Source organism: Phalacrocorax carbo, chromosome 5, assembly GCF_963921805.1.
Source record: "Phalacrocorax carbo chromosome 5, bPhaCar2.1, whole genome shotgun sequence".
Lineage (NCBI taxonomy): Eukaryota > Metazoa > Chordata > Aves > Suliformes > Phalacrocoracidae > Phalacrocorax > Phalacrocorax carbo.
In genome coordinates, this window is record NC_087517.1 from 58466371 (window position 1) to 58588266 (window position 121896).

General features: G+C 39.1%; 1 protein-coding gene across 1 annotated transcript; it reads right to left on the reverse strand.

Moving 5' to 3' along the window:
* Positions 1 to 72493: 72493 nt before the first annotated feature.
* STK33 (serine/threonine kinase 33) lies at positions 72494 to 121672 on the reverse strand. Its single transcript, XM_064453269.1, is given in 13 exon segments — positions 72494 to 72573; positions 76970 to 77064; positions 78398 to 78436; positions 80344 to 80426; positions 80785 to 80875; positions 84756 to 84861; positions 85999 to 86092; positions 86094 to 86138; positions 87388 to 87491; positions 92794 to 93190; positions 118755 to 118888; positions 119063 to 119148; positions 121371 to 121672. Coding segments are annotated over 10 exon segments (750 nt in total). The 5' UTR covers positions 92807 to 93190; positions 118755 to 118888; positions 119063 to 119148; positions 121371 to 121672.
* Between the last annotated feature and the right edge of the window lie 224 nt (positions 121673 to 121896).

Sequence of the window (121896 nt, forward strand, 5' to 3'; positions counted from 1 at the left end):
CCGTTAAATAACAACACAGAATGGCCAAATTCAGGTCTAGCTGTAGATATGGGTAGGTTTGTGATAAATTGATGCCAGGTCCATCAGAAGTATAACAGCTGTAAGTTTCTGACAGCGTACAGCATACGAGAAATCCCTATGCTAGTAATGCTAATAATGCAGGAGATGAAAGACAGCATGACTTTACCAAATTTAGAATCCTTTTATGTACCATTTGGCTCACATTGGGACACACATTTTGTTCTTTTCTACATTAGTTTAAATCTAAATTTTGAGTAATTGACTTCAGGGCTGTACTCTTCTAAAGGAGACTAAGGACCAGTACTGCCTAGACTTGTTTCTGGAAAAGGCCCAAGAATACTAGCAATAGCTATATATTTTATTCTAGCTTTTCAGCATGTTGGGAGCAATTAAATGAAGTGCATTAAATCCAAATACAATGGCTTTGATTCTTCATTTACATATATCTAAACCCATTTTTTTCCTTGGCTTTTTAGAATTTCTGATTACTGATATATTCTTATTTGACTTTGTCTATTCCATAACTGACTAATTATATACCTTATGAGTATACTCTGTACGCCTAATCAGTCCCCTCAGCCTTTTAAGGGTTTCTGAAACATCATACAAAGTTATCCCTATTTTTATAAAGGCATCCATTATTACAGAGACTGAACTTCCAAGATGCAAGTTTTATCAGTTTCTGGGAATAACAACCTGTATTTTCAAGCTATACAATATGTTCTGAGCCACTGCCAAATATGAAATAGTAAATAACATATATTGCTGTTAATCACCTAGCTTGTATAATTATATAATAAAATAAAACAAACTGAGGATAAGTTTAGAGTCAGTTCTGTCCAACTTCCTATTTACCCACAAAAATGGTCACATTTTAAAAGCACTACCAAAGTGGTGCTTCTAATTCAACTTCATAGTAGGAACAAAGATCTTGGGAAAAGATATCAGCCAATTCCTGTTCCATTTTCCTAGACATATATATCTGCTAATTTAATTCAGGACAAGAAGAGAGTAAGGTATGTCTGCTTGCAGGAGAGTGCTGCAACAGGACTTCATATCCACAGAGACTACAAAGACAATAGACTCTTGCATTCTTATTGGAGCTACTATTAAAGCCAAATCTCACAGAAGTCATGGGCTAAATATCAAGGAGTTCAGATCTCCAGCTGCTCTTAGTCTGTGTTGCTCAATGGTTTATACAGGCCAACTGAAAACATGGCCCTTTCTGGGGTCAGAAGCCTATCATATATAGGCAGAGAGGAAAAGAGATAAAGTTGCCACAAAGCAGTCCAGATGCATTCAGTCAGACCTATCCCTGAACTTGCAGTCTTCTATAGTTTATTTTTGCAGTTCATCCCTGCAGAAAACACATGGCCTTTCAGGAAAGTTTTTAGCCTCCATCTTTAAAGACTTTCAAGATACGGGGTACAGGGGACAAGTTACAGTAACACCACCAGTCAGTCAGGGTGTGAGACGTTTCATAAGAAATATGAAATATTTCAATAAGTAACTTACTAAAGCCTCCCATGCACATGAAGTTTGGGACACAGTTGTTTATCATCCTTATTTTGCTTTTTAAAGCTGGGGCTCCACATCACAAAAAACAGGGAAGGAAACACATTCACAGGAAGCATCCACTTCAGCTTGGAAGACCGACCAGGAAATCCTTAGGAGTGGATGCAGCTTGCAGGACTGCCTATAGAGGCTTAAGTCAATTTGCATAATATTACCTATAATATTGTCTTATTTTATTTCTTAAGCAACATTTGATTCCTTCATTTATGAAACAGATGGTAGCTCAGAGGTGTTTGCTGATGGGATGTTCAGTTTCAAAGTTCCCTCATGGTGTTGTGAGGCACCAATACGGCTGCTGAATTGGCCTGAATTGGAGGAGAAGGGGAGTCATTAGCAGTAACCATGCATGCTAATTAGGTAGTTACTGGCACGGAGGCAATGTAAGATCACCTTGACTTAGTGCACTGAAAATTTCAGCTTTTGCAGTTTAAGGTTTCCATCATCTCACTTCACGTTATATAGTACTGAAATCTTTACTTTTAATACTGGAGCTGCAGAGAATCTGAACAACCTGCCGCCCAGCGAGCATATTTTTCTGTCACTATTAAACCTATTAATCTGGGAACAGTGTGTAGATGTGCAGGATGTAAGCTTCTTGCTGCGCGGGACAAATTATGACTAGGGCTTCAGAGTCATTATCAATAGTCAGCTGAGTATGGATCCTAAACATTTGCTGCCAAAGAGCTAATTGGAAGATACTCCATCATCACTGATGTACAGCTGTACCTGCACCTGAACAAGAGAAGGTTAGGATGTAAACTGTGATCACAATGTGTAAGTACATATATAAGAAACAAATTTTGGTAACAAATGTCTTCAAAGACAAAAAGTCCTAATGTCAGGAAGCTAAAATTAAACATAAGTAGAAAAATACTAGAAATAAATCCTATTTAAGAGCTACTTTTTATTTCAGTAATATTGCTAATAACCAGATATTGCACCTAACCAGCATCTTTGGGGATTTCTTCCTCACTAGCCATTTTTAAACATCTGTTCTAATAGTTTTCATGTACAGCAGGGTTCTAGATTAGTTCTAACCTGTGCCTTAAAAACAAACTTCTTTGAATCTTTCTATTGTCCTATTTATGTAACACCTGATGGCATCCATTTGCCTTAGTTTTACTTCAGCCATGTAGTGGGGCTGATGTTTTCAAGGATTTTTTTTTCCCTAGAAACTATCTTAAATCCTTCCCTAGACAGGACTGCTGCAAAACTGCTCATACTAATGCATATTCCTAGCTTTGGTTTATTGCTCCTCAACATATACCCCCCGTACACACATTTGCTTTAAATTCTATTTTGTATTGAGTATTCTCTTCACTAAGATGACGAAGTTCGGAGTTTTCCTCTTTCTGCCTCACATCACTATTTTGTAGTTCTTCAACACCGGTACCTTCAGCAAAACTGTGATGCTTTGTCCAAATAATTGTTAGCACACACTTTAACTTGCTACTATACTATTATATGGTACATATATTGAAGAAGGGAAGGGGATAAAACCAGTCTCACTACAGATAAGCCTGGGGGCGGCACACCAACGTTTGAGAGACAGTGTGCTAGTGAGGTCCTTCAGTCTGTGCATCCGTGGAGGTAAAGGCAGGAAAGACACAAGGCTTATGGATGTGTTAGAAACAGTGGAAGTGCCTGAGAATGGTCATGTAGGAATTAGGGCTTCTCTGCCCAAAAAGTTGGTAGGATCAGTAACCCAACTAAGTGCATCTACACCAATGCATGCAGCATGGGCAACAAACAGGAGGAGCTGGAAGCCATTGTAGAGCAGAAAAACTATGAAATAGTTGCCATCACAGAATCATGTTCATTAACTAGCACAACTGGAGTGCTGCAATGCATGGCTATAAACACTTCAGAAGGGATATGCAAGGAAAGAGAGGCAGTGGGGTAGCTCTGTATGTTAGGGAGTGTTTTGATTGTCTAGAGCTTAATGATAGTGATGATAGGGTTGGGTGTTTATGGGTAAGAAGCAGGGGGAAGGCCAACAAGGCAGATATCATGGTGGGAGTCTATTATAGACCACCCAACCAGGATGAAGAGGCAGACAAAATATTCTACAAGCAGCTGGGAGAAGTCTCTCTATTGCTAGCCCTTCTTCTCATGGGCAACTTCAACTTACCAGACATCTACTAGAAATACAATATGGCAAAGGAAACAGTCTAGGAGCTTTCAGGAGTGTGTGGAAGATAACTTCCTGACACAGCTGGTGAGTGAGCCCACTAGGCGCCTCACTGGACCTTTTGTTTGTGAACAGAGAAGGACTTGTGGTTGATGTGATAGGTGGAGGCTATCTTGGGCATACCAATCACAAAATGACAGAGTTTTCAATTCTTGGAGAAGTAAGGAGGGGGGTCAGCAGAACTGCCACCTTGGACTTCCAGAGGGCAGACTTTGGCCTGTTTAGGGGCCTGTTTTGACAGAGTCCCTTGGGAGGTAGTTCTGAAGGGCAAAGGAGTCCAGGAAGACTGGACATTTTTCAAGAAGGAAATCTTAAAGGTGCAGGAGCAGGCTGTCCCCATGTGCTGAAAGACAAGCTGGTTAGGGAAGACCACCAGCCTGGCTGAACAAAGACCTTTGGCTGGAATTCAGAAGAGAAAATTAAAAAAAAATAAAAACTTAAAAAAAGAGGAGAGTTTATGAACTTCAGAAGAAGGGAAAGGCAACTCAGGAGAACAAGGATGCCCTGAGGTTATGCAGAGAGAAAACTGGAAGGGCCAAAGCCCAGCTAGAACTTAATCCGTCTACCGCCATAAAAGACAATTTAAAAATGTTTCTATAAGTACATTAGCAACAAAAGGAGAGCTAAGGAGAATCTCCACCCTTTATGGGATATGGGGGGAAACATAGTGACAAAGGATGAGGAAAAGGCTGAGGTACTTAAGGCCTTCTTTGCCTCAGTCTTTAACAGTTAAGACCAGTTGTTCTCTGGATACCCAGCCCCCTGAGCTAGAAGAGAGGGATGGGAAGCAGAATGAAGCCCCCACAATCCAAGAGCAAGTGGTCAGTGACCTGCTACACCACGTAGACACACACAAGTCTGTGGGGCTGGATGAGATCCACCCAAGGGTACTGAGACACCTGCAGGAAGTGCTCACCAAGCCACTTGCCATCATTTATCAGCAGTCCTGGCTAACTGGGGAGGCCCCAGTTGACTGGAGGTTAGCAAATGGGATGCCCATCTACAAGAAGGGCCAGAAAGAGGATCTGGGGAACTACAGGCCTGTTAGCCAGGGAAGGTTATGGAGCAGATCATCTTCAGTGCCATCACGTGGCATGTACAGGACAACCAGGTGATCAGGCCCAGATGCATGGGTTTATGAAAGACAGGTCCTGCTTGACTGATCTGATCTCCTCCTATGATCTCCTGACTGATCTCCTTCTATGATGGGGTGACCTGCTTAGTAGACGAGGGAAAGCCTGTGGATGTTGTCTACCTACACTTCAGTAAAGCCTTTGACACCATTTCCCACAGCATTCTCCTGGAAAAACTGGCTGCTCATGGCTTGGATGGCTGGGCCCAAAGTGTTAACTGGAGTTAAATCCAGTTGGTGTCTGGTCACAAGTGGTGTTCCCCAGGGCTCAGTATCGGGGCCAGTTCTGTTTGATACCTTTCTCCCTGGTCTGGACCAGGGGGTCAAGTGCACCCTCAGTAAGCCTGAAGATGACACCAAATTGGGCAGGAGTGTTAATCTGCTTGAGGGTAGAAAGGCTCCACAGAGGGATCTGGACAGGCTGGCTGGATGGGCTGTGGCCTATTGCATAAGGTTCAACAAGGCTCAGTGCTGGGTCCTGCACTTGGGTTGCAACAACTCCACGCAACACTACAGGCTTGGGGAAGAGTGGCTGAAAAGCTGCCTGGTGGCGTTAGTCGACAGCCAGCTGAAAATAACATAAGGCAGCAGTGTGCCCAGGTGGCCAAGGCAGCCAATAGCATCCTGGCTTGTATCAGGAATAGTTTGGCCAGGAAGAGTAGGGAAGTGACTGTCCCCTTGGACTCAGCACTGGTGTGGCCTCACCTTGAATACTGTGTTCAGTTTTGGGCCCCTCGCTACAAGAAAGACACTGTGGTGCTGGAGCGTGTCCAGAGAAGAGCAAAGCTGGTGAAGTGTCGGGAGAGCAAGTCTTATGAGGAGAGGTTGAGGGAACTGGGATGGATTAGTCTGGAGATGAGGAGGCTGAGGGGAGACTTTATTGCTTTCTACAACTATCTGAAAGGAGGTTGTAGCAAGGAGGATGTTGGTCTCTTCTCCCAAGTAAGAAGTGGCAAGAAGAGAGGAAATGGCCTCAAGTTGCACCAGGGGAGGTTTAGATTGGATATTAGGAAAAATATCTTCACTGAAAGGGTTGTCAAGCACTAGAACAGGCTGCCCAGGGAAGTGGTGGAGTCACCATCCCTGGAGGTATTTAAAAGATCTGTTGATGTGGTGCTTAGGGACATGGTTTAGTGGTGGACTTGGCAGTGCTAGGTTAAAGGTTGGAGTCTTATGATCTTAAAGGTCTTTTCCAACCTAAACAATTCTATGTTTCTATAGATCACAAATGAAAAATTATTTCAGGATAAGAGACAGGTTTTCAAACATTGGCTTTCATTTTTTGCACATGCAATTTTTTGCTTGCACAATCTATCACACACAAATAGCTAAACGTCTACGTGTACCTCACTATAATTTAGAGGCACATTAGAGCCTAGACTGAAATTGTGGTCCTAAGGTCTAACCTGAGTCTCAAAAGCCCCAGGATATTTAGAATTAATACACCTAGTTTGGCATATTATGACTAAGTAATACGAGACAAACAACATGCAATATTCTCAAAGTTCATCATAACCAAGCTCATGAAAGGATGCATTACTGATGTATTGTCAGCCTTCATTGCAGAGCATTCTTTGTCAAGATTTCCTCATTTTCCCCTATTTGATGCCTTTGAGCTTAAAAGGCCTTATAAGCTCAGAGTCCTCAGTTAATTAAAGAAAAGATCAGGATATAAGTTCGCTCATTCATCCTGCCTCCCCATCCCCCCCACGCCTCACCTTTGGTGATGCAAAGAAACATCACTATTGTTGGTTTGTTTGTGTTTTTGTCCAGTTTGCTTCCTGGTAATTGATTCTTCTTAATTTTTGCACTGGGAGAGGCAGGCGGGGAAGATTTATAAAGGAGATCTTTACAATCCAGTCATTATTATTAGGTTCTCTTACCCTCTCCCCTTTTAATTATTAACAAACACAACATGGTCAAACTATAACAACTTGTAATTGACTAAGCACAAAATACCTCTGACCTTCCTTGGCCATAACAGAGACTGTCATTTGATGCAGCTGTATGTGGGGCAAAAGGGTGCTCCCTAGGGCCCAGGTTTGGCACTTGGTGTCTCTACACTGAAAGAATACAACTTAAATATTATGGGCACGTGCAAACAACTATCCTTGCCATATCTGCCCTAAGCAATTTTACCTACAGTATTTATCTGCTTTTTAAGGAAGTCTGCAGTGTAAGTAATCATAAAGCAAGCTGGAAATATGACCTCCCTCAATCTACAGTACATGCAAATGCTTAATCTATTTTTTTCCATCAATTTCCAAATGAATGAGGCTTATTGTATTGAGAAATAAAAACAGCTTGGCCTTTGACTTCATTTGAGATTACTCTTCCACATTAATGTCCTCAGCAGTGTTTCTTGCAGGCTTTGGAAGAATTAGATGAAAAGGATTCAGACGACACCCATTTGATCTTTACATGTTTCCACACACACTTAAGGCCAACAAGGCAGAGAAGCATTTAAAGTAAGTACACATTCAAACATCAGCACAACAGGCCTCAAGGAGAACTGAAGGCGTTGGTGGTAAAACCTTATGAGCTGCATTGTCAAACAAAAAGAATATACACAAAGATCAGAACCTCACTTCCAGCCTGCACAGCCTATGTAATCCATTGGTAGGCTTGTCTTTTCAGCTAACAAGTTTTTCATATTTAGTGTTCCTGAAAAGAACCATTTAATTAAACATGGAGATTGAGAGAGGCTGTTCACTACAATCTGAATTTCATTTTGTTTTGCATCCATTGTCAATGAACATAAATTGTAGAGCTATTAAAGATAGAACTCAGTCAAAGTTTCATACTCCTTAAGCAAAGCAAAAGGGAGTTTAACTACACACATATTGACATTGCAATCAGCCAGGATATATGACTGGAGTGTACAGTCTTATATGTGCTAGTCTTAATCAAGCTAATTTAATCACCATAAGAGAAGACACAGTAGAATGGGCCTAGTGCGAGCCTAGGGTAAGCAGAAAGCCAGCAGGGTATCCAGAAAGCCTGTAGAGCCTATGCTGCTGCCATCCATGCCTTTCATGCATACTGGTTGTCAGAGACATGGTTGCAATTCCTCAGTCCTTAGGGAGGATCTGTGCCCTCTGTAGACTACATAGACAGTTGGGGGAGGCAGGGCAGCAGGAAGGAAGAGGGCTAATTGATACCAGCTGGCAGGGTGAGTTTGCTGATCAGGTTGGGAAGAGAGCGTCCAACACTTACCTGCTAACATATGCCTTACATCAGAGCAAACAGGAGGTGATGCAAGAGTCAGGTGCTTGGCTCAGTGTTAGAGCTTCTCACACTGGGAATTTCCACCTAGCCTGGTGACAGATTTAATGCCTTTGTTCATCAAATTGTGCAAAGTGTGTCATTACATTCAATTTTTATTCCATGCAAAGTGCACCACATTCACTTGAGAAAGACAGGAGAAAAAAGCCCTCATGTTAAGAGACTGACAAATGGAATGGATACATCTTTGACAGTGCCAGCATCTGGAGGCATTAATATTTTAATATTTACTTTGTCTAAAGTGTTTTATTTAAAAAAATGTAATTCTTTCTCACCTCTATAAAAAAGCAACATGATGTAGCAAATCATTTTTACAGATTCACTGCTAAGCATGTATTTCAGAATAGTAAATGACATTCAGAAATGAGCCTGGCCCCAGTGGTGGTCAACAGCAGATGGGAGGGTAACAGATTCTACCTACAATGTCACAACATAGAATGGGAAAGTGAATACATGTGAAAAACTAGAAGCTAGCAGTGGTAGCACCCAGAGCCTTCCATCATTGCCACATCGTGAAAGAAATATGGGCCACAAAGCTCTTGAAGTGTCAGTTCCAAAGTTAAACTCAAAGTTTGACCAAAAGTTGAGAGAGCCTAGTTTAAATCTTTCCTCTCATGGGAAGTGAACCAAATTCCAGCAAAAGGAAGCCAAAAGAAGTCAGCTTTCCCAAACGAAAGCATCTTGCTTGGCCTAAGCGATTTGGCAGACAAAGCCTCAGGTATAGTCAATTTATGCAGCTCTGACTTTTTACTTATAAGCAGACCCATTCTGTTTCATTGCCCATGTTTTCTTTGTTTAACATCAGTAACACCATTAAAATAACTTACACAAAGCACTAAACTGAAGACAATGGCTACGGGCAATGTCTTTCTAACCTTTCCAGGACATTTTATGCACCTGTGTGGCAAGTTGTGACCACAGAGAATAAAAATGAAAGTGATTCTGCAAAGCCTTTCGATCAAAATTATTTCTTTAAGGGCATCAGCAGAGCTAGGAACGGCCTCAGGTTTCATCGAGAAATACAGTAATTTTCCAGTATTTTTTTTAAAGAACAAAAAATAAGTGAGCACTTTCATTTCTTTCTTGCATAATTTATTCAGTTTTATTTGCTGCCTAGCTCCAAGCAATACCATTCAATTCTGTATATTCTTGAGTTGCATATGAGCCTGCATACCTATACCCATTTTTGCTACTCAGGCTCTCTTTCCTTCACTGTTTCCTACTCCCCTCAATAAAACTTCACTTTCTGCTGGGTGGTACAACCCTACCCAGCATCATCACAGGATAGCATGGTTTTCACCAGAGTGACACAGTTATACTGTGCAATGTCTTATTTGAATCTCAAACTGCACTAGGACAAAAACAAAAACAACAACAAACAAAAAACCCCCACAAAACAAACAAATCACACAAACAATAAAACCCCCAAACTCCATTCAATTCAATTTAATCAATTTAGGCCCTTCAAATAGAAAAGCTTAAAAAAATGCTTTTAGCAATCCCTCTGCCTTTCTGGTCTCTAGCTGCTCTGTATTCACCCTAGTTTAGGAAGATGCCCAAGTAAGCCTTCCTTAACTTACTGGCTACAAGCTGGCTGCTTTGCTGTAGTCATGGTTAATCAGTTTGTCTCACAGTGCTGTTTGCGCTGCTTCCGGCAACAGGTTTTCAGATCTAGAAAGCACAGCTGCTGCTTACCAGAACTTCCCAGTCTCTCACCCTCACAGTTTCCTTTTTCCTCTGCAAAGGAAGAGCACATTTCAGAAAAAAAAGATACTCTCTAACTGAGAGCTTGGAAAACACCCTACAGAAAACACTTCTGTAGTAGAAAACAAAACAGAAACAGCTGCCACTTCCACCAGCACAAGGTATTAATGAGCAGCTCAACATCAGAACAGAGAGCAGCTTTTGTTTGAAGACCTGGGACATTACATACTGTGAAAGGACCTCAGATCCATGCAATTCGTTGCAGTGGAATACTAGTAAGAGCTTATCACACTTTGAAAACTACCATACAGGAATCAAAGCCAGGCTGCCTGTGGCCATTTTAAATACTGGAGCTAGCCACTATCCAGTATCAGTTCAGATACTTAAAGACTGATGGCATGTTTGTAATATACCAATGAGTTAAGCACATTGCAGGTAGTAAGGATTGATTCCCTGTTTCCAAAACAAAGGGGGCTTTTACCTACAGATAAGGTGAAGGAAATGTGATAATATTCTCTTTGCACTAGCAACAGGTATTACTACACATGGCAAGGAGAAAAATTGAGATTATAACATACCTTTTGGTCCAAAAATCTTCCCAATGACATCATACCCCAGTGTTTTAGAATCCAACACCGGAGACAAGTGATAGCAGCAGCTAAAAATGCATTGAAAGGGAACTGAGATGCAATTTCTTTTATTAACAGGAGGGGTTAATAACTGATGTCAGGATGACCAGCAAGAAACCTGATAAGCTTTGCAACATGAAGGTGATTGATTTCTAATTTTCACTATTCTGCTCCACTGGCAATGGCACAACACTAAATACATGCTAGTAAGGCACCTTTCCAGAAGGGAAGTGGCGATGAGTTTTAACTCCTTTACGAAAAATATTCTTCCATCTTACCTCAATGTATCCTCTTACTGCATTAAGATATCACCCACCCTTAATAAGAATAACTGTATATTGTCTCAAGAAACTTGCTTTCAAGTTACACCCAAATTTTTGCGTATGTAGAGAGATAACTGCTCCATCACCCCAGCTCCTTTCTCTCCCCCAGAAAAAAAAAATTCCTAAAATATATTTCTGTCCCCAAGAAATGGAGAATATCCTGCAACATCCTCTCATTCTCTATTCAAAGCATCTCCCAGACAACTTCCAAGTACAATCTCCTTTCTGCACTGGCAGCAATTGGTCTTCTCATGTTAAACAGTTTTTGGAATAAAATTGCTCCACGAAAAAAAAAATCAGCAAAGAAGCCTGCAAAGGTGTTCTCCACTATTTTGTTAAAAACAGCAAGTTTTTTTTTTCACTGCAAATTGCAAAATTCTTCTCTTAGAAATGTAAAGGAGAAAGTACAAGAGCCCTGAGTCAAGACCAGTATGTTTTAAATATTGTTCTTCCTAAGGTTTAATAAGACTGAATTTATAACATCATTTTACAAAATACAGTTCATTTCTTAATTAGGCAAACTGAACACTCTTAGTTTGGAAGCACCCATGAGTGTAGAGAGTTAATCTCAGCCCTATTTGCTTTTATTTAGTGTCTTTTATCTTTACCTTTGCTTTGGCTAGGTAAACTCCAAAGATTTTTTTTTCTTTCTCATTTTTCCAGTCCCACTAAAGTGAAAGATGACAGGTAATAATATAATGTGTGGTAGAAGGAGAAATGCTGACAGACATTGTGTTACTTTGCTTCAATTAGGCTCTAATTACTTTTTCTCTTCAATTAGAAAATCACATGAACCAATTATGCCAGATAATGTGTGCTTATCCTATTCAAACTGCACAATGGGTAAGGTCTATTCACATTGATTATCTTCAATTTATGCTTTTAGCCTTTTTTTCCCTTCTGTCTGCATGGCCCATTACAGTTTTAAAGTGGAAGCTCTTAAGCAGTTCACAGTATTATTGTATCATTCGTAACAATTGTTATGTTTTGATGGAAGAATAATTTTGATGCCTTGAATGCAGAGGGGAAAAAAATATCTTCAAATTGAATATATTCCAATTTTGCTATTTTGGTTAACAATATTCCCATGGTTTTTTAAATAAATATGATGCAATATGGTCTACTGTTAATGGACAGAGCTAAGTGAAACAGTTGGTTCTATGGGAACACAGATTTCAAAACCGCACACGTGGTATTGAACACAAGAACTGCTCACTCATTTTCAGCACAGAGGTATCAGTCCTAAAAGCCCTATCAGGCCTTATTCGTGAATGATCTACCTAGTGGAAGGCAGTCGGCAAAAGCAAATTGACAAGTGTAAAACCTAAAAGTGGAGAAACCGTAAGAATGTTTTCCTGCAAAATATATGTGAGAAAAACACAATGTAAATTCTCACCAGCCATAGAACAGTCCAGTAGATCTGGATGAGCAGAAAACGCTGAGAAACAATGCTGAATACTAGAGGCAACTTAAAGAATTGCACTCTTCTTTTATAAGCATTTCAGGGATTCTGCTGATACATGGTTTTATCTGTCCTTGTGCTCCACTGAGGAGTTAACTCCTTTTAATTCTACAAGGATTAAATACAGAATACACCCTTTGCTCTCCAGCAATCTCCTGAGATGGCCAAACACCAGGTAAGGTGTTATCTGGAATCAGCTGAAACCATCTCAGTCAGCAGGATCTTTCTTGCTTAAAAACACAAACTCCGCTCACACTGGCTTGCTTGAATAGAACTTACACAGAAAGTTTATTTCCTGCAGAATGGAGTAGATACAAAAAGGCAATAAAAAAAGACCAAACAAAAACAGGAGGTTCTCAAAACTGATACTCTCTTTCACCAGGAGAGGAGTGGAGGAAAAAAACCAAAAGACCTACCCCAACAAAAAAACCCACCAAACATGACCTCTGAGTGCTTAATCACCCCAGGAAAGGCTTCCAGACACCACTAAAAGCATGGTGATCCTTCCGTACCACAAGACAAACCAATCCTCCTCCTGAAGGAGGAAAATAATCTCAGAGCCTACTATTTTAAATGTGAAATGGATTCTTTTCCATTAGGTACCTCACCTACTCTATCATGTACCATTTCATTGCCCACTCAGTCTTCTAAGGTCTTACTGCAATTCCTTAGTGTCAACTCTTGTCCATACCACCCTGAACAGTTTTGTGTCATCAGCATACATTCCTTGTCCTCATGTTTGGAGGACACATTGGCTTAAGGTATTTTTTAGTTCACCTCATTCTATTTTGAAATTCACCATAACATATAATGTTTTCTGTTTTCTTCATTTGGACTCAATTTCAATAGGACAATTTTTCATTACTAGCAACCTTTGTTGCCCTCATGTTTAGCTACCCTAAAAGCACTTTTTAATTCTTTCTCTAGCCTTTCCACACAGACAGTATGCATCGGCCCTGTGCTTCAAATAATACATTGTTGTTGAGTGGCACCCAGGCTACACACAAGGAGTTAATTGTTTTAGATGTCCCTTTTATCTTCTTTTAGAATAGAATGTTTCAGTTGAAAGGGACCTACCACGATCATCTAGACCAACTGCCTGACCAATTCAGGGCTGACCAAAAGTTAAAGCAGGTTATTAAGGCCATTGTCCAAATGCCTCTAAAACACTGACAGGTTTGGGGCATCAACCACCTCCCTAGGAAGCCTGTTCCAGTGTTTGACCACCCTCTCGGTAAAGAAATGCTTCCTAACATCCAGTCTAAACGTCCCCTGGCACAGCTTTGAACCATTTCCATGCATCCTATCACTGGATACAGGGAGAAGAGCTCAGCACCTCCCTCTCCACGTCCCTCCTCAGGAAGCTGTAGAGAGCAATGAGGTCGCTCCTCAGCCTTCTTTTCTCCAAAATAGAAGAACCCAAAGCCCTCAGTTGCTCCTCACAGGACACACCTTCCAGCCCTTTCACCAAGTTTCGTTGCCCTCCTTTGGATGCATTCAAGTCCCTTAACATCCTTCTTAAATTGTGGGGTCCAGAACTGCATGCAGTTCTATTCCATTAATAGAAGAGTCATCATTCAATGAGCGGAATTAGTAGGGTACGGTTTCTAAGGTAAGTGGGCAAATCCAGAAGTATATTTTGATATTCCCAGTGAGAGCCCAGGAGAGTAGCTTAGACTAGGCACTTAACTTCTTGATGGGCATATTACATGAGATTAATTCCATTCTAAAAGTTTTCAGATAAGTTAAAAATAAACTGGGAATTAGAGACTCAAAAACTTTGTTAAATAAACTAACTTGGGATGACACAGCCACTGAGATTTTGTTTTTTCCTGACTAACTTTCGGTCAAGTACATAAGCAATTAAGGCTCTGGTCTGTGATTGAGGCAAAGATGAACACACATAAGGTACAAAATTGCACATTTTTTTTGCACGTGGCATACACACATTCCCTAAATAGGGAAGGCTGCCCAACAATAGTAAAATACTGCATAGTGAAGTAGAAACAAGGCAGAAGCTAAAGAGTTAAACAAAAGCAAATTATTTTCTATAATGTTATGAACATGAAATGTGTATTTGTCAAAATGTAATTACAAAGAACTCTTTATATTACATGATATAATGAATGCCATAATGGAAGTTCAAACATCACATGGAAAATAGTTACCTATGACAGGCAGAATCATTTTTCATTGAATTATAACTAAGAGATGTAAACAAATGAAGTATTTGTGAGACCCCACTATCCTAAGAAGTTACTACAGAAATCTACGGAGTTTAGGTAAGAAAAGCCTGTAACAAAAGAAACTCTGGTTTGGCTAACAAGATTCTCTGTGATCAAAACGCTTTGGAAAACTCAGCTGTGGAATTTCACCTTCTTCCATCCCACGTGTTTCTGAAATCCAGATCTAAGTCCCAATAAAGTCAAGCTATCTCAATCACCTGCTTTCTCTGACAGCAGAAGGAAAAGCAGCTAAGTGAGACAGAGTTTTCTCACAAAATTTTTACAGTGGCAAAAATTTTTTTAAAAATTAAAATATCAGTTGCCAAGAGATTTCCAGTCCATCTGCTAGATCAAAGACTGGAACAAGTTTAAATGAGGATCTAAACTTTTTGAAGCTGATGTGAGCAGTATTTCTCCAGAATCTTCCTGCCACCACTCAAAATTCAGTAAAGTCTACAAAGCTTTTCTGAAGTTCAGGAACACTTGTCTAGCATTTTTGAGTTATAAAAGTGGCAAAGAAATAGAAGTTAAAATTTTAAGATGCTTTTTGCACTTAAAAAACAATGAACAGATTTGTTTTTGAAGACTAGACTTTCATTTCTCAATGGCTCACACCTCTTCTTCATTTGAAGGACATTAAACATGGCAGCTCTTGCCAACTTGATTGGAGTGACTACAAAACCTTTAGAACTGTTTGCACAGACTCAGGCTGAATCAATACAATTGCCCCATCTCTTGTTAATAAAAAGAGTCAACTTCAGTGAAAGAAGAGTCATCTGAACAAGCCAATTTGTTTTGTCTGAGCTTGGACTCTGACTGGGAGAAAGGTAATATCATTATTTTGTTTTAAATATGAAGGATGCTAGACCACATGGAACTAGAAAACTTATTTCTCTCATCTAATACAAATAAACCACTAAAGGTAACATCTTAGTGTTTCTGTCATTATACTGGCTTCTATCCAGAAGCAGAAAATGCAGTGCCAACAATTCTGTGAGTAGGTTACTTTATTGCTAAGGAAAAAGAAATCCTTCTCTCTAATCCAAAGGGCTGCATTAGTGGAGAGGTCATACAAAAAGGGCTTCTATTGAGTTCAGACATGCTCTTACCTTAATAGAACTGAAACTTCTCTTCAACAGTATTATATGCTCTCCACCTAGGAAGAATAAGGAGGAATAAAATTAGACCTTGCTTATGCTTGCAATTATTTTGGGGCAGGTATGCTACAGCAATAAAAACAAGGCCAGAGACGTGAGGTAGCAATTCAGCAAGGAAGACATTTCCATGCACACAAGAAAGGAAGGAAAACTCAGGTTTTAAAATATATGTGCAAATTCATTGTCTCTTGGGTATTCATAACAGTTTAGAAGTGAAATGCAGTTTATGCGTATTAAGTATTCTCATGGTTGGTTCAAACTGTTGTAAATTGCACTGCATTTACCCCTTATAAATACTACTTAAAAACAATTATGACCTGTAAATAAATGCTTTTATTTGAAATGTTACTTATTATGGCAGGCACTATACCGTTATCATTCTCTCTAAAGTTTCAGAAATAGATTACAAGAAAGGCAGAACTGAAATATTTTGCCCATGAAAAGAATTCAAACACGTAAGTCTCTTCCCATGTATCACCTGATCTTGATTATGGTACAAGAAGAACTTTTGCATACAAATGGAAACAAACACAGACACGGAAGTCAACAGGGATCAAACAGCACAGCAAGGAAGCAGACACCCAGAAGCAGCAGCAGAAGAAAAGATCTGAAAGTTTTATAGCATGCATGTTTCCTAGTTCTAGATATGAAAAATAATTTTAATGACTTGGGTTTTAAAATTACGACTTAACTGAAAACTTAGTTATGCTAAAAAAATCAGCTTTGAAATGCATTACTAATTGTAATTAGTAACTAATTGAAATTAGTTTTAGCACTAAAGGCAAACAGGTTGATGCAACTCAGTGGAAGAAAAATAGAATTTTTCTAGGTAGACAAACTCTGCAGTGATCATTCAAGCTAATAAAGTAGCAGATGGGGTTTGGGAGACTTATGTTTAACAATTATAATTATGGAACTGTATCAGTGATGAATACTCTGTGTTGTGAATACAATAGTATTGTATTTTTAAACTACTGTATAATTCCTGGGCATACTTTGATGTTTTTTCTAGCTACTCACCTATTTTATAGATCAGCAGGAGGCTTGACAAGATGAGGGGAAAAAAAAAAACCCACAACGGTTTCCTCCTCCCTAGATTTATATGTGCTCAGTTATATTCATTGTTAGTGCTGTTCTGAGCAACTTACTCATTGATTTATGGTATGTGCTCTGTAAAACCTTTTTACTGTTTTTGTGTGCCCTGCATGCATCTCTTGCTTTAAAAAAAAAATAAAAATTGAAGAACAGTTTCAGAAATTAGGTTACATAAGTTGCCAGTTTTTCATAAATTTAAAACACCTTATACATTCCTTATTCCTCACCCACAGGCAGGTAAACAAAATGACAGAGCCTTACATCATGGGTCAACAAAACAAAAACAACAAAAAAAAGTGTTGTTTGGGTTTTTTTTTAAAAAAAGGCAAGTGTGAAAGTGACTCGCCTTCAGCAAGCCAAAAATTTTCAATACCTCTCATAATTCCGCATGTTTACCCTCAGTCTCTCTCACTGAAGACACCTCAGGGTGTCCATTACATCTGCTTTCACAGGGACAAATGATGAAAAAGAAGGCACCCACATCGCTTCACCAAACAGGCTTTGGTTACTAAGCCAAATTAAATATATGTTCGCATGCTCTAAGACTGTTTGGATCACTCCCCTTCATTGCTGGAAAGGTTAAGGGCTTCCCCATCTTCTAGCCCCCTTCTCAGAAAAGGGGACACTGGAAATAATCTTCCCTCTTTCCCCACAGCGAGGGAACAGAATCTAAAGGCCCTGCAGGTGGCACCTTCCTTCCTTCCCATGCACCTCTCAGCAACAGATGGGCTGCTCAGCTGGGTTGCTGCCCTTTGTCTCTCAATTATTTTCCTTTCTTACCCCTGAAAAGCAGCTGAAAGTTAAGTATAGGGAAGAAGAAATGCTCTGTTGGTAAAAGTTGAAAGGAAATAACACTCTCTCTTTCTTTCATAATTATACCTATTCTAATGGATGAAAGCAGGTGCCACTGCAATACACCACTCATTCCCCTGTAGGGCTTCCATCTAAAGTATTATCAATGCCTTTCAAAAAAATGAAAAAGAAAAAAAGGTACACTTAATTCCTTAAATAACTTTTCCAATTTCTGGGCATTTAGCCCAACCAGCCCTTAGTGCTATTGTAATGCAAGCAATAAATAATTATTCCCTCTCCACTGACTAAGAAAATGATTGTTCCCATTTCACAGTTGAAAAAAAAAATTACTTCCCAGATTCCCCAGAAAGTCTCCTTGAGCCTTTCAAGTGCCACAGCCACAAGATCTCTTTACTACTTTTTAAGGCATCAGGTGACTTTCCCAATTCCTTCAGAAATAGGGCATGCTATAGAAGGAAGCCACTAGAGGAAACAGGGTGAGTTTCTGGAAGAGTCTGCTCCTAGGTGCTTTCTGGCCAGGCTAGCAAGCATAGGGAGGGCTTGCAAGTTTGCACATCTGATACCTGGAGTAGTGATGTCTCATAGCAGAAGGCCAGAATCTCTCTTGTAGTGCTCCATGATTGAGAATTTGAAAGACATGTGAGTAGGGGCACTGAGGAACACTTCATAACACACAGAGTAACGCTACATGTCCGAGGTCCTTCACTGTAATAGCAGAGGCAGGTCTGGAGCAACCCAAACCTTATTGCCTGTAAAACTGCAGTCTAAAGTCAATGGCTAACTCCAATTCAAAGTACTGTGGGTACTGTAGCAGCTGGGAGCCAGCATGAGAGAGTGGGTACATCACAGCCAGAAGATGATGATGAAAAGCAGCTGTTACTCTGGAAGCAGGGTTAAAATACCCTTAAATAACACCTTTCAAAAGCACTTAGTATATAGAAACTCAAAGTAGGGTTGAAAAAAAATTAAAATGCATCAGATTTAGCACATAATGACTGTGGGATTATTTTTTTTTAAGTACATTTCGGGTCCACCTCCTCAGTCGAAAAGAAGAGACTAAAGATACTGCCAATGTGACATATCCCACAGCAACAGAAAAGAACATGCTGGGAACAGCTTGTCTCAGCACATCACATACAGTAGACAAGGTAATGTCATACACCATGTCCATGGCTTTTGCCACATCCCCAGGAACCAGCACACTCCACAGGCTCTGTGCTTCACTTCTCCAATCAGCATTCACCATCCCTTACCTATTTCAACCTGGCACCTGCAATCCAATCAACAATACACTGTGTCATTAAAATGCCACTGCCAAGCTTAGGATGGCAGAAAGCAACATCACCCTCCCAGCCTGCTTCCACCCACCCATGCTCACTGCATTAAGTGTCCCAAAGCAGTACTATTCCTAGCACCACCACTGAACTTGGCAAGCGACAGAGCACACTCCGCTACAATCCTGACCCGCTTGCCCACCTCCCTCACAAGCCAGAGCTGAGGAATGCAAAATCGTAGACACAGAGTATTTTGAGAAACAGCTTAATGGAAGTTACCAAGGGATGTGAATCCGACTTTATAACAAAGAGGCATGTACCAATTTGAGTTCGAGTCCAATTCCCAGAATGACATTATCTGTGTAGTGTTAATTCTTTATTATTCAAAAGATTGCTAACTGTTCATATCTGCACAAATGTGTTCATGCTTCATTCATTCCAAGTCAATAATAATGGATTCTTACTATTGATTATACATGAGCCTTTTTGTCCCATCATAATGAAATTTTAATGTTGATGGTCCCCAAACTATTATTTCAACCTAATAACAGTGAGACTTGACAATTACCTCGCTCTGCAAATCGCAGATAGAACTAATAAGGTCATCCTTAATAACTTTTTGTTTACCTGACATTTGGTAATTTTATAGTTATTATGTATTATTTTAAAGTCAGAGGAGTGTTTTGCAAAGAAATGTTGTCTCCCCATGGAATAAAATATGATTCTGCCAGGAGGAAGCCTTTCCCTTGCCTGCTCCCTGACCCACGGTGTGGCGCTTGCTGCCATTACCTGAGCCCCTGGGCCCAGGGGGAGAGGAGTACAGCTCCACAGCTGCAGCTCAAAAACATAATTACAGAAGAAAAAAAAAAACACAAGGGTCTTTAAATCTTAAAAAAATCTGGAAGGGAAAAAGCTTAAGTTAAGAATCAGAAAGGATAGGATAGTTAGTGATGTAGTATTAGCCTGGTTCAGTGAAATGGAGCATCTTCATCTCGCTGTGCACATAGCACTGTTGTGGGACTGTCCTCAGGAGGTTTCTCCCCTTTCTAGCCACCAGCAGCCCTACACTCTTGAGATAACCAAGCACCCCACAGCACCTCCATCACCAGCAGACTGTAGCCAGGCAGCAGTGTTTTTGGTTCCCAAACAAATCTCATCCCATTACCTGGTACTGCTTGGCCGGTCACCTTGCTCCATTCCTGCCATGTTAGCAGGCGGCCTCCTGACCGCAGTCCACTACGATGACATCCCCTCTCTCACACCAGCGGGTGGATCCTGAGGCCAAACCTCCACTTAAGCAGAGAGCACACTTCTCCCTCCAAAACTGAGCTGTTTCCAACACTTTTAATCCTTTTTTGAAGGGCTGAAGCAGTGCTGCATGTCACAGGCTATAAGCAAGGTGCTATTCCCTGAGGTGCTGACAGGCGCTGCCTCTCCACAGAGCCTTCCAGAGCCAACAGTGGGCAGGGCAGGCTCCCCTCAGGCAGCTGAGGAAACAACCGCCCAGCCCCCAAAACTGGGCTTCTCCCCTAAAAGGCAAACAGTGGCCTTGGGGTACACATGGTGAGGAAAGAAGCTTTAAACCAAGAGAAACTAGCAATAAGGAGACCACTGCAAGGTTTCAGCAGCAACTCTGAGCTGGCCAAATGGTCACCAGCCACTGGGGAAGAGAGCAGGGAGAGAAGCTGCAGCTGTAGGATGGCCCCCAATCCGGCCAGGCACGTAAGTACGGAGCAAGCAACAAATGGGATTTGAACTGATGTTATTAGAGTAAATATGTGTGTAAGCACTCTCAATCTTATTAGGTTAACTACGCATAGAAGTGCTGTCACAGATTTTAGCGCAAGTACCTTCCCAGGTACTACACCCCACCCCACCACTCACACGTCTGTGATGTGTGGTTTTGCTACAAAAGGAACACTCGTGGATATGGACCGGTCTGTGCAGCAAGTTAAAACAGTCCTTAAGGGTCTTTCAATTCAGGAAAGAAGATTTACATGGAAAACGCTTTTCTGCTTGTTCTGGCCTCTGTGCTGACGGCAGAGCATCCTGGCTAAATCTAGGAATGTGGCTGTAAAATCATTTCACAAACGATGAATGATCCTGGTGAGAAAGCTGGCAAGCCTTGCAAGGTACTTGTGTGGGATTCCCCAATTCCAGGTGTTTTTGAAGAAAATGACCACACTTTCTTGGAGGATACAACTGTGCATGCTACCTTCACCATGGTACTGGCATAATTGCCTGGCATTACCCTATTGCTCAAGACCGATGGGGCAGAAAGAATCATTAAAGAATGCTTTTAATAAACAGCATTTCTGGAGCAGAAGACAGAAGAAAAGAATAAGCTATGGTAATCCTCAAAAAGATGTTGCAGGGCTAAGACCACTTTCTGTTGTCCAGTCTCATGCACCCATAGTTTCTTAGTTAACTGGCTTTTTTAGTACTACAAAGATCCCAATATATGACAGGGATATAAATCCTAGGAATAGTTATTTGCAGTTGTTACAATCTGCTTCAGTTACTGCATTCCCCAAACATACTGAGAGAGTCAGGGTTTGGTTTAACATAACATTCAGTTCAGGCAGTTTTACATGGTAAAAGAATGCATCTCGGAAGGAGAAAAGCAAGTGCCGAGCCTGGCTTACTGAGCAGTAGCGTCCATATCCACTGCTTCAATATATGGCACTGGTTATGCAAATGGCAAGGCAGGGTTTACATTTCCCTAAATTCTGGAGTTTTACTGCTTTATTTTTTTAACACCTTTTGCACACTACTTCTTTCATGAAACTGTTTGAAACCTAGGCAGTAACCCATGTGACAAAACTGTACCCATTCATTATACTCTGAAATTCCTACCAAAGAAGTTGTAGGCTGCTCAGCTAAAAGTTGGCAGGAACTATTTAGAAGCGGGGAAAAAAAAAAAATCCACCCATATGAATACCTCTAGGGGAAATTTATTTTTTCTACTAATTAAAATGTTCTTGTCTTTCAAAAAACATAATTCTTTCCCACTCACCAGAGAATAATAATTTTAAAAAGTGTTTAGCTTTCTACACTGGAAACTGGAAGGTCTTTGCAGAAGAACAACCCTGATTTTGTGATCAGCCTTGACTTTGTGGCAAGCCTCAGTCCTGCTATAGTAGCTGTGAGGTGGCAGTTGTTCAAGTACTGGTACTTGCCTTGCCAAGAAGACAGCACAGAACCTTTGCACCCCATTTTTCAGTCAAGCAAAGAGAAGATAAATTTACACAGCTAGCTTCCCAGGACAGAAATCCACACACATCTTACAAAGATTGAAAAGGAAACTTGACTTAAATTTCAATTCTTTCATCTATTTTCTAATTCAGAAGAAGTTGCCCAAAGCTCTTTTCTTTTCAGGCTTTCTAGAGGCTAATATTTTTTGTTTGTTTGTTTACAAACTTGCCCACAGCTGTAGCATTCCTAAGACTGCTGACAAGAATTTACAAGAGCTGTGATAGGACACCATACTGCTCAAAATCTCCTAGACTTGTCTCAAAATGAGGTAACGGCTCTCAAAGACAAGAGGCATAGCCTTTACATCCCTCAGCCTCTGCTGGTGTTGCTGCAGATCAGTACAAGGAAGGTGAAAGGAGCTTCCTAGGTATGGAAATATATGTTATATTTCTGATTTTCCCCACCCTTCCAACTCATACCTTCCTATGCTTGTGCATAGCACAGGCTTTGCCACTGCTGCTCATACGGCATTCTGGGGAAGAAGGAAGAGGAAGCAGAAGTCTCCCAAAAATGAACCTGGTTTCTAAAGATAAGAATGTGAGCTTTTTTGTTTGTTTAAAAACAAATAAAAGCATCACACACAAAACAAACACCCAAACAAAAACCCAGAATAAACAAAGAACGACTCCCCACCCTGCAGCAGAAATGTTAAATTTGTTATAAAACAACAAATCAATGTTTCCCATACAGGGAATACTTCAGTTTTTATGAAACAAGTTTCCTTCACATGTATTACATGGAGAACCTCAGACTAAAAGACTGGAATCAAGGGGTCTAAGGAGTGAAACTCCCAATTAGAAAACTGCAAATTATTTTGCACTGAGATGGTATAGTATACAGGGTAAAAGAAGAGTTAGGAGCTGAAAAAACAGTGTTGAAGGGGGGGGGGACGGGGACAGGACACAGACCTAAACTGAAACAAAGACAGTTTCAACTTCCTCAAGGAAAATGAGATGTCTTGAGCTCAAAAGAGGGAAAATATCTGGATGGAGGTTTTCTAAAGTCTTCCTAAAATGAAAGTAAAGGTTAATTTACAACCAAAAGTCTCGAACTGAAACAAAAAAATAAAATTGAAAAAGCAACAAGCTAGTTTTCTAGCATATTTTCCCTTATCTCAAAAATATCAACAAAAGCAAATGAGCTTACTCAACCCTACTCTCACTGCAAATCTGTGAAAGCTATAATGTACAGAAATCTTAGCCAGGCCTCTATATATTCAACATCACAGACAAAAGAACTACAAAACCCCCTGTAATCACATATTAGCGCCCAGATTTCTGAACCCTTTTTAGAACATTTGTGCTGCAAGGTTCTTTTTTTGTTTGTTTGTTTTTAAAAGCTATTTGGGGTAAATATTTGACACACCAGGAGTGTCATTTCATGTGAAAGTACATATACTGAGACCCCATTTGTAATACTTATGTGATCGATATATTAATAAAAGTGAAAGCAGAGAGCTGGTTAATTATTACCATTAACAGAGGAAATGGAAAAGAGAAGGAAATGCCACCATTCAAACTATACCAATGCCATATAAGAGAGAGAATAACTTCCAACAGCAACCATTAAACATCCAGCAGGCAAAACATGCATGCATAGTACACTGCTCATAGAAGCCAGAGTACACCACACCAAATCTAGTCCAACTGTAATGAGAGTAAAGTGCCTCAGAAGCAGTCTAATCAATAGCTCTGCTTTTCTACAAGCACACACTCTACTCACACACTAAGCAGACTTCTTAGTAATAAATAGATGGTTAATGCATTGCATTAAGGGTAAATACAACCACCTTAATAAACAGTTATTCCCTCTTTAAAGATAAAATGCAATAGTAAAAATTGCACACATCTAAAACTCAGGAGAACAACTTTCCACCACAGCAATTACATGAGGGGAAGTTGGCTGCTGCTCTTACAGAGTCCCTAATTAAAGGCTCACACATCCCTGCATCAAATTAATGACGTACATTCTGCTTCTCCTAAAAGCTGCTCAGGGTTTCAGCTACATGAAAATATTTTGATTTCCTGGTTCCACAGGGTCTGCAAAAGCTACAGAGTTATATTAGAGTTTGATAGAAGTCCAATCTGCCAGAGAGATGTACACCACCCACTGCCTGCCCCATGTCTACTTACACTGCACCCTCACCCAGCTTTGTAACACCTGCTCTAACAAGCTCCAAACACTGGGAGAACTTCATTTGCATTTGAACATCCACATTCAGAGCTCCTATAAAGAAGCAAAACTGCTTTTTTAGGGAAATGTCCATACTCATATGCCTCTTATGAACCTGATTAATGTACCCAGTTTAAAGATTCCCCTCATAACATCTGGAGGTTCCAGCACCACTTGTTCCTGGCAAGTTTGAGAAATGGATTTTGGTCCCTCTCAGAGTCTCTGGATGTTTCTTTGCACTGCTGACCTTTCAGGACACCTCTCCCTCGGTCGTGGCAGTGGGAAATCAGCTCTAACACTTCTCCTGTGCCCTTCCAAAACTCTCTGTGCTATCCTATCACAGCCCCCTCTCAGGTCTTACCAACAGCACTAGCAATATGGACACCCCTTAGAACAAACAGCCTCACAGCCATTATAAAATGTGTCAGTATTATGATATATAATAAATCTTGAGTTCCACAGAACACTACTTGTGCACAACAACTATCTTTCCACTGCACTTAAAAATAGCTCTTCTCCTTGAAATCAGAAACAAAAAACAGTTCCACCTCAAACTGTTCCTGTATGGATGTTTCTTGGACCAGCACTTGACTATCACAGCAGAACAAGATTTTTGATCTCCCCTGGCACACTCCCATGGTATGTCAGCAACTATAGCAGAATAATTATTTTTTCCTGTAACGCGTTCTATTCTCTGCATTGTCAATTTTTCGGATTAAAAAAAAATTAACGCTTTCCTCCAATATATGCTGTTGGGTTTTCTTAAACATAAAAGCCAAAACCAAAGGAAAACTGCTGTTTTAGGGAAATTACTTTGTAAGACATTATATTGAATTCAAGTAGCTAAACACCCCACCATCAACCCCTAATTATTTGAGGTGAAATTTGTGCTGCAATTGTATACTGTATTTCTTGATGTGCCAAAGATATTTTAGAACCCATTGCATATATCATGTCACCCAGTTGCTTCATTCTGGTTACTTCTGCTCTGAAAAAAGGAACTCCAACCACACTGTACTGACCTCTGAAGTACAACAGAAATGCTAAAAACTCCCATTCATTATTGAAATTCTTACTTCACCTGCTGGCCGACAGGAACATACCAACATCTGTAAGACTCCCATCCAAAGGTGCCTTGGTGGTGGGCTTATAGACAAATCTGGTCAGCCCTTGGCAAGAGTTAAGCCAAGAACTCCACAGCAATTGCCTGACAGAAGAAAGGCTCATGCTTATGACAGTTGATGCAAGAGCTTAGAATGGTATAAAAGTGACTTCATTCCATATCCGATTCAACTGTAGCTTCCTTGAAGAACTATTCCCTTAAATACCTGAAGTGATAGTTGGTCACTCAAAACCTTCTTGGATTTGGTCCTCAGCATTCCTAGGACTTGGTCTCCTTTTTAGGAGTATGTCAAGACAAGCCTTTGTGTTGCAATCTACGTAAATACAGCACCTGCTTTCTATCAGATCTTCTAGTTATCCTCTGTGTTAGAGAATAAACTTTTAAAATATTAGGGATTAACAACACAGAAATCCTGATAGTAGTGGTGCTTAGAGAAAATGGTGCTCAATTTCCACTAGCCTTCTGCAGCATAGTTCTAGAGGACCCCAGGTTTTGGCCTCACAGCAAGTTTGTCCATTGATTTACTTTACAGTTGGCCCATTACACTATATTTTAAGTTATTTATATAGCTCTTTTAGGCAAAGTATTGGGAAAGGGTAACAGAAGGACACAGCAATAAAACAAAAGTATAACAATTCGCAATGACAAAAACTGTGAGCCAATGACTGGTGGCCCTGAGTGAGGACAAAATATTAAGCTGCTATGAAAAGGCATCAAATCTATGGATTAAATGCTTTTAAGAAGTTGGGACAAAAGAGGCATTAAAACAAGACATTAAGGTGCAAAGAGCAACAAATTAACACAAGAGGATGATCCAAAATCTTGGGCTGAAAAGGAGAAGTATGGTAGGTAATTTATAAGTAGCATTTAGAGGGATTTGAAAAAAACGAAAGAAGAATAAGAGAAAGGACCACGTGGGAGAAATAAGAAAGAGTCCATTTCAATCTGGGCAATTTGTTAGATAAACAGGTCAGAATTTGTCATTAAGATATAAAGATTAAAATGAGTTAATGTCTTAGGGCTCACACAAACGACTGGGATGTTCAGTTTCTAGATCTGCCACAGACCTGCATGACCTTGGTCAAATCACACTCTAACATTCAGCTCGTCTTGCAAAATGGAGATGCTAATGCTTCCTTTCTAATTTACATTTAAGTCATAAGACAGCTGTTGATGTACACTGACATATCAAAGCAGCAGCTGTTGCACAGGCTTCATTTTAGGTGGGACATTTTTGGAGCAAAGAGATTCGAAACATGCCCAGGTAGATAGAACACTAGATACATAGCCTAGCTTAAAAATGGCTGGGGAAAAGAAAAGAAGGGAAAAAAAAAGGGGGGTGGGGGGTGGGGCTGGGAGGTAGGATGATGTCAGTGACACAATGGAAACAATTTAAAAGAAAAAAACAGGAACTGACATCCCAAAAGAAGCAACAGACCTACGTAGCAGCTAATAAAGAGAGTTGTTATACGACGTTCCCTCCAAGTGAACTTCTACCAGACTTTTGTTTCCTTGGAAGATACTTTTAGATGAGGCAAGGGTTGACATTTGACTGCAGTGTTTTATTTCTACTGAGACATAACCTTAACAGGAACTGACAGGTAACAGAGATGCACATCTTCATCCCTTCACTAAGCACCAGCTCCACTAGCCTCCAAAGTTTAAGGTTCCTCCTTCCCCTCTCACAGGCATATCCCCTCTATTCAGCAACAAGCAGGCTTGCTGTTTTAATACATTTTATGAACTTTCTAAAGCATATTCTTTAAATCGGCACAAATCCACCTCCACTCAGCACATCATTAACATAGCCCAGCCTGTTGTAAAGCCTTGCTAGCTATTAAAAAAGTTACTAAGGAAAAAAAAAATCACTAAGGTGGCTCAGGAAGAACAGGTATCAAGCTGCCAGTATTACTCCCAAATTGGCTGACAGTGTTATTTGCCAGCACAAATTATCTCTGAGTAGTTCTGCACATCTGCAATTTTTAGTACCCTCTTCTCCCCCCTCCCCTTCATCCTTATTCCCATTAGGAATAGCCCAGATTCTTTAACTGACAAGAGACTGCCCACAGTTTGACATTTTTATGTTAAACTAACAGCCAGATTACTTTTTCATATTTAGAAGGTACTATTCTTGATCAGCGCCAACACACATATTATTGAGTGCCTTTCAAAGATGGCATTTAAATATTGCTAATGCAATTTCTTTGTAATCAGTCCCAAAGAGTTTAACTCTATCACACAGGAAAGCCTTCTTAGCATCTGCCATTGACTTGAATAACAGAAGATTCATAACTAACTCTCACTTCAGTTTTTGTAAACATGATAAAACAAGAAAGTGACTTTTCAAAAGAAATGTTGTGAGTGGTGCACTGGCAAATCTCATCTGGAGATGAGCAGTGTTTGGGGAACCTCTGAAGCCTTTTCTGTACATGGCAATTAAAATTACAATTATGCAAGGAACTCAAACCCATTTGGATTTCTTCTCTGTTGTCAGGCTCCTTCCTTTGTCGACAGAGATAACTCTATTATTAACCTTGCAACAGATGCACACTGCAGCACTAACAAAAGTGGTTTTCAGGCTTATATTCTTTTCCTTTTACTTTTCAAAAATAATCTTCTTATTACCCACTCTTGAAGTGAACATGTTATTGAAATAAATTCTGGACAAGGACAGGTTGGTGGGTTTTATTGTAGAAAACAGCCAAGCAGCTTCTTTTAATCTGCTTTTATTCAAGAAGAGATGAATTTATTTTTTTTTAACACTTCAAGAATCTGTTGGCCTAGTTTGCATAAAACAGGAAACCGTTGGCTTCATTTGGGGGTGACATTTTTCTAGGGGTCATGAACCAGTGTAACACAGTTGGCTCTACTCTCTGCAAGGCAGGGACTTCAGCATTTCCCTAGTTAATTCTTTCATACCTTTCTCAACCTAGCACAGCTACCTTGATAATTACTGATGAATTGGACCCTCTCTCTACCTGTACAACAGAGAGTAAATCTGGTGTCAGTGCAAAACACAAGCTTTAAATCCAGGGCCAATTTATACATTGATTTTTTTTCCCCCCAGTAATTTTGTGAGAAAGTCAAACTGCCTCACAAAGAAGGTCCTGATACTGAAGTTACTAGAACTATCCACTTGTAACTGAAAGCTGAATGCACCCTGCATAAAGCATGTCGTTACAAACCAAGTGAGCTGTCCTTGTCCATGGCCCACACCAACTATACTAGGAAAAGACGAGGAAAAACTTCTTTTTACCTATCAGGAAATTTTCTTACAATGCCATGCAAGCTGTGCTGGCCTGACATCATCCAGCTCTTGGGAAAAGGTATTCCATCCAACCCAGCTGTGGATTTTTGTTTCACCTATACTGATGTCTAGTCCATTTTTTATTTAACATCATGGACTCAGAAGTATGCTATGCCAATGTGGTCCACAGGCCAAAACAACTTTTAAAAGTTTATTGTCTTTTGGCTTCATCAAAAATGATAATCAAAGAATTATTTAGGTTGGATGAGACCTTAGAAAATCATCTGGTCCAAATCCCCCCACTTCCCAAAACAAAGCCAAATTTGATGTTCATTCAATGATCACTATAAATGTTAATAAGCATTCCTGATTTTCTGTACCTCTCTCTTGACCCCTTAAGGAAAATAAATAATCTGTTTTCAGTTTCACATGATTAAAATATTTGTCCTCTATGCTTTTTCCATGCCTCTCAGTACTTCCACTTTCTGACTTATCTGATACTTAGAGTGGGAACTGATCACTGGGAATAATCCCTTCCTAAACACACACATGATAGCATGCAGTGCCTGATGAGCCAGAGTGCCTCTGTGATGCTTTTATGGCTATCATTTTTCTCCTCACCACTAGAGCCACATCTCACTGCTTTCAGTATCGTCCCATTTTGTTCTACAGGATCCTGCAGGTTATGCTTTACAAAGATAACATGAGCCAGTGGCAACACTGCCTATAATCTCCTCATACATGAAAGTAGCACTTATCAAGTCACAATCCCGGACAGCCAAACAGGTCAGACTCCACGGGGCGGGGGGAGGGAGGGAGGCAGGCAGCCATCAGATACATAACACTTGATTTCACAAAGGCTGTTTTACCTCTGTATCACACGCACTTTGAATTCACTGCAGGCCTGTTCTCATGTATCAGTGAGACAGTCCACTGACCATGTCTTCTAAAGATTTCATAAGCACCAACTAAAGTCAGCCTCTCGCCTTAGCCAGTGGCTTTTGGTGTTGCACATCCCAAATAGGAAAATTTGCAGGAGTAGCTATAAAATGAACTATTAGTCATCATGAACACCTTCTCCAGATGAACATTGTCCTCTCCAGGATCACCTCATGCTGGAAGCATCCACACTTCCTAAGACTTAAAGGACATCTTCCAAATTTCACTGAAGTGTTCTGTCCTAAACCAAATCTCCTTCATATTAATTTTTCGTTTATTTCATTTTCATTCTGTGTCATGAATGTCTGTGCAGAAGTGGGTTTGTAGTAAACTAAGAGTTTTGTAAAACTAAAAAAAAGACAAAAGAACATTTAAGTAGTAACCAGGATTAGAATATCGATATACTAGTTCATCTAAAAATTCAGTAGCAGAGACAAGACACAACCAATCCCTGAGAAAGAAGCAAAGGAATTCAGAGAATGCAGGGAGCTGACAAATGCTTTTCTGTCACACATTAAGTTACAGATGGGTGAAAAGTATACAGTAAATAAGAAAAAAACCCCACCACTTAAATTGTTTTCCACCATAAATGATCATTTTAAAGTTCTTAAAGTTTTCCTAGCAACACTAGCAATATGACTTTGATCAGAAATTCTAATCTTAATAAGTGTTCCTACTCAATGTTTATCAGGTTATTCCTCAGATACAAATAAATTTGTTTTATGGAATTTCAAATGCATCTGAATGTGTTGGGTCAGCTGAAAACACAACCATTATTAGCTTTACATGCCTCCCAAGGTAGAAAAAGGAATTAATGAACAACAAAAATCACAACTCAGAAGCACACAAATGCACCCCTTACTAAAATATGGGCATGGCATGTCTTTTGCCACATGGAATTACCTCAGTCACAGAAGGACAAGAAGTTTTTCCAATAGCCAGAAGATAGTCAGAGCCTGACTGAAAGCCCACAGAACCCCTAGTGACCACAGAAGTGTTAATGACCTATAGCTAAACTGTTCCCTGGCTAGCACTGTCATATTAGTTCCAGAAATACTGCCAATATTGTGTCATTCCCACAGGAAAACTAATGGAAAGCTATTCAAAATGAGAATCCTTCCTGCAGGTGGGGAAGGTATTTCTTCAATCTCAGGGTTAATTGCGTCTTGGCTGTGACCTGGAGCACCCTTTAAGTCCACAGCTCCACAGCCTCCCAGGAGCATAGAAATCATGCTAAGTTATGGTGCATTTATACTGTGGAAAATGACTGCTAGATGCTAGTGTTAAAACTATTGCGCTCTTATTTCTGACATAAAGAGCACTTGAAAACAGGTTTCTCTCTTTTCCAAGCACAGAAAAACTTGCTCACTGACTCATTTCAGCTCTTTTCCCCACTCACAATTTTCCCTAAGTTACATGGCATTTCAACCACTTAGAACCAAAAGTCATTATTTCCTGCTTTTAACAATAATTTAAAAGAATAGCTCCTACAGCCAAGGGCTACATTCTGCTCTCAGTTACATCCACAGGTCACTGAAGTTGTGTCAAGTCTCTCCAGTGCACTTGCAAAATTGAGTGCACAATCTATGCTTGGAGGGACTAAGCCTACTCAGTGTAACAGGCCACCCATGCGTTAATTAGTATTAATAACTCTTTATTGATTCTTTTACTGATATTAGCTGTCAGCAGGGACATCACAGTATGTACAGAGAAGGGGAAGAATGACAGAAATTAAATGATAGCCTGCAACCAGGCAAAGAGAGACCCGTGCTGACATTATACTTTGGAGTCGAGACCCGTGCTGACATTATACTTTGGAGTCGAGACCCGTGCTGACATTATACTTTGGAGTCCATGAAGGCTCCTGGCCAAAGACATGAAATGTCTTTCAGCTTACACAATACATAATGAAAAAAACCCAAGGTAATACTTTTGCCTTCTCTGTTTCTATTGCAGGAACCATCCTCCACTTTTCATAGATTACAGGTCTGAATGAGAAACCTAAGCTCAGATATTTCCTCACTTGTATTCAGAGAGCTCGGTGCGTTCTTCAGCATTTTAGTATTTAGTTTCAAAAATGTTTCTAGCCCATCTGATTGCAAAGCTGATCTCACATCTTTAAATCAATACCCAACTGTCTCACTAAGTCTGCTGGAAGAGCCCAGGAAAACAATCACATCTAGCAAGTTGCTCCACTCTCCCAGTCGGCCTGATGCAGGGTAGGATGTTAATGTCAAAACCTAATTGCAACCGCTTACAGCAACCAACACTGAAAAGCACCGAGTCTCCTGCAGGTACTGCTGAGTCAGCGGGTTCCCACTGTGCCAAACAATAACTGAAATGGACCTTCCCTGCTGCGCTTGCAGTACATGGGGCCTGTAGGAACGAGCCCCGCACCCTGCAATGATGTCTACTTTATATGCCAATACTGTCAAAACAGCACACTGGGAGAGAAACTGTCTGGGTTCTAACTCTAGCCACCCTCTAGAAGCAAGAACAAAAAGACACAATACTGTAAACCTTGCTGGTTGCCAGGTCAGTGAACCAAAGCAAATCTATGTCATAGTAATTATATTTACACTATAAATCTAGGCAATAGCTCTTCAGGTGGTATAAATTGGCATTAGCGGATTACAATTAAGGAAGCCTTATTGATTTATGTGAGCTAAGGCTCTTGCACAAATTTTCTATCAGTTACCAACCGTAAGCTACCTCCAGACTTGAATTGACCCATAAACAGTACACTTCTGGAATGTCTATAATTTCTCTTCACTGTGTAATTTTTATTACTAAGAGCTGGAAGTTTGGCCCATGGCATTCAATTTCTGATAACTAAAATCTATGCTAGGAACAGGTGGCCATAACTTCAGGTCTTTTCACAATACCAGCCTTAATGATAACAACAAATCACATGATTTCAGGCAAGACCTGAAATGCTTTTGATTTAAATGTTGAATTTTCAGGAATCTGAAACATGTCCATAAGTAGTTCTTGACAGTGGAGCTTTGTCTACAAGCCCAGAGCTGGCATTTTCTTATTTGTTTTGAGAAAACAATGGCTTTCACATACTCCCACCTAAACAGGGAGTAACTAGTTAGAAACATTTTTTTTCTTCTCTACAAATCAACAGCAGCTGAGATCTGAAAAAAGTCATGTGGACATTGGATATTCCATATTCCAAATCTGAAATATTAAGCTACTGGAATTGAAGACATTGCATCGGCATTTGAACAATAAGTCCTCTCAGTCAAAATTTCACCAGGCTAAGCTCATGAGCTAGAGGTGGTTTTCCTATAATAATTCAAGTAGCATGTTAGATATTAAACTTTCCTGGGTAGCTCCTCTACTGCATACACAGAACTTCTGCACGTATCAACACATTATATTTTGTCTCCTAAAAATACATCCTGAAATATTCACTTCAAATACATACGCTACCAGACTGTGTACAAGTACCAAGGACGGAAGACGTCTTTCTACTTTAGTGTACCCTGCTAATCACATACCATCTGGTAATATATTATGTATTCAAAGATACACATAATATATGAAAACACATACTGTAGGCATATTATGGTGTGAGGAAAGGAGGAATATATCAGATGTATTCACACAAATGTAAATAACTTCTCATCCAAGACAGCAGAACAGCTTTAAAGTACAATGATATTTTGTAAGATCTGCAGTATATCTAGAAATGAGAGTTTTTTAAATGAGTCTGAGCACTCAGCAGTGCATTAAAGACTTCATCTGATACCCATAAAAGTAACTGGAAAAACCTGCTGAGTTCACCCATCTCTGAATCAGGCCCAGTAGCACATTAATTGAGGATGAGTTTCCATCTGCAGCAAGCTGAAGTTAGTTCTCAGCACAGTAAATCATGGTTTTATACATTAAATACCGATGTGTAGTTAATTTTAATGATCTTGAAAGATCTCATTTAAAAGGCATGCATTTCAGAGCTACTCAATACTTAACATTTTAACACTTAAACAGAAAATCTTTGTTATATTAGCAGGTTTCAACTACATGCACAAGCAGGCAGTAGTCTCTTGACAGACAAATGTAGATGTTAAATTATTTCTGACCGTAGGTAAAAAATGAAAAGCAGTATCAGTTGCTCTCTTTCTCTTAAAAAAACCCCAGACAAACCCCAGAACCAACAACACTGCAACCAACCCACCCCCCACCCCCCACAAAAAAACCACAACACCAAACAAAAACACAACAGCTGTGATCTTTTAAATCTGTGGCATTTAAACTCTGTTCTACAGTAAATGCATTTAACTCCCATCTCCTTTGAGATTCTTACAGTGGTTGGACAGACACTCACAATACTTCCCCACAACTGTATCTTCTGCTGATCCCATCAGAACTTCATTAATATGCAATGGACTGTATTTATTCAGCTGTGTAGGAGTTTGTTTTCAAATGCATTTTCATTGCCACTTGTTTAATCTCTTATTCAAAGAGAAGAATGTTTCATGCTTACATATAAATAGAGTATAACAAAAGTATATACAAAAGTCACATAGGAGTCAATTAGCATAAAGCAGAAATGAAGGTATTTGAAGGTCTTTTTAAGAGACATAGAACAACGGATACTGGTGCGAGCAACTCCAGGGGACCCTGCAGGGTAAGAGGAAACGGACAATTTCCCAGTGAAACCTCAGACTTTAGGTTTGCTTTTCCTCTGACACTGCAGATTGCTCTGGAGTTCACTAGCACAGCTAATAACAAAACAAGATCCCCAAAGAAACTACATTTACTTCTGTAAGGGAGACAGAAATACTGGTGAGGGTAGAAACAAGCATAAGTTCCAGCCACAGAAATGAGCCAACAAGGCAAGATTCAAGCACCGCTTCCTCCAAACTCAGGATTGGTGCATCTCTGAAGAAGTCAAGCAGGGGAGCCAGGAGACCCACATGGATGAGCAAAGAGCTTCTAGAGAAACTGAAATGGTAAAAGCTTTAAGGTATGTGGGAAAAAGGACTGGCCACTTGGGAGGAATACAGGAACGTTGTCAGGGTATGCAGAGATGCAACGAGGAAGGCCAAGGCCCACTTGGAACAAAATCTTGTGAGCGATATCGAGGATAACCAGAAGGGCTTCTTCAAATATATCAGCAGTAAAAGGAAGACTGGGGATACAGTGGGCCCACTGCTGAATGAGGTGAGTGCCCTGGTAACGCAGGATGCACAGAAGGCAGAGTTACTGAATGCCTTCCTTGCTTCAGTCTTTTCTGCTAAGGCTGGCCCTCAGGCATCCCAGCCCCTAGAGGAGAGAGAAAAAATCTGGAGAAAGGAGGACTTCCCCTTGGTTGAGGAGGACTGGGTCAGAGATCACCTAGGCAAACTAGATCCTTGAAAATCCTTGGGCCCTGATGGGATGCACCCGCGAGTGCTGAGGGACCTGGTGGATGTTCTTGCTGAGCCACTCTCCATCATCTTTGAAAGGTCGTGCAGGACAGGAGAGGTGCCTGAGGACTGGAGGAAAGCAAATGTCACTCCAATCTTCAAAAAAGGCAAGAAGGAGGACCCAGGAAACTGTAGGCCACTCAGCCTCACCTCCATCCCTGGAAAGGTCATGGAACAGTTCATTCTGGAGGTCATCTCCAGGCATGTGGAGGAAAAGAAGGTTATCAGAAGCAGTCAACATGGATTCACCAAGGGAAGGTCATGCTTGACCAACCTGATAGCCTTCTATGATGGTGTGACTGGCTGGGTCAATAAAGGGAGAGCAGCGGATGTTGTTTACCTTGACTTCAGTGAGGCATTCGACACTGTCTCCCATAGCCTCCTCACAGGCAAGCTAAGGAAGTGTGGGTTAGATGAGAGGACAGTGATATGGATAGAGAACTGGCTGAAGGGCAGAGCTCAGAGGGTCAGAGTATGGTTGGAGGCCCGTAACTAGCAGCATTCCCCAGCAGAGCTGGGTCCAGTCCTGTTCAATACATTCAATCAGTGACCTGGATAAAGGGACAGAGTGTAACCTCAGCAAGTTCGCTGATGATACCAAGCTGGGAGGAGGGGCTGATATACCAGAAGGCTGTGCTGCCATCCAGCAAGGCCTGGACAGCCTGGAAAGCTGGGCTGAGGGGAACCTCATGAAATTCAACAAGAGCAAGTGCAAGGTCCTGCACCTGAAGAGGAACAACCCCATGCACCAGTACAGGCTGGGGGCTGAACTACTGGAAAGCGGCTCTGCTGAGATGGGCCTGGGAGTGCTGGTGGACAGCAAGCTGACCATGGGCCAGCAACATGCCCTTGTGGCCAAGAAGGCCAACGATATCCTGGTGTGCATTAAAAGGAGTGTGGCCAGCAGGTCAAAGGAGGTTATCCTCCCTCTCTCTACTCTCCCCTAGTGAGCCACATCTGGAGTATGGCATACAGTTCTGGGGTCCCCAGTTCAAGAAAGACAGGGAACTACTGGAGGGAGTCCAGCGGAGAGCTACAAAGATGATCAGGGGACTGGAGCATCTCCCTTATGAGGAAAGGCTGAGACGCTTGTGTTTGTTCCACCTGGAAGAGAAGACTGAGGGGGATCTTATCAATGCTTATAAATATCTGAAGGGTGGGTGTCAACAGGATGGGGCCAGACTCTTTTCAGTGGTGCCCAATGACAGGAGAAGGGGCAATGGGCACAAGTTGGAACACACGAAGTTCCACCTGAACATGAGGAAAAACTTCTTTCCTGTGAGGGTGACAGAGCAGTGGAACAGGCTGCAGAGTCTCCTTCCCTGGAGACATTTAAAACCCACCTGGATGCGTTCCTGTGCCCCCTGCTCTGGGTGTGCCTGCTCAAGGAGGGGGGTTGGGCAAGATGATCTCCAGAGGTCCCTTCCAACCTCTACCATTCTGTGAGTCTGTGAAATCAGTATGAAAGAAAACATGTACAGCACACTGGAATTTTTTTTTTCCCAGGCATTCGCTTTTAACTGTCTTGCTGGGAGACAGAGTGTTTAAAACAAACCAGCCCACATTTGCTGGTGCAATTACCAATGCCCAATGTAGTTTTTAAGTGACCTCCTTGGGACAGCGTAGAGAGAGATGATTTTTAGCAGTGCCTGAGCATATCTCCATCCATTTTCAGGTTTCTCATGCTGGGCTTCAAGCATCTTAAATCATTGTCACTTCAAACAATATATGCCTATTCCATTTACATTGCCTATTACTTATAGCACAGTTAACCCATTTCGTCTTCACATAAACAACCATGCAAATGCTGTCTGCAACATCAAGGGTTAGAGAACACTGATTAAACCGGCACAATATTTTTTGTAAAGGAGATGGGGAAGAACAGGGGAGATCAAGGAGCACAGCCACACCGCTTTATTTGGGTGACATAGTGGACCGATCCAGCTGCATCCATTTATACATGGACTATTCCTTTTTGTGGGTTCAATTTTAGATAAAATTAGGTTTAGAGAGAGATGCTGTTTCATTAACAGGTGAACCTTTGAAGGGATATAGCTAGTGCATATTAGATCTTCAAGGAAGGCACTGTGCCACAGTGTTCATTTCCTTCTCTCCCCCTTCCCCACCCCATCTGCCTTCTTACCTGTCCACCATCAGCAGATTCAATTGTTCAGAGATCAAATTTTGATTCCTATATATGCCAGTTTCAGCATCACTAACTACAAGCAAGACACTCCTATACTCTGCAGGTTGCTGGCTTTCTCAGTAATTACTGTTCCATCATTGTCCCTAAGGGGGGGGGGGGGGGGGGGCGGAACCTGCTGTTGCCCCATTACCAACTGTCTTCTGATATTACTGTAACTCCTGTCTCCCTCAAGGTATTCTTGCTACCATTGACCCTGTATTTTCTGCTATAAATTGTGATCTTTTTCATATCAAAAAAGATCACAGACGTGTATTTGTACATACAGCTCACTCATCTCTAACCCGGGTCTCTAACTTGTATTCAGGCTGAGTCTGAAGTCTGCTTCTAATCTCCAGACTCCTATATGCCACATTTCTTCCGTAAATCTTTGCTAAAACCTTTTTTTTTTTTGCAACTTTAACCTTATTGTCACAGTTTAAAATCTTGAATGCAATGGGCCTTATAAGCCTCAGACCATGCAACATTCTCCCTGGAGCAGGGGGGAACTCAGATTCTCTTTTAATTCTGTTTCTTCCCTCTGCTCCATTGCCAATTCTCCACCCTTGGAAAAAAACCTTTGCTACCTTTGATCTGAGGTAAGAAATACAATCCATTTCTTCTTCATTTAAAAGTGCTGTTTCCTTACTCCCTGTTTTCTATTATCCCCACAGCTCATTCTTAGAGGATTGCCATGATGCTAGGGATGGTGAAGTCTGAAACCTGAAAATGGGCCTGTCTTGGTAGCACTGCAAGACAGCAAGCGTCAGTCTAGGAATCTTAACCAGGCAGGCTATTTTACATAGAGGACTTCATAAAAGCCTAGATTTTTTTTTCCTCCTGTTTTCTACTTGTGGAACAGATCAGACACAGGTATATTCAATATCCTAAATGAAAACTATCCTTAGCTAAGGTCAAACAGTCTTTCAGCAATCTCATCTCCATACTGAGAATCAACACAGGCACTGAATCTAACTTAAACCTTCTGCATGAATGAACTTCAGTAGTGTGCAGGCCCCCCGCATAAAGGGAAGTTTGTATCATTAACAAAGCTACAACATTACATTAATTATTTCAAGAGATCATTTTTCTTTGCATTATCCTGGTGCACAAACTTTAAAGATCCTGGCTTGTGCTAATTATCTCGACTTGTCTTCTCTAGTCTTCTCCCCTCAAATACGTCATCTGGATACTAACCATCTATTTCCACAATTGTAGAGTCTTTCAAACTCTGCCTGGTGAGATACAGAGGTGAAGAAAAGGGGAAGGGAATGAAATAAGGTTGTCTTTCACTAAACATGTTACATTAGGTTCTTCGTCTCACCTTGTCATCTCTTCATATTGCAGGCATATTTTAACATATTGTGCTATACATATTTTTATATATATATATATGAGAAAGTCTTTTCCAAGTGCGATCTAGCGGGAAGTCTGTTGACTGGCCAAAAGACACTGTTTATTTTACTGTTACTTCTACTGATGGACACAAAATGCAGAGTCTCAATTAACCTTGCATTTAGGTCAACAGATATTACAATGCATTAAATGTGTTATGAAATATATTATTTAAAAGGGGCTGGGAATATAGCTGAAGACACTAATAGGAGAATGCAGTGGTTTCTCTTCAAGCTAGTTTACCCTTACTTTTCTGGAAGCAATTTATTCTTTGTGTTTATTTACATTTCCAGCCTCTGAAAATGAAGCATTTCTCTCAGTCATGTGATGTTCACAAGCATGTGTGTTGGTCACCTATGCCGTACAGAATTGTTCTTGCCTCTTTTTTGATGGAGGTGAGCGTATTGAGCAGACTATTACAAATACATTTAAGACCGGGTTTTCAAATGGGTTTGAAGGGAGTAAAAAGCCACATATCAACTGATGTCCAACACAAAGCAGCATCATTTTTCTTGTCCCTTTGGAAAAGAAAGTGAACTGTGACATACTAAGCTGATGAAACCCTTCTGTTTCCAAGCATTTATTGAGCATCTTTGCTCTGCAATTCACAATTAACGCAGGGCTGCCAAATCATACCAGGCAATACAGTACTTTTATTCATTTATATATTCTAAAATACACTATTTAAAACTCACCCAAATCCTACAGAAATGACAAATTGCACACAGTGGTGTAAAATAGGTTAGAGATAGCAGCCCAATTCATAAATAGGCCAGTATTAAAAACAGCTCAAATAAGGGATTTACACTAGAGGGTTGTTTTAAGTAAATATGCTGTAGGGATGAAGCTGAACAAGTGTTACTAAAAACTGAAAAGAACAAAGCTGTGAAGGTCCTGGATGTGGAAGAGGCTGCAAATACCTCTGCATATGAGAGAAGAAGCAACTTGCCGTTCTCACAGAGAGGTAACAGCGCCTATGTCTACTGACCAATACTGCATGACATCAAGAAATGGGCTGTCTACATGTTTACGTGAAATGCCTCACATGGTGAAACTCTGATCTCAACCACAGCCCATAGATGCTGTTAAGATAATGGCTAATACCTCTGAAAGGGTTAGCAGCAGGCTTATGATTTCTTCGGTATAAATAAAATGCAGCATACTATTCTAAGTTATGCAGCTTTATTTCCTACCAATGCTTTATATAATGCTACTTCAAAAGCTAGAAATATTTCCCAACTACAAGCCCGACTTTCTAAGAGCTAATTAAACTGCTCCAGGACTGCAGAATATCTAATGCCAGAAAACAGGGAAGTGGCAACTGTGGTTGTAAGAGGATCATGCCAAATGCTGATGTAGTAAGATTCATGCATAAGTCTACCCAATTTTTCAGCTGCAATACACAATCACTGCATATAAATTCTTCACTCAGTGCAGGCAGTATGCATTTAGTCCAGTTCTTTAAGAACTCAGACCCTTATCTGTATGCAGACTGCTTTTGTTCTCAGCCTTTCTTCATGTTCTCCTTCTATTCTTAATTAACAGAAAACATTTATGAATATTAAAGAAGAAATTAACAACAGTGTAAATAATTTCTGTGTGTTTGTAGATTCCATACTTAGTTTTTAATTAACCCCCACTGGTTTCAAAAAGCTGTTTAAGAAAAAGATATCCTTTCAAAATTTCCCATGTGTTTAAACCAGGAAAAAGAAAGAAGGTAAGATCGTAAAATGGCAGTTTGGCATTGCAGACACCAGCATCATATGAGGATGTTATTCTGACATTGTTTCTCCTCCACTTAGCTTGTTTTGGGACGTGGTTTCAACAGAACAATTCACATACCACCTCCTTCATTAAACAAGCAAAATTCAGGGGATCTGGACAAACACTGTTTAATAACACAAATTCATCTTCTGCACAGTTAAAAGCATCCAACTGTGATTCCTATTGGATGAAACCAGAACATAGGAACTGGCCAACTTCAGAGGTCAGCTGAATCCCACATTGTAACCACTGACCAACAGATAATACCAGATGCATTTGAGAGGGATGCTAAAAGGCCTGATGTAGCCATTACAGAATCTACCTTTTTATGGGTACATCCCTTTGTCATCCAAGTCCTATGGCCTTGGGGATTTTGTTTTGTATAATTCTTCCCACAGCAAATCTGTGTGTCCTTGCTAGCCATTTAAATGTCCAGTCTTTACAGCTGATCTGACCAATCTATCCTCCTTCAGCTCCTGCCAGCAATCAAGGTCACAGAGTAGACTCCTGGAGGAAAGGAAATTGCTCACCAATTTTTTAATGGGCTTATTTTTCCAGTGTTTTGGTATTCATGTAACCTGAAAGCACATGCCCTGAAGTGAATCGCTACCACATACACGGGCAAGAATCTGTATATCATACCAATAAGAGCAATTTACCTCTGTTTATTTTACATCTCTTGAAAAGATACAACAAAGGAGACATCGCCTACCATCGATCTCTGTGCAGCAAGCCCTGTTGCGTCAGTGGGAGTTCTGCCTGCGAGACAACTCAAAGAGACACTCCAAGAAATCTAATTTAAAGATGCCTCAGGAAAGCTTTAAATTGCACTTCCCAGTGCATGCAATGGGGTAGATCATCCTCTCCCTTGTGCATAACACCCATTAGTGTTAATTTGAGTTATCCATGTTCACTGAGAGGAGAACATGGCCTGGTACTGCTAAAGGAATTCCTTGATTTCTCACCAACACCACTTATTCCCCTGCTTCCTCACACAGCCATTGTGCACACATATACTAGAGAAATATTCCATGTTCTGCACTCAGCCTGAAAGCTGCAACAGGCAGGAATTCCTATATGGCGACCTGCAAGGTACCTTCAGGTGGACTGACAGATACTGATGGGTCTTGCTGCCTCTGCAACAGCTGAGTGACAGTATACTTGCATAAAGGAGGCATGCAGAAAAAGATATTAAATTTAAAACACTACTTTTAGGTACTGAATTTGAGTTCTTATTTGGAAACATTCTTTTGAGAAAAAAACCACAACACTGCTGAGTCTATACAAGCACTTCATCAGGAGGAGTCAAACAACTGCGTTCTTTGACCCACAATTAACATGTTTTATAAAAAGGAGGAAAAGATATTTGGTGTACCCCATCTCTTGCATTTAATTTTTTTTTTTTTGAGATTCCACTTTATCTTAAGAGGGTAGTTATGCAGTAAAATTAAAACAGCATGTCCTTCAATAAGAAGGTGGATTAACTGCACAACTGCCAATGGAGAGACACAAGTCAACAGAAACTACTGCTAAGGAAGAGGGTGGAAGCTGTCATTCATGTGACTAGGATACATACAGGTGCTCTGCCTCCACACCAGGAGAAGCAAAACACTTTAGCTAAGAAAGCAGCCAGGACTTGAAGAGGTAGTGCCCTATGCACAGCTGAGCACACTGGAGTGGTTTTCCAGAAAAGGAACTAGGAGCAGGGAAAGAGCCCAGGAGCACATCTGGGGAAGAAATATGATCAAGACTAAATCTCTGTAAAGACAGCATCCAAGGAACAATACAAAACACCGTGGCAAGTGTTCCCAGAGAATTGCCACCCACACTGAATCCACCTCACCGCTTGTGTAGGGCAATGCTACAAGCCCATTTCCTCACACCCAAACTGCAGAGGGGCACAGGCTCCCATGGGAATCTACCTCCACCCAGTACTTGGGGTGCACCAGAGAGACCCCAGCTGTCCCAACACAACAGAGAAGAGGACCAAAGGCCGGGGCCAGGCCTGGAAGAGGGCATACTCTTATCTCCATCCATTGTGACATTTCCGACCCTGACAGATGCCCTCTACCAATGCAGGAATACATCTTCTCTTTCATACTGAAAAGCCTCAGCACAGCAAAGTGGATTCCTAAACAGAAGCACCACATCCCCAGTGGATGCATAACTTTGCCATTTTCATTGAGATTCACTGACTGACAATAGCTACAGATCTGGTCCAGGAAAGTAGCACAAGAGTTTTTGTACCAGCACCAGCAGCTCGAGAAGAGAGAGAGAGATGAGGAAGGCAGTCATACATGTTGATTTGGCCTCATGCACAAATCACACCACCAGCAGCACCACTCTTCCCTGCCTTGGATCTGGCTGATCCTGTGACAGACCTTGTGCCCACCCAGGAGTTGGGCAGACAGGTGGTGGCAATTTGGTGGCAGGTGCTCAGCATAACAAACCTAGCAATGGCCAGATAACAGATGCAAGTACGGTAAGTCACCTTCCCACACAAGCTGGTTTTCATGCTAGCTAGGCCATTAGCAGTCTTCAATCCCTACACATTAGAAGCTAATCCTGCCTCAGGCAGCATTAACTTACACGTTAGCTCTTTAATGTAACATCCCTGTGCTGGAAAAGAGTCATCTGGTACAAATATTTTCCCACATGACTCCACTCACTTCCCTAATTACTACATTCCCTATTCTCTTTTGAAGAGATCTTTTAAATGTAGCTTTACCTTGTGAGGCTGGAATTATCATGGCAATATCTCACAAAGGTGTTTTTATCCTGTGAGTGGTAGCTTTGAGTCTGCATTTGTGGTATCCCCAACAATGCTCACTCAGTGGTGCACAGGGAGAGGGTGATGCGGTGTACAGCCAAGGCCGCTGCCGACTAAACAGCAAAAACTTTTAATATTCTTATGAAAAGCCCTCCATGCAGTTTGCTATTAGCAGTGGGGTCATCATAAAGGTGCTATGTATTTGCAAAAACATGCACAGATCAAAGCATCCTGAATTTCAGGACAAGTGATGATTTATTAAAAAATGCATACTAAATGCCTAATTTATAAACTATTTATAACCCAGCAAGGGAGCAGAAGCCGTACTGTTTCACAGACTCTCCATGCAAAAACTGCAAAACAAGTATTTTAAGAACAAGCTGGATTGATTTCCAGCTTGTGTAAATCAAGCTAACTTCACTGGCTCTAGTTTTATATGCACAAATTCTTCTATGTTTATGAATAATAAATACTTTTTCCCCCAGATAATTAGAATAAGATTACATATATTTTGCTGTCCTAAAGAAATAATCTATTTCATAAAGACGCTGTCTTAAAATAGTTAAACCAACAGTCCTTTAAATTGTATGTTTAAATAACACTTACAGAAATTATTGTAAGAAAGTCACTAGAATAAGAAAACCAAAATTGTTGTAAATAGGCTTCTGAAACTCTTTCACAGGAAAGACACTAATGAAATCCTTGGAGAGGCTAGGCAATCTTTTCTTCAACAATTCAACTTCAGGTTGGTGTTTTGGGGTTTTTTTTTGGTGGGTTGGTTGGTTGGGGTTTGGTTGGTTGGTTGGTTGGTTTTTTTTGGGGGGAGGAGTGGGTTTGGGCTTTGTTGTTGTTGTGTTTTTGTGTGTGTACCCCTCTTTCTTTCACATTTTCAGATGTTCACCAAGGTCCCTGTGGTCTGAAAGTACCTTTACGGTAAGACAAGTTCAAACACAGCTTAAAAGAAAACATATTTTATGTCATTTTGATAGGATGAAGCTGTCACCTTATTGTTCAGCGACATCCCTGGCAGATCAACCGCTAAAGAAACAAGCGGGTGTTAAGCTGAAACAAAGCTAAGTCAATGTAATAAAACCTCTTTTTCTTAAAGCACTGGTTCCTTTTTTTCAGTAAAAGTCTCCTGAGCTGGCCCTCCAGTTGCTGGAGGCCTGTAAAACCCTTTTTCCATGCAGCCTAATCCCCACCTAAACAGGGTATCCCGATACAAGGCTTAGTCCTATGAAATCTTGGCTCCCCTCCCCCAAGGCCATTTCACGAGCAGCTCCACTTACTGCAAAGCAAACAAAACCCAAACTGGGGATACCAGAGGAGAACATGGCCGCTAGACCACAGTGCCTGAGCTAGATCCTTCCCGCCGTTATGTGTCCGACTGCTTGATCAGCAGGGGTTTCAGTTACTTCAGTGGCAAGACTGCCACCACTCCCCTCTGCAGATTATTGCATGTCCTGATCGATCTAAAGGACATGATTTCCCCTGTGCCTCTGTAATTATTTTTTTTAAACTGTCTCATTATGAGCAGATAGGTTGATATTTCAACAGAGAATTACAGAATTAAGCACCTTGCGTTACTCTTAACTGTGATCTATGCACTGCTGAAAGGTAACAGTATTCCATAGCAAGACAAACGCAGTCCATCCATCCTACAAAGTGCTCACAGCCTCCATTATTGCTGGGATAATCTACTGTGCTTTTAGTTCAAAAGTAATGTCATGTGTTGATGCCTTGCAATTTGATGGGACTTCCGTTCATTAGCAGTAATAAAAGAACCACTTTTTATTCATTAAATTACTCTAACTGACAGAAGAAAAACCCCCTTTCTTAAGACAAGCATATGCACAGCTGCATTTTTTTCTCATGCAGTTGGGATCACCCCTCTTAGCACATTAATATTGTATTAGAGGATGTAGATCGCTTTTTCATTCTTAATTGGTACTTAAAAATTTCTCTCTAGTGAAAATACTGATTGATTTGGTGTTTAAATGAACTTGTTCATTGCAAGTGCAAATATCCTGAATACTAAGTAGTTTAAAATAACTTGTCATAATAACAAGATAGATTGACCATACCTAAAAAAAAGTGCTATTAAAATTAAAATTCTAACTTCATAGCTATTTTGTAGTATCACTGAATAACATTATGAAGGAAATCTGGAATAATCCTGCCATAATTGTGCTCCATTTTTGTGCACTGCCAGCTTGGAGGGGTCAAAAATTATGAAACTGCCAGAGAAAGTGATCAGACCATTAAGGATAATAAAATCATACTAATTATATTTCCTTTTTCATTTCTGAGTCTTTTCAGATTTCATATTTGTGGTATTTTCTTTGCATCCACAAGACCTAATATTTTGGATTGGGTTTTGTGTTTTGTTTTGTTTTTTTTTAATCTGTGTAAAAAGGAAAGTGCAGGCAATTCTGACCTAATCCCATTACTTAGGATAAAAAGAAAGATAAAAGTTTGTTAAGAGTTGAGAATTCCTTGCATTTCTATTTCCTACCCCCCCACTTATAGTATTTGTTCATCAGCCATTACAAGCATGCATGGTGGGAGCTCTGAGGTGCTACAGCAGCAGGACTTACACGCACATGAAAGGTTCTAAAAACTAGCGGATATGCAAAGCAAGAATTTCTTTCTCTCTTTAGCGTGCCTCAGGGCACACTCTTCAAAACAGAAAAGGGATAGTACACCTGTAACAGAGACTGCTAACATTGCTACACCAAGTAACCTGCATAAAGCTTACCAGTGGTGGCAACACAGGAAAGCAGTCAAGAAGCTGGAAAAGCCCACAGTCAGCATCAGGTTTGGGTGAAGCACACCGAGAAACAGCCACAAAGACACCCTCAGAGGCGAGCATTAGACGGCACATTCAGGAATTGCCTGTGGGCCAGCTCCCCTGGCCGGTGTGGCACTGAGCGCTCTGCAGATGCTGGGGATGGGCAGGGGCAGAGTTAAAACTGCCCAGATGAGCACAGGCACCTCCAGAGCTGCAGCCTGAGGCTCCTATCCCTCTTCTAAGGTCTTCCTCTCTCCTTCCCACAGCCACACTCAGCCCTGCTGGCTGAGCCCAGCGAAGGAGAAGGCCCAGAGGACAGCAACTTGGCTCCCCCGGGAGGATGGGAACCAGCTGACATCTCTTTATAGATGTGCAAGGAGCCCGAGACAATGAGGGCTGCACCCAGCACCCTCACCTGCCAACGGGCTGTGGTGAAAATGGGCTTCAGCTGGCCCCTACACTCAGGTGGTTTTTAGCATTTCACAGTACTGTGCTCTGGGAGGTGAAGCTGAGGTAATGTGTCCTCACCTAAATACCATGTATTAGTATAAAGGACAAAGCTAATGACTTATTGTAGGTTCTGTGAAGACCAGAGCAAAAAGGTAAAAAACAAGTTCATTAATGTACTGTAAGCCTATAGTCCTTATTATTTTTGTTCAATGTAATCTAATCCAATTTACCTATTATGTATAGATTTATTAAATAACTTATGCCCAATAGAGAGGAATATATAGTCTTTATTTAATAGCCCTTGAGGTTTTTTTAACACTTTTTGTGCCTTTGTTTATTCCACTAAACCAGAAACAAATATGTACAGCAATTTACATTTTCTACTCAATGATTTTGTTTCTTCAGTGTAAATTGCCTTTTAAAAGTCTCTGACTTTCAGGCAATGCTGAGCCTGAAAATCCAGTTTTTTAAGTGAGCACCCAAAACTGAACACACTACCTTTGAAAGCATAGGTTATATGTCAGTACTTCTTTATCTTCATTTTTCAGAAATAAATTTATTCTTAATGTGGCTCAATGTTATGCTTTGTTTTTTCATTCCCTATTCCAATCAGCAGCATTGTTGGTTGTTTCATCAGGAGTGGTCATAACTCAGGAGAAGAGTGTTTAGGCAAGCCAATTAACATTGCTGTAGAGCAGAGCCCAGGAGAGGAGTGGACATATGGCATGTGATGATGTGCAATTTGCTATTTTTTAATTTCTTAGTAAATAGAGTGAGCTAGAGGACATTCTTGGTCACATTAAGATGAAAGACCAACTACAGAGCTTTACTAATCTGGCCTCACTTAAAATTCAGAGATGATTTACATGCCAAGTAACCTAACCTCTTGAAAATATAGAGGAATGAGATTTAAAAAATGGGATTCTTCTGCTATACCAAATATTTGCTTTCATCATACATTCATTAGACTGGGAGAAGCGCTGGAGGGCAGAATTTGGGCTGTTTAATGTTTATTTAAAAAAAAATCCTTTGTTAGACACAAAAATGTCCTAATAGGTCATCATATTCATATCATTGCGTCACTACAGCCTGACCCATGTTTATTTCCTCATATGCATCTAATCAATTTTTATAGCTGCTCTAGAGTAGTCAATTAAGAGTTCTATTAATAGTAATAAATCCACAGCTTCAGCAGGCAGGAAATATGTGCTAGGATTTCCTTGTTGATTCCCCCCACACACACAGAGTGAAAAAAAGAAGTGCATTCAAACACAGGCTTTATGGGACACTGCCACAGGTGAGCATCCCACTTTGCGAACCAGGGCACTGCCCTTCTGGCTGTTCCTGGCTGTATGTAACAGGTCTCCCATGGTTCTGTCTTGCCATGAGGAGTCAAAACAAAGCACACAGACACTTACCAATTCCCCCTAAGTCCTGGGCAGAGAAAACAGGATAAACTGTAGGACCAGTCATCCTCCATTTGAACACATTTTTGTTTTACTTCAGTTACCAATAAAACCAGAAGCCAGGAAGGGAGCAAGTACAGACAAAGCCAAACGCATGCAAGTTCACCTCAGAGCACTCTGAGGACCTTCTGCCTTTTAACAAGCTTCAGGAAAAAGGTTTCCACAGCTTCCTTAGCAGGAGCACCCAGTGAATGGAAGTACAGCAAAGAACAAGCAGGGCCTATACATGGTAGGTGTACTGCAGGTACCTGTAGCTATAAAGCAGAGCTGCTGGTAGTATGGAATATTTCTTTTCCATTTTTCCGTGGATGTAAGCTCTTAACATGAATTGCATTAATTCCACGCAGTCCCTTTTTAAGCCATATAGGCAGTATTGTGCTTTTTCTATTCCAGTGAAGATTTTGTAACCAGCCAATCTCCCTGTTTACATATGCACACTCTTCCTCACAATTCTAGCAAAGACAGAAAAAAAAACAGGTTTTGACCTTTCTTGTTTTCTTATGCTCCCTTTCTCCCTATGAAATTGTCCCCTCTCAGGAGTCAGCAAGGAAGGCAACACATTGATCAACAAACCACAACAGCAAGATAGGACGTGACAGTAGTTCTGGCATCTGGAACGAAAAATGAATCTGTCTGTCTCTAGCTGGCCAACTCAAAACCAGGTTAACATTACCTGAAATTCATCACTATCTAATGCCTTTGTGAGATGAGACTGATGTCAGTTTAATTTAATAGGCCAGGCTGAAAAATGTGACAGCTCAATAATTGATTCATGAGTGGATTAGACATCACTGCCTCAGGGGTGGCAACATCCACCAAAGGGTGGGGACGATGGCCAGGGCAGTGACAGCATTAGCTGCCTCATTCTAGTCCAGCCTCCAAGTCTGCCAGAGGCTCCAGCCTGTACCCACACCACTGCAGAAGTGAGCAGACAGGCCCGTGACTGAATACAGCTTGGAAATAAAATCATACCCTAACATTATCCGTTAGGAGAGCAAACAGGAGAAACCAGTGCTGTAGATGTCTGTACTGCATATCCTGCTGGGAATAAACCAAGGACTACAAGGTACAGAGCTGTCAACCAGGTGCTTCCTGCAAGCACTAAAATTCACTAAATAAATAAAGGGAGAAAAGGGAGATGAGGGTCCTTTTATCTCTTTCAAAGATGTTCTTGCTGACTTTCCTCATTCTTGATAGGTGCAGTCTCCTTTCCTTATCGGATACCTGTAACAGCAGTCACCCTTATACTGCTGTTTTCCTGCTCGAAAGACCAGTCTCCTTTTCTTTGATAGCATGTAGTGATGCATGATCTTTTCCAAAACATTTCCTAGTTAATGCTCAGAAGCCTCCAACAGCTCCATAATGCAGTCTTCAACAGAAAGCCACACTTAGATTATGACTGCCCTATCCTTGTATCTTTACAGATAATTAGCAAGCCACTTACTTATGGGAAGGGAGTAATTGGGTTTTTTTAATCACCATCTTTTATTTGCAGATTCTGAATTGGGATATACTAATGTTTGCACAATACTTTTCTGTTTTTCATACAAATCATAAGCATAGGCGTGATAAGCTATGCTGCACTTCTTCACAGTATCAACATGAAAGATAAATTCCATTTTAGTGCACATATTAAACCTTAGTTCTACACTAAATTCAAATTTTGTCAGAAAACTCTAGTTATTCAGATAAACACTACGTCATTTATAGTGCTCCTTAATATGTTTAATAGGGCCAGAAAAGCAAATTAACTCCAACAGCTAAAATTCCTTACTGGACACAGGAGAGTAGCCCAAGCTGAATGTTGTAGAGCTCTTAGCAATCCAGGAGTTACCACAACAAACTTCCAAATTTGGAAAGCAGATATTTTAGATGGAAAAGGGGCATAAGCTTTAGGAAGCTTACAGTCCTGTCTGTTTTTAAAAAGCCCTTTCCAAGGCCTCAGTTAAACGAAATAGGGTGAAATCCAGGAAGAGGGTGCTGCCTTAAGCTCACTTCCACCAAAGCCATACACTCATGAAAACTCCAGTCCTTCTTCCAAGAAAGTTATTCCCTCTGCACAGGTTACTCCAGCACTCCTTACCTAATAGCAACTACTAGCACAGGTTTGGTCACAAGCAGCTGCCTTGTCCAGAGCACCTTGGAGCTTCCTGTTGGGATGTCAAGGATCCCACCTTAACCTATCATTGCTATTGCCATCAAAAGTAAACTAGCATTTTTAAATTTAATCTTCAGAGGACACAAACATTTCTTACACTGTGAATATGAACTTAATATAAGTGGGTGAGAGACAGAGAGCAGAAGCAGAAGAAATTCATGGCCTTATTCTGCTTTTTATTAAAGTAAGGGAACAAAAGTGATCAAACTTGGACACTCCTGAAGCATATAGGTCCAATGTACTCAAGATAATGTAAGCATAAAAATGATCCATAGCCATTATTAAAAAACTATTCTCTTTTTAAATATGCCTGGGCATTATCTCAGATGCTTTCTCCCTGGAAACAAAGCTGGGGTTAGACTCAAATATGGATTAAGCTTTAAAATCCAGACAACGTAAAAACAATAGTCATTCATTAACACCTCCAACTGTAATGAACCAGAGCATACTACATATGGATTACTAAACAGAAACTTCTAAATATACAAACCCAGAATACGTGCTGGAAAGAACACAGAAACCACACAATAGATGTGGCTGCAAAAAAAAGACTAGTGTACTCCACAAAGCAGGAGTTAAATAGTGTTGCCCTTCTAATTGCCATCATACTATGTATTACAGACAATTTAGGCTTACCTGCATGCCCATAAATGAAGAGCTGATCTATCTAGACTTGGATTTACTGTCATAATTGAGACATACCATTTTAAAGCCATTGCTGGCCACCACAACTGTTAGTATGATTTTACTAACCTCAGTGCTTGTATTACATCAGCGCCTTAGGCTCAAGCCAGCTCAGGTTGCAACAAGTGCTCCGTAAACTGTTAGAAAATGACCATTCCTGGTCCCCAGAGTTCATAGCATTATAGCTAGCTAGTCAACACCATGAGTTTTTACAGCTTTTAGGCTTCAGTGATCTACTGCACCTTTGGAGCACTTTCTTCCAGGAACATATTAAGTTCTTCCCATTGAACATGCTGATCAAAGGAAACTAGTCTGTTGCCTAAGAAGTACAAAAGCAAACCCAGAAGCTCTGGGCTTGGTTTGAGAAGTGAACCCTTAAATTCAAACAAGAGACTGTCTGACACCGCCTTCTCAACTGCAAGGAACAGGTCCTCACCCAATGTAAACTGTCAGCATTTCACTGGAGTCCTTGGTGTAAACTGTCAGGGCATCAAGGTCAGGAATTGCCTCGAGTCATCTTGGTCTCAGATTAAAATATAAACTGAACACAGCTCAGGTAAAGATATTTTTATACCTGTAATAGTAAATAAAAATTTTCATGCTTGACAATACTCTGTCAAGAGCAGCAAGAGATGTCTGCCCTTTTACATGGCACACACTGCTTATCCTTTGAGCAAAGTAATGATCCAGCAGTTGTTTGTGGCTACAGAAGATCTCCAGTTTAAATGGTGCTAGGTAGAAAGCACACAGTAAGATTTTTTCAGAGTACTTCTCTCCCTCCTTCAGGAGTACACATATACCACGCAGCACTGCTCAGGACTAAGAAAATCAAACACTCATAAAGACTTTTAAATGTCAACTTACTTACGAAGCCCATTATTTCTCGTAACACCTAAGTACTTTATTCATTCTAGTACATGCCCAGAGGTCTACTCAGGCCATGTCGTGGTTTAACCCCAACCAGCAACCAAGAACCATCCAGCCACTCGCTCACTCCCCCTGGTGGGATGGGGGAGAGAATTGGAAGGGTGAAAGTGAGAAAACTCGTGGGTTGAGATAAAAGTTTAATAGGTAAAGCAAAAGCCATGCACACAAGCGAAGTGAAACAAGGAATTGATTCACTACTTCCCATGGGCAGGCAGGTGTTCAGCCATCTCCAGGAAACCAGGGCTCCATCACTTACTTGGGAAGACAAACACCATCACTCTGAACATCCCCCCCTTCCTTCTTCTTCCCCCAGCTTTATATGCTGAGCATGATGTCATATGGTGTGGAATATCCCTTTGGTCAGCTGGGTCAGCTGTCCTGGCTGTGTCCCCCTCCCAGCTCCTTGTGCACCCCCAGCCTGCTCGCTGGTGGGGTGGGGTGAGAGGCAGGAAAGGCCTTGACTCTGTGTCTGCTCAGCAGTAACTGAAATGTCTCTGTGTTACCAACACTGTTTTCAGCACAAATCCAAAACACAACCCCATACTAGCTACTATGAAGAAAATTAACTCTATCCCAGCCAAAACCAGCATAGGCAACAATAATAATAGTAATAATAATAATAATACTTCTGCTGACAGTGGCAATACAGGAAATACACTTCAGACAAGAAGAGACTGAAAAAGAAATCAAAATACAAAACACTGCAGAAAAGTTAAAAAATTTTGAATTCTTTTACAAAACCAAAGGAATAAAATATGGTAAGTATAATCACACAGCCATTCTGTAAAGGAAGTATTTCCTTCTGTCTTGGCCCCATGTCAGGTCCCAGTTATTTTTAAAGCAGGCTTTACACCATAAATAAAGATGGAGGTGGGGAAGAGAAGGCAAAAAACCCCCACCAGTCTCCTCTTAGGAAAATAAGACTTAATTAAAAAGTCTGCCATTGCTCTGTGCTTAATTAGGGCTAACACAGCTGTTAATAAGTTTCTGATTGATAGTAAACCTGATGTCTGCATAGAAAACTACTTACTTCATTCAAAGATGCTGATAGTTTCATACAGAAAAAAGATTCTGTTTTGTAATTGTGCATAATGTTAATATTTGAAACATCCTTAAGGGTGATCATACCTATTAAAATTTCATATGTGAAATGAGAAATAAATGAATTGGTGTTGCATTTTTAAAGGATCAGATTACTGTTGATTAAAGCTTTGTCTACACTTGAAATTTCCCAGTAGAACAGCTCTACTGGTGGTTGTAATAATAGGATGACAAGCAGAGATAGGCTGCCAGCAACTGCTATTTAAATTACAATGTCATACAGACCTGATCTGTAATGGGTTATACAAGACTGTGGTTATAATGCGGCTGTAACAGTTAATACTGCCAACCTAGCTACCGTTACTGTGTAACAGAAAAAAATGGAACAAAAAGCCAGTATAGATGCAGTCGGAAAGTCAGTGTTTGTCAGTAAAGCCGAGATACAGATTGGAGTATTTATCCACACTATGGTAATCTGAATGCTACCACGAATTCTCACCCGACTTGAGAAGTTAAATATCAAGCAACAGTAAGTGAAGGGGAAGGTGAAGTAGAAGGATAGAGCAAGCAAAGGAAAGATGAGAAAAATGATGTGGAAGTAGAAGAAGGAAGCATTTGAGGATGGTAATCTTCATAGAAATAGGAGAGAAGAGAAATGAGCCTCTAGAAATAAGAAATTCCCATGCAATCTACTTTTAATTTTTCAATAGAGCTCCTCCACGTAGCAAATACAGTGAAGAGACTAAAGTAAGCTCTGAGGGTTGAAAGGGAAACACAGAGAAAAGCCACATCAAAAGGAGAAACAAGAAAGAGATTTGAGGAAGAAGAAGAGATCTTTTGACAAATGAAAAAAAAATCAACAGAGAAAATGTAGGTATTGAAAAGGAGTAAAAAAAGGCATAAAGAAAAAAAAGAGGATAAGGAAGAAAAAGGAAAAATGCATGGAGCTTATTGTAAGAGCTCTGTTTTGTTTAACAAGAGGTTTAAAGCTAGGAGTCACTGACGTAATGAAAGTCTCTTCTCCAGCCTTTGGGACGATGATGTTCCACTCTTCTGCAACCCAAGCTTGAGCACTTGGTACCTCCCAACCACTCCCATCCACAAACAGTCTGGCAATATTGCCTTTGAGATACATCCAGCCTGTATCCCAATTCCTCACCCCCTTCTCTCCCCAACACAACTCAGCTTTGGGCAGGAGGCAGATTACAAGCCATGGATCTGACAGGCTGCTGCCCTCTTTCATGTGAGCCCCACAACCCTCCACTGTACACCATCAAAATGCTCTTACATGTCAGGAAAACACTGGACATACATGAGACTTACATGGGGCAACACAGGGCATGTATCTGGTCTGTGGCAAAAAGCATGAAGAGTTGTGGGAATAGAAGTGTACCTAGGCAAAACAGAACAACATACGAAATAAATCCAGGAGTGCAGAGGAAAGGAGAATGAAATTGGAACAGGTGAGATCAAAGTCAAGTCTGTGGAGGAGCCAGCCACAAAAGGTGTGCTCTAACCAAAATATCTTAAGAACGACAGAACTGGGAAAAGATTTAATACCTCAAAGAAGGAGAATGCACTCACGACAAGTAAATAGCTCACTCTGTAAAGGCAAATTGTACTTACTGTGTTCTGCTAGTGCTGTAAAAATGACATAACCCTTTGATGTGAGGTAGTGCATTTTCAAGCTTCCTTGGTTCAAAAGAGCATGGGTGGTAGAAAATGTCAGCATGTCTGCTGGGCTTCTGAAAATTTTATCTGTGTTACAAAAAAGTGTGTCTGATAGCAGAATATCAGCACCCTCAATACTGTGCCCCGTCAGGGAAAGAAGTTTATAGCTATGCAACTCCAGTGATCAGGTAGGACTGCCATCAGGGTGGCTAATGATGCAGCCACTGTTTTAACAGTGAGTCCCAGACATGCCCTTCAAGCAACTGTCTCACTAAATGAAAAGAATGAGCAGTGTCAGTTAATAGCTGAGGAGATAGTTATTCAGGCCACAGTCTGACCTAACATTTCGGTGTCATGAGAACCAGAAAGCAGTCTGGACCACATCAAATAAAAACAGTGTGACTATTAGAGCTCATATGTGAAGCAGACTTCACTACTGGGTGAGTGCACAACAAAAAGAGAGAAAGGACAACTTCCTGCTTAAAGTGAATTTCTTATTGAATTCTTTCAGAAAAGTATGACTTTCTTACACTGACTGCATTTGGAAGAGCACATCATTTGTGCCCGGCTCCTCAACAGACTTGACTTTGACCTCATCTGAAAAACAGAAACTAGAAGATTAATCCTCCCAAAAAGGTACCTGAATATATACAGGCAGCTATGTTTTTCAGTGAGAATGAAAGTGATATATTACCCTTTTAATACTATATGATATCAAAAAGCTCTTAGTTTACTGTAAATAAGTTTTCTCCAAGTTTTCACGTATGTACAGAGAAAGATCCTGGCCCTGTAATAGAAATACTTCATGCCTAAATAAAATCAAGGCTGTAAAGCCTGTAGGAATGTCAAGATTACTGTGGAGATCAGAATATATATAAGTAGGTGGTGTCTCCTCAGACTGCCATTCTCAGCAGAATCGCTTGAATAAGCCATAAACACAGAATGTACATATATTTAAGGAAATGTTTCAACCAGCTGGGAGTGTGCATATTTTGTTCATATCATGTACCACAATGCCAGTCTACTGGTAAGACCTGTCCTTAGAGAATGGCTTTGTCTTTGGAACAGTAAATCACATCACAATTTACACATATGTATAATAAACCCAAGCTTAATGGTAGCTCATCCTTTCGAAAATGAAGTTTAATTAACTTGTAAAAGCCATTACTCTAACACCTGTTTTATTTAAAGAATTTAATCAATACCCCAGAAATTCAGTAGTGAGAACCATAGCAATTCCATTGTACTTAAGAATACATTCCCTATTCATCAAGCTTAAAATAAGTTCTGCTTAAAAATAAGCAATTGACAGCAACCTAAAATAGCAGTAACAAATTCCATAGACTGAAGCACTTGCGCTATAATGCCTCAAGCAAATTTATAAGCAATTTCCTAGAATATTCTCAGAGTGTAAAGCATGCAGTTATCAGGAATCCCTGTTACAGATTCTGGCCTCATTTTTTCCCCCTAAATGTTTGTGACAAAGGTAAAGAAAGTAAATGCAAGTAAAACACAGCAACATGGATTTGTGAAAGCAAACTGCCTACCTGACATGGTGCCTATTAGTATAGAACAAATAAATTACATACATTTTTAGACAATCCTATAATTTGTACTCTGACAAAAATACTATCAGTGGATGTCCTCTTACAGGTTAGGAGTTCACACTGCTGTTAGATTTTCTTCAGTGCTGAAGGAAAGCTAAAGCTTTCTGATTAAAGGGTTCAGGAGAGTAAAGAGACGAACACGTCAGGATACATTTGTCCATCTTTATATAGTCTGCTTATTCTTGCACAAGTAATAGTTGTTTACTGTGAAGTTGTTTAGAGTTGATGGATGTCCTATGATTTCTTTTTGGTTCTGAGTGAGACAGCAGACTTCAGCAAGCTTTTATTTCCCAGTTTCTGGGCAGAAGGCACCGAGCACTTGTCCAATTCTCCCTTTTTTTTCTTGGAAAGCTGATCACACTTTAAATTTGATACTGGAGATACTGACCTACCTGCAGGGGACTACAGTTTTTTTTTTTTAAAAAAAGGCTACAACTATGTAAACACACTAAAAGGTGGGAACAACACAGATATAAACAAAATAGTACAACAGAGAACAATTACAAAATATTATTTGAGTGTAACTCTACTGACTATATCTCATAAAATGTATGAAAATAAGATCATGCAGAAATGAGAGCTGCATTATAACAGATAATTTTTAATCTCTCTTACAGTACACAGAGACAAGCTTCTTACCTTTAAATTTTAAATCCAGACTTTTTGAGACAGCTTTCTTGCTTTAACAACTGTATATGACTATTTTCTTTATTTTAATCTTCACTAACTAGGCTTCTGAATCACAGTCACAGATATTAACTCATCACAATATTCAAACACAATTTTAAATGGTACCTTCACCTTACGAAAATGAGAACTGTTTCTTCATGTCTTATGAAAACGATGCTCTTTGGTATCTCTTTCTGTGGTCTGTTTCATGGTTAAAATTCGGCCAATATAGGATCAATGGTCTTCACTGGACAAAGTCCAACTCTTCCTATAAGATTTATCTCTTCAGAAAATAAAACAAAGCTAGCAAACCAGCTGAATATTCCTTGGTACAGATCTTTAATTGATAAGAATCAGTGATTTTAGTAATAATTGTAACAATTTATACCTACTGAAAAGCTAAACCTTTTGCTTCAGTACAATGACAACAATTTCTTGACTTTCAAAAATATCATTCTCTAAATGCTCCTGCTAACACAAATAATGTTCAGTACTAACAGATGAAGTAGTCTGATATTTTTAAAGCTTAAAATCATGCTCCTAAATCTACAGGTAGAAACTGAAGTGTCTAAACCCTGGTCATCTCAAAGGGAAATACTGGTTCCCCTGCATTGTGTTTCCTACCTGAATGCAAATAGTATTTTACCAGGGAAATATGAAACAGCCAGTCTTTAATTACACATTACTTTATCTCTCAATTTAAACAAACTTTCAATAAAATATTAGCAAGGGCATTTGATAAGGTACTTACAACAGTAAGACTTGAGTGTTGTATTCTTTTTCCCAGGCACTGCATTTGGTAAAACAGGGGTGCTGCTTTTTTCTTGCCAATCCGTGAAAGGCAAGAGGAGCTGAAGCAATCAGCTGATATACTTTGGAAGCTTAAAAAGGCCCTAGAGAACCACCATCAATGAACTAATTCTGAATATGGCTCTATCTGGGGAAAAAGAGCAGTCCAGATAAGTGCCAACATCTGTATGTTTATCATCACTAAAATTCTTACACAGCTACGCTCCTGGATAGGTTCTACACACAGTTTTACACTTGGGTGAAACCATATTTCTTTTTCCTTGCAGAATACAGAGAAACAGACTTCAGAAAAGAAGAAAGAAAAATAAAAATAAAAAAGAAAGAAAAAAGGAAAAACAGAGAGAAGAGAAAAAAAGCAAAGTAATACACTCGGGGAAAAATAATCCAAAGCAGGTCCACATGATGCTCAACTCAAAATATCAGTTACAGTCACAACTCAGGAAAGCAATCTTGCAGCCACCGCTGAGAGCTGTCTGGCGTCAGTGGCTGGACAAGCAGTGGTATCCAGAAAGCCAAATATGTTTGACGTTGCTGGAATAGTATTAGAGAAGATGACAATGCATACCATTTTCCTAATATGTAAAAACTTGGTGCCTCTGCATCTATAGCATCATACACAGTTCCGTTCACCACATCTCAAGAAGGACATAGTGGAGTTAGAAAAGGTACAGAGATGGTGACTAAAATAAAGTGGTAGAGCACATGGATATGAGAAGAGATTAAAAAGTCTGGTACTCTTCAGTTTGGTGAGAAGGTGACTGAGAAGACATATGACTGAGGTTTTACTTGATGAATGTGAGCTATTCACCACATCCTGTACTTATAGAAATAAGAGCAACCTGATGAACCAAGCAGAAGATCAGTTTAAAAAAGAATAAAATTTATTTCTTTACTCCGTAAATAGTACATTTTTGGATCTTGCTGTCATGGGCAGCTGCGGAGGCAGATGGTATCAGCATATTCAAAAAGGAATCAGACATATTCATTGACAACAGGTCCATAATGAATACTAAAAGGGTTAGTTTGGGACGTACCTTCTAACAACCCTAAGGCCAATTCTGGATGCCAGGGAAAACATGGGGGAAAATAGCCAGGCTTGTACATTCTCCCTAAATAACATTCCCTTCTCTTGTTGTCACTGTCAGAGAGAGTACCGAGCTAGATGATCTCATCCAGTAAGTAATTTCTTACATTCCACAGTTTTGCCTATTTTGCTATGACTTCCTATTTAGTTGATTTGCAAGAAAACAGGTCTCTTGGGGAGGCATCCCATGTAAGTCTGCCAGGCATGGTGGTCAACTGACAATTAGTAGCAGGAGCAACCAGCTCCCTACAGCAGTGATGCACTTTGGGTATGGAAAGGTTGTTTGGTTTTTTTTCCCTATCACTTATTAAAATATTAATGCCAATTCCTCTCTTTTACCTTGTGTGGGAAAGAAGGAGGAAGAGGAGGAAAATATAGGCAAATCCCAACACAGGCATTGCCACTAGTAATTTGTGCATACATATGGTCCACACAGTGGAATCCATAATGCAGCATTTGCCCTCTGTGGAAGGAGCACTAGGGTTCTTTAAGCCATAGTGATGAATGATGTGAAAGGAGATATGAAATTATAAGAAATGAAAGAAAAGTCCTCCCTGAGAAAGGAACTGCCTGCAGGCAATATGGTGAGAAAGAAGAGGAAACTGAAGACTCCTGCAGCTCATACTCCATGCCTAATCTAGGAAAGAAAAAGAGCAGTAGCACTAGCGTCACCAGCTCTACCTCCTCAGGGCCCGTTTCTGACAAAGAGTAGTTTTCAATGCTCTTTAGAAACCCTATCCTATGACACTCCGGAAACACACCCTGACCTAGCTTTTCAAAAGGCCTTAGGCTGAAGATCAGGACCAGACATTTCTGGTCTGGCCATGGTCAGCACACGAAGTCTTAGGTGCCCATGGAGCCTGGAAGTAAGGATAGCAATTTCCATATCTCCAGTTAGAGTGGCATGAAACAGAATTTCTAGAACTTTGGTTTTGGCATACAAACTGTATTTAGATCTTTTTTTTGCATATAAACCCCTCACTTTTAATTCATGCATGAATATTCAGATGTAATAAATATCCATTATTACCCTGTATCAAGAGCTCATTCCTTGCTAAGTAGCCTCTTTGAAAGCAGAAGCCATCTGATGTAACAATGATGCTTTCAGACTGCAGCACAGCAAGCTACCTTGTGACTGATAAATCTGAGAGCCATAGAGGTCACAGCTAATGCAGAATCTTTAGTAATTGCATTATGGTTTTTCCTTGCTTCAGCTGAAGGATCAAGAGAGGCACTATGAAAGAAAATTCAGTATCTTGGGCAATCGTCTGAAGAAATCACATTACTATACTAAATATTAAACTTTGGACTTCAGTATTAATTGGGGGCTTATACATTTGTTGTTTATGAACAAAGGGAAATAATTCCTTTTTTTTTTTCTTTATTTTTTCCCCTCTTTGGAGATAGCATCACAAGATGGCTACTTACATTATTTAGAGATCATATGTACAAAAAATGGCTATCCTGTGAAAGATTCCTCTTCAATGCCCCTAAATATTGTTATCTTAAGATCCTACATTTTTCTGCCACATTTCTCCTCCCCTCTCCCCCCCCATAGACACACTTAACCCCTACACCTGAAGAGAATGAACAGGAGACTTTGCCTGTCATGGACCTGGTATCTAAGACAAAATGGTTTCTTATAATGCACAGTACTTACATGACAACTCTGTACTGGAGAGTTCACCTTATATCCTAGTACTTATTTCTAGTCTTACACTACATTAAAATATTTCACCAGACACCAGCAGTTTTTCTCTGCACTAGGTCACACTCACCATGTCCTAATTCACTCTCAATTCTACTTATCATTTACTTTCTTGTGTATTAGAACAAGAAACCTTACCTGGTTTGCTGGTGTGGCGGGACTTTTGCACCCATTCTCTGTTTCAATTTCTGCACCAAGTTCTATGTTACCGTTGTTACTGGTAGAGCTTTCTTGTGGTTCACTGGTTTCATTCTGTTGACATGTAGTAGCAGGGTTCTTTGATTCTCTTCTATACGGCATTCCTTATCAATGTATAGATTATTATTCCATTCCTTCATTAACTCCAAGATATTGTCTCTGGACAACATGTGTTTCACCCTAGATGTAACAGTAAATTTTATTAAAGTTTGACTTCAACAAATCTAGGAACTATTATTAAAAATATAACACCAGAGTAATGGCCCTATTTGTTTTAAGCCATGCACTTTAATCCACAGTCAGATACAAACAGTGTTTTCCAAAAGCTGTTCATCCCTTTTGCAAGCACAACCCTGACAGCACTACTATTATTCTCCTTACTACAGCCAGAAGGGAAGGAAATTACCTTTTCCCCAGAACTCCTTCAACTATGGATCCCAAAAATTTGCAAAGGAACATTAGCCCTTTCTACTAAAGCAGCAACAAGAAAACCCAAAGTGTTAGAGGATGGCTCTGACATTTCCACTGCCCCTGCTTCTCCCTGTTTCTACATCCACTAGTATTTCTTTACGTTACTGAGCAGATGAAGGTGCCTAGACAACACTCCCATTTTACTTAGTCTTATCTGGAATGGGTAGTGCAATGATTTATGGGTCCAGAGGAACAATTTTTCTTAGACTGCTCAGGCTGCTGTCCTCTCAGCTCACACTGAATAATCTGATATAATTTTGGTCTGATTCCTTTGGCCATTCAGTAAAGATGGCAATCAACTGTCTGAAAGTTTGGCAAGAAAGGCAAGTGCATACTATATACAAAGTTTATACACAACTCTGAAAACTAGAGTTGTCCTGTTACTTATTTTTTAAGGGATAATATTTTGCATTAATATTACCATTTTTCTGATTCTCCTTAGAGCACTTCAGTAACAGCAGGGATTTTTTTCCCTAATATTAATTAATGATATATAGTTACTAAGTAGTTTATCTGCATTGTACAGACTGCTAAACTGCAACACAGAAAACATAAATATAATGGCTTTTTCTGAGGTGACACAGTGGATCCATCAGAGGAAAGAGGTCACAGATGAGACCTTTTTTTAGAGCTCTTTCCCCCATCTTATTAGACTAGCAATTCTTCCTTCAATCTCCTATTTCTTTTCTTTTACATGGGGACTGGTATTTAGAAAGTAGTTCCTTCGTTTGAAGTAGATAGCTATGTACACACATGTATCGAATGATCAAGGAATAAACATTCATATCCACTAGAAAGGTAAGTTTCAATTTTGCAAAACAACCTCATCTGTTGCAGATGCAGATTTACATCTGCAATTATGCAAGCTGTGGGCATAACTGATGACACACATTTTAACTACCTCTTTTGCATGAACAATTATGTAGTTAAATATGTAGCATGCAGTGAACTGCACCCACAAAAGCAGAGGCTGAGTTTAGGCCTTTTTAAAAGATTTAGGCCTTACAGAGTGCCAGATAATTGTATGCCACATAAAAGAGAAGAGGGAGTTTACTTCTTGACAGTTTTTAAGAAAATAGGACCATTTAAGTTAATTATCTGTGTTGGCTCATTTGAACACCTGTTGGGTTAATTCACTAGCACCTGGAGCCAACTGCGAGTAAAAGGAGTGGAGGTTTACTAATTGACAGACTATGTTGTTTCTGTTTCTTTTATTTCCATTTCAACTTTTTTTTCTGCTCAATTTTTAGGAAGCAAACTTTATCAGGATTCAAGACAAAAATGCAGAGATATCCAACTACTTATGGAAAATCCAATAAAGTATTTTCTCCATGAACACATCCAACATACAAAGTTTCAAGCCTGATGAGCACCTTTATTCTATTAACTTCAGTGGCACCTACACGGATTTAAAAACACCAAGAAGGACAGATCAAAGTGATCGTTTTCAAGAGCTGTTCAAAGCATTAGTCTGGAGTATTTTAGATTTAGATTTTAGGGAACAAAAATTCAGTTACAGTATTGGGGGAAAAAAGATATTCTAGGTAACACCAGTAAACTGAGGGCAGGAAATAGAATTGTTAAATTCTTGATTCATTATCAGACATTCAGAATCCAATAAGCATACCACTGGAACAATTAAAATATTGTAGAGGTAAACAGAAGAACCTTCAAATTAGGTATGATACACAGTAAATGGAAGAACAAGATGTCTGGTAATACTAAAACTTATTCTGATACCATGGGGAAAGTGGACAGAGCCAGAGAAAAGCCTTGATGCATACAGAAAGGTCTTAGAGTTTAAAACAAAACCAACATAACTATGGACAAGGTGCAACTGTCTTGCGTGATTTCTTGGTTTTTCTATACATAAGAAAGCTAGAGACAATGTTTTTTATTTAGTTCAAAGAAATCCTGAGTACGACCATCAGTTAAAAAGGAGATTGATCCACAGAAATGGAAAATATAAAGTAACTAAGATGGAATAAACTTAAAAAGACAGTGACAAACCAAAAAGTAATTACAGATAATATAAACAAAAGGGACCTTGTATATTAGAAAAATATCATGGAGTACAACTGCTGTTTATTTTATTGAGATATGACAGCAGAATGCATTATTTTGCTTGTAGCAAAAATGTTGAAGTGGTTTCAAGTTCCATATTTTGTGTAGCGTGAAGGTGTATGTGTATGAAATCCACTTGTGCAGTACATATTTTAGCCCTTGCCATTCTTGTTGAATGCCTGCCTTACAGAATCACAGAAAGTGATTCTCTCATAAGCCAGCCAATCCGGACGTCATCACTTCAGTCAAGAGAAGAAAAAGCAATGCCATGCTCTCACCCAGCACAACTTTTGCCTTAGGCAAGTTTACACTGTATATTGAGCCTGGGTCTCCTGCATCGTCAGCAAGTAGTCTGACCACTAGGCTGCCCCACAAAAAGCTGTATCTGTGCCAGTCACTAAAAGAAAGCTGTGATTTTTCCTACATTCTGTCAAGAAGCTCCTGAGTTGTGTCTGCGGGCAGAGGAATCGAAGCACTGAGTGCCATGGCAGTTTCTAAATCCTAATCTGTAAATTGGCTCTGAACTGCCCAAGGGAGGGAGGTCTAGGCACACAAAAAGATCCAACTCCAGATAGCTGCGAAAATTAACATGGGAAAGTGAGAGGCGGTGTTATTAATTTGCCACCAAAAGAAATAAGAAGTCTCACATGCTATACACAAAATTTTATATTTAGGGTCTTGCTTTTACTCTTCAGTCAAGCAGGCCCATGTGCCTTCAAATTTCACAGCATTAACACAGAATTCTAAACCAGAGTGCACCTTAGATGATCTCAAAAGCTCTCCTGAGAAAAATAAAAATCAGCCAAGAAGAGGAAAGAAGACAAAAAAAAACCCAACCTCACCACCTGAAGGGAAACAACACCTTCTGTTAAATTAGACTTAAGGAAATATCAAATTCTTCTAGTGGGAAGTGAAGAAAAGGAAGTAGAGTATTTCTATAGATAAAATGTATCACAATCCATACAACATATTAGGTAGAAAAAAAAAATTGAAGAGACCATATTTTAAAAGATCTAGCTTAAAGAAATTGGAAATTACAGTATCAAACGAAAATATGTGTATCCATAAAAACACTTATTGCAAAATAAGATTTACCCCATATTTCATTAATATTATACTCAGTATATAAGCAATATACTCCTGCAGATTATGCAGAAAAAACACGTAGTGGTAATACAATCTTTGTCTGCCTTAGAAACTTAAAAATATTCTGCTATTCTGTCATCTTTTATGCTCTGACTTTTTAGCAGCTGTAAAAAGTTAAATGTATCTGGAAGAGTTTTAACTGGTATAAAGATCAGAATAATCAAAACTAGTAACAGAATTACATTAATTAGTATTTCTAGTAAATAATTAATCATCACCCCTTTGCATAGCCCCCAGCCAAAACTACATATGGTCTCAAACTGACAACACATAAACCTCCAGAGGTATCCACTGACTTGAATTGATCTTGAGGTCATTTGTTTAGCTGTAAGTACATGGTAACTTTTAAATCAAAATTTTTTATTGTTAAAGTATTGCTCTGGAATACAAAATTGCTGCGCCTAAGTTTGAAATGCCAGTTTTAATCATACAGAATGACTTGTGACTTCATAAATTTTTGGTACAGATGGTAGGGATTTCCTGGTGGGAGACTGGTGCCAAATGCATTTACTTCCTATGCAGAAGCTCGTATGTCACATGGCACCAAGGGGTTAATTTTTTTACACGCAGAATTCTCTACATGATAATGCACTTCCATGTTCCCCATCTGGCTATTGTAAAATCACAAAGGCTGTGAAGGCACAAGCATGAAGTAGAAACTGATGTCCTGATTTTCAGTGGTACTGAGTATCTACAACTCCAACTGAGGTCCGATGGGAGCCACAGGTGCTCAGTAGTTCTGAAAACCAGGCCTTGTTAGGGCATCTTAATGAGCGTTTATTAAAGAATTCTGCATAGCATCACTTATCACTTTAAGACCCTGTTTCTTCTTTTTATACTCTTCTAAAAACCTAAGGTTTTTACTAGAAATGGAAAAGCATTTAACTACCACTTCAAACACTGCAATATGTAATACATATGAAAACCATAAGCAGCACCAGAGAATGCAAATAAGACAACTGGGGGCTTCAAATGAAACACGCAGATGGAAGGTAGAAGGTACAGAACAACAAAGGAGGCTCTCCTTCATGGTCTGCCTACTGAAGCTGGGGAAATTCTTTTCCACAAGAAAATTTTTATGAGAGTTTAACAATATTTGGACAAATCAGTGGAAAAAGGCCAACCAAGCTTTATTACCACCACTCTCGTTTGGTTCAGGAAACCCTGAGCAACAAGTGACTGAATGCTTTTTTCTGTTCTTATCCCCTAAGCCACTGATCATGATGCGAGAAAGACCTTTGACATTACCCAATATGACCATTCTGGTGTTCTTAGCTCCATATACAAAATAAATCATTTATGTCAATGAAACAAAAATGTTATTAAAAAAAATAAATTGGACATGCCAGTACTGAACAAAGATGGGATGTATTTCATAGTAAAAATGCTAAACATGTCCATCAATATTCAAGAAAACAGGCATATCAGTTGAAAATATTTTTCAAGAAACACAGCAGAACCACAAGAGGACACTGGGCACCACACATGCACAGTGATGAGCCCATGGAGCAAGTTCACCCAAGTACCACCTGCGAGCAGAGCAGCTGCACGCTGTGTTCACAGGCAGCTGATCCAAAGCATCTAATGCTGGAGCTACCGCTCACAGGCAGATGGCTGCCAGTCTCCCTTAGAACTGAAGAAACAGCAACACAAGCCTTGAAACACTACTAAAAGTCAGCTCATGCTAATGCAGAGATATTTAAGAGACCAAAATCCCTCTTTGCCATTCCACTGTAATAGAAAACACTGGCTGGTCACATACAGGAAAGGTTGAAGCATGAAGGCAAGATAGTTATCTGAACCTCATCCAGAAAGTTTTCCCTTAAGGAAGCAGCTTAAAATTGTTCTAGGCATAGATCAGCTGGAGGAACAAATGAATTCAGTTTATTTCCAGAGCTCATTTCTGATTGTATTTATTTCTGACCCAAAAACGTCTGCAGATGATGTCCATAATAGACTTCAGACCTGGCTCCCTGGCATGAGGGAATTCTGTCAGCAGCCTATGACGGCCATCTCTCAACATTTAGAAACATTCAAACTTGATGAAAAAAAAAAACTAAAAATATAGTTCTGCGTTGAAACTAATGCTTAAAGGTGAAAGCGCTGTGAAAGTGCAGACAAAAGACAACTAAGATGGGGTTGCATTTGTAGATATTTTATAGTTAATATAACCAGTCTGCTACCTACTTCTTAAATGAAGAAAAGCATTGCAAATTAAAATTTATTGTGCCTGAAATGTTGTATAGTATGGAGAGAAGGAATGGTTTACAATGAACTATAGGAAGGTCTTGTTACATGTAATTATGTTATCATATGGAATTTAGTCTCAAACTTGATGCATATACATGGTAAAAAGTCAGAAAATCACACGGATGGTAGCTTTCTATATCTTCAGTTTCATGAAGCAGGGACAGTATGGTACTTACGGTATGGAAGGGCAGAAGTGGATGAAAACTTGTCTCATTTTTCAGGCCCTGGCTGTTACACATTTGCTTGTGCCTACTCTCCCCCACACAAGAATGCACTGAAACTTTGGGAAAAAAAGTGCTTCTTGTTCAGCTCTGTTCAATTAGCAGGAAAGAAGATGTACGCTAGTCCAGAATGGTTCTTTTGCAGATGAAAGTGTGAGGCAAAACCAGTGGTCCATTTTGAATAGAGCGAGCTATTTGTCCTCCTACATACTGGAATATTTTTCAATGATTCACTGGCATTTGTCTTTCTACATGGCATTGAAGCCGGCTACAAAAGAAATTAGGGCTTGCTATCATCAGAGTTATCTTTAAGTAGCAGATATATTCCCTCTGCTTTAATTTCAACTACAGAATAGTGCAACCATTTCATCAGACAGGTGAAAGTTCAGTATTATAGTGGCATGTTCTGCAGCCCAGGCAGGAAGCTGGGAGCTCACAGGTTCCCTTTCCAGCACTACAATTCACTTGACTTCAGAATGGCCAGATTTCCCTGTAGCTCAATCTTCTGGTTTTAGATTTTAAAACATACTTTTATTATAGTAACAGGAATGTTGTGAGAATTAATTAAACTTGACCTGAGCCTATAGTTCCATATTATGTCAAAACATATGGGAAATCAAGCAAAGTTGGTTTGGGTAAGGAACACAGTGTAAAGCTTCTCCTAGTTAATGGGCTTATCAGAAGCCCGTGGGATACAAGCAAAATAAAATATATTAATGGATTTGGGAGAGTTGGATAAGGCCCCTACAAGTTTTCTGTTGCTTAGGTTGTGTTTTTTTAAGTTTCCACCCTACTGGGTTCCACTGAGGCAATACAGTATCTTTATGTACCAAGTAATAGGTAGAATACCAGGGGAAGACATGATACCTCCTCAAAACTCAGGGTTATCCACTTGTTATCAAATAATTCATTAGCTGTGGTTTGGTAAGCAGGATCAACTTTCAGAAGTTTCAACTGAGTGCTTTAATTCAGCAGAGAATATTTTACTCACAATGCTATGAAATTAGTTCATGATATCATTTATGTTATTTTTAACATAAATTTCCCTTTACAGAAAATGTATACTACTTTAAAAAAAAAAAAAAGAAAAAAAAAGATCAGAACTACTACATTTGTGGAAGCCATTGCAATACTGTCAGCATTTATTTTGTGAGTGCATTTTGTACTTACCAGCCTCACTAACTGTTTCACAGACTGGATTTTTAAAGCACATATTTCCCTTTTTTATTAGTTCAATAAGCTTTTTTTCTATGTTTGCTATAGGGGGTGTAAGAAAATTAGGCTCAGTAAACAGCTACCTACTATTTTTCACTGGTGAGGGAAAAACTATGTATTATGGGATCACTATGAAATAAAAAAATTTGCAGGACTGGGAAAGCTTCAGAAGAACTTTATAAAAGTGTCTCAGGTTCTGAAAAATGTGTCTCACATATTTAAAGGAAAAAGGCTATGAGGTTAAAAGGTGATTTAATCTTGGTCACTAGGTATCCACAGAAGGAAAAGATAATTGATATTTCATGGATTTTTAAAGTAGCTGCCAAAGGTTTAACAAGATACAACAACTGGAGTTAGAAGCTAGAAAAAATTAAACTGAAAATATTTTGCTCTTCTGTAACTCACTCATCTAAGGTCCCTTCCAACCTGTGATTCTGTGAAATCACTTCGCTAACTGACAGCTAACCCGTTGCCACCATGTGCAGTATTTCCATCACAGAAATTGTATTTACTGGGAACAGTTTATACTTACCCTGTTTTTTTATTTCTTGTCAAAGTAATATTTGCCATTAAAAAATTCAACAATTCTGTCCTAGAAACCACTACATTTCACTAATAATAGCTACCATAAATTCATGTCCTACTGTTTTTAGACTAGTGAGTTAAAACTCCACTGAGTTACTGGCAGCCACAAGAACTGAAACAAGACAAAACAGACCGCTCTCAATGTAGGCGTTTAAGTCCCAACCATCTGTCTTTCTAAAATACAAGTTTTGGGTCAAACACAGGTCATTGACTCAGTATAAGAATGACTAGATATGTTTTATTCTGTAGCCTTATTTTATATGAGAATTCAGTTTAGTCATACGTAGTGGTTGCTTGTGTCAAGTGTACTGCTGTTCAAAATGTGATAAACAGTTCAAAATTCTTACGATCTATGAAATATGTTCAATCCTCAAAGTTGCTATTCTTCATTGAATAACAGTAAATTAAAGCAAACATGATTTACAGAAAAAGAGAGGTGTATGATATCCTTTTACTGCTACAAAAGATGTGCTTTTCAGAACAGAAACATAAAGCAGAAAATACTATGACAAAACAAAACATAATTTTTAATTCCTAACTTTTTGTTCTGGTATCGAGCTGTATCTCCTTTAGCCACATAGTGGGAACGTTGCCTTGTTTGGCCTAATCTAAACTAAGGTATCAGTAGAAATAGCATAATAAGCAAGCAAAGATATTGGAAATGTCAGAATGATGTTAAGACCTACCATATGTGTACATATTAAGAGTACATAGCTTCATAAAAATATACCTTGGCTGCATTCTTGCCCTGTATCTACTTCTCGTTATTTTAAGTAAAACATTGAGTAAATGTAGTATCTGAATGTCTGTAAATTGAATTTACTCTTCCTGTATCATCAGCTTCCTTTATGGCTGTTATATTCTTAATGTTGTGGTAACAATAGGAAAAGGTAACAGATATGAAACTAGAACAAATGCATTCCTAAAAAAATTGTGCTGATATCAAACCCAGTGTTGAAACTTGCTTTGTATTTGGTTTTTGTGACTATTACTGTTTGCCAACAGAACTACCAGCCAGAAACATCAACTATTAATGTTTATTAGAGAATATACTTTGAAAGTAAATATTGACCTGTGTTCTGCTAATCATATAACAAATGAAAAACCATATCATGTGATCTGTGTTTTCAATCAAAACTAATAAAGACAGATTAAATTTCTAATAGATTTCACATCACTTTTCGTGCACAACTGACATGTAAAAATTATATAGCAAATACTTTCAAGAAATTAATACGCCTATTTGTGTCTATTTAAAACAAAAAAGAAGCTAACATCATCAAATAAATTATTTGCATCAAGTTATGTTTTTAGTTCTACTCCCAAAACACAGAAGTAGCTACTGAAAATGTAATTGTCATATCCTAGTGAAAGATGCCTGTCACTTTATATCAAAGTAAAATATTCTGGAGTTTCATTCACATGGCTTTAATTTTTAATTTTAAGGTAAAACATAAAATTAATATTTTAGTGCATTTTCACCCAAACTTTTAATCTCAAAATGTCTTTTAAAAAATGGCTGTTTTCTTTTATCCTCCAATTTTCCTTCCCAGTCTCCCTCAGGAACTCAATTTAAAGATCAGAAAATACTGTAAGGATTGGCTGACGACAATGTCCGTTATTCTGTTATGCACAGATAGGACTAAATTCTCTCCAGACTAAGGCAGTAACAGACAACAGATAACTTGATATCTTTAGCTGAAGTTCAGTAGATGAAACATATCATATGGAACCTTGAAAATCTGTGAAGAAATTTCCTGTGCCTTCAGAAAGGAGCAAAAAGCACCATATTTTCTTAATATGTTTCTTATTGCTGGAATGCAGGAAGTAATGTATGAGGCATCCTAGACTTCTTTAGTTGCACAAAAGCACTTTGAGCACTTTTGCAGGGGCCAGAGTCTCTAAGCATGCTTGGAAGAATGAGCAAGAAATCCAATAGCGTAGATCACACAGGGAAAAGAAGCCCCTGACCCTTTCATATTAGAGAGCAACATATGGGCCATGCTTTCAGAGTGTGACAGGCAGTAGGACTCTTGCTACTCTACTCTTTCAATGTACTGCCATACTTTTGTATTTTAATGGATTCTCTTTTTGTTGGTTACTATCGTGTATGCTTCTATTAGTATATGTTAAAACAGAAATGAAATGGAAAGTATAAAGTACACCTCAGTTTAAATTACATATAAAAATCCATCACGCTGGCATTGCCCCATTATGCAGAGGCAACCTTGTGCATTAACATTCATGAAAACAGAGTTCATGAGTCACCTCAGGGCTTACGCTCCCCATATAGGTAGAGACTGAGCCTGTCATGGCAATAATACCCTTGGTACCAAGATGGAGCATGCCATCTGCACTGCAGAAAGAGCTAGCAAATTACCAGGGAGGCATTAGCTGTAGCCTAGAAGGGTCAAAGTTGTGATGGCAGCAATAATGGCTCTAACAGTATCTTTAAGCCCATTAAAGGAGCACCAGGAGCACATGTTATTATTCAGGGTGGGAAGAAAAGTGATTTGCAAAAACAGAATTAAAATCATAAGATAAACTTACGGCTTTTTATTAGTTTCCAAATTAAGCAATGAAAAGGGGTGCGAATTGTATTCTATTAGCTCATACACAGTATTTTCATTCTTGTGTAGTCAATACAACAAGGGGTGAATTCATGTTACTTTGTTCTGACATGGTTGTGATTACAAAATGCTAATTTTAAAAAATATTTATATTGCTAATTAAGGAAGAAAGTCAGAAGTTCTAAGCTCCAGCTGCAATCAGAACAGTTCACTGCTCTGAATTTTACAAGTTCTAAGCTGTGAATTGTGCTGATTGCAGGCACTGCTCTGGATTCTTATTAGCCAGTCAAACCATCCAATTTCTACCATCTATTTTATAATATATTCTATTGTAATCTGTTGTGCAAATCCTACTACCATGATGCAAATATTAATATCGTGAAGTACAATAACAAAACTCATTCTCTATCAGCATAAAAAGTGCACAAGGATTTTAGAAATAAAAATAAAATTTTTTAAAAAGGCAATAAAGCTACAAACGTTTCATCATGCTGACCCAAGAAGAAAAGTAAACTAACTGTATAGAAAAGAAAATGAGCAACCAAAGTGGAAAAAAAGACTGAACAAAGAAAATCCAGAAAAGAGGAGGTTATGAAACTGTGTGCCTGTATCTGCATGCTCATGTACAAAGTTATAAAAGAACTCAGGTATATGCCACAAAAGTAAAACAATCACAGAACAGAAATAACAACAAATTAAACAGCAAGTGGTAGTGTTCTAAAACACTGGCATTAAATCATGATCTGGGGGCAACTGAGAGAAGAAAAACTGAAGGGGGGGGAACCCATGCAAATACATTATGAAAGAAAAAAGTCCCTGCATAAAATGTGATAATTTAGTTGCGTCATATGAATGGTTATGTACTTTGCTACAATTTTTTTTAAAATTACTACAGTACCTTTTCCTATTATTTAACTAGTATAGGCAGGATAAGATTTTTCAGAGAGAAATTATTTTGTGTCTAAGACGATTGTTATAAATTATGAAAGACTTCAATAAAAATATGCATATACTCTTACAAGTGTAAAATTCAATTTCTTCCTCTAATAACGGCAGACCAACAAACTTTCAAAGGACACAGCTAACCTGCACAGGGAGACCTGGCAGCCCTCGAACCTGTCAATTACAGAATTACCACAGGCAGAGGTGGAGAAGAAAAGCCCTTATCCTGATTGCACGGTTTGTGCAATCCATTTGAGGATTTGACCAATGATCAGTAAATCAATAACTTAGCTCTCATATATAGATCCAGCCAACACATGAAAAAGAGAGGCCTAAACTCTTAGTTTAGTTTTATGGTGTTTCACTGCAATTTTCTGTAACAGTCTATTATTCCAGGATTATAAAGTGCTTCACAAGTCAAATACTCAAATTTTAACTCTGAACTGTATCTTTCACTTTATTTTGCATAGAAATTCATGTTTACATACAAGCAATTATAAGAGTTCATTCTTTTGTGAAGGTTTATCACACAGGTTTATTTTTATTTCAGTGCAAAATTTTAAATACTTGTATTATAAATGGGTCTGTACATTTTATATTACTTTTACAAGCTACTTACAGCATGTACATAATGACACCTACGCTCCAAATGTCGCACTGTTGGCTGTAGTCATAGGCACCGATAACTTCGGGAGCTGCCAACCAAGCAGAAAAAATAGTATTAATAATACAAAAAAAAACTTTTAAATGCTTAAACACAAAGCATGAAGAATGTGCTGATGTGGTATAATTTATTCCCATATGTAAAGAGGAACCAACAGCAGATGTTTAAATCAATAATGTACAGACCTTAACAATTCATGCTGATGTGTCCTCACTTTTATCATTTAGCTGTTAAGGGGGTGGTGACATTTTGACATTAGCTGTATGATTTAACTTAGTATTCTTTTCCCCAACAATAAGTTATTAAAGCAGTCTTCATAACACACTGGCTTCAAGTACTGCAAGACATCATACAAACTTTTTCTCCCAGATAGAGTAGTGCATAAGAACACAGGGTTTCTGCAAAACATGAGAGCCTCTGTTTGCATGTATTAGCTTGAACACATTATATGATGAACAAAATCAGTGCCAAGATACGCTAAAGTAAAAATTTTCAAACCTTTTTGTTTATATCTTAGATTAAAAACCCCACAAATTATAATCTTATCATCTCTTCACTTATCATTTTACATTATTTCAGTCACATGTCAAAAAGATGCTCCTTTGGGGCCATCTTAGTCATATTTTATCTACTGTGTCATGGTTGTGAGTTCACAGCAAAATTTATGGTCTTCACTTCCAGAAACAATGGAGATTACATACTTAACCCCAGTAAAGAACAGAAGATTTAAAACCTTCACGCAATAGAAGAGGAGATTGACAGAGGCTATTTTTTTTGGTGTTGTCCCACCAAATCTAAAAGCTTGTTTAACTGCCATCCCAGTTCTTGATGTTTTAGGTAGGTACCAAGCTTCAGATATTTAATTATTATGTCAAGGAACTTAAAATGTTTAACTTAATGGTTTGATAATACTACAACTGGTAAAACAAGACTTTAAAGGAGATTCTTACCATTAATATTGCTAAACTGGCCAAAACCTACAGTATCATCTCATTTTCATTCAACTGTTTTGAGAATGTTTTAAACAGCAGTAATTCACGTTATCAACATCCTGGGGAAACTTACAAACTTACGTAAGTTTATATTCTTATATGCTTATCCTGCAGAAAATAAAATGACTGAATCAAGAAATTGCTATTCCTTTTATAATTTTTTTAAATTAATAAACCAGTCTGGTTTAATCATGAATTTCCACAAGTGTCACACACAAGAATGGAGTATACAAAAGATGGAAATAAGAAGAAAAGGGAAACATAAGCATTGCAGGGCAAAATCAGAAAGGAAAAATGAGGAGTAACTAACAAGGACGTAACTAAAAATTAAATCATCTATAAGTATAGGAGTAGTAGGAAGACAATGAATAAGGAGGCTGCTATTGTATTCAACCAAGAATGCAATTGATAGATGATGCTCAGAAGGCATACGTATTTAATGTCTTCTTACATCAATCTTAACCAAAATGTCAACTGCAAGCACTGGATAGCACAATCAATATCAATGACAGAGGGGCAATACCTCAGTTTTTTACAGAGAAGAAAAAGGTTAGCAAGTACTTAGGTTGGAAATTTTGAAATCAGCCATAACTGATAAAATTCATTCTAGAGTACTTTAAAAACTGACAAGACTTTTCAGAGCTATTAGTTGTTCAAGAACTATTAGTGGAAAGCAGGTAAAATATCTGAAAACTGAAAAAGGCAATCATGGCATCTATCCATAAGAGGGTGGAAAGGCTGGCATCAAAGAATTACAGATGCGTCCCATTAATTTTAATTCCCATGAAAATACTGGAAAGAATAAGCACCCATAAGAAACCAGAGAGGTAAGTAACAGCCATTATGCACCTGTCAGGAACAAATCTCCATGTAGCACAGGTTGACAGGCTTCGGGGTTAGAAGAACACTAAATATCACATATCTCTATTTTAGTAAGGCTTTTGCTACTGTTTCACGTAACTTTTTTCAAAATACTGTCTATATTAAAACAACACAGGAAAAATGCACACATGCTTATAAAAAACCCTTCTCAGAAAGTAGTTGTAACTTGTTCATTGTCAAAGTGGAAGGCTCCATCAAGGGATGTTTTGTAGGTGTCTGTCCTAGCCATGATACCACTATAACTGATGACCTGGATAATCCAAGGGAGAACATGCTTATTATATTTGACAACAACATCAAGCCAGGAATGACTAAGTATATTGAAAGACAAGCTCAGAATACAAACACAAGGAGAAGCTGGTCAGGCAGCAGCTCAAGGACTGTTGCGAACCACAAGCTAAATATGAGTTAACAGTTCCAGTGTTACCAAACAATGCCTCTGTAAGGCAGGATTAGTGTAAAACAGACACTCTGGTTCAAAACCTCATTGTGCACACCTGCCCTTCGGAGGAGGCCAAGACCAACACTCCTCCCCTTGTCTGGGTTAGAAGCCTATTTAAATAGGTCAGGTGAAAAACAGGCCAATGGCCTGATTCCCAGCACTTACCTCTTGTTCTTTTGTGTAGACTTCAGAGTCCTTAAATAAAATACAAAAAGACAGTCATCACCTGTGTTTTATACGCAAGCCTAAGGTCTGTAGTACACACAAAACGATCCTACCACTCAGCCTAGTACTGGTGAGGCTTCAACTAGATATTGCGCTCAATTTGTGATACTACGATTTTAACATAATATATACCAAATGGAGCACAGCAAGTCAATCACAAAGATCAGAAATGCAGGACAGGACTGAGAAAATTCATCCTGTTTAGTCTAACAAAAAAAAAGAAACCAGGAGAGAAGTGTGATATCAGATTGCTGAAAAAAAGGAAGGTGGAATATTCTTCTTCATATCCATGACAGGTAGGGAGAGAAATATTAGTCTGAAAATATGAAATGCAGTTCCACCCTTTTCTTTAGCCCCACGCATAGGCTTCTACCACCTCCCTTAGGTCAGCTTTGGCAATTATGTGGCTGAAGGTGAGTTAACGGAAAATTTATAATGAAAAAAGTTATTAGATCATGGCCTGTAGGTATGAGTTTAAGCTGATTGTCAAACTGAAGGTTCAGGGCACACAGGAGGAAAAATTTCTAGGAGGATAATGAAGCATCAGAATAGAGTGCCTGGGAAGATTATGGAGTCTCCATTACCAGAGGTCTTTAAGTACACTTTACACAAATATTCATCAGAATTGACTTAAGTATAGCTGCTTCTTTCTTTGGGCAGAGAAATAAATCGAATGACTCGAGGTCCCTTCCAGTGTTGAGACTCTATGATTCTGTCATGATTAGTAAATCAGAAAGTAATTTCATCCCATGCAACCCCCTCACTTGAAGAATTATTTAATACTAGTAGTATTGCATCAATCAAAATGTCAGAAGGACTAATTATCTTCCTCCAAAAAGGACTTTTTTTTTTTTTCTTCAGTCTGTTATAAGCAAGCTGTGAAATGCACTGCTGGTATATACCATGGAGGAAAAAAACTTCATAGAAATAAAAATGAATGCTATATTGGATAATGAAGTGAAGTAATTTATAGCATGCAGTACAAATCAGAAAGGGGTACAAATCTTTATATTATGGAATGCAAAGCATTCATTGCCTAAATAGGCAAAATAATTTAAAAAACCACACTGAACTACCTGCTTTCATAGTTTTTTGTCAACTTCCATTTCAACATCAAATAATCATCAGTTTCATACAGTGGGATAGACACATTGTTTGGGTGGAAGTTTTCAAGAAAAACCTGGCTTATAATTTTATCCTATTGTTTAGCTGGAGATTCCTAAAAGTTTATGCACCACATCAGAAATTACAAGTTAGGTTTACATAACCAGAGGGACATACTGTGATTCAGGTAGCACTGTTGGCTTCAAAAACACCCAGCAACAGAGAAAAAGCTGACCTTGTAACAACAGAATATGTACTTGCACTGAACTTAACCTAGCCATAAGGTAGGCTGAGGCAGTTTGAAGGCAATGTCATGTAGAATGGAAATGCAAAGTGAGTGTTGTCTGCATGGAGGGCATGATAAAGCTCATGGGAAAATAAGAATAAATTAGGTCTGCATACCATCTAAGATATTGTAATGAGCACCTGATGGTCTAGGGGAGCAGAGAGTAAAAAACCAGCAGAAAAGAAGTGCCTGACAATGAATAGTACCAGCATCACCAAGGAATATCATCAGACAAGAACCTGGACTCCTCCACAGCAACATCTAATATCTGATCAAAATTTTCTCTGTTACCTTCCTTTGTTGCAGTAGAGAGTTCATTTCATGCAGCCTGTAGGTATTATAAAGCTACGCCCTGCATAACACAACACGTCACTGCTTGCACCCTGAAGAGGTACAATCAGCTGGAACAGCTGTTTGTCTTCACTGTAGGGTCCTTCTTGCTTCTCTCCTCCTTTAGGAATTGGATAGTGAGTGAAGTGAGAGCATCCCCTCAATCAGCTGACCCAAGCGGTGATTACCAGCAGTCCACAGCTGGTGTGCAACGGTTGTACTTCCTTGAGTAGTTGAGAAGTATGGAGTTCTTCTGTCTCTCTTATGCAGAAGGAAGTTTGAAAAGAATTAGTTACCTTTCATTAAAACCAGCTCTTTGAATCTCTGATTACCTCTGGCCACTAATTTCACATTTCCCAAAACCACATGCACTTGATTTCAGATTCTTTGGTCAGTAATGTTTCCTGTCAACTTTGTCTAGGCTTTAAGTATCCATGAACCATACAAGGCGGGCTTAAAGGATGGCACAACCTTAAATACTATTCCAGTTCTTAACTAATGAAGAATTTCAGAGAGTTTTGAACTTAGAATCATAGAATCATTAAGGTTGGAAAAGACCTCTAGGATCATCAAGTCCAACCATCAACCCAACACTACCATGCTTCCTAAACCGTACCCTGAAGTACCACATCTACACATCTTTTAAATACCTCCAGGGATGGTGACTCCACCAGCCATCTGGGCAACCTGTTCCAATGCCTGACCATTCTTTCAGTGAAGAAATTTTTCCTAATATCCAGTCTAAACCTCCCCTGATGAAGCTTGGAGACGTTGCTTCTCGTTCTATCGCTAGTAACTTGGGAGAAGAGACCAACACCCACCTCACTACAACCTCCTTTTAAGTAGTTGTAGAGAGAAATAAAGTCTCCCCTCAGCCTCCTTTCCTCCAGGCTAAACAGCCCCAGTTCCATCAACCTCTCCTCATAAGACTTGCTCTCCAGACCCGTCACCACTGTTGTTGCCCTTCTCTGGACACGCTCCAGCAACTCAATGTCCTTCTTGTACTGAGGGGCCCAAAACTGAACACAATATTCAAGGTGCGGCCTCACCAGTGCCGAGTACAGGGGCATGATCAATGCCCTGCTCCTGCTGGCCACACTATTCCTGATGTAAGCCACGATGCTGTTGGCCTTCTTGGCCACCTGGGCACCACTTGTGGCTCATGTTCAGCTGCCTATCAACCAGCACCACAAGGTCCTCCTTTGCCGCACAGCTTTCCAGCCACTCTTCCCCAAGCCTGTAGCCTTGCATGGGTATTTTGTGACCAAAGTGGAGGACCCAACACTTGGCCTTGTTAAGCCTTATACAATTGGCCTCGGCCCATCAATCCAGCCTGTCCAGGTCCCTCTGTAGAGCCTTCCTACCCTCAAGAAGATCAACATTCCCACCCAACGTGGTGTCATCTGCAAACTTACTGAGAGTGCCCTCGATCCCCTCATCCAGATCATTGATAAAGGTATTAAACAAGACTGGCCCCAACACTGAGCCCTGGGGAACCCCACTCATGACTAGCCGCCAACTGGTTTTAACTCCATTGACCACAACTCTCTGGGCTCAACCATCCAGCTAGTTTTTTACCCAGCAAAGAGTGTACCTGTCCAAGCCATGAGCCGCCAGCTTCTCTAGGAGGATGCTGTGGGAGAGAGACAGTAAAGGCTTTACTAAAGTCCAGGTAGACAACATCCATAGCCTTTCTCTCATCCACAAGGTGGGTCACCCTGTCATAGAAGGAAATCAGGTCAGCCAGGCAGGACCTGCCTTTCATGAAGCCATGCTGACTGAGGCTGATCCCCTGGTTGTCCTGCACTTGCCCGGTGAGCTCACTCAAGATGAACTGCTCCATAACCTTCCCTGCTACCAAGGTCAGGCTGACAGGCCTGTAGTTCCCTGGATCTCCCTTCTGGCCCTTTTTGTAGATGGACATCACATCGGCAAGCCTCCAGTCATCTGGGACCTTCAGACAACTTCCAGAATAGCAAGAGAAAGAAGGAACATGTGTAGGCAAACATACCCCAGAGCTGATTTAAAATAAATCATTGCTTGTTTTCTTCAGAGCCCCATTTATCTCCACTCCAGTTTGCTGAACCAGCAGAGACAGACAATAAAGCCCATGACTACTAAAGGATACCTTACCAAAAAAGCAATACTCATCACCTGTCCCTGAAAAGGGGATGTAAAGAATGTTTGCAGCTGTTCTGCTTACCTACCAGAAATACATGCCTCAAAAGACCTATGAAGGCTGACCAAGTAACAGCATAATGAAATACAATTATTTCCAAGAGATTAAGCCATTCCTAACGTTGTTTAGTAGAGGTAGTATCCAAATTAAAATGGTGATTCCATACATTTTCAAAAAAAGCTACATATAGCTGAAGGGATTACATTTTTCTGTAGGACAAAATCTGAACTTGCAAGGCATGTACCTTAGCTTCCTTCCTTAAAGAACTCAAAAAAGGAAAAAATAAATCATAATTAAAATTCAGAATACACAAACTTGAAATGAAACCTGCATATTGCTCTGTCTGTAGCCAACAGTGAAAGATGACTCTGCCAAATGAGCCCAGTCCCATTTCAAGAAGCTGGGGGAAGGGGAAAAACTATGCAGGTGTTGGGTCAAGAATGGTTCTATCATTACCTTCAGAAAAAACTTAGAAGCTCAGAACACATGCACTTCTTGGCTGGAAGATACAAGGCTTCTGTGGAACCTGGCTACCAGCAGCAGAGAAAGAGTTGAGAGGGCTGACCTTTGCATATCTCACAGCCAGTCTACATATTTTTAAAAATAAGTGTTGACATCTCAGATTAATAAAGACAATAAGGGGTCACTCCTACTACACACCAAAAGGAAAAAGGCCAAAAGCCAAAAGAAACTGAAAGGCATGTAGAATGGACTGCATATGGACAAGCCACATGAATTCACTATTTTTTCATATATATATAACGAGTAATAAGCACGTTTAAAACACGAGCAAGTATCAGGATTTTGCCAGCTGTCTTCCCTGATACCTTTTGATACCTATTTGCAACCTGTCCCCTCCAGATCCTTAGGAGAAGGCCTGACCTCTGACAGACCACAGACAGAGACAGTGTGAGCAGTCTGCCAAGGATCCAACAGTTGCACCATACTTCAAGCAAACACAGAGTTAATCTATGGAATTCGCTGCTACGAAGAAGCCATAACTTAGCAAACTGGACACATCAGAAACAGATATTACAAACATTCATTTTTATGTAATGCAAATTGCATATGAAGTGTAAACTCTTATAATGATGGACAATTTATTCCACAGCAGCTGCATAAGATCTGATGAGCCCCACTAAAAGGTTGTTATCAGTTATAGCTCCACCTTTCTCTGAAGCTGATGCTGTGGGTCTCAGAGATAACTGTATGAGATAAGAAATATAGGCAGTTTAAGCTAGTACTACAATTTCTGACAGAAAATAAAAGAAAAAGATGGGGCTTAGAATTCATATGACTCTGTGATCTAGGAGGAATCTAGCAAGTTGTAGCTTTTTCAAAGAGCAAAGTGCTGAACTTACCCATATATAGGAGTCCCACGGATAGACTGAAACATGCTGTCAGTACCACCAGTCTGTTGTACAGCTAAACCTAAGTCAGCTGCCTAGCAGAAAAAAATACAGTATTAGAGCTAGCAATAAAGATGGACTTTTTTAGTGCTTTTGTTGAGTGAAGAATTTACTTTTGTAGTCAAAATGCTGAAGTCAGATAAAAAAACATTAAAAATGAGACTTTTATATAATGATCTTCCGTCTCTTCCTCCTCTATTCTTCCATGAAGATAAGCAAGTTTGTGCCAAACACCACTAACATTTGTCTTGTAATTACTTTGCTGAGCAATTTGTTCCACTAAGTGGTTTGGTTTTTTTTTTTTAATGTAACAGTTTTTTCCTTGACATTCAAGCTCAAACTAAATTAAGTATCCTCCAAGGACACAGGCCAAATCCCTGCTGACCACTTTACCTTCTCTGTGAATAAAGCAGGTTGGAAAGCCCAACTACAGCAGACTGATGGTAGGGACACCTCATTGCTGTGGCCATGGAGGGACAGAGGCCTAAGTTAGAAGGTCAAGATGAAAAGAAGTTGCTCATAAATCAGAGTGCTGCTTGTTAAGAACCTAAATGAAAACCTAAACTGTCACATGAAGATGGACAACTCCTCAACTGATGGCTACAGTGTGCTTTTGGTGGGTCTCTTCCTTCTCACAGCTGTCGGGACATGTAGCAAGCAGCAGGAAAGCAAATGGCTGGAAATGTGCCTCCATCAACTCCACCAAAAAGAGATGATCCTTGGCATGGCTCCAAACCCAGCTAAGCAGCAGACCGTTTTTCCTCTGCCTTCAAGTGCAGTGGTTCAGGGCCAACCACTCAGTGGGTCAGCAGCTTTGGCCCACTGAAATTTGCATTTCATATTGCACAAATGCATTTGTGCTTGTCCATTAGGCTGACATGGATTCCACTGTCTCTCAAGCTGGTCTTTAAGAAAAACAGGTTGCAAAATGAAAATTCCACTTCCTGGAGGCAGTTTTCTATTTGTTGTTCTGCAGGCCTGAACCAGACGTCAGAGTACACCACCAGCTCTGACATTGAACCAAAAGGTGATGGCTAGAAAATCATAACTAAAACCAGAGTGTATTACTTTTGATTTCATTTAAGTTAAACCAAATTAATTTTATTCTATATGGAAGTAGAGTGAGCAAATTAAGGAAGAGGGATAATAAACCCACATTTAGAGACTTCTAGCTTGTCCAGTTATAATCCTGGAATTCACTGAAACAGACATTTGTGTGTCTACCCTTTCCCAACCTTCAAAAAAAATTCTTTACAGTGGGCAAAGTTTTAACTACAAAGCTATGTTGTGGTTTAGGTAGGGTTGGGTTGGGGTTTTTTGGGTTGGGGTTGTGTTTAAAAAAAAACAAAACAAAAAAAAAAAAAACACAAAAAATACACTGTAGCTGCTCCTTCTCATTTTGCTGGTGTCTATAAGCGAAAACTACTACCCCAAGTTTATGTTAGTTAACACATCATAAAGGAACAATATTATTGCATTCTTCCTTCTCACCGCTTTAAGCACCATGTATTTGAGATATTAGTGAAATAAAAGTGAAATGAAATGGGGTCAAATTATGATTGCCTCTAAAAGTTACCTGTAAGGAGACAAAGCTAAGTTTGTGCCTTTCAAATAATTGTCATGCCATAAGCAGCACAATATCAAAGCCCTAGAAGTAAGAAAAGTTGACTTAAAATAGTAGTGTCATCACTATGATGAAGTGAGTGAGGTTTGGGTCACAAATTTACTATTTTGGGATTCCAGAATATTACAATTCAGCCTCTGTACCTTTTTTGGTAATGGTGGGAAGGGGGGGTGGGGTGGAGGGTAGCAGCTCCTATTCTCTAGTACTAGTATTCTCTGCACTAGTATTCTCTAGCGCAGGCATTCTAGGTGTCCTAGAATAGGCTGTCATTACCTGAACTCACCACCTCCTTCCTTTTCTTTTCCCATGTGACAAAACCATGAAGAGCTCTGATATTCAAAAGCAGGGGGGAAAGCCCCACAACATCTTCCGTACAGGTATAATACTCCACATACCCACAAACAGCAAACTGGGAACCTGATTGTTTCCTTTCAGAGAGTCACCTTCCCTTATAAAAAATTTCTTAAGCTCTGTCTTTTTTGCTGCAAGAACTGGAAGCAGTTAGTACCCATCCCTTGGGCTTTGACTTCATCCCTCATGTGAGAAAGCATTTCAAAGGGTGCAAAGAAATGCTCATTTGTTTTTTTTTTTTTAAATAGATGGGGTTTTATCTTGATAGAAAAACCTTATTCAGGTGTAATATTTATGTGAAGAAGCCAATTTCTTCATATATTTTTACAGCTGTGAGACAATACATATATCTGAAGCTGTCAGTATCTCTGAGTTTAGGAAGGAATGTCCTGATACCTACAGGTGGCTTGAAACTGAAGGTTTATCTACACTTATGAACAAAATTTCATCTAAGCCCCATGCCAGTATGCACTTGTGCTATGCACTAGTGTATCATATGGAAGAATCTATGTTCTTTCACCAGGAGAAATCTGTGCCTGGATTTCTCCCATAATTCTCCCTGCATGTCCTGCCCAAACCATAAAGTTATAAAGATTCAGGAAGGCCATTTCTCACAGCCAAAACCAGGAGGACGTGAACCTTAGACTCTTGTTTAACATCAGCTGCCTCAAGTCTGAAAACTCTGAAACAGATAAATGTTGTTCGTTTATTTCATGCTTTGCGATGGACCTCCCCTTTCCTGTAGCTGCTTTTATTGCTACTAGCCATACCAGCTTTGGAGTTTGCTTCCTTGTTTTCTGCTTCTTCCAATAACATTATTCAGGAGTTATTCTCTAAAATCCGGAGAACAAGGAAAATGGGGAAAGATCTGTTCTCATTCACAGGACGGAGGCCAGGAAAGATGCTTGCGCCTTGAAGAAGAGATGATAAAGTGTGAAAGTTGCTGTTCCAAATGGGTGTATAAAGCAAGGCCATGAAACAGGAATAACTGGCCATGATGGTTTCCACTGATGGAAGTGGTGAACTGACTACAAGGATGGAAAGCCAGTTGACAAACTCGAAGATTTATATCAATGTCTTGCCTACATCTGGCATTTGCAGAAAGAAAGGTACAAACTGCCCCAAACTGAAGGATATAGGGAAATCCAAAATTATGCTTCTTAAAATGAGTATAATATTATATAAAAATATATAAGCTCTAAGAAACATAGCAGTGTTCTGCACCCTGGATTTCTCCCATCATGAAATACCAAGTTGTCCACGCTCTTCAGTATCTGAAATGCTTTTCAACACAGACTTTTCTACCCAAGATAGTACACATTCAGGATCCAATAATTTGGTTCTACAAGGTTATTTTAGAAGATGTGTACATTTTCACAGTAACTACTACTAAACCAGCAAATCAGCAATGGATAATTAGCATATGATTTATTAAGCATCAAAGACTATTTTTTTCAATATGAAGCAGATGAAAGTATGTGGCACATTTTGTTTAGGTAGTAAATTTTTATTAATACCAAAAGAATCCTATATTTGTATTTCAATCAAGGGCACAGTTTAAATGGGCTTTTTTTCTAAATTACTAACAGATTTACATTAAATTGACAATATTCTTAATTTTATAAATAATTACATCTCACAGCACTTGCTGGCTTCCTGTAACTAATGGCTTGGGACTATGCTAACGTAGGTCTTGATGAACAAGGAGTGTTTAAGGAATTTTTTTTTTAATTGACCTAGAAATGTACTTATTTAAAAAAAAAAAAAAGGCAATCCTTTTTCAGCAGTGGCACTTAGCTTCCAAAATGATTTTTTTCCCCCTAATAACACCATTTAGTAGCTCATTTCAAAAGCTGCTAATAGGTATCAAAGTCAGGTCTCCCAGTAATACCTAGGTATCAAAACCAGTTCTTGAAGACAACTGCTACAGTTGTCATCTTACCTTTCTGTTTAATTTCATTTGCTTCATCGATTTCACTGCTTTTAACTAAAATGTTTCCCAGTTTTAGATCTCTGTGAACAATATCTGCCAAGAGAGAGTAAGAAATAAAATCTTATCAATTGCAGTGAAGATATTCTGGCAGAAATGTTTTAAACTCTTTTGACTGAGTAATTTCTTTGAGCAATTCCAGTGCATTTTACTCTGAACTACTAGAAGCCTAACACAAAAGCATCTTTCCTATTTCATGCGGGGAATCATATAAGTATTCAAATTTTCAAATCTCATTCCTCCCCACAATCCTGTAATAAAGGATAAAGTTCATATCGGTTCAGTCTTCAATATCAGTCTATCACCTGACATCATCTAACAAAAAAGTAAGGTTTATATTGTATAATTATCAAATTTGCACATATTCTCATACCTGCAGTTCATTTTCATATCCAAAACCAGTAGATATTTTTGCCCTTCCAATGAGTACACAGAAGAAACAAGGCACCATTCAATAACCCCGTATGGAAAACAAGATAAATGAAAGAGTCCCAGAAGTAGTATGCTGTAACAGAGAGATTAATAAGTTCCGTGTAAGAAAAAACCTCCAGGATTATTCACAGTCCTACACAAGCTATCCAGCTAAAATTTTAGAATTGGTAGATAAACTCTGTCTTGGACTGTGTAGAATTCTCTGTAATGCTTCTGTGTAGTGGATGAAAATGATGGTGTTTACTGAACTCTAAATGCAACACATACTATTAAGAAGTATCAGAAACAATCCACTTCTGCCTTTTACCTCGTGTAATAGACTATACACTTAACCAAACTAAGTTAATGTTATAATGCAAAGCAGTTGCAAGTTAGGAAATAATAATATGTGTTATTATCCATAGGTGGTACAGAACGAGAAATAACAGAAAAATGGTAGCAGTTATTTAATCTGTAAGAAAAAAAAGTTCTAAAAAAGCATTCATGTAGTATTGTCCTGGTTTTGGCTGGGGTAAAATTAATTTTCTTCATAGTAGCTAGTATGGGGTTGTGTTTTGGATTTGTGCTGGAAACTGGTGATAATGTGGAGATGTTTTAGTTGTTGCTAAGTAGTGGTCACGCTAGTCAAGGACTTTTTCAGCTCCCCATGCTCTGCTGGGTGCACAAGGAGCTGGGAGGGGGACACAGCCAGGACAGCTGACCCCAACTGGCCAAAGGGGTATTCCATACCATATGGTGTCATGCTCAGCATATAAAGCTGGGGGAAGAAGAAGGGAGGGGGGGATGTTCAGAGTGATGGTGTTTGTCTTCCCAAGTAACCGTTACGTGTGATGGAGCCCTGGTTTCCTGGAGATGGCTGATCACCTGCCTGCCCATGGGAAGTAGTGAATGAATTCCTTGGTTTGCTTTGTTTGTGTGCATGGCTTTTGCTTTACCTATTAAACTGTCTTTATCTCAACCCATGAGTTTTCTCACTTTTACTCTTCCAATTCTCTCCCTATCCCACCAGGGGGGAGTGAGCAAAAGGCTGCGTGGTGCTTGGTTGCTGACTGGGGCTAAACCACGACAAGTATATTTTACTTTTTCTTTACTGGACTATCTTTATCCTATGAAATAAGTTATAGATAAGAATAGCAATCAGTAACAGTTGTTAAACATATGAACACTTGGAATCAATGAACATATGGGAGAGACAGAGGAATTTAATTACCATTTTTGTGAATACATGCTATTGCTGAAGCAACACTCTGAAGAATGTGCCTTGTCTCATTTTCTGAACAGTGTCCTTTACTACAAAGAATTTTTTCTAAGTTCTCCATCCTCACACAGCTCCATTACAAGATACATCTACTGATATTAAAAAAGACAGAATGTTATGATTTTGTTATTTATGAGTTTAGTTTCTTTAATATAATATATATAACTAATAGCAGTGCTCCAGCTGCAATGACCTAGAACCCCAGTGCACTTGGTATTTTATGAACAGAAGACAACAGACAATTGGCCTGCCACAAATATTGCCAGTGCTTACTAGAACAAACTCTCAAGCTTTGAAAGCACATACATTTAAAAAAATGTATAATACTACTATAATTCCCAAACAAGTATGACTAAGTATGGATTCAGCTTAAAGCCTCTTCCATTCAGTGCATCATCAATGGCTTTTACAGAAAGTACCTAAGTACCTAAAGTACCTAAGAAAGTACCAACATTTGAAAAAATATAAAATGCAACTTCTCAGCAACTGGAAACAAAAACTGTAATACATTACTCAAATTAGACTTCTCACCAATTCAATACCCCCCAGGAAAAAAACCTACATTACAGCTAACAGCAATTATTATTTTACATGTGTTAACTGCACTATTTTAATATGGTGCTGTCATTATAAAGTCCTGAGATCTTTTCTGTTCAGCTCAGCAGTAACACCTTTCCAACAAGTCATACCATAAGTTAAAGACAGAGTAGTAGTAATTTAACCTCAGAAATAAGATTTCCACCATTCTTTGGCTTTATAACAATTACTGAAACAGCAGACGTCTGTAAAAAATTGAAAGACTGCTTACTTGCTGATGTTTCCCCTTGTTTGAAATGTAACGGACATACAAGAGGACCACTTTCCTTATAGACCGCTATGGCAAACAAGTAGAGGAAAGAAACAATGCTGTAATTTTCTTTTCATTATTGTTGCAATAGTTCTGAATAGAATAGGAAAAACAATTTTTAAAAAACCAGATATGAGACTTGGAAGAAGGAAGAAATGCAAACCTAGGCTGTAATAATTGTCTCTGCCTATCAGAGACCAGCGAACAAAGCAAGCTTAGTCAGGTATTTCCCTTGACATAAACTGTTTTTGGCCTCTGTTGAACGGCTAGTTTATATTTCTGGCAACAGTGACTTAGCAGGAATTTAGAGGAAAATAAAATATAAATATTTCCACAATGTTTTGGTCAAAAGCTGTAAGATTTGTGTCAAATTACCAAACCATTAAATAAGTTATATGATAAATCACAGGATAAATTACCATGGAATAGAGATGGTTCTTTTGTTTTTTTATTCTTCAGTCTACTGACATAGCGCAGCAGTAATGAAATCTTACCTTTGGTGTCTCAAGCATCTCTTCTAATTGTATCATACGATCATAGCTCACTCTCTTTAAGAAGATCACATCCCATTCAGGTAGCTTCATGGCAGAACTTCCTTCTTATGACGGGAAACACATTTTACACACATAACTATTTTTCAACAACAATTTATTTTTTAAAAAGCTGTAGGATGTATTCAAAAAATTAATAGGTCTTATATTCAGAAATATAACTACCAAGTAAATCCTAGCATATTTGCAGGATTCTTTCCATTGAGCTAATAAATTTGTCCTGTAACATCTTACAGTTTTAAATGCACAGTTCCATGAAATAACCTGTAAGCCTTCAAGCTTGAGTAGTGTGAAAATGTTCGTGGCTGTATGCAACAATTTTCACACTATCCAAACACACCACATACCTATGAAACAAAAATACTTTACTTAAATAGAATAGGTGATGATTAATAAGCATCTAAATTATTATTGTCCATTTAACAGTTTGAAAAGTTTAGAATATCAAGAGGAACAAAATAATGTATCTGAATTTTCACCTGGAAAATGACGAGTTTCAGTATTCATCATGCAGCCACAAAACCTTAGGTGTAAAATTGTACCACTATATTCATACTGACCTATGAATGTAACATTTTGTGTTCCTAATTGATACCTTACTTTAATTTTAAAAATTAAAATAAATATTTTTTAAAAACACCTTTCAATTGCATATACTCTTTAACCAGATTTGGATAGTTTGGAATCTGATATGCAAACATCTTTTCAATTATTCTTTCATGAAGGAATAAGAACCCTAGCTTACATGGTTAGACAATAGAGTTGAGTATCTTAAAAACTCATGCAGCTTCTAGCTTTTGCTGCAGAGGCAATGACTAGGACACAAAATACTTGAAAAATGAGAATAAACATCTACACAGTTGAAAAGAGGAAATCTGGATCTAATATGACATCTTGGTGCTCAAACAGAGACTGGGAAAAGATGAATCATCAAATCATAGGAAAGCTAAGAATACTTTAAAGAAAGTCATCTATCTACCTGATATTCACCTTTTTCCTGTTAACTTTTTTGATAGCCCATTTTTTGTTGGTAGTCCTGTGTTTTACTTCCGTTACCACCACAAAGCTGCCTTGTACTAGTTACCTTCCAAAAGAATATATTTAATAAAGAAACAGATAATAAAAAATATAACTGCAGCTTTAAAAAAATTTCTTAATATATTTATTATCCATGAGTTTAAAGTAAACTAAACTTTGCAATGAAATGTTTAAAAGATGTCTTTAAGAGCAGAGAAACAATCTGATTTTTTTCAACAAAAATATTTACAGATTTTTATACTGGATATGTTTCAGTCTCCATGAATGCTCACTGTAAGTTTTAAGCCCAGCAACTTGTAGAGTTCACTATGAGTTTTCTACTTCACTTTGCAAAGTACCACAAGCTATCGCCGTACTAACCACAATCCCAGAGGAGTAACAGATAAGGTACAATTCTGAAATATTAAAAACAATGTGGTAGTGTGCAAAGAAATTGCTAGCAGTTTTGACTTAGAACAGCAACATGAGTACAAACATGACTTCAGAAACAAAATACTTACAAATTCTAATTTGTGGTAAGATTAAAGTTCTAAAATTTGCTTATCTGCGCAAATGTCTGTACACAGAGCACATTGGCCACAGTTCAGCACCCACAGCAAACACTCTGTGACTTTGCTACTGGTACCCAGACCCCTGCCAGGGTTAGGAGGAACTCCTGACTCCACCACGCAACCTGCCTCCATCATCTCACCCATCTCAGTGATATCACCCCACCACTTGCAATTGCCTGGAATTCCATCATTGCTATCTAGGAATTCTCTTTACTTTCAATGAAATTCCCACACGATTTCTGGGAAATTTCCCTTCTGCTTTCCAGGAGTGCCCATCCCCACCACAAAATGTGTTTTGTAGTATTTTGTCTCATTCTATCTAGGAATGCACTCCACTACTTTTCAGGAGTATCCCTCTGCTTTCTAGGCATTAACCTTCAGCTTTCTAGAAAATTCCCATGATTTCTGGGAATTCCCCCTTTGCTTTATAGGACTTGCTTGTGTGCTTTCTGGGAATTCACACCCCAGCTTTCTAGGAATTTCAAGTGTGTTTTCTAGAATATCCCCCCCTTTGGCTTTCTAGAAATTCTCTAGATGTTCTCTACCTTTGCAGGTGTTCTCCCCCCAACCCCCACCCTGCTCTCCTCCTATTTCTGCCTTCCACTTTCTAGGATTCCCCCTGTGCTTTCCAGGAATACCCTCTCCACTTTATAGGCATTTCCACTTTCCTTTTCAGGAAATCTCCCCATTGCTCTGCAGGTGCTTCCCCCATGTGCCTTCTAGGAAATCCCCTCTGCTTTCTAGGAATTCTGTCCCTACTTTCCAGGATTTTACCTGTGCTTCCTAGGAAATTCCCATGCAGTTTCCCAGATTCCCATCTGCTTTCCACAAATTCCAACTACCAAAATGCTTTCTAATAACGCCCCCCTCTGCTTTTTAGGCATTCCCTCTACTGATTTCCAGGAATTTCTTGTGTGCTTTCTAGGAAACCCCTCTTGGCTGTGTAGACATCCCTCTGCTTTCTAGGAAATTTTCCAATCACTTTTTCCAGGAAGTTTTCCATATGCTTACTAAGAAATCCCATCTTTACTTTGTAGGAATCCTCCTCACTGCTCTACAGGTACTATCCTCATGCTTTCCAGGATATCCCCTCCATTTAGGGATTTCTTATGGCCTCAAGCTTCATCAGGGGAGGTTTAGACTGGATATTAGGAAAAATTTCTTCACTGAAAGAATGGTCAGGCATTGGAACAGGTTGCCCAGAGAGGTGGTGGGGTCAATGGTTTAGGAGACACGGTAGTGTTGGGTTGATGGTTGGACTTGATGATCCTAGAGGTCTTTTCCAACATTTATGATTCTATGATTTTCTAGGAAGTCTCTCTTCTGCTTTCCAGGAATTTACCTTGTGCTTTCTAGGATACCTTCCACATGCTTTCTAGGAAGTCTCCCCAGTGTTTCATAGGCATTTTCCCCTTTATTTTTCACATATTTATCTCCGGTATCCAAAATAATGTTGACTCCAGAATGTTTTGCTGAGTAGGACACACCTCTGTCTTTGCCAGAGGTACTACAAAGGTTGTGAAGGGAACAGCAGGGGGAAGCAAATTCTTAAGTTGCAGCAGCTGATGGAATAATCTGCAGAGGATGGAAATCAAACATAGAGACATGTTTCACTTGCCTCATCCACTGTCTAACAAATACCCATTGACTTCTCTGGTCTCCTGGCAATTCGAATACCAAGACAGTAAATGGATAGTCACTATATAAATGCTAGTGGTAAATAAAACAAACAAAAAAAACACCCCACCATCTTCCACAATGGTGAATTGCAAAAACTGTCTGTAGTTGAGAATTTACATATTAAAAATGGTTCTTAATAAAGTGGCATTCACTGAATATAACACTAAAAAAAAAAAGTATGTTTCACATAAAAAGAGTGTAATTTAATCAAACTTTCTCACACATTTTTCATAAAACTCCTGAGATCTAGAAGTGGATACTGTTTAGATGTCAGCAATGAAATATCCAACTAGAGAGCTACTACAGGTTCAGTTGATCAGGGTAATAAAGGTGACTATCCAATATAATCCAGTACTACTTTTGCAGTATCACAAATATCTATGGCTACATATCTCTAACTTCCTTGTTGAGACTTGGTGCATCCTCCTACTAACTACATTTTCCACATAATTCATAAAAGTAATTGGTTATATATTCAGATATGACTCATTTAGGATGATAGTTACTTTATACCCATGTGTATGAATATAAAGAAATGTATATGTAGAAATGCTACTTGAAGGGGGACCCATTTCTGTTAATATCAAAAATGATGGATTTTATTCTGAAATTTCAATTTCAGTGCTTTTTAAAAAAATTTATTTTCAGTTGTACATATAACACAAACTCCTCCAAAGGCTTTTACAATTTTCACCCGAACAATTTTAAAGCCTACAATATTAAAGAATCTCTTCTTTAATATTGTATATAATTCTTTATATATATATAGAATTCTTTATTATGATACAAGGTAAATATGTCTCCATCAATGTGTTAACTACTACAGGAATGATAGGAAGAGAGACTGTACATCGATAAGAATGAACTATGGAGAAATTAAAAACAATCAACTTCAAATCCAACTTCTGCCTAAATTTTTTCACCTACTATCATTAGTACACACTATTGCATAGCAGAAGAGTATCATATTTGAAAGACATCAGGAGTACAGTGGGTGGTAGGAAAAATGGAAGATTTCCCACCACATGCGAACTTTGACTCCTAAAGTAAAAGCTTGATTTTCAAAATATGCTGAGCATGCAAATTTCATTAACTTCAATGGAATGTGTGCATTCCCAGTATTTCCAGCAATCAAGTTAATTGTACTTAGCATACTGTTCAACAGAGCTGTAAAGCATGTGACCTCAGAGCTCAATTCTTCAGGGATTGAGTCAACAAATAATCCAAATTTGGGAAAGACTGAGCATGTATTTACTGACCACAGGATGGATTAACTAATTGGGTATCACCCGATTATTTTTGACATAGATTTAATTGTTTTACTTAGTTCTTTATTTTTTTCTGTACATAGTTGCCTAGACATAAATCCTTAGACCAATTTATAACTTTACAGCTTATAAACATAATCTAACATATGTTAGGCTACTTGCAGGACTAATAAGCCCTTTAGAGTATGCATTTATTTCTTCATCAGTTGATACAGTGGTAAGAAAATACATCTATTGGGTGTGCATACAAACCTTCTACATGAAATGACTCAAGCTTAATAATTAAGGCATGGTATTACCAGATAAATATCACTACAAACAACTACATTTCAAAATGTTATGTAATTAATCCCATTTATTATATTACCTTGAGGTAAAACAATAATGCTAAATGTCAAAAAAACACCCCAGTTTTTAGAAGTTCAACATTTTAAGTTAACTTATTCCACATGTCTTCCAATGAATAGATTCTTTTAAACAGTGAAAAGCTTCTGCTGTGGAATTCCTGTCATACCTACCTGGTGTGACTACCCCTCTGGGTTTTCATTAATTTCTTGGAACCTAGCACTTTCTATAATAATTAAAAATAACATCAGGTTGTCATTAGGTACAAGAGTCCAAAAACATCCTCTGTGGAAGAGTTTTTACTCCATTATACAATACTTTAAAGAATTAATTGGGAAGTATAATCCTTGCTTTACCTCATAGAAATAAGCACTAGTAACTGTTGAATATGAGGAAATACCTACTCTTGAATACAAACTTCAAAAATACATAGCAAAGGAAGATAGGACAAATTCCAGTTTGCTTACCTCCCCTATGCATGCTGGATCCTTCAGAAGGTGAGGCTGTTATCCTCTCTGTCAATGGCTGTTTGGCTGGATGCCTCTGCTAGCGCACCTCCAGAACACATAGGATCTTTGTTGCAACGTGGGCAAAAAAACCACAATGTTGCTTTGTTCAAATGAGGTACATTTGAGGCACATGGTACCTTTTATGGTCTTGCCCTCACTGTTTCCAGGCATCTGTTCAGTCCTATAGAGGCTCTGCTCAAATTAAATAAAAGCAGGAATGTGTCCGCTGCTTGAAGAATCAGAATAAAACCTGAGAGATGAGGGGGCTAGTGGAACACGAAAGCCTTGTATTCTAACCACAACTGTCTGCCACACTGACAGGAATTTGATAAAACACAGCATTTGGATGGCAGATCTGCAAAAAGCAAAACAAACAAACAAAACCAATCAAAATGATACTTCAGCTTGTCTATCTACAGATTGCTGGTTGCATTCGGAGATGGAAAAAAAGCATTTTTCCCACCAGACGGTTCAAAACTACAATCAATTTTTCCTTAAAGGAAATGGTACACAACATATTTTCAGAGGATTTCAATGTACTTCATTAAACCTAGGAAGCTGTTGATCTGGAGTATCAAATAAAAAAGAACTTTTGCTTCTAACTGGCACAATGTGAGAATATACTTCCACAGTACTGCCAAGGCAGTGATAATGAAAGTAAGTACTTCTGGGTACCCCTGTAATTCCCCTGGAGAGCTACTGATTTGCACATGATTCCTCAAAGTCTACTTTTCTCAAAAAAGAAGCTGCACAAAGAGGCTCAGAGGGAGATAAAAAGCACAAAAAAAAGCATACTTATCTAAACATTTTCAGGCAAAGAGGCTAAAGCTCAACTCCTCCACAGTGGAGAACTGAGAAGAAGCAATACCTGAAAGTGTTAGGGGATTAGCTAGAGAACTATTAACTACCTTTAAGCCTTGGAAAACCATCAAGTTGAAGATGGTCAACTTCATAAGATTTGTTCTTGCATTTCAGATCACTGCATGAGTGAGGCACTGAAAACTGCTGATACCAGTTCACCTCCTGCAGAACAGGAGCCTGATTGCCTACACTTGTAATCATCCCTCACTGAGCACCTACTCCCCACACTGAAGTAGCTTCTGCCCTGCCCAGCTGTGAAAGGCAGCACCCCTTATCTCAGGCAATCTGGGGCTTCAGTCTATGGAGACTACCCAGCTGACGGCATTTTGGAGACGGATATACAAATGAGATAAAAGATGGATCCAAGTTTCAAGAAAATGGAAAACATTGGCTTAAGCTGAGAGTGTACAGCTTGTGTTTCTGCAGCAAACAAGGACCAATTTTTCAGTAGGCATTCTGCAAGGTCTTCTTTGCTCCAATACCTCTGATGCACCTCAGAGATAGACTCAGACATCATTTGCACATCCTTAAGTCCTTTGGTTCCTCCCTGTCCCCTCACTTCCCAGATCTAGGACTTTTCTTTTTGAATGACAGATGCTTATTAGAAAACAATAGTACAAAGTCCTTACATGCAGGTAAAAACTACTTAAAAGAATGTTCTTTTCTGATATAGTGCTTTTATAATGAGAGATAGCTTCTGATTTCACTCGATAGCCTATATTTTACAATTTACAGGAAATGTGAATAATACCCTATTTCCATATTTAAGCCTCTGACAATATTAGTACTCTTATTCCTACCATATAAGAATTTTTAACTGTAATATGATAAAATTATTACAATATTTGATTCTTCGCAACTTACCGGAAAAAAATAATGTGATAACTAGCACAAAGAAGAGATAAGCTTAATGATACATACAAATATTTTTGTTCTCTTGTAGATATTCTGGAAATATAAAAACAGGCTAAAATAATGACTTTAGTTTACATTTTGCTTCTGAACAAAATTTGTGTTAAAAAATTCAAAAATTAGTAAAATCTTCTGCTCACAAATCAATAAACTGAAGGATACATCTTTTTTTTATCATTATCAATAAGAATATGCAAGAAAGGAGGGAGTTCTTTTCCAGAAAATCTTTGTGAACTCTTCATCTAGCCATGAGAAAGTACTAGCACTAAAAGATTAGTTATAAATAAATAAATAAGGGACAGAGGGGCCTACAGCTACTTTAAAGTAAACTACTGCCAATAGGAAAAAAGAAAAAAAAAAAAAGAAAAAACCCTGCTCCTATGTTAGCTTTTCCTTGAGACTTCCTATTCTCAATACTTTAATCACCTTCTAGGAGTCACATGGTCTTCCTCTGACCCTTATGGATGCCAGTACTGCAGACACCAGGCAAACTCTACCACAACTTCTGTGTGCACCTAACAGAGTATTTTGCAATGTTTTATTAATCCCTTAAGCTAGAGACTATAACAACAGATTTAATTAACCAGTTAAAGAATTCATAGATAGCATGGCAGACAGCCCTATGGATAGATAAAAATGAGAGTAGCTAAGAAGAATCCAGAATACAGCAAGACTAGAGAATACTCTGGAATACATAGTACATTTGTTACATATCCTTTGATAATAAATATCCAAAATCTCAAATGCTCCAGGAGTGAATTATCAGCCTTAACCGCTCTATGTAACTATGAGAAATGCACATTTTATACAATTAGAAGCTATGCAGGAGGAACAGATGAATATTTGCTTTGTTTTTAATTAACAGGGACAATATATTATGCAAGTGGCATAAACAGGGAAATAGCAGAGGAGGAAATGTTACATGACAGCTTTAGGCACCTAGAAGCACTTCTCTGACATATTTGCAGCTCGCTTTCTTTTCCATTGTCTATTGACAATATGATCAAAAAGCAATTTGAAGTTATTTTTCCTTCCCAACCCAAAAGTATTTTTAGGTACTTTTGATCAAAGTTACAATGGTGAGGGATCCAAAGGGAATGTGAGCTCACATCAATATATTTAGTTGTTACTGGTCAAGGCAGATACACTAATAGACACAGTGTCTGTCGTGAATAAAGAATGGTCACACACTAGGAATTCCCACTTTCAACTTTCTGCTGTTGAAAGATAGGAGCTATGGGGCTCATACATCAGAATCTAACATACCACATCTTCTTTTATTTCAATTCCTCTATGATTTTTAGCATCTACAGTACCTGAACTTGATAAAAAAAGCCAAAACAAACCAGAATGGTGGTGTTTAAGCCTTATTGATTACTCATTTCTACTTTTGGCATATCTGCTTCTAAACCAATCAGAAAGTAAATCTTCTTTCTGGTGTAGCACCTCCTTTGGGAGCTGAGAAGTTACGGCACCCTCATGCCACCATTTTCTTTACCTGTTAAATTAAGATAATGCCACTTATCACAACTAATGTTGTAAAATATTAATATATGAAAAATAATTTGTACATGAAAACAAGTACTGCAAGAGCTATGAATTAATCCTGTGCCCTCCTCCTACAATTTTACTTATAAAAGAGCAACACCTAGAACACACAAAAGCAGGGTCAGAACCTCATTGCAGCTGTCAATGTATGCATACAAAAGCAAGACGACAGTCTCTGCCTATACATAGATTACTACAAACTGCTCTAATAAAGCGGTGAAAATCTTTTCATGTTATGTAAGTTTTCCCAAAATCTGACAGTGCACCATTCTTTAGAAAGAAAGGCTAGAACTAATCTTACCCTCTTGCAAAAAATAAAGGCTCAACACAAAAGGCCTCAATATAAAGTATAAAAATAGTTGATCCTATTAGTTAATAAATACATAATCATTCATAAGGAGTATGTTTTTACCTTTAACTTAAATGAAAAGTATGTAATTACAAGAAAGTGAAAGGTGAATGCCAAGAAAGTCCATTATATATTCCTAGAAAGAGGGGTAATTCCTCAAACACATGTGGAAAATTTCTACAAAACACATAGAAAAGGTCTTGGAAAGCAGAGGGGAAATTCCTTGAATTTACAGGATGAAAATGTCTGGGCAGCACAGAGAAAATTCCTAGAAGGTAGATGCGAATTCCTAGAAGGCAGAGGGGAATTCCTAGAAAGCACAGGAAAATGTTCTAAAATGCACAAGGTAAATTCCTACAAAGAACAGAGAAATCTATGAAACACCTGGACAATTTCCACCTGGAGGGGAGATTTCACAGAAAGCACAAAGAAAATTCCCAAAACACAAGAGGTAAAATTTCTAGGAAAGGAACAGGGAGAAATCCTGAAAAGCACAGGGAAATTCCTGGAAATAAAAGAGGGAATTTCTAGAAGGAACATTGGCAATTACTAGAACACATGGGGGGAAATTACTGGGCAGCATAGGGAACATTCCTAGAAAGCAGGTGGAAAATAATTCTGGAAAGTGATGGGGAAATATACCTAGAAAGCAGAAGATCAAGTATCCTAGGAAGTACAGTGTAAACACCTAGAAAGCCAAGGGGTAAATGCCTAGAAAGCAAGACAGGAATTCCTAGAAAGCAGATGGAGACTTTCCTAGGGACTCACAAAATCAGGTCTTTCCTACACAGATTTACACTCTAGCATTAACAGTTGCATCAGTTTTTGTGTGTGCAGACACCAGAAGTGCTAGGATACATTATCATCCCTTCCCTTAGTGATAAAATAAGAAAAATATCTTGGCAGTGCAAACACAGATAAAGCCATCGTTTAGGTCAAACACTTCTAAGTACTTTCTCTTCTAGACTGATCTGTTTGTTTTATTCCGCAGCCACTAAGGGCCAGACACACAAAGGAAATGAGGCAGAATGTAGGGGTGACCTTCCCTACTGTGTGCTGCAGACACTCGAAGTCTGCTCACACACATGCCCCCAACTGCCACGCTTGTACTGGGAAAAATACAGCTAAAAAGTTATTGTGCATCTCAATCCAAACTGGGTTCCTAATGCAGTCTGCCCTGGTGGCTGCTTGGCTACAGATGCTCAGAGAGCACCCACAGCATTTCTGTAGGAGTGCTTTCACCCTTGGAAGCCTGAGGAGCAGGCTGCTCTGCCTTGCACAGCCACACAGGCAGGCTGGGGGGAACACAAGCCCCCCCATCACTGACAGACCCAAGTGCACATCTTGCACTCTCCCTGAAGACTATGACATTTTAGATTCAGCAGGGATCAAGACAGACTCCACCAGCTCTTCTGCTGTGACCATGTCTCCTCATTTGGCCATGTGTTAAAGGAAGCTGAAGACCTCCTCAGTTCTTTGAAGGGAATGGTTCAGGGCTGTCCTGCAGCTGAAGTCCTGGAAATACAAAGGACAAAAGACACAGCCCTTCCTGCCAAACAAACACTACTCTAAGGCAGCCGTGTCTCCCCATACACAACAGACTTGAGCTCTCCATAACTCAAACACCTATAAGGACTGAGACGTAGCATTGGCTGTGAATATCCTTCAAGTAGTTTGTTAATCTAACTCTAAATATGCCAGTGTTTTAGGACTTTAGAAATACTTACACATTATCTAGCTACATCAAAAGAAGCGTGGCCAGCAGGTCAAGGGAGGTGGTTCTGCCCCTCTGCTCCACTCTGGTGAGACCCCACCTGGAGAGTCTCCACCTGGTGGAGAGTCTCCACCTGGAGACTCCAACTCTGGAGTCCTCAGCATTGGAAAGACATGGACCTGTTGGAGCGGGTCCAGAGGAGGGCCACAAGAATGATCCGGGGGCTGGAGCACCTCTCATGTGGGGACAGGCTGAGAGAGTTGGGCTTGTTCAGCCTGGAGAAGAGAAGGCTCCAGAGACACCTTATTGCGGCCTTCGAGTACTTAAAGGGGGAATATAGCAAAGATTGGGGCAATGTCTTTAGCAAGGCCTGTTGTGACAGGACACTGGGTAATGGTTTTAAACTGAAGGAGGGTAGATTTAGACTAGATATAAGGAAAACACTTTTTAATATGAGGGTGGTGAAACACTGGCACAGGTTGCCCAGAGAGGTGGCAGATGCCCCATCCCTGGAAACATTCAAGGTCAGGTTTGACGGGGCTCTGAGCAACCATCTAGTGGAAGATGTCCCTGCTCATTGCAGGGAGTTGGACTAGATGACCTCTAAAGGTCCCTTCCAACATAAAGCATTCTATGATTCTATAATTATTTCCCTATATCCATGCCTCTGACAAATCTAGAACAGATGTTCAATTAAACTGTACTACCATGTTAGAATAAAACAGGTATTTTTTGGTATAAAAATACAGCCCATACTCACTTTTTTCTTGCTCCTCCTTTCTTATACTATTGGTTGTGTTTAATATTTCTGTATTATCCCTCACTTACACTGAGGATAAGTAAAAATTACAGTGGACTAATTTATTAAGAGATAAAAGAAACTACTTACTACTTAATTACTAGTGATGAGTAACAGTCAGTATTTATTAACCCAGCTATCTCTGACCTTCATTGATTAGCACCTTTTGTTCAAAATTTTTAAATACCGAAATGGGAGATTTTGAGAACCACATTCACATCTGTGCTACTAAATCTGCTGTGGTCAAGCTACATTTCTGTTCTGCACCAGCCTAATGCCTTAGTCTCCGCTATGTAGACAGATCTCCTGTTGACAGCATCGGAGTTGGAAAAAACGACTGCAGGATTAGATCCTACATTTCGATAGTTTTTATTTATAGCCACTTACCAAAAGTATACTAGAAAATGTCCAATTACTTCATCCTTGCAGATACACTAAAATATATTCATATCAGTTTCAAACTGACAATAAAGTCAGCACAAAAGCTCATGAATAAAGAGAAATTCTAGTGACAAGCTGCAGGAACCTTAAAGCAACTCAAACTGGCTGTAAGACAATGAAAAGTCAACTGGCATGTGCATTTAGCACAATGACCTTGAGTCATCAGTACAGACACACAGACAGATACATGACAATTTTAACAACCGGTCAGAAAGGGATGCTATTTGAATAAGAAAGTTGTCACAAAGAAATGGGAAAAGTTATCCATACCTTCCTTTTTTTGGCGACTTCTGAAGATCCTATGGTGGAACCATAAATGCAATGAAATAAATTTGGATTTCATTTACACAGAGATGTTTATGGTAATTCCAGTGAAGTCAATGAAGTTATTCTGCGTTTACTCCCAGGTCAGTGGGATCAGAATAAAACCTTAAGTGATTAAAATCAACAGAGCACATCATCTGTTGATACCACTGCCCAAAAAACTGCAATAAGCCTCAGACATGCTATTACCAGATTACACGATTTTACTGTCAGGTTGAGGAGTTTGAAAAGCAACTACACACTGTGGAGGATTTAATTTTCACAGGCAAAGGATCCTTTCTATCAATTAAAAAGACAAGATCATGTCATTTCTTCAAAGTTAAAACTAAGGTTTTTTCTTCTTGTAAAATGCTAGACAGAAACATTCTTGCCCTGTATTTTATGAGCAGAATTATTTTTATCTGTGGCTGCAATATGAAGAACATGAAAATTTGATTTTGCCTAAGAATGCCACATGATGCCCACCATGCAACACCACCAGAGATCACAATGCTGTTGATACCACCATTACAGTTGACATAACACTGTGAAGTGACCCCACAAATGGCAGAATCAGTGGCCACAAATTTGTTTAGTTCTTAGTGATGGTAAGGTGTAAAAACAGATTTGTCCTTCCAAACTCAGACGAAAGCTTGTCTCAAAAAAGGCTAATGGGATTACAAAAATTTTGGGACAGGAAACATCTGAGAGATCAAGTAAGTTATGGTATGAACCCAGTACTTCTAGATATCTGACAAAGATCTTTCCTTAACTCCACCAACATTAAAAATTTATGCTTTTTGGTCTTTTCATATTTTGATTGTAATTTCCCTTCTGCAATCTTCCTAAATCCTTGCTCTCTGCGTTTCAGAGTGCTAGGATGGTCAGTTAATTACTCTGAGTTAGTAAAGTAGACACAAAACTTCACAACTTTCTAGCTCAAACAAAAAAAATGAGCAAATATTCAATCTTTATTAACTTGGAACAATCTTTTTTAGATTACTTGCAGCTACTAGTTAGTAAAATTTAGCAAAGCAGAGGTCAGGTTGGTAGTTTTTTGCAAAGTAGAGTCCAAAAGCACAGACAAAAGGGCACTCAATTTTTCACAGCTCTGATTCAAGGTTTCTGGCTATCATTCTACACTCATGGTTATCCTACTCCAAGTTTGGCAGGAAAACAGGGTAAATATTCACACTCACCAAGTGCCAAGGCAGCCTGCGATGCTTAAAAATCAGAACTGGAAGTCTTGTCAGCAAAAGGAATTTATTATGACTCCACCAAAACCGGACCAGCCAGAAAGACCATATTTAGTAGCCAGTACCGACCGCTACATTTAAAACTATCAGAGAAGCCTATCAAGTGTACAGCTAAGCCCAAGGGGCTGGGAAACAACTAATGAAACGCATGGAAAAAATCTCGATTTTTGGCAGCCAAGAACAAGAAAACAACAGTTCAGACAAGCAAAATGTAATTAATTGTTGCCTGCTGAGTTACATTTTAAATTCCTTCCTGTACTCAGTAACTAGAATACCCAACCTGAAGCTGTGACTGAAAAATGTCTCAGTATTAATACCCACATCTCAGGCAATTTTGTTTGACATTGTAACATCCATATAATCTGCTAGGCAGTTGTCAGCGCACAAACCTGCAAAAAGGACATAAATAATATTTTGTTTTTATTAGCAAAATAATGAAAATCTTTAAATAAGGCAATCTATGCTAAGTTGTTACAGTACATAGTAACAACCAGTGTTGTAGATAGTTACAGAAAAACTAGCAATTGACACTTTTGGTGTATATGAATAAAACATTATTTTAGACCAAAAAAAATCTAATGCCTTGGGTAACTATTGAGATACACACTTACAAAATGTACAAATATACATGTAAATATGTATAATTTCACATCCAGCATAAGTGCTGTTACACTTCAGTTACATACTGTTCCTACTTTTTTTTGAGATTTTATTAAAAAAAAGTGATGTGTTTTGCACCTGTCATACTGCATAGCTATTTGACTGCTCAAGGATTACATTAGAAAGGGTAGAACATCAGAAGCTATTGCTGTAATGTCTAAAGGTCCAGTTCTAACATATTATGGAGCTGCACACAACACCAGTTGCTGATAATTTTCATTTACTCATATTTAACATTACTAAAAGACTATTTCACCTTTATTAATAAGAAAAGATTTTTCTCCCCTATTTTTTTCCTCCCAGATTTAAAAAATAAAATTTTTTCAGCTTTTTCCCCGAGCCAGTTGTGCTGGTTTTGGCTGGGATAGAGTTAATTTTCTTCACAGTAGCTAGTATGGGGCTATGGTTTGGATTTGTGCTGAAAACAGTGTTGGTAACACAGAGACATTTCAGTTACCGCTGAGCAGGGCTGACACAGAGTCAAGGCCTTTCCTGCCTCTCACCCCACCCCACCAGCGAGCAGGCTGGGGGTGCACAAGGAGCTGGGAGGGGGACACAGCCAGGACAGCTGACCCCAACTGACCAAAGGGATATTCCATACCATATGACGTCATGCTCAGCATATAAAGCTGGGGGAAGAAGAAAGAAGGAGGGGATGTTCAGAGTGATGGTGTTTGTCTTCCCAAGTAACCCTTACACGTGATGGAACCCTGGTTTCCTGGAGATGGCTGAACCCCTGCCCGCCCATGGGAAGTAGTGAATCAATTCCTTGTTTCACTTCGCTTGTGTGCATGGCTTTTGCTTTACCTATTAAACTGTCTTTATCTCAACCCACGAGTTTTCTCACTTTAACCCTTCCAATTCTCTCCCCATCCCATCGGGGCGGAGTGAGCAAAAGGCTGTGTGATGCTTAGTTGCCAGCTGAGGTTTTATTTGAAGTACAGCACATTGTGACAGACAAATCCCTAAGTTCAAAGCACTGGGAATGGCTTTGCTTAAAATAATCAAATGCAAAGAAAGACCTTCATATAAGAAATATGGCTAACTGCATGTACACATCAATGATAAACACACCCCAAAGAAAACTTTTATCACCTATTTCAATTTATTACTTCATGCGTATCTTTATGTTGCTATACATTAAAAAAGTACAAAATCCTAAATTACTTTTTTATCTTTCATTTTGTTCAAATGTTTCACAACTTAAGCCTATCATATTACAAGGCTCTTCAGGAGACTTAAATAGTATTAAAATACTTTCTTCAATTTGAAGGGCAAAATACCTGGAAAATTAAGGTCACATAATGTTACAAAACCTAATGGAGTATGGATTTCTGCTTGAAGTACTTCAACCAGAAACCTCAGTAATTTTAAATCTGTCTCTCCTAGACCTAATAAGTTTAAAAAGTTTGAATGAATGTCAGAGTATGTTTCATATACCATGCAATTTCTGAGCAGGGTGCAAATAAGTATTAAGTTCAGAATACTGAGCCACTATGGTAAAGACAAATCTTTCAAAACAAAAGCAGTCTTACAGGCCATTAGGAATAGATAGCTGCAGTAATATATTTTGAACCATGATGTTAATTTCTTGCACTACATTAGTGCTTAAATACACACAAACACCATAGTAATAACAGATCAAGGGGTTATAAAGCAGAGCTTGGCATGCTTAACATACATGCACAATCATATACAAAAAGAGCTGCACCTGACAGTTATTACCAGAGCATTTATCTGGCTTCTTGGATTATTCTAATGTCATCAATTATTTCTTAAGAGTACACAAACCAGTTAACATAAAGCATGAGAGTATAGCCTAAAATATCTTCAAACTACATTTTTTTTTTACTATGCTTCCACAGATTCTTTTTAAATACCTGACCTTTTATGGTCAATATCAGACAAGAAAAGCCACCACACTACTATTCAACCCCCAGAAGAGACCAGAGATAGCACATCAGACATTCTGAGCCCTGCTCAGCACAGGGAAGAGCCTGGGCTACTACAAACCCCCTGGTCAGCAGTTCATGATGACAGCACGTGAGCACGCAGCAGATTTCACAGCTGTGACCTGGTGTCAGGAATTCTGCTGCCTTTCAGCTACCAAATAAAGAAGGTCTAACACTATCTCTTGCCTAGAAGTAGAACCAGTCCTTTATAAAATAATCTGAGATGCCAGACATGGAAAAAGTAATTGACAGCCACGACTTGCTCAACTGCACATCCACACTACTTCAGTTGTCCACACAAAAGGAAACGGACAGAAATTGCCTTTGCCTAATCTAGCCAAAGTTAGTCATAGAAAAGAAGAAACCTACCTAGGTATTTATATAGGTTACATTAACAATCCTCCTGAAACCTACAGACAAATCAGCAGGAACTGAATCCAAAGCCAAAGGAAGACTATATTGCTCACAGATACTTCAAATAAGCAGGAAAACCAAGTACTACATTTCTTTTATTTGAAGCTGTGCTAAAGAAAGCAGCTTGATACAACTTCTGTTTTCTTCCCCCTGACTGAGCTTGGAATTTTTAACCCTTCTTTTAGAAGCTTAGCAACCTGGTTTCCGATAGATACTGATGTACATATGATACCTTTAAAATGGAGTACAGTCTTAGGTATAAAATCTCTAAGGTAAAAAACAACAACAACAAAAGATCTACTAACCTTTGAAAGGATGCTACCAATAAGACCTTATTTGGAGACTGTAAGATGAAACATTACATCAAAACATTGTAGCCTCTTTCCAGGAAAAGTCTGGCTAGCCACCTTCATGAAATATTAGAAGTGCTGTCACAAGACCCTGCTCTATCATGTGCTGTGTTCATGAATCACAGAATCACAGGTTGGAAGGGACCTCAGGGATCATCTAGTCCAACCTTTCTGGGAAGAGCACAGTCTAGGCAAGATGGCCCAGCACCCTGTCCAGATGACTCTTGAAGGTGTCCAACGTGGCCGAGTCAGCCACTTCCCTGGGAAAAGTAGAACTTTATTTTTTTTTTCCTTTGTGCACTGAGATTATAAACACATCAAGCTATGAACCTATTACCTGTTTGGCACAAGTATGTCACTCTATGGTCCACTGGAAATGAGTACTTTGTTTATTTGACTAAGCTGAAAAGAATTGTATCCTATATTTCTGGATAACTCTGAAATTTGGACAACAGAAAACCATAAAAGCCAGGTACTACAATAAAAATGCATTTACCAGATAGATTACTGAGGCTACTGAGACTGTGGCCAAACTGAAGGGCACGTACTTCCACTGTGCACCATAAAGCCCTGATTCTTTGGTAATTTGCATCAGGAACTGGACTGGGTCATGGCTGCTTTCCAGTGCACTGTGCTGGTTTTGGCTGAGAAGGGGTTAATTCTCCTCACTCTGTGGGGGTCGGCTGCCTTTCCAGCTTCCCGCGCTCTGCCGCGTGGCGGGGGGGGGACTGGGAGGGGCGGGGCCATGGCGGGGGCGGCTGACCCCGACTGGCCAATGGCAGGTTCATTCCGTACCACGTGACACCGTGACCAGTGGAGGCGGGGGGCCGGGCAGGTTGTGGCTCGGGAGCGGCTGCGGCGCGTGCGGTTTGTTCCGGCGGTTCGTTCCCCTCCCCCCTCCCTTCCCCCCCCCCCCCCGGGGCTTTGCGCCTCTCGTTGTTCTCCTTTACATTGCATTTCTGTTGTTGTTTCTTTTAATTTTACTTATTAAACTGCTCTTATCCCAACCCACGAGCGTTACCCTTCTGATTCTCTCCCCCATCTACCGGTGGGGGAGTGAGGGAGCGGCTGTGTGGGGCTGAGCTGCTGCTAAACCACGACATACACACATTAGGTTTTTATGGAAATGGATGCTTCTGGAGAAGCTGGGTTTTGCTCAGCACATTTTGGAATAGGTGAAGGGGCAAAGCAGAAGGGAGCAACTCTGAAGTAGCCTTCTCCAACTTAGACATTGCAATGGGAAGGTAAGTATTTGTCCAGAGGCAGATGAATGCAAATTCTCAGTTGCATTCTTTGTTATTTGCAAAAATAAACCTTTTCCCCCTTGTGCAACATCTTCTTCAAAAACTGTAATAAAAGTGTACTTATTAAAAGAAATCCTGAACACCTAAGATTTAACGACCCTGTAAACAAGTACGAGTCATGTAATGCAAGGAGTGAAGGTAAGGGGCTATTTCTTAGGTGGATGAGTACCAGGGCTCTCACAGGCTCAGTCAGCCTTCCTCTAGAGCATGGATTTTGACTTGCAGCTGCTTCCAGGACAACCTGATACCAGTCTTGGTAACCCCCATTAGCTTATTTCTTCCCACATTTGAGATCTGGGTAACTCAGATGCTCTTCCACACGCCTACTCCCTCAGTCAGCAACAAAAAGCACATAGTGCATGGCAACAACAATTAAACTGCAAGTTGTGAGGGTCACACAACTCTGAGCTCCCCAACGTGACCTATGAAAGAAAGATCCTGTGCAGCATATAGTCACAGGAGTACTTTTAAAAAAAATTACAACACTGGGAAGTGTTCCCCCTGCCAATGTCACATCAAAGATTCATGATGCCACAACAAACTTAACTGATCCTGAAGAGTTTGTTATGAGATTCTTATGCAATAAACCCAGGCTGAACAGCAGATGTAGATTTTCCAAAGCAAATGACCAAAACGAATGTGTCTCCAAGAATCCATGCAAGAATAAAGACGACAAGTAAATTCAGGCAAAATGGCCAGATTAACAGGTTTTATCTGGAGTCTTTCACCTGAAGCACTTCACAGACCCTCTCTCACTCTATGGAAGCTGTACAAACAGAATACATGAACACTACACAATCCTTCATGGCAGGAACAGAAATCAGATTTCTATCTGAAACTGCTTGGGAAGTGTCTGGTACCTGGCTAGACTGTGGCATGGATACCAAGCATCACTACTGTCTTCAGCTGAGAGCTCTCATGAGCTGACTCAGCCACAGTCTGCTGGTTCATATTTTTTAAGTATTGATATAATTTCTCTCAGTTGTGTTCCCCATATACAGAAGCTATGAGAGGTCATTACTACTGCATGAGGAAAAAAAAAAACCTGAAATAGATGTCCTCAGAAATCAGAACACCATATATAAACCTGTCCAAGACAAAGGTGATTCAAAACCATGGCACCAAGGTCTGTAGACACCTGGTATTTCACTGACTGCTGCAATAAATCCATGATGTGTACCTAAGAAATACAAATTAATACATGTAACATGTTAATCTGGGTACACAGTGAGAAGAATTCCTGCACAGAAATTCATCGCCATTCTGTTTTCATACAGGGAGTATCTACAAACTATTAATTCTGGTTATCCACACAAGTTAAGATGACTGCATTAAAATTGTGTTTCAATACATTAAGAACAACACATTGAATTTTATGCCAAAGTTATGTGGTGATTAGGAGCGTGAATGAAATTACACTGTGTGATTTTTAGCAGTCATTTAACACTTAAGACCAGAATGGTCCAACTGCAGTTACTTAGATCCTTCATACAAAAATACCAAACATAAACCCCCAAAATAATGGTAAATGTTTGAGAAAATACAAGCTCAAATTCTAGCAACAAGTCACAATGCATAGAATCTATTTGGTAAACAAGTTATTTTGAATCATGTCTGCTGCATCATTTATTTCACCCACAAGGTGGCATCTTTATTCTACATTTTCCTTCTTTAGTAGCCTGGATAAGACCAACATCTCCTTTATAAATACTGTAACCTCAGATGAAAAGTGGAGGCCACTGTACAAAGACATTAGAATTTATATTCAGAAATCATCAATATTTCTTCCTTTAAGATCAAATGTTTACTGATTTTACCATTGACGTAGGAATCAATTTGCAAGTCATGGCATCCAGTTCAACATTTTTCCAATTCAATTTGTCCACTAAACATAAAAGACAAATTGGTTTAGACATGATTGCAGAAAATCTCTTGGTATTCTGTGTACTAATACTTGGTACTCTCAGTATTAAAGCTTTAAAAATGAAAACTCTATAAACATGTATAAAGTTTAACCTGTAAAAGCTAGCCTTACACCTGTCTGATACTGATACAGTTCAGTCATGCAATACTTATAGATAGGAATTTTAAAATTTATATTAAAAAAATAAAATAAAACATCAGCTAAATATGTGCCTGCCAAAAAAGTATTCTGCACTGCAGATACATACTAGTAAATACAGTAAACAGCTATATCATTATGTATTTAAAATGAATTATAAAATTACAACTAATTAGAGATTTTACTGGGTCTGTGCAAATGCACTGAAGGTAGCACTAATTAAAAATTAATCGTAAATTACAGAAAGATTTGTCAGATGATAGTAAGGCAGATTTTAATGCAATGTCACAAAAGAGTAACTTTATTAGGAAGAGGAAAAAGCTAAGCAACCAAACATGCCCTTCATTCTAGAAGTTAGACTAAAGCTGCTAACTTGTTTTCATCGCTGTTCTTTTGTGTTTGGTTTTCTGCCATAACCAAATGTATGTATACCTTAATTCCATACTTTGTTATCACAGTCTGGGAAGGTACCAATTTTGCTTTTACATTAAATAAAAAAGTTCACAGAAACACACATGGTTGCGTCACATGAACACATGCTAAGCTAACTACTTTGTGCAAAAAAAAAAAAAAATCAAAATACCAAACATAATTTCAAAGACTGGAAGGAGGAAAAAGGGTACAGAAAACTGCTCCGGTGATCTTCCCAAGTATATCTCGTTCATGCATTTTGCTTAGATCTCTCCTGAAAATGAAAACTCAGTGGTACTAAATTACATGTCATTCATTTTTATACTGCCATTGACATGCAATTTGAACAGTAATAAAAACCAAAAATGTATCAAATTTAAGAATACAAACAGGGGAATGTGAATTACACGCACTCTTGCAAGATCGTATTTACTGAATAGAAATGTCAAGAGTAAAAGTTAATTCTTGCAGATACTTTACTTTGCCCATTCAACACAACTTTCTATATTTCTTCTTAAAGATTGCCTACCATTAGATTTAGTGTACCCGTTCCAAACTTCTTCAGTCTGAAGACCCCTAAAAGTTTTTCAGTAATAACACGAACTATTTCAGAATTTTGCAGACTGCTGTATAAAGAATATGAAATTGTTTCCATAGTTAAAACACAAGTGACATAAGATATGCAATAAAAAAGCACGTTCTTACATAAATAATTATCTTAGGCACTGGCCTGTGGCAATGAAATAGCCTCCAATAAACTATATGTGCTTGTTGTGGCGGTTTATTAAAGACTGGTTCTAATATAACTTCCTACCTTCCCTCCAAACTTCTGGCTTGGCTGACAGTAGATAAAAAGATAAATCACCTCAAAGAACCGTAACCTTTCTATACCTACATGCTAAAAACATGTGAGAAATTACACAAGCTCAAATCAAGGCTTTTCAGCCTTGGATAAGGAAGAAGATGAAAACACATATTGTTTCAGCAAAAAGCAGCAAACAAGCAAGCAAAGAAAGAAAAAACCCAAAAGAAAAGTCCATTTGGCTGGTCTTTTGGTAGCAGCTACAGGAGCATGAAGGAATCTGACATCATAAATACAAACTTTAGTCTGAGTTTATAATCTATTACTTGATGAAAATTTATCCAAAAAAAGTTAACACCTTGTGCTGGTTTTGGCAGAGAAGGAATTAATTCTCTTCACTGTAGCGCCCGTGGTGGTCAGGGACCTTTCCAGCTTCCCGTGCTCTGCCACGTGGGCAGGGGGCTGGGAGGGGCAGGGCCATGGCCGGGGCAGCTGACCCCGACTGGCCAGTGGGATGTTCATTCCATACCATGTGATGCCTTGACCAGTATATTAATGGGGGCAGCTGCAGCTTGGGGGCTGGTGGTGTTGGGTCGGCGGGCGGTGGGCGGCTGCGTCGCGTGCGGTTTGTTTTGGTGGCTCATTTCCCTTCCACCCTCCCCGCCTGGGGTTTAGCGCCTCTCACTGTTTCCCTTTCCATTGCATTTTTGTTGTTGTTATTTTGTTTTAATTATTAAACTGCTCTTATCTCAACCCACGAGCGTTACCCTCCTGATTCTCTCCCCCGTCCCGCCGGTGGGGGAGTGAGCGAGCGGCTGTGTGGGGCTGAATTGCTGGCTAAACCACAACACACCCATCAAACTTATGAGCTGGACTAGCATAAGAACAGAAGAAAGGAGATTTTTGTTATGTGTGCAATTGCCTTATGTGTCCAGCCACGGTCAACAGAGAGAGTCTTATTTGAAAGAAGGTCCTCTATTGAATTTTTTTTTAACTACACATGTGAGTTAAATACCTGAAGTATTTTAAGGTGGACTTGAAAACCTTCTACTACTATAAAAGATGAGGCTTACAATGTGATATACCTAGCTGTCATAGATTAAGGAAAGACAAGCAATGAAGGCCTTTCAAAACTGAAAGAAAAATCTTTTTGCTACAGAGATAAAGAAGTATAGTAAGGAGTCAATCAAGACAATGATGTGGTTTGAAAAATAAACTACAGAAACATTTCTGTCACATTAAATGGGAGCTACTTGTAGCAAAATATTCCTTATTTTACTGACATCAAACATGGGTAAAGATAATAGTCCACACACCCCTTCGCTGGAGCTTATACCCGGGCCTATCTGAATCATCAAGTTCAGTTCCATGAAGTGGCAAGCAACCACACAAAGGATGCTTACTTAGAAAAAAATCCACAAAACAATGTAATCCACGTGCTAAAATATACCCTATAGGTCGACAAGATTTTTCAAATCCCACAAGAAACAGAGCACCTGTTGCAGAAATTAACTAAATTAACCAAAACTATCAACTATCACAGACCACAGGAAGAAGGAAGTCATCAATGTCCTCTGCTCCTGCAAGAACAAATTATTTACTAAGTAAAATCTCCCTCCCTAACGTTCTCTGTTATGATATCTATTCCTTTCACTTTTCATATTTTAAACTATATATAAATAAATCACTCTAATCATAGCTATATGCTGTTTCAATACCATTTGGTATTTTGCTGAGAGCTGCTGGGAGCAGGCGTCCCCCATCTCAGCAATGGATCCAATTGCTCGTGGAGCTCCTGATGCTCTTCTGAGTATCCTTTGTTTGCTATTTCTAATTAGCATCTGTAATGAAAAATGCTAGACACAGAATATGCTGCTTCTCCAGGTGAAAACATTTCAACATCTAGAGAAATTAGAATGGTATAGAAAACTTAAAACGTTTTCTCACAACTCTATGAAATACTGGAGTATCAGGAATGTTTGTCCCACGCCAAAGAAAAATTTACTAAATTGATTCCCTTCTTATGAAATTGAAAGCACAGAAGAGAAGACATTACATACAAGCTGCCATTTCTTTTCTGTTGAAGTATTCAAAAAAAGTACTTTTCTGACAATTATTTCTCATACCAATACAAGGAATGAAGATCACAAGATTTTGCACACCTCCTGGACCAAATCTAACACAGAGAAAAATAGTTTTGGAAGTCTTACAGCTTGTGTGAAAATGTATCCTGACTATTTTCAAGGTAAAAATTACCATGTGCCGTAAAAATTCTAGATGGATAAAACATGTTTCTATTCTTCCCTCCCTTCAATACTGTTAAACAAAAATTAAAACATATACCTTTCTTTGAAATACAGTCAAGAATCATAAAACCCACTATTTTTCAATTCACCTGAGTATCCATTCATATCTAAAGGTATCACAACCATTTTCACCAGCAATTTTAATAAATAACCATCTTATTTTTATAAAGAAATAAGACCTTTTTCCTAATTAAGATGGCCTTTGTATGTAGATACAAAATTATAAATAATTTTTTAAAAGGAATAACAAAATATGAATATTTTTTTCCAAGTTCAACACACTCTTTCTACATGTACACAAGGAGAACTACTTTTATGATTGAAAGAAATGTAATAGCTAAAACATTTCATGGTATTAAGCCCTTTTCATATGACAATAATATAAGAAAGTCTGTTTTCTGACGGACAATAGCATTTTCTATATGTAATATAGAAATATTTTGGCTAATGACATGTAATAGTCCATATACGTTAAACGTTTAAGAATCTTAAGTAACAAAAACAACTGTTCCATTATAAACTGTGTATTAATGAAATTTGCCAATGAAACATGTTCAAATTGAGGGGAGAAAAGCACAGTGATTTCAGTAAGCTGCTAATTTCAGTAATACTTCCCTACACAACTAGCAGATTCTACTCTCTCTCACACTTGGGGATGAAGCACATGATTAAGCCGGTTTTTAGAAAAAGTGATTTCTAGTTTTAAGGCTGTTTGTTACCTCCCTGTTTTTATAACTGCAGTGCATTTTTGACAAGCAGAAAAGGATGGGGGTGCGCAGCCCAGTTCTGAGGTCCAGATAGGCTGTTCTTTTATTACCAGGGTTATTGATAGTTTAGTCATGTTTTCATTTCACTTAGACCACCTTTTATTTTCAAGCATTTCTCTAGACACACTCAGGAATCATTCAGAGTATTTTCCAGAATGATTATTATTTAGAGGATGTGTTTGCTCTGGAAGAGTAGCAAACCACACGTTATACTGTTATACATCATTAGAGTTTAAATTTCATGCCACGTGATGTTCTAATAAAGCATATCTACAAAATACAGAAATTCTTTTCCATTGCTAGGCCAATAGGGAGCAAAGATCCACTCTTTCAACCCTTAGTTAAATTTTTAGTTGGTAGAAGAAACAAGATATGTAGGTGTTCACATGAAATGTCACATTATGTTACTACAGTTTTATAAGAGTATTAATTTATGAAATGTATAATTTAGATATTTTTCTTTCCACGTCAGTGTTAATTATCACCGCACCTGACCAGTGCCAGCCACCGCTTCAACATATTTTTTATGAGTTAAGAAGTTAAAAGCATTTGAGGTATGGCAACTTAATGGACATAAAATTAAGAACTGTATCCAACAAAAGCTGAAGTATTAATGATAATGTTGTATATATATAGAAAAGAATAAAATTAACAAATGATATCATAAAGAATATTCAAATGCCTTCAAGAAGAAAAAGCTTAATCTCATGAAAGATCGGGTTGTCTTTCTTTGGATAATGACTTATCGTTCAAAACCTACGAGCAACTAATGGGCCATATGCAAATTTTCTGAAGGCTTAGAGCATATATTACACCTTCAGACATGCAAACACAATTTTGCCATTTGTGCTTGCATCTTGTCAGAAAATATGAAACAATAAATATTAATAACATTTAGAATTCCCACGAGTTCTGGTCATAATTTTCCTCTTTCAGATTACTGAATACCATGACCTTGTTCTTACTTCACCAAACTTAGGGTTTTTTGTCATAATTACCACGAACTGAAATTGTTCTCCAATGCAAAGAGGACTAACACTACCACTATTACTGGCATCACAGTCATTCATTACAAGACCAAATTTCAGGCACTCTCCCACAGAAATCTAAGACAATCCGTTCCAAAATACAGTGATATTGATGAACACATTTCAGATCCAACCTGACAGAAATTATAGAGAGTTTACAAATAATGAAAATCTCTTCAGTTTGAGAGATCATGTTTTCTCAGGCATTCCAAGAAAGGTAATTTATTCCTTGTAATGTTTCAGTAAAAAGAAAAAGCCTGGACAAAACGTACAGGGACCTGATCCTTCCTCTAGCTCAAGTGAGTGAGCTTTAAATACCTGAATATGCATTAAATACAAAATTATAGAATACTAAAATCCTAAAATTACCAATATTTTATGGACTTGTGCTGCAGCTCAGTCTACATTCAACACAATAAAATCTCAGCTTAGATTGGCATATTAGCACACTAATATTTTTTAACATTAATAAAGACGAAACTGTCAAAGAAGATTTTGCACAACACAAAAGTATGCTTGTCCAGCAGTCAGGGTTGCTCCACGGTATCTTGGCACCACAGGTTGGAATTACAGTAACACGAGATTCAACATCAGGAATCTGTAATCTCAGCAAACTTCTCATTCATCTACTGATCCCAAAAAAGTTCGGAATTTACTTTAAAGGAAGAAATGTTATTACCGGTATTCAGATACACAACACTCCACTGTGCAGTCAGCAATATTTATAGAAATATGAATCATGAAAAAGTGACATAAAACAAATCATTTGGAAGCGATCAGTATTTCCTGGTTTTATACACAGCTGGGTACTCCACTGCAAAAAGAAAAAGTATGTACAGGAATCAACAGAGAGGCCTGTCCTGTAAAGGATATTTGCATTAGAAATGGTAGTGGGAAAAACTTTACACTCCATCTCACTCCTGTGTAACCATCTTATTCTGCTAAGTTTATCAGCAAAGCTGCCATGAGCAGATGCTAACACTGTAATTAATTCTCAGGACCCTTTTGTTTTACTATAGGGAAAGAACTTGAAATAGTTGGGTGAACTAAATTGAGTATCAAGTACATTCAGTTTGCTGATGGCAAATTGATTTTTTCACAGCAGGCTATCAGTAGAATTTCAGACAAGCATTTCATTAAGATACAGCATACACAGCTCCTTATAACTTTGAACTACCTTCAACACAACATTAGGATCAAAGAGCAATCAAGTCTTTAAGACTATTCTTAAAGAAAAAATGGACACTTGACACCACGTTCTCCAGACAGAGTAAAATAAAAATCAAACTCAAAAAGCTCGCCTGTACAGCATTTAAGTTTACTAACAACATAACTGGCATGAACGGTTGCATGGCAATTTCTATATGAATTTCTCAGCATTTTCTTTAAAATGTTGTAAACACCTGATGTCAGTTCTAGGTGAAAACCCACACAATCCCTGTTATTTTCTTCCGAATGGCTTGTCACAGCAGTGCTCCTCTGATGATTAGGCACAGAGGACAGATGGCTTAGCAGTACAACAGAACACGGAGAAATATTCTCCCTAGTGTCTGACAGGCAGGTAGGTCATTCCTCTGCAGCCTTCATGAAGTTTGTCATGAGGATGGCAGCAGTAATAGAGAAACACCAAAAAAAGATCTCTGAGCAATCTATTCCCTACTAATTCTCTCCAACTCATCCCACCAGAAGGTCTTCTACAGCCCATAACACCACCTGACTCAAAGCAGAAGACTGGAAGGAATCTCAGCAGGATAAATGAGAAGTGAGATTGAACTGGGGAATGCAGAGAAAACCTGATACTTAATTTATTACATTTAAGTAGAGGGTCAAACATATTAATTATTCAGTTGGGTTCGAATTTAGGTTCAGCAGCGACTAAAGTTTTTCCAGATTAACAAAACTTCAAAGTAACAAAACAGTTCATGCTGAATTCCAGTTCAAGGAAAGGAGAAAAAAAAAAAAAAAAAAAAGAAGGTTCAAGCCAGTACTTCCTGTAGGTTCAGTTCAATTAGCTGTTCTTATATGAAAACCAGTGGAAAAAATGCTACCTTGTTTACTGTTTTTCTTCTAACCTTTCAGATGGGGTTACTGGGCCTCTACTTAATGAGACTTTTTAGTTGAAAGCTCAGCCTTTAAATGCTTTCCAGCTTGCTGCCAGAAATGATTCTGAACTCTGTACAGCAACAGTAACTACCAATTTATCTTCCTCCTCTGTTCTCTCCTGTCAGATATTACTAGCCCTCTTGCCTTCTGTCCTACCCATCCCATGGAGTCTTATCTCACATGTGTCAAAACTTGCTTCTCTATTCCTGTCAAGCACTTCCTGTTCCCTCCGGCATTCCCACTCTGCTTTTCCTTCATCTCATGTAGTACTCAGCTGCATCCTCACAGGCTCCACTCTTTTCAGTGGTGCTTTTTTTCCAGCTCCTCCCTTAGCTATCTCTGAACCAGTTTTTCCCAGTGCTTCACTCCCTTCCATTCTTTCACCTTCCTGATAGTCTCCCCTTGTCTCTAGCAAACAAGACCTGAATCTCTCTAAAAGCATCCAAATTCCAAGCCCAGTGGGAGATATCAGAGGCACTGGTCATCTTTATTGTGCCAGTCTAAACTTGGACCTGCAAAGGTTTAGTAGACCCCCCAGTCTCGTGCCCAAACTAGTGACAGATAGTATATGTATTTAAAATGATCAGCTGGTAAAAAATATACTCACCAACCTGTAATGGTAGAAATGAATTCAGCTGTGAAATAAATATTTTGAAACAGTATTATAAGTAACACATAGTATTTAGTTTAAACTGTACAAATTAGGACAGAATGTCAGATTACAATTGAATCTTTGTAATGGCAGGAATTTTTAGGTTTTTTCACAGTTGACATTAAAAAAAATTGTTAACTAAGTGTTTTAGATGGCTTGTTTTGTTTATTTAACTCAAGCCAATTATTCTATATACTTGAGTGTTTTTTAAAGATGCAGATTTGATGCATGAAATGTGTCAATACGGGGAAATTCATTATTTTTTCCATGTGAAGTAGTTCAGTGAAATATCTAACTCTATGTGAAAACTCAAAGAACAAATGCAACTAATAAATCACAGCCAGATTTTCCTCAGTTCTGTTACACTTGCTTAAGATGATGAAACAAACCACGTTTTTTAATTGGTTGTTCCTTGTTGCTTTCTGTACAGTGCTGCTTTCCCTGTGAGATTTAAAATGATAAGTAACTGGAAATTAGGAAGAGAATTAGTCCATTATTCTGTAGCAATGACACAATGATTAATTATATTAGTTTACTGCCCCTTCTGCTTTAAAACCCTGCAGTCATAAAATGAGTTTTGTTCAATATTCCAGAAGGGATATGAGAATTAAATTTATACAATTTAACAAATTCCTGCAGGAAAGCCATACTCATCTAAAACAGTAGATGGATGAAATCTCTAATTTACAATAATATGCAGATTCCATACCCCTTACTGAGCAATGCACAGGTAAGGAAGCTTCCCAAATGAATCAGAAAAAAAGCCTGTGAAGGGACATGGGTGGAAATGGATCAGGCAAGTCTGAGCTTGTGTATCCTCCTGGAAAACACTCAGAAACTTTTTCCTGTAAGTCTATCTATACCTAATAATTATACTTTCTTTTACCTAGTTCTTTTTAAAGCACCTAATATTTTAAACACTCTAAGCATTTTTGAAGTGCTACTGAACATGAAATAAGTGAACAGCAGATGAAGGTTTAAAATCACTGCCATACCAACACAAATCCCCACATCTTCCATGTCTCAGGCAATACATATTTTAGGGAAAGTATCTTACTTTTGAGGAACAATGTTTCTGCCACACTTTCAATGTTGGAAAACACTCAAATGCAATCCTACCTTCTCATTGTATGCCTTTGCATTACATTGTTACAAAAAGAAAGATTTTGATTTATAATTAGCTGATTTTTTTTTCTCTCCAGAATTGTGAATAATATCAGACTTCTGGAAAATTAAATGCATATCTTAACCACAAAACAGCTATGGCAGCAGAAACAAGACTCTGCAACTAACTTTGTGCATTATCCCTGACAGGGACATTGTTTTCTGTTTTTAAAATACCAAAATAAACTGACCGCAAAGTATTACTTCTGTGTTTAAATGAATAATACAAAACAAAACAAAGGTTCTATATAAAAAATGCAAGGGCTTTATACAATCAGAGCCTACACAATTATGAAATTGTTTGACCAAAGAATTTGAATGTATCACAATATAATCAGGACATAATTACATTATTGGGAAACAGGAAAAAAGTAGCAGTAAAGTTGAAGGATGTATTTATAACTTGATTTGGTAAATTGGCATTTCATATCACTAATATGCTGTATTTCAGTGAAGTAACTCTTAGATGACCTTTTCTGTAATCCCTAGATAAACTGGATTATTATAGGCAAACAGAGAAAGTTAGCAAAACATGTTATGTAAGAGTACTTTTAGTATCAAAATTAAACCCTGTACTTTATCACACATTCAGTTCATAATGAAAACACATACTGTTAAATATGAAAGAATACCAAAGATTTCAGCTGTTAATCCAGAAAAATGTAGAAGGTGAAAATTTACTCATTTTAAGATAAATTAACTTTGTATTTTTCAACTCAGTTAAATTGCATTTGACACATAAATAAACTCAGAGCCATACAAAAACCCCACCGCCTCCTGCATGACAACGGGCGCTGCAAGCTGCACGTGCTCCCTCTGCGGGCACTGGGCACCAGGAGTCTGCAGAAGGGGCTGGCAGCAGCGAGGGGCCTGCTCACACAGGGAGGGAGGAAATGAAGGCGAGGGCCCTGCACACAGGCAGCAGAGCTGGAGGCCCAGGATTTTCTCCCTCTCAGGAGAAAAGAGCTGGAGACCCCACTACCTCCCTTGGATGGCACCCCGGCAGCCGTGGACTGACGTTCGGCTGCACAAGGGAGGTCTGGGCAACTCCACCAGCAGGCGAAGGGATGGAGGTCACTACCACCAGGGCTTTGAGCTTTCACACTTATGCTCTGCTGCCCGTGTGGCTCTGCACGCACCTGCAGCAGGTGAGCATGTGCGAGGGCACACACTGTCTTTAAAGTCAGACCCTAAGCTCTGGCTCAGCAACTCCACGCCCAACAGCTGAGAAGCCGCCTTACCAAACCTGCTCCCACCACACACCCCGCACCACCCTGGGGGACCCTCTGCGCCCCAGGCTTCTGTCAGAGCAGCAGTGGCACCCATGTGCGCTGGGTGCATGCGCTGATCTGGGTGGGCCCAGTAATTGCTCAACAATTAGCACAAGCACTGTGTTCTGTTCACTGAAATTGCTACGGCAAGTGTGGCTGTCAGACCCACGTCCAGTGACCCGCATCCACCTTGGCCCTCCACACATGCCACAGCTTGTGGTGCCCTTAATTGTGGGGATTTTTAATTTAACTTGTGCTTAAGTCTGCTTTTTCAGGTTTCTTTAAACCTATGGAGTGGCTGCTTGCCCCTCCCCAATACTCAAATTCAGACCACTCCCCTGAAGGCTCCCACACAGAGGTTTGCTGCTGCCTGGCTACACCTCATCACCCCAGCCCAGGCAGTAGCTGAACCGCGGCTCTCCCAGCTTCCAGCCCAGTGCTGGGCTGGTGCCGCCTGCCTCTCGGATGTGCTATGAACAGGTACACTTACCTGCTCTGACCCACCAGTGTGTTCCATTTATCACTGTAGTTTTGAGTTGTTCTGTGGTAATCACGGGCTACATCCTGCAGGTGAATCCAGGCCCAGTGCTGTGTATTCATAAATTCTGGTCTGTTCATAAAATTCTATGGGAGAAGTTGAACAGCAGAAGTTACTTGGCACCAGGTTAACTCAGACCCAGATAGTTTATCTTAGAAAAAAACCAATATTCTTAAATATTGGTATTTCTAATATATGTTTAGAACAACACATGTAACCGACCTTCAATTAGTTACACTTTTTTCCCCAAAGTTACTCACCATTGGAGAGACAATAAAGCCAGTGGGTGCACAACATCAAAGCAATGCTTACGCCTGCCGTCAGCTCTCGGCTCAAGAGACAGCACCTTTAGGGATTAGAGCATTAAAAGCTCTGTTCAAGCAGTAACTATACATTTTCTTTTCTGAATTTTCCACTTCTGATGCCAAAAATATTGTCATTTCACTTTCAGAGATACAAACATCTGAAGTACCTGATTGAAAGGTTTTTGATTTTCCAGTAAAACACAAAGCAAAAAGTTTCTATTTTAAAATGTGCTTTTATTCTGCTCATTATATGTTATAAAATACAAATCTGAAGTTGCTGCAGTCTCCCTCAGGGTACCTGAGGTACAGGGTACTCAGTCCCAGCTCATGCTGAGTGGAAGGGGGTCACCTCAGTAACCTCTCCTGTTGTGGTACTTGAGGAGGATCCACCTGGTCCCAGGGGGGTGTCATGCACCCCTGCTCAGTTTCAGAGGGCAGGCAAACAAACACAGTACTACAAGGCTGCTGGAGGAAACAACAACTGAAAAAAAAGAAAATAATTCCTGCGTCGCTAAGCAGTGCGTGACAATGGTTTTGGGGAGGTTCTCTCGGCACGGGCAGTACGCTGTTTTAAACCTTGAATGTCTTAGTGGAAAAAAATAAAGGGGTAAGGCAAAGAGAATGTTGAATAGCTACAGCAAAAAAGGAAAACCACTATATTAACTTATTGGACTGTATAATTAACTTATTGGACTATTGGACTGTATAATCTTAAAAGGTATCTGAATGCAAGCCAGACCTACTGGAATCAATGAGGAACTTTAAGATGCCTTTTTTCCTGCCTTGCCCGGACTTCTGATACATTTCAAGAGTCTGGCATCTCCTACCAAAACCAGCATTGACTCCCCCGATTTACTTCAGTAAGAATTGGTCCTAAAGATGAGAAATTTAAAAAGCCAGGCTTAAAAACATTCTCCACAACTTTTGCTGTCACCATATTAAACAGGCCTTTGAAACCAATATTATTCAAATAGGCCACATCGCCAGAGTTCAATGTTAGACCTCAGATATCTGCCCATTTAGTAACTGAGTTTGAAAGGACTAAGGTAATAGATTGATCAGTTACTCCAGGTATATTACTATGCATTCCTTATACACCAGTGTAGCTGTCATTATTTTTTCCTGAAGAAAGCTTATTAATTTCCTAGAGATAAAGACATGGGTATGTATTTGTCAGCTCTGGCATAAGCTGAAAGCAAGTGAAATTGGCTACTGTCACAATTTAGGGACAAACTGTGTTTCTCCTGCTTTGGGTACAATTTCATGGCATTCCCACTAAAATCTGAGCACTTGTGCTGTCCTTTCTTTAGGGATGTTGAATTTTTCCTTGCATGGAGTGAGCCTCAGGGTGGAGTCACCAGCTACAATCTTGCTTTAACTTGGGCACAGCACCTCCGGTTCTGTTTCTATTGACACTACTAGCTGTGACCAGGAGTACTGATGCTGAGAGTGCTTCCTCAAAGCCTTATTTAATAAAAAACAAGGCCTTCCAGGCAAAAAAGGCATCTTTAAAAAAAACCCTAATGGATTATAAGTGTATTTAAATTCCTCAGTGTTTGCTATCCTTAAGAGTTTAGGAAAATCCCTTTTAGTTAAGCCATCTATCTCTGTCTCGTCCTTTCAAGCATCCTTTCCAGATGACTTCAGTTTCAGTCTGAGAAAAAAAATACATCAGAGCAAGCAGAGCCCAAGGCGACAGTGAGTGACTTAGGTACATCTGAGAAAGGCCACTTCCAGTAGAAGAGGTCATATGCAACATGTCAGCTACAGAAGAAAAATTGCTTGTTCGACCACTGTGGCTTGTGAATCAAGAGCAGCTCTGACTCCTCTAAGATACCTACATTGCAGATTGATGTTCCGATCCACAGTTGCCAAATAAGTACATTACTTCTGGCATGTCCACCCACCCCCAGGAAAGCCAGAAGAGCCAGCTCACACAGCCACCCAACGGTCACCTCGGGTAAGGGCAAGGGGTCTTCATACAGGCTGGGTGATAACAAAAACACATAATCTAATCTAATGCAGGGCTGTTTTCAGGGGGTTTTGCCCTATTATCCACAGCCAGCTGTCTGACTGGCTAACTGCCTTTTTGGGTCAATTAGAGCAGGAATGCTCTTCTGAAGTAATTGCACACACACACTGTGATTGTGCAGAGTCTTCTTGTAATCAGAAGTAATCCCTCTATTCAGATCTAAGAGGTTTTAATATAACCATTTCCAGGCCTTCTGGTGGTTGCTCCCAGCCTGCCAGTGCTGTAATTTACCTTCATTGTGTCTGGGTTGAGCTGACCTGGCTTGTTCACAGTCTCATACAGGTCCATCATTTGTTTATCCCATTGGTCGCCTATACCGAGGAGACATGCTGAATCGTCTCTGTGTTCCTTCCACTGAAAGGTTCAAGTTGAAATTGTCCATGTACATTGCCAGGAAACTTAAGGCCAACAAAACTAAATAGTCCTGCCAAATAAAGGGCATCAGTTAATAAAAGAATAAGCATTCAGTGTTACGACAATACGACAGCAATAGTGAGGCTAACAGACAAAACAGATCAAAGCCTCACACAGAAAACGACACTTTCTCATGCTACATTTCATTTTTTAGTTCAAAATGTTAAGTACAAGTTAAGAGCCACATATGAAGAAAGGAACCACTGGGAAAGCTGCTGTGCTCTTCTCAGTCAGTACAAGACAATTTTGACCTTCGTGCAATAACATTAAGCCAAAGTTCTTGAAAGAAGGCATTGTTTCAAAAGCCATCCATTTTTTCAAGGGTGAGAAATGCCTGTTAAGG